The 140,319-nt window shown below is 49.2% G+C and overlaps 5 protein-coding genes and 1 pseudogene across 15 annotated transcripts in view; 4 read left to right on the top strand and 2 right to left on the bottom strand.

The window, feature by feature from the left end:
* Window positions 1-10,412, top strand: part of DMWD (DM1 locus, WD repeat containing) — an 11,182-nt gene extending 770 nt beyond the window's left edge. The window contains exons 2-4 of the mRNA XM_081869024.1: window positions 1,063-1,245; window positions 2,114-3,367; window positions 6,682-10,412. Of these exons, the coding sequence (XP_081725150.1) occupies window positions 1,063-1,245; window positions 2,114-3,367; window positions 6,682-6,729 (1,485 nt within the window). The 3' untranslated portion in view covers window positions 6,730-10,412. The remainder of the gene's footprint in view (window positions 1-1,062; window positions 1,246-2,113; window positions 3,368-6,681) is intronic.
* Window positions 10,413-10,743: 331 nt separating this feature from the next.
* Window positions 10,744-64,582, bottom strand: DMPK (DM1 protein kinase). 6 transcript variants are annotated; one of them, XM_081868940.1, is made up of 15 exons: window positions 64,280-64,582; window positions 36,533-36,624; window positions 35,000-35,083; window positions 32,927-33,022; window positions 30,656-30,804; window positions 26,647-26,740; window positions 25,491-25,691; window positions 25,110-25,373; window positions 22,056-22,144; window positions 21,187-21,295; window positions 20,929-21,071; window positions 18,995-19,092; window positions 15,084-15,160; window positions 14,437-14,513; window positions 10,744-12,358 (listed from the first exon to the last, which is right to left on the bottom strand). In XM_081868940.1, the coding sequence occupies exons 1-15, from the start codon at window positions 64,437-64,439 to the stop codon at window positions 11,956-11,958; spliced, it is 2,136 nt and encodes a 711-aa protein (XP_081725066.1). In that variant the 5' UTR covers window positions 64,440-64,582; the 3' UTR covers window positions 10,744-11,955. The 6 variants fall into 6 exon arrangements, with proteins under 6 accessions (XP_081725066.1, XP_081725067.1, XP_081725068.1 ...); XM_081868941.1 differs by having other exon boundaries at window positions 25,125-25,373; XM_081868942.1 differs by having other exon boundaries at window positions 12,114-12,358; window positions 14,437-14,517.
* A 15,050-nt stretch (window positions 64,583-79,632) lies between these two features.
* Window positions 79,633-92,901, top strand: SIX5 (SIX homeobox 5). The gene is made up of 3 exons (XM_081868775.1): window positions 79,633-80,650; window positions 86,583-87,871; window positions 89,576-92,901. Exons 1-3 carry the CDS (start codon window positions 79,764-79,766, stop codon window positions 90,196-90,198), a joined length of 2,799 nt encoding a protein of 932 aa, XP_081724901.1. The 5' UTR covers window positions 79,633-79,763; the 3' UTR covers window positions 90,199-92,901.
* Window positions 92,902-94,442: 1,541 nt separating this feature from the next.
* LOC309345989 (homeobox protein six1b-like) lies at window positions 94,443-101,990 on the top strand. The gene is made up of 3 exons (XM_081869547.1): window positions 94,443-96,947; window positions 99,492-99,655; window positions 101,476-101,990. Exons 1-3 carry the CDS (start codon window positions 96,564-96,566, stop codon window positions 101,750-101,752), a joined length of 825 nt encoding a protein of 274 aa, XP_081725673.1. The 5' UTR covers window positions 94,443-96,563; the 3' UTR covers window positions 101,753-101,990.
* A 2,011-nt stretch (window positions 101,991-104,001) lies between these two features.
* On the bottom strand, window positions 104,002-124,987 carry MEIOSIN (meiosis initiator). 5 transcript variants are annotated; one of them, XM_081869077.1, is made up of 14 exons: window positions 124,884-124,987; window positions 121,684-121,763; window positions 120,175-120,265; window positions 119,866-119,965; window positions 118,911-119,039; window positions 118,184-118,408; window positions 117,582-117,705; window positions 115,412-115,515; window positions 114,249-114,395; window positions 112,562-112,638; window positions 110,481-110,600; window positions 109,046-109,302; window positions 106,920-107,009; window positions 104,002-105,728 (listed from the first exon to the last, which is right to left on the bottom strand). In XM_081869077.1, exons 2-14 carry the CDS (start codon window positions 121,761-121,763, stop codon window positions 105,557-105,559), a joined length of 1,716 nt encoding a protein of 571 aa, XP_081725203.1. In that variant the 5' UTR covers window positions 124,884-124,987; the 3' UTR covers window positions 104,002-105,556. The 5 variants fall into 5 exon arrangements, with proteins under 5 accessions (XP_081725203.1, XP_081725202.1, XP_081725204.1 ...); XM_081869076.1 differs by lacking the exon at window positions 124,884-124,987 and adding an exon at window positions 124,834-124,869; XM_081869078.1 differs by lacking the exon at window positions 124,884-124,987 and adding an exon at window positions 123,828-124,129.
* A 13,440-nt stretch (window positions 124,988-138,427) lies between these two features.
* LOC309346645 (adenosine receptor A1 pseudogene) lies at window positions 138,428-140,024 on the top strand (annotated as a pseudogene). The gene has a single exon. The product of its transcript is annotated as an adenosine receptor A1 pseudogene (transcript).
* The last annotated feature ends 295 nt before the right edge of the window (window positions 140,025-140,319 follow it).

Raw genomic sequence — 140,319 nt, 5'->3', positions numbered from 1 at the left:
AGCGATGAACAACTACCTGACATTCAGAAGACATCTTAAGACAGGGAAGTTTTTAACATGTGATATTTTACTGTATTTTTGGTTTCTATGGAAGCCGCCCAGAGTGGCTGGGGAGGCCCAGCCAGATGGGTGGGGTATAAATAAATTATTATTATTATTATTATTATTATTATTATTATTATTATTATTATTATTATTATTATTATTATTATTGAACCCACAGCCCTGGGATCGAGAGCCTCTAACCGGCAGAGCTGTCCCAGTATCGGGGTTTTCTGTGCGTGTGTTTTGTAGTCACGCTGAGGAAGGGTGTGCAAGGAGGAGGATGCTGAAAGGGCAGCTGAGGATGTGGAGAGGGAAGGAGCAGCCAGGTTGCCGGGAGATGGGCAGAAGCCAGGTGGGAAGGCATTGGGGTGATGTGGAAGAGGAGGCTATGGTGGCAGGAGAACAGGGCTCAGAAATGGCCAGGGGTTGGTAAGGAAATGGGCTGGTCGGTGGCTAATCTCAGAAGCCAGAGGAGTGTGGATTCAATTCTTCGCAAGAGGGAGAATCAGTTGCTTGCAGAGGTATTTGCCGGTGACGATGGCTAGGGAAAGCAGGAATGCAAAATGACAAAAGGATGCTATTGCTTAACTTGGAGCTGTGGTCTCCTGTGGCAACTGAGAATCGCTTCAGCGTAACCAGGCAGGAGAGCTTAATAAAGGCTCCTTCCCACCCGCAGCTGTTAGACCACAAAGTGGTCGGTGTGGGGTGAGTGACTTTCATAGCCTTGCTTGCAAAGCTGATGAAGGTAGCCGATACGAAATGGGTGGAGAACGGCAGTTGCTGAAAGGCCAAGAAATGTGGGGTCGGTGCCTGTCTCCAGAGAGGGCTCTGTGTGCTCCGAGGCCATTGCTGTGCTCCACACACAGCTGTAGGCACTCCCTCTGTTTCTCTTACGCAAAGTGAAGGAAGTGTCGGCAGGTGGCTTTGCCATCTCTTCCTTCCATGTCAGATTCCCTTCCAGTGCTTGATTCCTGCAGTCTTAACTTCCCACCCATTCTATTTTTGTTGGCTTTCCAGTCTATCGACCTGAAGAAGCCCATCGACAAGCGGATCTATAAGGGGACGCAGCCCACTTGCCACGACTTCAACCAGTTCACAGCTGCTTCCGAAAGCATCTCACTGCTGGTTGGCTTCTCGGCTGGGCAAGTGCAGTACCTGGATCTCATCAAGAAGGATACTAGTAAACTCTTCAACGAGGAGGTGAGTCCAGTGTGTTCTGCAGAAGCAGCGACTCAGAGTCGATACAGATCAATTGGAGTCTCTTATTTCATTCCTCCCAGGTCAATGGGCTTGGGTTAGGGCCTCTGTTTAAATGTCGCTCTTCCCTTAATTGCTGCTGTTAATTGCTTATAACGTGTAGGCCTACAAGTTTTAGTTGGCTTAAACAATCAAAGTGTGGTTTAATGTGACTGCTTGTCAATTGTATGCTTAAGTCGCCCTGAGAGATTTTTCAGAAAGGCAGCTGGGAAATGTTGCCAGTTCATAGCCATAGAGCTGTGCCCAGGAAATGATGCCTTGGAAAAAGAAGTACAGTGGTACCTCGGGTTACATACGCTTCAGGTTACATACGCTTCAGGATACAGACTCCCCTAACCCAGAAATAGTACCTCGGGGTAAGAACTTTGCTTCAGGATGAGAACAGAAATCGCGCGGCAGTGGCGCGATGGCAGCGGGAGGCCCCATTAGCTAAAGTGGTGCTTCAGGTTAAGAACAGACCTTTGGAATGAATTAAGTACGTAACCAGAGGTACCACTGTACTTCAAGCCAAAGGTGGCCCAGGAGTTTGGCCCAAGGCTAGTTCTGAATGTGCTGTTTAGTGCTGGGGGTTGCAGCGGTAGCTCTTCATAACCTCTTGTTGAGTCTCCGTGGCCTGTGCTGATGATCTCTGCCTAGAGATCACTAAGGGCAGTTAAGAGACTCGTTCCTGTTAAATATTTTATAGTGAGAGTGTGGTGCACATTTGTGGGCCTGTTCCCAGCAACTTCAAGCAGGGAGGGCTGCACTGAATGGCTGGGGGAGCTCCATGGGCCCTCTCAACTCACCTTTCTCCTTGCCTCCCACCTGACAGAGGCTGATTGACAAGACAAAGGTCACCTTTGTGAAGTGGATCCCCGAGACGGAGAGCCTCTTCCTGGCTTCCCACGCCAGCGGCCACCTGTACCTGTACAACGTGGAGCACCCCTGCGGCTCAGCCTCGCCCCAGTACACCCTCCTCAAGCAGGGCGAGGGCTTCACGGTCTACGCCTGCAAGAGCAAGAGCGCCCGCAACCCGCTGCTGAAGTGGGCGGTGGGCGAAGGAGCGCTGAACGAGTTTGCCTTCTCGCCCGACGGCCGCTACCTGGCCTGCGTCAGCCAAGACGGCTGCCTCCGCGTCTTCCACTTTGATTCCATGCTCCTGCAGGGGATGATGAAGAGCTATTTTGGGGGGCTGCTGTGCGTCTGCTGGAGCCCCGACGGCCGCTACATCGTGACGGGCGGCGAGGATGACCTGGTGACGGTCTGGTCCTTTGCCGAGGGCCGGGTCATCGCCAGGGGCCACGGCCACAAGTCGTGGGTCAACGCGGTGGCCTTTGACCCCTTCACCACCAGCACGGAGGATGACGAGAGCGGCGAGTTCAGCGGCAGCGACGAGGACATCCAGGACTCTGCCAATTTCTGCAGGGTGCGGACCAGCAGCACGTTGTCCCACCTCTCTAAGCACAGCACCAAAAGCACCCCGACGGTGACTTACCGGTTTGGGTCGGCCGGCCAGGACACCCAGTTCTGCCTTTGGGACCTGACGGAGGACGTCCTGTACCCCCACCACCCGCTCTCCCGGGCCCGAACGCTCACCAACACCTTCAGCGCCGGAATCCCCCCCTCCGGGAGCGGCGGGAGCAACCTGGCAGCCGAGGCCGGCGGGGGGCCCCTGCCCCGCTCGCTGTCCCGCTCCAACAGCCTGCCACACCCAGCTGTCACCAGCGCCGCCAAGAGCCACGTGGCCGACGGCGCGGTGCCCTTCAGCATCGGGAAGTTCGCCACGCTCACCCTGCAGGAGCGGAAGGACAAGAACGCCGAAAAGGAGCACAAGCGCTACCACAGCCTGGGCAACATTAGCAAGAGCAACGACAAGCTGAACGTTGTCCCCCGGAGCAAGCTGGACACGGCCAAGGTCCTGGGCACGGCGCTGTGCCCCCGCATCAACGAAGTGCCCCTCCTGGAGCCCCTCGTCTGCAAGAAGATTGCCCACGAGCGGCTGACGGTGCTGCTGTTTCTGGAGGACTGCATCATCACTGCCTGCCAGGAGGGTCTCATCTGCACGTGGGCCAGGCCAGGGAAGGCGGTGAGTGGGGCAGCCCCTTGACGCTGGCAGGAGGGCTTCAATGCTTGGGTTGCCCTAGGAAGTGGCCGCTTCTGATCTAGGGGAAGCCGTCCTGGGAAAGGGGCGTGGCTCACAGTAGGGCATGCAACCAGCAGGCTGGTTCAGCCCTGGCAAAGAAAAAAAAGCACACCAAGAACTCTGGCCAATATAAATTTCAATAGTGGGAGAGGTCCCTCCTCGCAAATCAAGAGTCAATTATAACAAAAACTAACCCATTCCAAAGTATGTATTCTGACAAGGATTACAGAGATCTCAAACTCGGATATGTGTAACACAATAATTTGTTACAGTGTTTAGAGATAAAAGTTTATGAGTAGAGATAAGTTCATGTTAGTCCGTAGTCAGATTTACCACTCCCACTATTGAAATTTATATTGGCCCAGAGTTCTTGGTGTGCTTTTTTCTTGGTATATTTAATAACAAGGACTCCAACTTATTTAACGTTGGTTCAGTCCTGGCAGCATCTGCTGGGAAAGGCTCTGGCCTGAGACCCTGGAGAACTGCTGGTCACCAACCAGGAGGAGGTAACAGCGAGTGGGACCGATCTAGAGCAGGGCAGGCCAACTTTTCACACCAAGTGGGCCACAGGAGTACTTCAACATGGGACCTGTGGGCTGCTCACTGCCTTGTCGCATGCGGGGGAGAGGCCAAAATTTGGGGGTGGGGAGAGACAGGGACCCACAGCCTTCATGCTTCCTTCCCAGCACCTGCTAATCATGGCACTGGGCTTTGGGAAAGAGGGACGAGGCTGTGGCAGGGTCCTAGAGCCCTCCCACTTCCTTCCCAAAGCTGGAAAAGCACCAACTAGGCCATCCTTTCATCCTGTGGGTCCCCAGATGATGTTGAACTACAACTCCCATCACCCCTAGCTAGCAAGGCCAGAGCTCCAGGATGATGGGAGTTGTAGTCCAACAACATCTGGGGACCCACAGGTAGAGAACCACTGAACTAGGCTTTGGGAAGCAGGATGGAGGGCTCTAGGACCCTGTCAGAGCTCTCATGCCTCCTTCCCAAAGCCCAGAGCTTCAGTTACTGGACGGCTGCACGTTAGACCGCCGTGGAATAATGAAATGTTCCCAGCAGAATGTCAGCTTGGTTTCCATTAGCTTGATCAGCAGGGATCTTGCGAGCTCACAGGACTCTTCATCCCAGTGTTGTTCTTCCCTGTGCCCATTTCCTCTTGGTTCCTTCATCCTTCCTTTCACATCAGTTGTGAAGGAAGTCCCTGAGTCCAGCAACCCAGGCAGTCTCCCACGAATCCACCTTTGTTTATCCCCCAGAGCCGCAAGTCCAGAACGGGAGCAGGGCGTTGCTGCTTGTGCGGTGTGGCGCCTCCGATGGCGCAGGCCATTAAGCCAAACCACAGGCTAGGAGGAGAGAGAGTGGGTTGGGGGAGCCCTGCCCAGCCCTGGCCCCAAACACTGCAGTGGTGAAATGCTTCCATCAGTGATGAAGCAAAATCTATTCACCAAACCAGCCGAATGCTTCATTCCTTATTGAAGCCCAGGCACAAATACAGAAGATCAGCTTAGTGGAGGCCCAGGAGAACAAGCAAGATAGGAGCTGCATTGTGTGCTCTCAGAACGCCATCGAGAGAGATGAGGTGGTCTCATTTTTTGGCTCATTATTTTATATTCCACCTTTTCCTCCAGGGAGCGGAAGGTGGCATACGTGGCTCTCTTCCCCACTCTGCCCCGTCTCGTCCTCACAGCAACCCTGCGAGGTGGGCTAGGCTTAAGAGATAGTGGCCGGCCTCCGGGGTCGCCCAGTGTGAAGTCCCTGTCTGAGTGGGGATTTGGGTCCTGGCCAGACACTCTTTTAAGCACATGAAAAGAGGAGCAAAACTGCTGCGAAACAGCTTTGGGTGGAGTAAAGAGGCCAAGATCCGGGAGGGCAAGTGAGAGGGTCTCTTCTCTCCTGATTTCACTGGGGAGCAAATCCCAGCCGGCCATTAAACAGCTTCCTGTAGCAATTCTCTCAGTGCTTCTGGCCTACTGCACAACTCCTCACCCCCACCCCGCAAACAGATGCTACCATTTCCCAGTACCGTTTGCTCCCGTCTAGTTGGAGAAAACCCAGCGCTGGGCCTTCAGGGCAGTGGCTGATACCTGCCTGCTTGCCTGCCTCTCCTTCTTTCCCTCCTGACTTTAATTCTGAGTGGGCAGACAGGCAGACGGACAAGCTCAACGCCTGTTTTCTCCAGCTGGGGAAGCAAAGGACCAGTCTGGGCATAAGGCAGCAGTAAAGCTTAAATGCTTCTGAGAAGGCCTGGCTTGCTTCTTGGGGGGCAACGCAGAGGTGGGCTCTGTCAGTGGTGGCCCTTTGAAACACCCTCCCCAGGTGGCCTGAGAGGCAGGGACAGTAACCTGATTTAAACTCCTCTGGAAGCAGGTGTGGTAACCTGCAGCCCTGCAGATTTTGTTGGACTACAACTCCCATCATCCCTGATCCCTGGCCATGCTGCATGTGGGAGTATTTGCATGGTCCCTGGCTTAAAGACATACATTCTTACCCAAGCTTTCAGGAGCTCTGATACTCAATTCTTAAACCTTCTTTTCCTTTTCTTCGCTCATTTTTTCTATAATAATTAGTTAAATATATATATTTATTTACCTTTATATATTATATATAATATAATATATTATATTATATATAATATAATATATATAATGTAATATAATATATATATTATATAATATATAAAATATATATATTAACCACAGAGCCTAGGACTTGCCGATCAGAAGGTCAGCGGTTCGAATCCCTGTGACAGGGTGAGCTCCCGTTGCTCAGTCCCTGCTCCTGCCAACCTAGCAGTTCGAAAGCACATCAAAGTGCATGTAGATAAATAGGTATCGCTCTGGCGGGAAGGTAAACGGCGTTTCCGTGCGCTGCTCTGGTTCTCCAGAAGCGGCTTAGTCATGTTGGCCGCATGACCCAGAAGCTGTACACCAGCTCCCTCGGCCAGTAAAGCGAGATGAGCGCCGCAACCCCAGAGTCAGCCACGACTGGACCTAATGGTCAGGAGTCCCTTTACCTTTACCTTATTTACCTTTCAGAAGGCATGTATTAGATGGCTTTAGTTTTAATCCCATGTTATTTTAAATAAACCACTTTCTTTTTACTAAGCAGTGTATATAAACTGTATACATAAAAGTTCCAAACCGCCCTGTACTTGCATCTCGGGGAGAAGGAGCCCAGCAGCCCTTCCTGACCTGCTATTTTTCTTCTCCGTGCTTAAAACTCTTCTCTCCCCCACCCTGTTTACTTTTCAGACCCTGAACTCCCAGAATGGCGGCTCTCCCAGCGGCACTGTGGTATAACCGGACGGCGCCCCCCCTCCTTTGGCTGACCTTCTCCTCACAGGTGTCTGTGACTCTTTGCCCTGCCGAGGCCCCTTGGTCAAGGTGGCAAAGCTCTCCGCCTCTCCAGCAGCTTCTGAGTATGTACAGGTTATCCCCTTCCTCCTTCGCCTGTGACACTTAACTGTATGGAAAAAGAGAGAGAGAGAGAGAGAGAGACTAACAGAGTTAATATATTGAGACCTATGTAGCACAGGACCCTTTGCACTTCTTCTCAGCTATTTAAAGAAAAAAAAGTATTAATATGAACCATATTTAAAGCTAAGATCTTAGCACAGGCTGCTGCCGGGGCAGATTTTGCACAAGGGTGAACTGAGCTGCCTCCACCCCACCTTGCCCCCTTGCCCCTCGTCTCCCAGGCGGGGATTCCTCACTGCCTTCCAGCTGCCCTGCTGCTCTGGACTGGATAGGACCCGTCTGCGATCTTCACCCGCCCTCACCCAGCTCCTCGGAGAAAGCGGAAGGAATCCCTTTTGCACAGGGGGAGGACGGCCCAGCCCCGAAGGAAGAACACCTCCCCTCCTCTTCATCTCTTCGTTTTAAATTTACGTGTGTTTTGCACAACGCGTCCCGGTTTCTTGCGGGACCCACGACCCTCCCCTCTGCCAGCAGGGTCTTTTCAGTCTTTAACAGCAGGTGTATCTCCCCAACTTTCCCTCCTTCTCCTCCTCCTCCTCCCAGTGTAACCAACTGGTCCGCAGACACACGTTGCCAGGTGTTTGAGATCCAGCGAGATACTGCCCGGGTCCTCTTGCCGACGTCCCGTGTCCCAGCCTTGGGGCCTAGACAGCTGCCCATCCTCACAACCTTCTCTGTGGTCCTTTCAGAAGCAAAACGGACCTTTTCCTCTGAACTGAGCTGACACGCAGCTTGGTTTCTCAGCTCTTTCTCTCCTCCACGGATCTGCCTCTGGATTCGATCTCGTCTCTGGGCCAGCAAGATGCGCTCTGCCCTCAACTGCTCGGGCCTGTTTGTACCACATGGCTTTCCCTACGCCCACCCTAGTTTGACCGACATATGTGCGCCCAGTCTTCCAATGCACATTTTAAATAGCCAGCCCTCCTAAAGTTGATCACGGGCTGCCAACCCCAGGCAGGTGCAAGGAAATCAGTTGGATGTTTCAGCCGCTCAGAAGCCCAGAGTCTCAAACCCTCGACTTTGAAGGCTTGCATTTACAGGAAGAGCAGCTGCCAGCTTGTTTTCAGAAGAACAAATTTGGGCACTAGTGGAAGATGTTTAAGAGTACAGGATATGGAAGCGGAATTATCCGTGCAGTAACTGGAAGTTCATCTGTCCCGGTAGATGGTTGCTTGGGGCTTGGTGGTTTTCCTACTGCGGATGTGGCTTAGTAGGAGAGGGCAAATATTTTAGGTGGAGCCAATTCTGTGATGCTGTTGGCTGCCGGCGGCAGAGAAAACCGTCTGCTTTCTTTTCTCCCCAAGCCTCTTGGCCAGAGACGGAAGGAATCCCTTCCGAGGGCTGAAGCAAAGAGCAGCATGGGCAGAAATTCAGGCTGGGCAGCCGTTCTGGTGCATAACTTTGCGCAGAGCCTTAAGAGAGCCCTGGAGATGCCATGATAGGTCTTGGTTGGGGCATGGCCAGGATCCCAGTAGAGCTTATCTCTAGACATTTCAGCCGCCTATCTGTATTCTGCCCACAGAAAAAATCATAGAAATATGTGTCTATTTTGGGAAAGGTTTTGATCTGCTTGAGGATTCTGGGTTGCACCTGATGCGACGCCCTACGCAGAGTAGACCCATTGGAATTAGTGGGCCTAAGTTAGGCCGGGTAATTTAAGTGGGTCTACTCAAAGTAGGGCTTAGTGCCAGCTACAACCCCTCCTGTTGCAGAAAACAGCTGCTCCAGAATGGATTCAAAGAAATACACGTGTTTCATTCAGTATGTGGCCATTTAAAATATTCCTAACATCCTTTGATCCTTTGGCGATTGAGGGCAGTCTTAAGAGACAGGCACAGAGAGCCAGTTTTCTGCAAGTGTGTTCTATTTTATTTATTGCTTCATAAGCGTTAATAGTACAATTTGGGGCAGCTTTGAGCCTCTCTTTACCACACCTGCACTTATGTACGCAGTGCCACACTTGTGCGGTTTATCTTACACCCTGGAGTACAGGCAGAGCAGCCTTCGCCAACCCGGCGACCTCTGGGCGTTTGGGACTACAACTCCCACAAGGCCCAGCCTGCACAGCCGTGGGGAGTTGTAGCCCAAAACACCTGGGAGGGTGCAGTTTGGGGAGGGGTGCTGGGCAAAAAAATTCCAATAACCTGGGCTGAAAACTTCCCGCAAACTTCCAAGAGGATCCCTGGACTTCTCCCTCTCGCTGCTTTTGCTTTAGCACCGACAGGCTTAGAGGGAAGCCCTGGGCTACATGCACTAAGAGCAGTTTTCTTTGTGGGGAGTAGTATTCCGTTTGCAGCTCCTCGCCCTGCATATCTGAGCTTCCAGCAAGAGCCAGGATAAAGGATGCTGGTTTCTGCAGAAGCATCCCTTGTCCTACCAGTTTGCCTGTTTATCGTGGTCATGGGGGGCCAGGATTTGTGCCTGTAACAGTCTCCAAACTCACCAGTAGAATTGGTTAAGGCCTGGCGCTGCCCAGTGGATTCAAAAGCAGCTCTTGTTTTATAGCGTTTCCGGTGGCGGCAAGCCTGGCCAGGAGCAGGGCTTGACTGAGTTGCTCTGAAGGCAGGGCAGCCTGCCTGCCATGCCTGGTTTCTAACACAAGAGGGCGTTAGGAACTTCCCTGGGATCCCAGGGGAGCTGGCTGTCATTTTACGGTGGCCACCTGCGCATGCCCAGAGGCGCCCACGCTCTCGTTGGTAATACCTGCACACATCCTGGGGTTGGGCCCTTAGCATTCAGGATGCATCCAGGAGACTCTGCCCGCCTCTAGCCCAACCACCCGCGTTCGCCACGAGCCGTCACCTTGGGACCACCTATCAGCTGCCCGGCAAAGGCTCGAAGGCGGGCGGACAGACGCCAGCCTGGCAAGGGGACCCGTCTTGTATGTCACGCTATGCTCACTGTGAACCCATCGTCAGCTCTGCATGTTTGCAAAACGCGGCCCAGCTGCCAGAGAAACCAACTGGGATGGGTGGGTGGGTGAAAAACCCCCTCTCTCAGAGGACTGACGACCACGGGACTGGCTCCCCTTCCCCAGGAAAAAAAGCCATACTGGGTGCCGAGCCACTTCACACAATCTTCACACCCGCTTCATCCCAGCCTGGTCAGAAGAACGTGGGGAGCAGAGGAGGGACTCTGCCTTGCCCCCCCCCCCCGGTCTGCTTGGATCCTTTTCAGAGACCTTGACTGACAGTATTACTTTTGCTCTCCCCCCCCCCCCCCCGCCTCCCAAATGCATGTTGCCCTCGCACTCTTGTCTGCCTCCCTCCCCTCCCGGTCCTGCGGCCTTTGCCTGCCAGCTGGTGTCTGGCAGCCGAGACCCCCAAACTACTCCCCCCCCCCCAAAGTCCGCAGAAGAACACACCCGGAAGCTGCGACGATGACGCCCCCCCGTGCCTTCGTCACTTTACTACCTGCTCTCTAAACGTTTGTTACTGTTGTGTCTGAAGAGTGTTTAAATTATAGAATTGTGAACTCCTATTTATACTAAAGAGACAGTTTTCACACCACAGCCTCCCCTGCTAAATGTTGGTGGTTTTGGGGGTGGGGTGGGGGGCTCGAGGGGGGAGGAGGAGGAGGAACGGAAGCTTGTGGAACATAAATTCTGGTGCCAGTAAAAAAACCCCACCACGGTGGGTGCTCTAAGGAAACAGAGAGAGCTCTGTTCTGCAAAAATCGGTGCGTGAGACAGTCGTTTTCCTTGTCACGTGTGAAAGCATGGAGTTGCTTGTGATGGTGGCATGAGTGTGTCTTGCCCCCTGCCCCAGTTCCTTCCCCTCCCGTGTTTTGTCTTGGCCCTTAGTTGCAAAATTCCTACACTGCAGTGCAGCAAAAGGCTACGGAAGAATCCAATTTTATTTCATCTCTGAAGAGGGAGCAGCAACATCCTTAACACACATTGTCACAAATGTACAGTGTTCTCATGCATCCAGCCCCTGTGTGCCATATTATTACACAAAGGAGGGGACGGGGAGGGGAGAGACGGAATAATAAATATGGGGAGAAAGGAAGGTGACCAGGGACCAAGAGGAAAGCATAGTGCAAAACCTTAAAACTAGCACAGTCCCCCCCCCCCACTTCAAGATAACATTCTCCTGTGCGCTTCCCTTCGTTAGAGACGAGTGCGCGCACACCTTTTGGAAGAGGCAGGGAACAGAGGTCCGCCACCTGCTGGAGGGGGAAATAAGATTTACAGCTAAACACCACAATCCCAAATAAATTACCAACAACCTTGTGTATGTGCGGCAGTGTGGAGCAAGAAAGGCTTGGTGCTGCCACCAGGTATCAGAAGTGTAGAAGTGCAGGTATAAGTCATTTTTCTGTTGCCGGTGGCGGTTCCCATCAAGCGAACTTGAGACATGCCTAGCTTTGCAGTCTTCTCCAAGGTCCCGCCTGGGCTTTGGGGCAGCTACCCAGAGACCGTCCTAGTCTTAGCCCAGCCAATCCCAGGTGTGAAGCGTGACTCGGAAGCACGGCATACAACATCTGCTTGGGCAGATTCCGCCGATAGCAGAGCGTCCTCCAAGCAAAACTGGAATCCGAGTCCAGTCTTCTTCCATCAGCCGCTCCTCCGCCAACTGCCCTTGTGCCAAACTCCCAAGGGGGTGGGTGGGAGCTGGTGCAAAGCAGCCATGGGTCATTGGGGCGGCAGTCGTGATCCGAGGGGGGAGCGTCGCTTCGTTGTTGCAAAAGGGGTAAGTGGAAGCTGCGTCCCCAGGAAGACACTTGCCACGAAGGAATCCCCCCCCCCCAGCCTTCACCTCTTGGAAACAGCCATGTCAGAATCAGAGATGGGGGGCTGACTAGAAGGGCTGGGGGGCAGGACTCCTGGGCTCCTTCCCCTACAGGAATTTAAGGGGTTAAACTGAGGATGCTGGGATTCCTGGATCCTACAGCAGCTCCCAAATTTTGCCCCTCAAGTTTGAGGCGGAACAGCCTGAGGATAAAAAGTGGGAAGGAGTTGGGGGTTGAGAGGTCTTGGGGGGGTCTCTGCTGGGTTCTCTTCGGCCACTCGTGGCCCTTTAGGAAATTCCTCCTTGGCTTCTTCCATTAACGTGAGCTGCTGTTTTCACAAAGCAAGGCAATTTCAGAGGCAGGGCTCAGAGTGTAGGGAAGCAAGGCCCCAGGGAGTGGCGTGGGCTCGGCCGTTGGTTCAGGCAGCATCTGGATCGCAAAGGGTCTTCTTCCTTGCCAGGGCGCAAGCAGAAGGGGGCTTTCGGCCCTCTGGGCCCCAATCTCCCTTCTGGGGGCAGCTGGCAAGTGATAAAGGAGGTTGTCCCAGGCACCTGACAAGGGCAGAGCGGACTGAGCAGCAGCTGTTGGGCACAAGGGTCTCCCCCCTCGCTGGTGGCCTTCATGCCACCTCCACCAGGCTCCGAGGAGAGGCGTCCAGGGCAAATCTGCCAGTGCATAAGAGCAGGTAACCCACCTTGACGATGCAGGGCCTATGTACCTGGGAAGGGAAAACAGGCTGGTCAAGACAGAATAAGGAGAGAAGGAAGCCCTTGGGTTTCAGGGAAAAGGGGGAGCCAGTGGGTTTGAAACCCAGCGGATCCCTGCTGCTGGAACCACAAGGGACCGTAAGTCATCCCGCTTGTTGTAATAATGGGCTGAGGTTTCTGGGCAGACGGGGCCACTCCAAAAAGGCCCTGGCTTCCCAGAAACCTCAGCCGAAGGACACTTATTTGAAATAAAACTTGGGATTGCCCTAAACCCCTGGGAAGGTTTGCTTTCAGGTATAATAATAATAGTAATTATTTTTATTTATACCCCGCCCTCCCCAGCCAAGGCCGGGCTCAGGGCAGCTTACAAGCAATAACAAAAACAAGTTGAATGAATACAACTTAAAAACAAAATTAAAATAAAACATTAAAATATTGAAACATTAAAATATTAAAATGTAGCCTCATCACAGGAGGAGAAGGAAAAGAAAAAAGAAAGAGAAGGAGGGAATCAAATTGGCTCCAAGCCAAAGGCCAGGCGGAACAACTCTGTCTTACAGGCCCTGTGGAAAGAAATCAGATCCTGCAGGGCCCTGGTCTCATGAGGCAGAGCGTTCCACCAGGCCGGGGCCAGTGTTGAAAAGGCCCTGCCTCTGGTTGAAGCTAATATAACCTCCTTAGGGCCCGGGACCACTAGGGTATTGCTATTTATGGACCTTAAGGTCCTCCGCAGGGCATATCGGGAGAGCTGGTCCCATAGGTATGAGGGATCCTGCTTTGTCTGTGCTCAATCACTCCTATTCTTACACAAGCCATGCCTGGGTATACCACTGCAAGGCCAGGTGTCCTCACAACTGAGTATTCTGCCCTAAAATTAAAAGGTTCCTGCCTAAGTAAAGCTAGCATGTCGAAGTAGGCCAGTGCCTTTTTCCCTGGCACACTAGATTTCTTCAGGAATGGATTGGTCCTTGGTGGTGCTCAGCAGAGGCTGGCGGAGAACAAACTGTGAAGAACTGGCACTCACGGAGAGACGGAGCAGCCAGCCTCCCACGAGGTTGCCTACAATGGGCTCAAGAGGACAAAATGGCTGGAGCAGAACTGGAGCAGACAGTTCTGGGCCGGCCCGTCCAGGAGGCAGGCCGAGGCAGCTGCCTCAGGCGACAGAATCCAAGGAGCATTCTTCAGGCGCGTCTCCTACCGCTGGGGACGTGGTTGCAGTGGCTCCTGGGTTCTGGCAAGATCTTGCAAGAGCCCCGTGAAATTGTACGGAGACTTCTGGGACCTCTTGCACGATACCGCCAGAAGCCAAGGCTATGTGACTCCAGTTGGGGGGGGGTTGGGGGGGCGGCAAAATGGGATGGAGTGGCCCGGTTCTTGGCAAGCTGGGCCTTCGGCCTGAACTTTCAGGCGTAAGAAAACAGGGAAACACTTCAGCCTAAGCGGACAGGCCCATTGGCGCCATATTATTCCAAAACCATGTGCCACAAGAAAGGCTATTAAATAAACGGCAGCTTTTATTGCCGTTAATTTTATTTATTTATTTATTTCACCCCAAGGTCCCTGGGGTGGGGGTGGGGCGGGTTACCCGATTAAAACACTGCATTAAAAAAACAGTTCAAAACAACTTTCAATCCCTAAAATTAAGTTGGAAGTCTAAAAATATACACCTCATGTGTCAAAGGCCAGGGTGCAAGAGCAGCCTCACTAAGCTGCATAATGGAGGGGGGTTCCACACTTTGGGGGCCACTACAGAGAAGGCCCACCCCACCCCCAATCCTTTTGAGGGCAGAGGGACAACCAAGAGGGGCCCCACTGCCAAGCTCAGCCCCCAAGAGGACCTGTAGGGAAGGAGGCAGTTTTTCAGGTATTTTAATCCCTCTTCTGCAATCAGTGCCCCGTCTCTGCACAGGGCCTGTTTTTTGCCCTCGTTGGCTTTCCGTCAGTCAGGGTGTGTGTGTAAAAGAACACGATACCAGAAGAGCTGGGAGCGGAAGGCCGCTCTCAGGCCAAGCAAGCACTGGCTTCAGGTGAGCAGAGGGGAGAGAGAGAGAGAGAGGTCTGTGTGTTCACACATGCGCGATGAACGTACCCTAGAAAAAAGCAGCAAGTGCCGGTACAGAGGTACCACAAGCGGGTATTCACAAAGCCGAGATGCCATGGTGCCGCCTTGCTGGAAAGAGAAAGCAGAAGTCAGCGGTGCAGAGTGCCAGGCAATTGGGGGGCAGCGGCGAGTGGGTGGGTTGGGGGGAGAGACCAGGTCAAAGCACAGCTCCTTGCTTTCTCTGTGCACAAACCAGCCAGAAACCCACACCCCCCAGCTGCCATTTGTGAACAGCCCCTTGTCTTTAGGGTACCAAGTTTCTAGTCCTTTTGAAATTAAACCTTTCCCGTCTCTCGCCTTTTCAAGAAAAACGCAACAAACCAGGAAGTCTAATATTTGAAACACAAAAGCAAAGTTGCATAAGAGAATGTAAATAAGCTGCACCCACCCTCTTTCCAAAAATAAAATGCAAAATGCATTCTGGATGCAGAACTTGGGGGGCGCGGAAGGTTGATGCAGGACCCACAGAGCCCCAGAGACAGAGGACCCCAATATTGGGCAGACTAGAAAGGGTCATCTCCCCTCCTCACCCAGAAGGGAGCCTAAGCTTGTGGGGCGAGGGGGGGGGACACACATATCCCTTTCCCTCCCCCACCTCCTCCATGAGGTACGGCAACCTGCAGAGTCAGGCTTACATTTGCCAGGCGCTCCACGCAGCACAAGAAAGGGTGGGTGTGGTTGGGGGGCCAGCGGGGGCTCCAGCCCAGAGCAGCTGGAAGGAAAAGAGAAATGTGGGGCCGAGTTTCCTTTGTGGGGGGGCGGGGTGTTGGTGGTGAACAGGTGGGGAAGGGGAGGACAATGTACAGAGAAAGAAGCTAGCCTACAAGGCATGCGGGAACAAGCCGGCAGGCGTGCTGGGCAAAAGAAGCGGCTCCGTTGCCATGCGCCGCACATCGCATGCTATGCTTCCCTCGGCGCACAAAGGCCAGCAGGCTTCTCACTTGACCCTCGGCGATTGACAGCTCTCATGTGCTGTCGTGGCTCACTGTGATGGCCTGGGATTCAGACTCGGAGGCTGAACCTGAGGGATCCCAGCCTGCACAGGATTCCCCGCCTCCAGAACCAGCTGAGCCGGGGCTGGGGCCTGAGCCTGAAGGTTCCTCACCTGTGCTGGATCCTCAGGTGCAGGCACCAGCTGAGTCTGCTCTGGCTCCTGAGGTGATGGAGGACCCATTGCCTGCAGGTGCTCCACTCTCAGCCCCGTCAGGGGAAGCTGAGGTTGCCTCTGGGTCCAGTAACCCCCCAGCCTCTCCTGAGCTGCAGAGGCTCAGGGCAGAGAGGCGGAGGGAACTAAGTTCCCGCAGGGGGAGTGCTCGCCTCCAAGCCAGGAGAGGCGAGTCACCAGAGGATTGGGGCCGCCCTATGCCTCGGGGCAGATAAAAGCCAGCCAGCCCCAGTCCCAGGTTGCGGGAGCAACATTGTTGGTTGCTAGTTCCTGCCTGAACCCTGTCCTGCTTTTCTGCCTGACCCACCCTGGCTCCCTGCTTGCAAGCCTGTTCCCGACTTCGCCCGACTCCCTGCTCAGCACCCAGATTCAGCTACTACGGACTGCCTCCATGTTGCGCCTTTGACCACGGACCGGACTTGGACCTCGCTTCTCGGGTAACCCACGGGACCAGCACACTCCCGTACAGACAGAGCCGTCTTTCCCATACAGTGGCGTAGCGTGGGTTGTCAGCACCCGGGGCAAGGCAAGTAATTTGCGTCCCCTAACCCATGGATTTGCGCCCCCTAACCCTAACCCCCAGATGTTGCGCCCGGTGCGGCCGGCCCCCCCTGCACCCCCACGCTACGCCACTGTTCCCATAGGGCTTAGTGGGAGCCCCAGCGAGTGGGGGAGCTGCGCAGCTTTGCCGGTGGCCTCCCCTTTCCCTCCTGAAGGCCCACCAGCTGCGCCCCATCAACCATATGGCTGGTGGGCATGCAGCTTGCCTCCCAAGCCTCCTCGGGAGGAGAGCGAACCTTGCAGAGGCTTGGGAAAAGGTTGACAACTCTGGGAAACGGGGGGGGGGGGGGCGCTGGAGGGATATTTGCACCACGGTGCCGCATATGCCTAAGACGGCCCTGAGTACAGACCACCTGCAGCACACCTAAGAACCTAGGAGGAGGCCTGATGCACCAGGATTATAAAGGCTCCATTTGGTTCAACAATAGCTGTTATCACAATAGCTAACCAGATGCCCCAAGCAGGACTTGAGTGCATGAACAACTCTTCCGCACTTGAGACACAACAGCGGAGGCAGAGCATAGAACAGACCCTGCAAGTGTCCCAGAAAAACTGGCACATCTCATTCCCTGCCCTGGCAAGAGCACAGTGGCCATTTTTGGGGTCGTGACCTCACATGATTTTGCGCCGAGACCTTGTGCTTTTCTCAGGGCCGTAATCTCGCATGGCGCGCCCCCCAAACACGTTTTGGGGCACCGTGCCGTTGTGCGAGAGCACAGCTCCGAGAAAAATAGTGTATTTAGGGCTCCATGATCTTGCATGTGACTTGTGCAGGAACACAGACGGGAAGACGTGTGTCCTGGTTTTGAGACTCGGAGGGCATGCCTGGATACCTGAAGGAGCGTCTCCACCCCCATCGTTCTGCCCGGACACTGAGGTCCAGCGCCAAGGGCCTTCTGGCGGTTCCCTCGCTGCGAGGAGCCAAGTTACAGGGAACCAGGCAGAGGGCCTTCTCGGTGGTGGCGCCCGCCCTGTGGAACACCTTACCACCAGATGTCAAAGAGAACAACAACTACCAGACTTTTAGAATACATCTGAAGGCAGCCCAGTTTAGGGAAGCTTTTAATGTTTAATAGGTTATTCCAAGTTATGCCCTTTCGTTCTAGGCTACTGCTAGATGGGGCCGGGGGGCAGGTGGAGGCTCCCTCCTCACTCCAAACCCAGTCAGCGAGGAGCTGGGCCTAGAGATCCAAGCATTCAGCCTGCTGGTGGATCCGGCGATGAACATCGGGCAAAGACAGCCCAGTCATCTCTCTGGAAATGTGGCCCCCCTCTCTGGTAAGGCAGGGGGTGGGGGTGTCCCCACTGTGTTTTAAGCAGCTCGTGTGCACATAGCCTCAGAATCAGTGGGCTCAAGTTGGCCAAGGGGTCTGCTCTGAGTACGCACCATACCCCCAAAGAGCCAAGAGACCACTTTATAAACAGTCACGGCTTCCTCCAAAGGAATCCTGGCAGCTGTAGGTTGTTCAGGTTGCTGAGCGTTGTTAGGAAACCTCCCTATCCCCCCGTCCCCAAACTACAATTCCCAGGGTTCCCTGTGAAGAGGGATAGATAGATAAACTACTCTGGAAATCGTAGCTCTTGGAGGAAAATACAGCCATACCTCGGATTACAGGCGCTTCAGGTTGTGTTTTTTCAGGTTACGGACGCTCCGAAACCCAGAAGTACCGGAACGGGTTACTTCTGGGTTTCAGATATCACACATGCGCAGAAGCACTTTGCACATGCACAGAAGCGCTGAATCGCAACCCACGCGTGCGCAGATGCGCCCCTGCGGGTTGCGAACGTGCATCCCACATGGATTATGTTCGCAACCCGAGCGTCCACTGTAGGTCTACAGTGGTACCTCGCAAGACAAATGCCTCGTAAGACGAAAAACTCGCAAGACGAAAGAGTTTTTCATTTTTTGAGTTGCTTCGCAAGACAAATTTCCCTATGGGCTTGCTTTGCAAGACGAAAACGTCTTGCAAGTTTGTTTCCTTTTTCTTAAAACCGTTAATACCCAGGGTGCATTCAGGGGGTGCAGTTGTGACTTGACTTCGAGGAGCAACTCATAGCACGCGGTGTGGTAGCCTTTTTTGAGGTTTTTGAAGACTTTGGTGATTTTTGAAGCTTTTCCAAAATCCGTGCTTCGCAAGACGAAAAACTCGCAAGACGAAAAAACTCGCAGAACGAATTAATTTCGTCTTGCGAGGTACCACTGTATTATTATTAATAATAATATTAATATTATTTGAATTTATATACCGCCCTATAGCCCAGAGGTCTCAAGGCAGTTCAGAGAACGAAATAAAAATATAAAAACCACAAAATACGTAATCAAAATAAAAACAACAACAGGTCTAGCAGCATCCTGAACAAGCCACAGCTCCCAGAATCCTCCGGGGGAAGCCATGACGGTTTAAAGTGGTACCACAATGCTTTCAATGTGTGGTGTGAAAAACGATTTTTTTCTCTCGCGTGCACCTCCCTTCAACTGCCCGCCGTCACCAATATGGTTCCCTCCGGACGTTTTGAACCGCGACTCCCACCATCCCCGACTGTTGGCCATGCTGGCTGTGGATGATGGGAGTTGTAGTCTGAAGCACTCAGTCCGTGCGTGCAGCTGGGGCCGAGCTCCCTGCCTTGCTTCTGGGCACAGCGTTGGCCTTGGGACACGTGCTTCTTCCAAACCGTGGAAGGGAAGGGGGTGAAAGAGCTGGAACCGAAGGGACTGGTCAGCAAGCTGAGGGGTCGCAGCGCAGAGCGGAGTCTGCCAGGAACGCAAGCTGGGCGAGGGGCTGCAGGCAGGAGGAGGGAAGGGGCTCCGGTGAAACTTGCCTTCCTCGGCCATCGGCCTCATCCCTTCGATCTGCTCCTCCAGGCGTTTGATCTGAGCTTCCAGTTCCAAATTGCGGCTCTCGGCTTCCTTGAGTTGGCTGGGCAGGAAAAGTCAAAACAATCAGTATTTGATGCGACGAAAGTGGGAAGCCTGGGAGAAGGACTGATCTACTCGTTATTTAATGTTATTATTATTTTATATACAGTCATACCTCATGTTACGTTCTTTCAGGTTACGTCCCGCGGCGACCCGGAAGTACCGGAAAGGGTAACTTCCGGGTTGCGCCGCTCGCACATGCACAGAAGTGCGAAACGACGTCACACGCATGCGCAGGAGCAGCGAATCGCAACCCGCACGTGCGCAGACGCGCCGCTGTGGGTTGCGCTCTTTTCATAACACGAACGGCCCTCCAGAACAGATCCCGTTCGCAACCAGAGGTACCACTGTATATATATTTTCCATAGAATTTACAACATGTTCGAAATTCCTATCAAACAATTCAGTAATTTTGGGATCCCCCCCTCCTCCAGAGCAGAATACAGTGGCACTATTACTTCTCTTGATCTAGATGCAATACTCCTATTGATGCAGCCCAGAATTGCATTGGCTTTTTTAGCTGCCGCGTCACACTGTTGGCTCATGTCAAGTTTGTGGTCAACCAAGACTCCTAGATCCTTTTCACATGTACTGCTCTCAAGCCAGGTGTCACCCATCTTGTATTTGTGCCTCTCATTTTTTTTGCCCAAGTGCAATACTTTACATTTCTCCCTATTAAAATTCATCTTGTTTGTTTTGGCCCAGTTCTGTAATCTGTCAAGGTTGTTTTGAAGTGTGATCCTGTCCTCTGGGGTGTTAGCCACCCCTCCCAGTTTGGTGTCATCTGCAAATTTGATCAGGATGCCCTTGAGTCCATCATCCAAGTATATATATTTTCCATAGAATTTACAACACGTTCGAAATTCCAATCAAACAATTCAGTAATTTTGGGATCCCCCCTCCTCCATGGTTTCCCCAGTTTCCCAATGAACGCTGCATATTCTAGTTATTCTGTACCTGATCTTCTCCACACTGTTTTCAGATATAAGTTTTACTGCTGTTCTTACCCTGAAGCAACTCGCGTAATTAACTTTATTAAAGCTCCACACCACCCTTCCTGCCGACGGAGCCCAGGAGCGGCAAACACAAAGCAGTAAAACAGTACAATTAAGAAAGAAATCCCACTGAAAAATGGTTAAGAACAACTAAACTAGGTTTGTTTTTCATGCCCTAACTAATCATTTCAGTATCCTAACTAATCATTTCAGTATCTTTCATGTGCCTGAGGGGATTGGGCCCATTCACCCTGTCTGCCGTCTAACATGGAAAGTCCAGCTTCCTCGGACTCTATTCATTCTTCGTGGAAACATAGGAGGGTCTCCTCCAAATCCCTGTCTTCGCACCCTTTCCCCTCTCTCGAATGGGATAATTCTCATGGAGTAACTCTGGAATGAGAAAATCCAGATCAAGAGAGGGAGAAAGTGTGGGGAGACAGGGATGTGGAAGAGAGCATTCGAGGAGAATTAATGGAGGTCAAGGAAGCTTACCTTCCCGCCAGAGTGGTACCTATTTATCTACTTGCACTTTGAGGTGCTTTCGAACTGCTAGGTTGGCAGGAGCAGGGACCGAGCAACGGGAGCTCACCCAGTCGTGGGGATTTAACCCACAGCGCCACCCGCGTCCCTTAAAGCATATTTTCAAGCAGTTTATTCGGCGTAGTTCAGGACAAAGAAAACATGCCTGCTCTCTTTCATGTCCAAGTAAAAGCAAAAGCTATACACAACGGAAGTTCCCAGCAGGTTGTGCTGGAAGTAAACAGACGTAACATACAACAACTCCACAGGCCCACTCTTAAGGTGGAATGGAACATCAATATCCTAACACCCATAACCCTCACCTAGCAAAGGTCTGGTTGGCCACCTTGACCATGCTGAGCTCTTGACACAGCATCTCCCGGCTTCTCAACTCCTCTTCAAGTGCTGACTGCAACTCTAGGAAAGTGGCCACGTCAAGTTTCTGCCCATCCGGGAGTTTGCATGCCTGGTAGGGAGTAAGACGGAGGTGTCTGTGAAACCTCAGACACTGGGGTGCCCCTGGGGTACCAGGTCAGGCACTCCACCCCCCCATCCTGGCTCCAGTTGGTCCCCCAACCTACCAGCTCCTCCGGGGTTTGCTTGGGGGTCTGCTCTGGGGGCAAAGTCCTCTGGCTGCTGTCGACCTCCATGCTGACGTCCCCGCGGCCTCTTTCCTCCGGCTCATTCTGTCTGAGAAAAAGGGAGAGCCTCACGGACCCAATCCTGGCAGTGTCTCCACGTTGCCGCAGGACCGTTTTGCCCAGGGGTCAACTTGGGACCAGGGACTCAGCTAGGTAAAGGTAAAGGGACCCCTGACCATTAGGTCTAGTCGTGACCGACTCTGGGGTTGCAGCGCTCATCTCGCTTTAATGGCCGAGGGAGCCGGCATACAGCTTCCGGGTCATGTGGCCAGCATGACTAAGCCGCTTCTGGTGAACCAGAGCAGCGCACGGAAACACCGTTTACCTTCCCGCCAGAGCAGTGCCTATTTATCTACTTGAACTTGGACGTGCTTTTGAACTGCTAGGTTGGCAGGAGCAGGGACCGAGCAACGGGAGCTCACCCCGTCGAGGGGATTCGAACTGCCGACCTTCTGATTGGCAAGTCCTAGGCTCTGTGGTTTAACCCACAGCGCCACCCGCGTCCCTCAGGGACTCAACTACGTGGTTGCAAATGTAACGTCTTAAGTGTGTTTTAAGCGCATTACACAAACGGGACACCAGATGGCGATGGTGAGCTAATGAAAAATTCAATATATATTTTAAAACGGTCGTTTTTTTAAAAGCATTTTTTTCTATATAGGTCTAGATTCAGCCTAGGTGTACCACTGCCACCCCTCTCCTCTCCTGGCGTCCGGCTACCTCAATTCCAGGGCCTGCAACTGGCTTCTGACACCAGCCTAGGGGTTCCCAACCCAAGCGCCCCCCCGGCACCCCCAAAGGCGTCTTACTTTGCTGCTGCCGTGTAGGTGTACGAATACCCCACGAAGGGCAGGTGCACGCCGAGCGGAGAGCTCTCCATCACATCTGACAAGGTTTCCTAGGAAAGGGGAGACACAAGCACACAGAGGGTGGGTGGGTGTTTTTTTTGGGGGGGGTCAGTTCTAACTGGAGCAGCAGCAGCAGGCTGGGCATAGCGCCCCCTACTGGCAGTGCCGGATTTACATACAGTGGTACCTCAACCTTGGGTTCCTCAACGTCGTCAGATTATAGCAACTGGGGGATCAAGGCTGAGAAAAAATGCACTAGGGTTTCTGCAGCGGACTTTCAGGGAATGCCATGGGCCGGCTGGGGGCAGAGGAATAGTGGGAGAAACCAGCTGGGGGATGGACCAAGGGAAGAAGCCTGAGAGTCAGGGGATTGGTGGTGGGACAGCAAAGAGTAGATGATGAGATACCAGGGTGGGGAAAAAGAATTTTTCTATATGCAAGTACAGCTGCTGGAATAGTGATTGCTGCTAGCTGGAAGTCACAAACTATACCCTCAAAGGAGGAATGGATTTGTAAACTAAATGAATATTTAATTTTGGCAAAATTATCTGCTATAATAAGAAACCAGTCAAATCCAAAATTAAAAATGCTTTGATGAATCTATGGCAAAATATTGCTCAAAAAAAGATATGCCTAGATTAAGATGTGAAGTACTGGATGGAAAAAAAATTAGTAAGGAAAGATAGTAAGAATATATAGATGATTTGAGAAGATTGTAGAATGCAAAGATTGTTGTAAATTGTATGCAGAGGAAATCGAGTGGGGGCGGAGGGGAGGAAGGAGAAAAGAATAATATGATGAATTGAGGAAATAGAAATGTACCGTATTTTTCGCACCATAGGGCGCACCGGACCATAGGGCGCACCCAGTTTTTAGGGAGGGAAATCAAGAAAAAAACTATTTCCCCCCCAGCCCCAAAGAGCAGCGTACAGGCTGTGCACAACCTCTCCCTGCCGGAGGGGTTGCGCACCACTATGGCACAAGTCAAGGCAGCGAGCAGGATGGATCCCGCTCGCTGTTTTGGCTTCCCCTTTAGCCCCGTGTGGGGCTAAAGAATCCATAGCCCCATGCAGCCTCTCCTTGCTGGGAGACGCTGCGCAGGGCTTTCCTAGCTTTTCTGGGAGGTGGGGGGATTCCCTCACCTTTCGCAAAACCGGCAGAAGCCGCGCACACTTTAAAAGGGCTGCACGGCTTCTTCTGGCTTTCCTGGGAGGTGGGGGGATTCCCTCACCTCTCGCAAAAGCTCGCAGAAGCCGCACAACCCCTTTAAAGAGATTGCGGCTTCTTCTGACTTTCCTGGGAGGTGGGAGAAGCAACTGATGCGGCTGTGTCAGTCCCTTCTCCCTCCTGGGGAAAAGCCCGCAAGAGCGCACGGAGCTTGTGTGCAGCTCTTGGGGGCTTTTCCCGCCTGCCTCCCCCCTGCATTCGCTCCATAGGATGCACACACCATTTCCCCTTGCTTTTTAGGAGAGAAAAAGTGCGTCCTATGGTGCGAAAAATACGGTAAATGTATGGGGGGATGGGGAGGAAATGGTGTTGGCTTTGGTACATCTGTATTGTAATGTAATATGTGAAAACCAATAATAAAAATAAAAAGAGTAGCCAGAGGGAGAAGATGGGGAAGAGGAGGTGTTGGAGGCGGAAGAGGGAACAGGGTTTAGTGAGCTGGGAGAGTCTGTGGCAGAGAGTAGTCCAGAATCAGAGGCAGGAGAGGAAACAGGAGAGGCGGGAGGCCAAGAGGCAGAGATGAGTCTGGCTGGCGAAGTATCACAGGTGTTTCCCGCCTCTCCTGCATCAAGCTCCTCTCCCCACTTGTCTCCCAGAACCACGAGAGGCATGAAAAGAGTGGAGGATAGGTTGGCTGAAGGCTGGCATAGTCTCTGATTGCTTGGGGGAAACCCATGGAGGGGAGGTGACTTAGATGGCAGTGGTGAGATAGGAACTTTGAGTAGGGTTGCCATATTTCAAAAAAATCCGGACACAAAAGCTTTGTGGCGGGGGAACAAAGTTGTTGAACTTTTTTGGCGGAAATCACACAAAAAAATGACATTTCTGAGCAATTTTTCAGGGAAAGCGGCAAAAACGACACTGCCGACATGGGTTGCTCTACGTACGGATTTTCCCAGACATACGGCAACCCTACTTTTAGTCTCGGCAACTGATTCAAGGGGTAAGAAAAAAATCCAAACTCTTCTAAGACCTACTGGGGATGAGCTGCTGTAGTCATTAGGTCTGACACTCAGCCAAGTGTGTGAAGATTGTGTTTTAGCTGTCGTAAACTGCCAAGTTCAAGGCAGGACTCTGGGGCGGTTTCCTGGGCCCCACCTAGGAGAATAAACATGAACCCCCTCCTCATTGCCCCATACCCAGAAGGGCTGGCTCGCCACATTTTGAAACAAGCGAAGCAATGGAAATTATTGTCCGAAGGGTGGGACGAGGAAGGTGACACCTCTGTAGAACCATCTCAAACCCCAGAGTCCACAATTACCCGTAGGACCCTCGTACCTACGGGACCGCCTCTCCTGGTATGTCCCACAGAGGAACTTACAGTCTTAAAACATCTCGGAGGTCCCGGGCCACAGAGAGGTTAGGCTGGCCTCAACTAGAGCCAGGGCTTTTTCGGCTGTGGCCCCGATCTGGTGGAACGCTCTGCCACAAGAGACTAGGGCCCTGCGGGACTTGACATTTTTCTGCAGGGCCTGCAAGACAGAGCTGTTCCACCAGGCCTTTGGCCAAGGCACAGCCTGACTCCCTCCTTTGGCAATCTTCACAGAACTTTAGCCTAATGGTTGCCATCAATTTGAGTTGAATTAATTCTATAATGAAATGATTTTAGAATGCTGTACTATTTTATTGTTGTTAGCCGCCCTGAGCCCGGCTTCGGCTGGGGAGGGCGGGATATAAATAAATTTTATTATTATTATTATTACCTAAACGGTGTTCCTCAGATGAACTGGCACTGGGGGGGGGGGAGAGGAATCGGGAGTAGAGGGGGACAAATAAAAAGTCACGTACCCCTCCCCCGCTCACCATGTCAGTGAGACAGTCATCCACCACGTCGAAGTTGCAGGTGTCCGTGGCGTTGGCAAATTCGGGCACGAACGACGGCACGCAGTCCCGCAGCGAGTCCCAGTCCACGCCCACAAAGAAGGGGTGCTCCTGGAAGTCCCGGACTCCGTTGCGCCCCAGCCGCATCTCTCGGGGGCAGATGAGCCCTTCGATCAAGGCCAGAGCTTCGGGAGGGACGTCGGGAACCGACGGAGGGAACCGGAAGTGCTCCTTCGGAAAGGGGAATTTTGACAATCGGCAAGGGTGCCCAGGGAGAGATTTTGGCCCCGATTCTCCGTCTGGAGAGGCAAACCCACACAGACACGCAAACCTCTGCCCCTCGCTTACTTTGAAATGGATTATCTTTCCGTACGTCTCCACCACGGAGTCGGCAAAGAAAGGAGTGTGGCCGAAGAACATCTCGTAGGCAAAGACGCCGAGGGACCACCAGTCGCACTCTGTGCCGTAGGAGTGAGCACCGTCTTCTACCGCTTGCAGGATCTCAGGGGACAGGTAATCTGGGGTGCCCACGGCTATCGTTGAGCAGACCTGCCACACACAGAACATGTATTTGTGTGCTGGTTTTTTGTGTTTTTTTGCTGGAGTAGGGGTTTCCTACACTTTGCCGTAGCTATGTACATTTTGGCACATGTTTCCAAGCACAATTCAAAGTGTTGGTGCTGACCTTTAAAGCCCTAAATGGCCTCAAAGGCCCAGTATACCTGAAGGAGCGTCTCCTCCCCCATCGTTCAGCTTGGACACTGAGGGCCAGCGCCGAGGGCTTTCTGGCGGTTCCCTCAGTGTGAGAAGTGAGGTTACAGGGAACCAGGCTGAGGGCCTCCTCGGTGGTGGTGCCCACCCTGTGGAACGCCCTACCATCAGATGTCAAGGAAATAAACAACTCTCTTTTAGAAGACATCTGAAGGCAGCCCTGTTTAGGGAAGTTTTAATGTTTTATGTTTCATCATGTTTATTATATTCTGTTGGGAGCCACCCAGAGTGGCTGGGGGAACCCAGCTAGATGAGCAGGGTATAAATTATTATTATTATTATTATTATTAGCTGGAGAACTGCCCTGAAAAATTCAAAGAAGTGCGAATTTTGGAGGGTGTCCTTGTTTCAGTTTTCACATTGTTTCAGATAGGGCAAATTAATTATGTCAGTTTGCCTCTAAAGGCAGGCAGAATAAGGAGAAGGAGAAGAAGAAGAAGAAGAAGAAGAAGAAGAAGAAGAAGAAGAAGAAGAAGACGACGACAAGAACACACCGCCCATCTGGTCGGGTTGCCTCAGCCACACTGGGCAACTTTCAACATAATAAAAACACATCAAACATTAACAACTTCTTTATACAGGGAGGCCTTCAGATGTCTTCAAAAAGTTGTGTAGCTATTCATCTGTTTGACATCTGACGGGTGGGTGTTCCACAGAGCGGGTGCCACTACCAAGAAGGCCCTGTGCCTGGTTCCCTGTCCCCAATCGCCCCCACCCCCAATTCAAGTCTCACCGTCCCGTCTTTGCGGAGCTTGAGGCAGGAGCCAAAGTCCCCCAGCCGGATATGTCCACATCGGTCCAGGAGGATGTTGTCTGGTTTGATGTCTCTGTTGGGGAGTGGAAAGAGATAAGTGAGAAAGGCTGGAGACTGGGAAACTGAAACGAGGAGTCCTGGGGAAGTAGAGAGGGGCTCAGTCCCTCCTCAAAGGCTGCCCTCTCTGGCAAGGCAGCCAGATTGCTGCTCATGGTTTGTTGTTGTCATTTAGTTGTGTCCGACTCCTCATGACCCCCTGGACCAGAGCACGCCAGGCCCTCCTGTCTTCCACTGCCTCCCGCAGTTTGGTCAAACTCATGCTGGTAGCTTCGAGAACACTGTCCCACCATCTCGTCCTCTCTCATCCCCTTCTCCTTGCGCCCTCCATCTTTCCCAACATCAGGGTCTTTTCCAGGGAGTCTTCTTTTCTCATGAGGTGGCCAAAGTATTGGAGTCTCAGCTTCAGGATCTGTCCTTCCAGTGAGCACTCAGGGCTGATTTCCTTCAGAATGGAGAGGTTTGATCTTCTTGCAATCCATGGGACTCTCAAGGGTCTCCTCCAGCACCAAAATTGAAAAGCATCAATTCTTTGGCGATCAGTCTTCTTTATGGTCCAGCTCTCACTTCCATACATCACTACTGGGAAAGCCATAGCTTTAACCATAGCTGTCAACGCTTCCCTTTTTTTAAGGGAAATTCCCTTATTCTGAATAGGATTCCTCGCAAGAAAAGGGAAAAGTTGACAGCTATGGCTTTAACTATACGGCACTGCTCATGGTTACTGAACAGCAAAAGAAGGAAGCTCTGCACATGCTCAGAGGAAATGCCACCCAATGCTCCACAGGGCATTTCTGGGGCCCAAATTAAGACCTCCTGCTTTGTTTAATCAGCAGCATTTGGGGCTATTTAGGTGAGAGGAAAGGCACACAGGAGGTGGTTTTTGGGGGGTCTTTCCTGACCACCTCCTCTCCCCAAATACATGAGCAGTGGCAGTCAGTTCCCTGTCGCAATGAATAAAACAAAGATTGGGATTCCAAAGAAGAAAAACATCTCAAGATTTCTCCCCAAAACGGACAAAGTGGAGACATAGGAACTTCCTGGGGACGGAGTTCCGGAGGTCACCACTGGAAAGACCCTGTCCACAGTGTGGGGCATTCTCCCTTGGGGTCCCAAGATCTAACCGGGTCCCTAGAAGCCTCTGTCGGGGTTTCCGTTGCTTGGGGGATTCCTCCTTTGAAAGCCGCTCCGCCTTCAATACACCCCCCAGCACTCCTCCCTCGCTCTGCCCCCACTCCACCGGCAGGCCCCTCTGCATTCCCAAGCCTCGGCCGCTCATGTGGTTTGGAGGGAAGCCCAGCTTGTCTTGCACAGCCTGAGATGAATTAGGCGATTATGAATCTAGGACAACATTTATGGCTGTTTTGGCTCGTGGAGGAGCTCTGTGTGCGAGGGGGGCGCCGGCCGGCCTCATGGACCCAGCAACTGGGGGCGGGGAAGTCACAAAGACTCTGGAATTCTTGCCTGGTCCTCCCCACCCCACAACCCCTCTTGACCCCATAGACGTTCCTCTGCCCCCTCTGCAGCAGGCTGCAGAGTCAGGAAGGGGGGGGGGGGGAGCCTGGCGGAGATCTGCAAACCGAAAGAGTTTGCTTTGCAAGGGGATTATAGCCCAGAAATTCCAGAGGCAAAAGCAAGAAAGTGGGAGGGGGTGGATCTCTCCCCCCAACACACACCCCACACACTCTGCCTCCAATATTCTGCTTCTTCGAACACTGCGATGGGCAAAGGAGAAGGGATTTGGGGGTTTGAGGAGCTGGCGGCAAATCGGCGTGGAACTCCAAGGAGAAAGCCCCAGTGCCGGGTTCGAGTTCTGCCCATTCTGGAATGCAGAGCTGGGATTTAGGGTGACTGATTGGGCGGGGGGGGGGGGAGGTGAGTGAATGGGTGCAGGGAGCGGGCAATAGGATGCAGACTCGAACCCTCTACTCCAGGGGTCAGCAAACTTACGGCGCCTCGGACCGGTGTCTCCAGCGCCAATCGCGCGTCGGGCTGAAGGGCATGGGAGCACGTGCCCATACGTGTGCACAAATGCTATTTCTGGTGCACTTCCGGGTCGGAGGAGCACCGGAAATAGCTTGTGTGCATGTGCACGGGCCTCCTCCGGCCCATATGTGCACCGGAAATAACACATGTGCACAAGCTATTTCCGGTGCTTCTCCGACCCGGAAGTGGGCAGCCGCGTAGCACCGGTAGGAGCGGGCAGCGGAGGTCATCGCAGGCCAGATAAACGAGTCCCTTGGGCCTTATCCGGCCCGCAGGCCTTAGTTTGGGGACCCCTGCTCTATCCTCTATCTAAGCAAGCAAGATGCATGAGCAGAGATCGAGGGCATATTGTAGCCCAGAGGTTCCCCCAAAAATTACTCAACCCCACCCTCTTGGAAATCTACCTTCTTTGAGCCGTGACAAATCTGCCTTCTTTTACGTATCTATATTTCTACCTACGACGTCTTGAAAAATAATTTAACAAGTAGCTCAATCCCACGCATAGTCCAGTCTGCCCCAGGGGCCAGGTCGTCACAACAGCCGCCTGGCATTGGCTAAAGAGGCAGGCAAGCTGTGATCCAATTCCCAGGCCTGGCTGAAGCTGTAAAGGGTTCTCCTGAGCCCAGGAAAACCCCTCACCTCCAATACAATGGCCAGATCTGGGGGGGCGGGGGTGTTGCTGCCATCCTACAATGGCACCCCACCAGCTGTTAAGTGTCATTCCGAACTTAAAAATGGAAAGCGTAATGCCGGTGGTTAACAAAAGAGGTTTAAAGACACTCTAAAGCGGGAAAAAAAGGCAGTATAAAGACAGACAACTGGGAAACACTGGCCTGCGAGTGCTCCATAGGAGAACAGCCTTTACCAAAGGTGTCATGGGCCTTGAAGAAACTCGAACTCAGAACACAAGGGAGAAACGTGCTAAGAGGAAGGCATGCTTGGTAAATCCACACCATGATCAACTCCCGCTTGGAAACCTATGTCCCCGCTGTGGAAGGACGTGCGTATCCAGAATTGGCCTCCACAGTCACTTACGGACTCATTGTTAAAACCGTGTTTATGGAAGACAATCTTCCATATTTTTTTGGAAGCCGTCCAGAGTGGCTGGGGAAGCCCAGCCAGATGGGCGGGGTATAAATAAATTATTATTATTATTATTATTATTATTATTATTATTATTATTATTATTATTATTTTATTAATCGGCTACAAATGATTGCCAAAGGAAAAGAAGTGTCATTACATAATAGATTAAATGGTTTTTCAATTTGTTATGTACTGAGTTGAATAGGATCCAAATTGCAGCAGTCTGATTGGTCCTAGAACAATAGGATTCAGAATGCAGCAGTCTGATTGGTCCTAGAACAATGCAGCAGTATGATTGGTTGGCAGGAACCACCCAATCATGCTCCAGATATAAGTGAATCCACAACCTGATTGGCTTACAGTAGAATTCCAGAATTAGCCAATCATGTGCAGCCCATTGTGTAAATAATGTATATAAAGCAGATACTTTGAGGGGCTTTCATTCATTCCTCCTCACCACTATGAGCTGAATAAAGAGCATGAAATCACTTTGCGACTCTGAGTACATTTGACAATTTTTTCCTCTCTCCTTTTCTTCCTTTATGTTTCCACTGCCTCCTTATTTTCATTCAATGCCCCCCCCATCGCACCTGAGACTACGACTGCCCCCTGGATCGTTCCAGCACCCCCCAGGGGATGGTATCGTCCACTTTGGCAAACGCCAGTCTAGCCAGTCAAAAGCATTCTGGGTGCAAAGCTGAACTGGTTACGGTGAGGCCTAGGGAGAGTCCTGAGGGCCACATAAAGAGGGCTAGGGGGCCACATTCAGACCCTGGGCCGGAGTTTCATCGGGCCTAGCCTAGAGTGCTCTTTCTTGGCCCTTCCCCCCACGAGACCCCCACCTGCCTGCTCCACCTACCTGTGTATGTAACCTATCCGGTGTATTGAGTCTATGGCCATCACCATCTCAGCCAGGTAGAAGCGAGCCATCTCCATCGGGATGCGGTCCCCAAATTTGCTCAGCAGCGTCAAGAGGTCTCCCCCAACATAGTAGTCCATCACCAGATACTACAGATGGATGGAGTTGAGAAAGGTTCAGAAACAGCACCAGTTCCTCCTTTTTAGGCAGCCGTGTTCTCATAGACCAGTGTTTTCCAACCTGACAAGCTCTGGCTGATGAGAATTGTAGTCCAAAACAGCCAGAGGGCACCAGGATGGCAAAGACTGGGGTATCGTTTATCGCTGTTTGGGGCCCCGATTAATTTCGTCTTGCGAGGTACCACTGTATTTTGTTGAAAGCCGCCCAGTGTGGCTGGGGAAGCCCAGCCAGATGGGCAGGGTATAAATAATAAATTATTATTATTATTATTATTATTATTATTATTATTATTATTATTCCTTGTGGGTTTCCTATATGGGGCATCAGGTTGGCCATCGTGAGGATAAGATGATGCATTTGATGAGCCTTCAGTCTACGAAAAGCTTCTTTGTCTCACAGCTCACGGCGAAAGCGATGTAGCCGCCACAGGGGCCATCTATCACCACTCCTCCCTTTCCCCTCCGAATTAAAAAACAAAACGTCTCGACTCGCTCCAGACATCCCCAAACCACAAAGGGCTGACTCCCTGCTAACTCGCATGCCCACCAACACCCTAAAAGGCTAAACTCCAGAGAGAACAAATGTGTCGATGGTGGTCATTTGGGGGCAGAATACCGCCGGATCTGGAGCAAACTAGAAGGGATGGCAAACATCAGCGCTTTGTTTCGAAACCGGAGGACGGCTTGCCTTTTGAAGCGGAGGCTCTTAATTCCAGACCTGTGTAGGCTGGACATAATCCAGTGAGGAAGGAAAGGAACACATGTCCAGATCTCCCCTTCCTTTTGTTGCTTCTGTCCTGACTTCCTCGCTGAGAAACTGGATTCCAGGGCTGAGCCCTGGCTCTCGTGTCCTGCCAGTGATCTTCCATAGGAGTCCCGGCTGCCCACTGTCAGAGACAGAGCACTGGGCCAAATGGATCTCCACTGCGTCTCCTTCGGTTCTTATGTCATACTCAGCAGCCCCATATTGGCTGTGAGTTGTGCAAGACCCACTCCCCGATTTGCTAGCTTCTTCCCACCTGACTGGGGAGGGCGGAGCGCTCACTGGCTGACTGACAGACTAGCGGACTGACTCCAGCTACAAAAGATGAGGCTGCATAAGGGAATGTTGGTTGTGAGTCATAGAAACATAGACTTGGAGGGGACCACAGGGATCATCTAGACCAGTGTTTCCCAACCTTGTGCCTCCAGCTGTTTTTGAACTACAACTCCCATCATCCCTGACTAGCAAGACCAGTGGCAAGGGATGATGGGAATCGTAGTCCAAAAACAGCTGGAGGCCCAAGGTTGGGAAACACTGATCTAGACCAACTCCCTGCAATGGAAGAATCTTTTGCCAGTTTGGGGCTCAGGATGCCTAGAGGCTATTGGGGTGGGGTATTGCTTTGGGTTATTTGTTTTGCCAATACAGTGGTACCTCAGGTTAAGTACTTAATTGGTTCCGGAAGTCCGTTCTTAACCTGAAGCGTTCTTAACCTGAAGCGGACTTTCCCATTGAAAGTAATGGGAAATGGATTGATCCGTTCCAGACGATGAAAAACACCCCCTAAAACAGCAATTTAACACAGATTTTACTGTCTAATGAGACCATGGATCCATAAAATGAAGGCAATAATCAATGTGAAGGTAAAGGGACCCCTGACCATTAGGTCCAGGAGGCTTCACGTCGCTTTCGCTAAGCCAGGAGAGCAAGAGGGGTTGGTGCGCACCGATCCCTCTTGCTCCCCTGGCTTCGCTTCGCTGGAGAGGCGCTGCGCAGCTTTCCCCCTCTGCGCAGCGCCCCTTCAGCGAAGTGGGAGGAGAAATGGAAGGGGCTCCGCTTCTCCTGCCGCTTCGCTAAAGGGGCGCTGCCACAGAGAGGGAGAGAATTTTTTTTTTTTTTCTTGTTCTCCTCCTCTAAAACTAGGTGCACCTTATGGTCGGTTGCGTCTTATAGAGCAAAAAATATGGCGCTTAATTTTGTTCATGCATGTTTCAAAACATTTTTATGTACTGCTTATGATGTATTTTTGTAAGTCTATTCGTAAGCAGCCCTGAGTGTGGCTTTATCCATGGAAAGCCGGCCTACAGATAAACGATGATGATGACTCACCAGGTAATTCTCGTCTTGGAAAGCAAAGTGCAGCTGTGTAATCCAGCGCTTGTCTCCGTTGACCAACACGTCCCGCTCCTCTCGGAAGCAGGAAACCTGATGGGCGCAGCAGCAAAATCGATTTATTTTCGCAATTCAGTTCACAATTATGTGTTATACCATCTAATTTCAGATCTTCTTTGGGTAGCTAAGCATAGGTAAAGGTAAAGGGACCCCTGACCATTAGGTCCAGTCGTGGCCGACTCTGGGGTTGCGGCACTCATCTCGTTTTATTGGCTGAGGGAGCCGGCGTACAGCTTCTGGGTCATGTGGCCAGCATGACTAAGCTGCTTCTGGCAAACTAGAGCAGCGCACGGAAACGCTATTTACCTTCCCGCCAGAGCAGTACCTATTTATCTACTTGCACTTTGACATGCTTTCGAACTGCTAGGTTGGCAGGTGCAGGGACCGAGCAACAGGAGCTCACCCCGTCACGGGGATTCGAACTGCCAACCTTCTGATCGGCAAGCCCTAGGCTCTGTGGTTTATAAAACGACACCCCTAAGTGAACTGAAATAATCCCTGCTATGAAAGTGCTGCACTTCTGTGGGTCAGGCCAGGAGCAAACCAGCAGTAAATCACACTGTGCAAGTCGGAGTTAACTCCTTACTGGCAAGAACATGATCTGCACTGACTTGGTCGGAGGGTCAGGCCTAAAGAGCACAGCGGCTCATTCACAGTAGGTCTTGCCCTATGGATCAGTGTCCAAGACTGAAAGTCCTGCCTTCCACAGCTGCTGAAATTGTGGAAACCTTTTGGGAAAAGTGTCTTTCTGCGGTTTGATGGCTCATAACACCATTTTTTTATTGGAGTAATACCATAACATTATAGATCAATGGAAGGATAATTTAATGAAGAATGTAATGCAACAAAGTTTGTTCAATTATCTGTATTCTATCAAAAGTTATAGCCAAATACATGATGTATGGAAGTGAGAGCTGGACCATAAAGAAGGCTGATCACCGAAGAATGGATGCTTTTGAATTCTGGTTCTGGAGGAGACTCTTGAGAGTCCCATGGACTGCAAGAAGATCAAACCTCTCCATTCTGAAGGAAATCAGCCCTGAGTGCTCACTGGAAGGACAGATCCTGAAGCTAAGGCTCCAATACTTTGGCCACCTCATGAGAAGAGAAGACTCTCTGGAAAAGACCCTGTTGCTGGGAAAGATGGAGGGCACAAGGAGAAGGGGACGACAGAGGACGAGATGGTTGGATAGTGTTCTCGAAGCTACCAGCATGAGTCTGACCAAACTGCAGGAGGCAGTGGAAGACAGAAGTGCCTGGCGTGCTCTGGTCCAGGGGGTCACGAAGAGTCGGACACGACTAAACAACAACATAGCCAAATAACCAGAAAAAGGAAGCACAACTTGCTTAGGTTGATATGCAGTAGCTTTCCTTCATCTGAATCTAGCCAATGGGAGTGAGTGTTTAGAGAGCCAATCGGGTGTTACGAGCCATCAAACCTCGGAAATACACTTTTCCTAAAAGGTTTCCACAAATTTGGCCGCTTGCATAAATCGCCTCCTCTCTAGGGTTTCCCCAAGCAATCAGAGACTGTGTCTGCATGCAGTCAACCTTCCCTCCACCCTTTCCATCTCTCTTCTGGTTCTGTGAGTAAAGGCAGGAAGCTGGTTGCAGGAGGAGAGGGAGACACCCATGACTCTTCCCCAGCCAGACTCATCTCTGCCTCTTGGCCTCTGCTTCTGCCTCTGATTCTGAACTGCTCTCTGCCCCAGACTCTCCCTGCTCACTAAGCCCTGTTACCTCTTCAGCTTCCTACACCACCTTCTCCCAGTCTGCTCTCTCTTCTCTCTCTGACCGCTCATTGTCGTCCCACCACTACTCTCCTGGCTCTGTGCCTTCTTCCTTGGTGGTTCCCCAACTGGTTCCTCTCACCATTCCTTTGTGTCCAATCAGTCCATGACAAGTCACCTGAGAATACCACTCTTTTTGGGTACCATCCAAAGAGCTGGTGTTGACCTATAAAAGCCAAACCACCCGCAGGGCCTTGAGGGCACACCTTGCCATACCCACCTCGACCCGCTTCAACATGTCCCATTTATTCATTATCTTCATGGCGTACACCTGGGATGTCCTCTTCAGCTTCACGACCGCTACCTGTGCAGGTAAAATAGGGGGTGGGAGTCTGTGTGTTGAAGAAGAGGCTGGACTGACACACCCAGGCCACAGTTGCACCATGCATCATCCTCATCCTCATCATCATCATCATCATCATCATCATCATTACAGTGGTACCTCGGGTTAAGTACTTAATTCGTTCCGGAGGTCCGTTCTTAACCTGAAACTGTTCTTAACCTGAAGCACCACTTTAGCTAATGGGACCTCCCGCTGCCGGAGCACAATTTCTGTTCTCATCCTGAAGCAAAGTTCTTAACCTGAAGCACTATTTCTGGGTTAGCAGAGTCTGTAACCTGAAGCGTATGTAACCTGAGGTACCACTGCATTATTATTTTATTTATACGCAGCCCAACTGGGGAAACCACTCAAAAACAGTCATGGCTTCCCCCAAAGAATTATGGGACCTTTAGTTTGCCGAGGGTGGAGAGCGCTGTCAAGGGGCCTCTATTCCCTTTGCAGAGCTACAGTTCCCAAGGTGACACATGAAGAGGGACGGATTGTTAAACTGCTCTGGGAATTGTAGCGCAGTTTAACAATTGTAGCGCAGTGAGGAGCCGTCTCTGCCGGAATTTTGCCCCAAGTCAGCCTTAGCCAGGCTGGCTGATGCGAGTTATAGTACTCAGGCGAAGACCCTCCCTGCCCGCAGACTGTTCCGCCAGAGTGGTGCATGCTCTAGTTATCTCTCGCTTGGACTACTGCGATACGCTCTACGTGGGGCTACCTTTGAAGGTGACCTGGAAACTGCAATCAATCCAGAATGCGGCAGCTAGACTGGTGACTGGGAATGGCCGCCAGGACCACATAACACCAGTCCTGAGAGATCTGCATTGGCTCCCAGTAAGTTTCCAAGCACAATTCAAAGTGTTGGTGCTGACCTTGAAAGCCCTAAATGGCCTCGGTCCTGTATCCCTGAAGGAGCGTCTCCACCCCCATCATTCTGCCGGGACACTGAGGTCCAGTGCCGAGGGCCTTCTGGTGGTTCCCTCATTGCGAGAAGCCAAGTTACAGGGAACCAGACAGAGGGCCTTCTCGGTGGTGGTGCCCACCCTGTGGAACACCCTCCCTTCAGATGTGAAGGAAATAAACAGCTATCCTATCTTTAAAAGACATCTGAAGGCAGCCCTGTTTAGGGAAGTTTTTAATATTTAATGTTGTACTGTTTTTAACACTTGATTGGGAGCCGCCCAGAGTGGCTGGGGAAACTCAGCCAGATGGGTGGGGTAAAAATAATAAATTATTATTATATTATTATTATATCTGCAGGGCACCAGGTTGGCCAAGGCTGCCCTAGGGTCACCAGGAAGGACCCAATATTTCAACGTTGTTTTCACCTGGACTATTGAAAAGTTTGCCCCGCTGGCCGTCTGGTACCGAGGGCACCTGGTAGCAGAGAGAGGCCCCCCCCAAAAAACCCCCAGCCCTTCTCACCTCGCTGAAGGCTCCCCGTCCAATCACTTTGAGGATCTCGAAATCGTCCCGTTGCAGCCGCAGCGCTTTCAGCCTGGAGGTGACTGGCTCCGCTGGTGGGACAGAAAAGCAAATTATTTGGGGGGGAGGGGAAAGAAGAGAAACGCAGAAGGGCAGCAGGGCAGCTAGGAGGGTTTTAAAGGAGAGACTGGATGGGCACCTGCTTTAGCCAAGAAACCTGTGTTGCAGTGGGTTGGACTAGATGACCCTTGGGATACCTGCCAACTCTACAATTCTATGATCTGAGGCCCTTCTTTGTGTGCCTCCTCTGTGTGAGGTCCAGAGGGTGGCAACACAAGAACAGGGCCTTTTCTTTGGTGGCTCCCTGTCTGTGGAATGCTCTCCCCAGGGAGTCTCGCCTGGTGCCTTCATTACATTTCTTTAAAAAAAAAAATATTAAGCAATTTCAACATAACAAATTATCAGACCATATAAGAACATACATTATTTTTTCCCCGTTCCCCCCTTCCATCCCTCCCTCCCCACCAAAAAAGGGACTCCCCTCAGCTCCTCCCTCTGATTTCTCTGCACATATTATTCTCTGCATGTTATAAAATTATACATATCCACCAATAAATTTGTGGATGTTTATTCAAAACCTGCCAAGGAGGCCAGTTCATTTTGTTGGATTTTTTAGATAATTTGAAAAAGTTCCCATTCTTCCTTAAAGTCACAGTTGTCCTTGTCCCACAATTTGTATATCAATTTAGTCAGCTCTAATCATCAATTTTTCTTGCCACTGTTCTTTCATTGCGATTTCCTCATTCTTCCATCCTTCTGCTATCAAGACTCTTGCTGCTGTTGTAGCAAACATAAATAGATTCTTTGTTTTTCTTGGCAGGTCTTGTCCTACAATCCCTAACAAAACCCCTTCTGACTTTTTTTACAAATGTCATTTTAAACATTTTTTTCAATTCATTGTATATCATTTCCCAACTTTTTTAAACTTCTCTACATTCCCACCACATATGATAAAAAGTCCCTTCTTTTTCTTTACATCTCCAACATTTGTTTGACCCGGTTTTATACATTTTTGCTATCTATGCTGGTGTAATTTTCATAGAGTTTTCTTTCAAAAGAGAACAGTCTGTAAATTTCAATTCTACATTTCAAAATTTCAAATCTTCATTACATTTCTTTAGGCGCCAGGCAAAAACGTTCCTCTTCAACCAGACCTTTGGCTGATTAATATTCTACAGCCTTTAAAATCTGGTTTTGGTGGGGGGGGGGGGAGGTTATTGTTTCATCGTTTCTGTTTTAACTATTTATGTGTGCTTTTATATTATGTTTTTATCTTGTGAACCACCCTGAGATCTTTTGATGAAGGGCAGAATATAAATCTAATTAATAATAATAATGGTTGTGTTTAGAATAATCTTGTGTGTAATATAAAAAATACAAAGTGAGACATTAAGGAAAGCCAAAGGGAAAATATGAAGAACAGAGGACCTGACGAACGGATTATTAAAAACGTGTGAGGCAAACGGTGGAAGTCTTCTTAAAAAAAAACCACTTTATTTAAGGTATTTCTTTTACTTCTTTATTTGTTCTTTGTTCTTTTTTTCTGATATCTTACCTATCATTTCACTCCTTTATTGTGAATAGCATTTTATAGAGGTATAAATAACTGTAAATATGAAAAGAGACAAAGTATTCTCTAATTTTTTTCCTTGGTTATATGTATTTTCTTTTTCTTTTGTATTTTCTTTTGTTGTAAATATGTATATTTTCTAATTTGTACATAATAAAAAAATTATTATTATTATTATTATTAATAATAATAATAATAATAATGGCTCACATCCACACTTTGCCACCCCTCTCCTTCCTTCTGCCTCTCCCCCTGCCTCACTTTGCCTAACGATAGGGCCGGCTCTGTGTGGCACAGCTGCTGAAAAGCCCGAGGATTTAGATCAACAGCTATTTGAAAATGCAAATAAAAAAAATAATTGGGGGAAGAGAGAGCCCATGGGGTGTAGTGGTTGGAGCGTCACACTACGATCTGGGACCAGGGTTCGATTCCCCCCACTCGGTTGTGAAGCTCACTGGGCGAGACTTTGGACCTTGCATCTCTTCGCCTAACCTACCTCACAGGGTTGTTGTGGGGAGAAAATGAGGAGGGGGGAAACACTCCCCCCACCACCACCTTGAGCTCCTTGGAGAAAAAGGTGAGCTATAAACACAATAAACAAAAATAAAATAAACCTAGCGCCCTGGCCGAGGTCGGATGGGCACTCTCTAATAAATATTTTTTATTTGATTTTACACATATTTTCCAGCATAACATCCTTTTAAGCATCATTTCGAATTTTTTGGCTATCACTGCCTGAGACTTCCTTCAACCTCGACCGATGTTTTTCTAAAGCCTTTCTAATTATGCATTTTGTTACTATAGTTACTGCTACAAACTCACATTTCCATCTATTCTGAATTCTCCTCGCAATAATTTGTAAATTACTCCTTACAAAACTTATTTTAACCCTACGAGCGATGTCAATGGATTACAACTGCTTTCCGGTCGAAAACGTCTTCCATTCCTTTAGGAAAGTCTGGTTCTGTGGGCACTGTCATCCAAAAATAAAATAAAATATGGAGGGCACCAGGTTGGCAGAGGCTCATCAACCCCGTATAACGCAGGCAGATGCGCTCACGTTTATTTTTGTGCCTTAGCTACCCTCTGGCAGATGGTCCTTTGGATGAGCAAGAAGCGGGGAAATAATGTGGCATTTTCAAGCCCACCTGTTATGGCCTCCGGACCGCCTAGGCGTTGGCCTGGGTCATATTAATAGCGGGCCAGAGCTTCCCTTATACAGCAACGCCAACTCTGGGCAGGGGTAGCATGACTCAGAGGTTTCTCAGAGAAGGCCCTGTGCACCACCAGAGCCTGAGCACATGCCTTAAAATAAACTGTGCGGCCAACTGGTTTGGTGGGGAGGTCACGTGACCCGGCGAGGGGGGTCAGGTGACCTCAGCACTTGGCGTCAACCGGGTGACTCAACCGGCGGCAGCGGCAACGACGTCTCAGAGATTAGGTGTTTGGGGAGACAGATAGCCCCTGAGGATCTCGAAAGCGATTTCCTCACATGGCGACGGAAAGATGAAGCAAAGAGATGCTCAGGGAGAGATGCAATCGCCGCCACCTTGGCAGAGCGACAGCTGGAAGTCTCAAGGCGGGGAGGGAGAGAGAGAGAGAAACAGCTTATAAATAGCTCAAGGATGTGACCCAGGAGGATGGAATGGGGTTTGTTTGGGGAGGAGATTGCAAAAGACTCGGGGGAAGAGGCAGGAGGGAAAGCATGGCATGCTTGGTTCGCCCGATCGTCACACGCCCTAAAAAGAGCCTGCCTAAAGGTAAAGGGACCCCTGACCGTTAGGTCCAGTCGCGGACGACGACTCTGGGGTTGTGGCGCTCGTCTCGTTTTATTGGCCGAGGGAGCCGGCGTACAGCTTCCAGGTCATGTGGCCAGCATGACTAAGCCGCTTCTGGCGAACCAGAGAAGCGCACGGAAACACCGTTTACCTTCCCGCCGGAGCGGTACCTATTTATCTACTTGCACTGGTGTGCTTTCGAACTGCTAGGTTGGCAGCAGCAGGGACCGAGCAACGGAAGCTCACCCCGTCGCGGGGATTCGAACTGCTGACCTTCTGATCGGCAAATCCTAGGCTCTGTGGTTTAACCCACAGCGCCACCCGCGTCCCTAAAGGTAAAGGATCCAGCCAAAATGGCGTCTTTTCATCCTTCTTAGGGTGCTGCGATGCCACTTTAAACAGCGATGGATTCCCCCCCAAAATATACTGGGAGCTGTAGCGTGTTAAGGGTGCTCAGAGTTGTTAACAGACACCCCTATTCCAAGAGCAGTTTAACAAACCATCCCTCTTTCCAGGGGGCTTTGGGAATCGTTGCTCTGGAAGAGGAATAGCAGTCCTCCACAGAGACGCGGGTGGCGCTGTGGTCTTAACCACCGAGCCTCTTGGGCTTGCCGGTCAGAAGGTCAGCGGTTCGAATCCCTGCAACGGGGTGAGCTCCCATTGCTCTGTCCCAGCTCCTGCCAACCTAGCAGTTCGAAAGCACACCAGTGCAAGTAGATAAATAGGTACCACTCTGGCGGGAAGGTAAACGGAGTTTCCGTGCACTCTGCTTTCCGTCATGTGTCCCATTGGGCCAGAAGTGGTTTAGTCATGTTGACCACATGCCCCAGAAAGCTGTCTGTGGACAAACACTGGTTCCCTCGGCCTGAATGCGAGATGAGCGCTGCAACCCCATAGTCGCCTTTGGCTGGACTTAACCATCCAGGGGTCCTTTACCTTAGGGGTCCTCTTGCTAAATGTGTGGCAGCACTGGGGTAGAATGGCAGAACAACATATGCTGAGACCACGGGGTATAGGGCGGCATATAAATGCAATACAGTGGTACCTCAGGTTAAGTACTTAATTCGTTCCGGAGATTTGTACTTAACCTGAAACTGTTCTTAACCTGAAGCACCACTTTAGCTAATGGGGCCTCCCGCTGCTGACGCGCCGCCAGAGCACAATTTATGTTCTCATCCTGAAGCAAAGTGCTTAACCTGAAGCACTATTTCTGGGTTAACAGAGTCTGTAACCTGAAGCGTATGTAACCTGAAGCGTATGTCACCCGAGGTACCACTGTAAATAATAATAACAACAATCCATAATGTCTACCATGATTGCAGCAGTAACTGCATTAAAAACATGCTTCAGAATTACACCCAAAATTTTTTAAAAAAACAACCAGTGTGGTGAGGCCCTCTCTCACAGGGAAGATTTTCCGCCACTCTCATGCAAGCACAAAGGGCATCTTTGATCCCTGTGTTTGCCACATAAAAAAAAAAGAATTAATGCTCCATCGGCTTTGACAATGACCCAACATGCAGACAATCTGGGGCTGTTTGTTTTCAGCTGGGAGAAATGATGGGGAAAGCATAATCACCAGCAGATTTTCTGTGCACCCTCCTACTACTGCCAGGGCAGAAAAGGAGAGAGTTTGTGTGTGACATTGGCAACCCTACCCCTCTGTCAAGGCAGCCAGAAGGGCAGGAATCGGGGCAAAAGGAGCCTTATAGGGACACAAGACCTACCCACCTTGGAAGAATGGCAGATGAAAGTAATGGACTATATGGAATTGGCGGAAATGACTGGCAGAATCCGAGACCAGGGAGAAGAGTTGGTGGAAGAAGATTGGAAGAAATTTAAAGATTATTTACAGAAACACTGTAAAATTAATGAATGTTAAAATGATGTTGGAATGAAATGAAGTGGTTTTAGCAATAAGGTAAATAGGAATATGTAAAAATGGATTGATATTAGATGAAAATATAAAGTTATAATATGTGAAGATAAAGAACTAAGATAAAACAAAGAGGGTAAGGATTTGCTGAATTAACTATGTGAACTGGAATACAAAAAAGGGAGGTGTGAGGAAGTCATGAAAATAAGTAAATGAATTGTAATATGTAGAAAGAGGGACTTATTTTTAACTGTTTTTATTCTTTTTGTAATTTGTATTTTTTGTTTTTTGTTTTTATTATCTTTGTATCTTTTTTCCTATTGAAATCTTAATAAATACTATTTTTTTTTAAAAAAATGGAGCCTTATAGGATCAGACCAGAGAGTCCCATCTAATCTAAGATCCTGCTCTCCATAAAATACCTCTGGAGAAGGCGCAGAAGCAGAGCAGGAAGGCAAGAACCACTTGCATGCGTTCCTCGCTCCCCAGAACCCAGGATTCAAAGATAGACTGTCTCTGAAGCTGAAGGTTCCACTTTGAGTTTTTGTGACTCGTAGCTATTGATGGATAGGGACGCGGGTGGTACTATGGGTTAAACCACAGAGCCTAGGACTTGCCGATCAGAAGGTTGGCGGTTCGAATCCCCGTGACGGGGTGAGCTCCTGTTGCTCGGTCCCTGCTCCGCCAGTAAAGTAAACCAAGTAAAGCAAGATGAGCGCCGCAACCCCAGAGTCGGTCACGACTGGACCTAATGGTCAGGGGTCCCTTTACCTTTACCTTTTAGCTATTGATGGAGACATTTCTCTCTCGGGTGCGTATCATTACAACCTTGTACCCAGCATTGCTCAGGGCATTTTTAGAAGGTGCTGTCTGCTGTCGATTCAAAATTGCACCCCATCGTACCCCAAAACTGACAAAAACCTGCTCCTTGATCTCAGGAACCACATCATTTGGTTACGGCATCTTTAGAGGTGTCCAAATGCACAGAGGTCACAAAAACCACTTCCCAAAATATTTTGCCGATCCTCCAAGTGTCCCTATTTTTCAGGGATGTTTCTGATTTAGATAAGCTGTTCTGGTTTCTGATTTTATCCTGCTTTTCCTTAGGACGTCCCCATTTTCACTGGAGAAACGTTGGAGGGTATGGCGTTATTTGACTCCCGAGCTGTCTGAAGGCAATCCTGTATAGGGAAAGGGTTTTTTTTCTTTTAATGTTTTGATATATGTCGGAAGCTGCCCAGAGTGGCTGGTGCAACCCAGTAAGATGTGTGGGTTATAAACACTAAAAATATAATTACGGAATGGGACATCCCTATTTTCATTGGCGAAATATTGGAGGGTATGATATAATAATAATAATAATAATAATAATAATAATAATAAATAAATAAATAAATAAATAAATAATTTTATTTATACCCCACCCTCCCCAGCTAGAGCTGGGCTAACACCAGTAAAATTACAGTAAATACAGGGGGGAAATACAGGGGGGAAAGGGAAAAAAGAAAAAAAAATTAATTTAAAATACAGGTTAAGATGCAATTTAAAATGCAGTCTCATTTTAAAAGTAGCCCATAAAACAAAACCATAAGGGAAGGGACTGAGTCCAAACCAAAGGCCACGCGGAACATCTCTGTCTTGCATGCCCTCCGGAAAGATGTACAGTGGTACCTCGGGTTAAGAATTTAATTCGTTCTGGAGGTCCGTTCTTAACCTGAAACTGTTCTTAAACTGAAGCACCACTTTAGCTACTGGGGCCTCCCGCTGCTGCACGATTTATGTTCTCATCCTGAAGCAAAGTTCTTAACGGGAGGTACTATTTCTGGGTTAGCGGAGTCCGTAACCTGAAGCGTCTGTAATAGCAGCGCTTTTAAAGCCCCCCCGGAGCTCGCTCAACCCATCACCGTCTCTTGAACCTGCAGAAATTGTGGCTCAAAGGGATTTGTGTATCTTTAGCCATTCAGCAGCAGAGGGGATTTTGCAGTCCCTGCGCCACCGAGGCAGAGAAGGTCAGGCTCACACCCTGAGCAGCTGTTCCTCCTCTCTTCCCTCTGGACCTGCCGAAATATTCCACGAGAAGGACTCTCAAAAGGCACAGGGGGCCTTGACCTTGGCTGCGTCTGGGGGAGAGTGGCTCCCTTTTGACGCCCCGGCCCTCTCCATCCCGAGACTGGCCCTGTTCCAGCGGCTTTTCGAGAGGGAGTGAAGTATATTTGCTTGGGTAAATATGTTTATTTGCCTTCAAAGCATTGTTCAAGGAGCAGGACTAGAGCCAGGTTGCAGGTGGCGTGGGGTGGAGAGGTTAATTTGCTCTCTGGCAGCTGCTAGACTTGCAAGATATTGAACCAGGAAAGAGGTTCGTGTGCCCACAATGTTTCAGTGTGCAAGGTGGGGTGGGAAACGATAGAAACTTATAAGATGAATTTGTGTGTGTGTGTGTACATATACAGTGGTACCTCAGGTTAAGTACTTAATTCGTTCCAGAGGTCCGTACTTAACCTGAAACTGTTCTTAACCTGAAGCACCACTTTAGCTAATGGGGCCTCCTGCTGCCACTGCGCCACCGGAGCACGATTTCTGTTCTCATCCTGAAGCAAAGTTCTTAACCTGGGGTAATATTTCTGCGTTAGCGGAGTCTGTAACCTGAAGCGTATATAACCTGAAGTGTATGTAACCCAAGGTACCACTGTATGTATGTATGTGTGTGTGTGTATATATATATATATATATATATGCAGGTTTTGGTGTCCTCGGGTGTCTTCCCGTGTAAAAGACACCCGAGGACACCAAAACCTGCATTCCTGTACCCGTGAAAATCTACGAAAGCAAATATATATATATATATATATATATTGAATGGAAATGGTTTATTGAATATTTACAGATAAATTATAAACGGGTAAAAACATTGGCAGGATTTTTGTAACAACCTGCAGTTTCAGAAGAGTATATACTTAATATGAAATAAATGAGCAAATTAAGTTAATGTGGATATGCAGAAGATATTAAAAACAAATTTAAGGAACCGCAGAAAGAGGAGGGGTGGAAGTCAAGTTTGGAGATGTCAAAATGAATGTAGTGAAATGTATAAAATTAGTGAAATGTATAACTTGGAAAGTATGTATGTATAAATGAATAAATGAATAAAATATCAAAAAAAGAAAGAACAGAAGAAGAAGAAGAAGAAGAAGAAGAAGAAGAAGAAGAAGAAGAAGAAGAAGCTTATAAGATGATATCTGGTGAGGAAAAAGTAGTAGAGAGCATTGTTTTTGTCCCTCTCGCATCATATTAAGCAGGCAATAGATTCAAGCCAGAAAAAAGAAACTACTACTTTTCACAATGCACAGTTACCTTCTGGAACTCCCTGCCACAAGATGTATTCATAGGCAATGGCTTAGAAGGCTTTAAAGAAAAACACAGAGCGGGGGAATTTACAAAGGATAAGAGGTCTACAACTTACTAATAGCCCAACAAAAGTGGGTCAGGCCCCTCACTGCTACCCCCCCCCAAAAAAAACACATTTGTGGAATGAGAAGTATTTCAGCAGGAAGTTACACACTGGTTAGAAATGAAGTAGTGGGGGCACCGCAAAATTTCTGCAGAGTGTACACGCTTTCGAAAGAGGAATCACAGTATGACTGCCCTGATAGTACAAATAACTGTGAGTACACAATACAAAGGGAACTTGAAGAGCTTTTGTTGTTGTTGTTGTTTAGTCATTTAGTCGTGTCCGGCTCTTCGTGACCCCCTGGACCAGAGCACGCCAGGCCCTCCTGTCTTCCACTGCCTCCCGCAGTTTGGTCAAACTCATGCTGGTAGCTTCGTGAACACTGTCCAGCCATCTCGTCCTCTGTCGTCCCCTTCTCCTTGTGCCCTCCATCTTTCCCAACATCAAGGTCTTTTCCAGGGAGCCTTCTCTTCTCATGAGGTGGCCAAAGTATTGGAGCCTCAGCTTCAGGATCTGTCCTTCCAGTGAGCACTCAGGGCTGATTTACTTAAAAATGGAGAGGTTTGATCTTCTTGCAGTCCATGGGACTCTCAAGAGTCTCCTCCAGCACCAGAATTCAAAAGCATCAATTCTTTGGCGATTAGCCTTCTTTATGGTCCAGCTCTCACTTCCATACATCACTACTGGGAAAACCATAGCTTTTACTATACGGACCTTTGTTGGCAAAGTGATGTCTCTACTTTTTAAGATGCTTTAACTGGCATCTTAAACAGCGGCTCTCTTGCAAAATGCTTTGCTCGGAAAAGAAGTAGCTGACAGCTGCCGCTCATCCGACCTCCACAACAACAAAACAAGTCAGATATGAGAAGGTTGAAATAAAAAGCGGGAGGGGTGGGTTGGTTGGAAGTCCTGTGTCCAGTTCTGGGCACCTCAGTTTAGGAAGGATGTTGACAAGCTGGAAGGTATGCAGAGGAAGGCAACCAAGTTAATCAAGGGTCTGGAAACCAGGCCTTATGAGGAACGGTTGAAGGAGTTGGGCAAGTTTAGCCTGGAGAAGAGGAGACGCATAGCCATCTTCCAATTGCTGCCACATGGAACAAGCTGCTCCAGAGGGGAGAATCGGAGATCCAAGAGATTCAAGACAGGAGATTCCGAATAAAAATCAGGTGGAATTTTCAGACAGTAAGAGCTGCTTGACGGTGGAACTGTCCCCCACTGGAGGTTGTCGACTCTCCTTCCTTGGAAGCTTTTAAGCAGAGGTTGGGTGGCCATCTGTCAGGGGGGGCTTCAGCTGAAATTCCTGCATTGCAGGCAGAGGCGTAGCAAGGTCAGGTGGTACCGGGTGCAAATTTATTTTGTCACTCCCCCCCTCCCCACTGACAGCTCAGGGTAGGCTTGGGAGTCACGGGCAAGTGGCGCGCCAAATGTCGCCCCCCTTAGTGATGACACCCAGGGTGGCCCGCCGCCCCCACCCCCTTCCTACGCCTCTGATTTCAGGGGGTCAGGCTAGATGGCCCTTGGGGGTCCCGTCCATCTCTATCATTATATGATTCTACAGTGGTGCCCCGCAAGACGAATGCCTCGCAAGACGGAAAACCCGCTAGACGAAAGGGTTTTCCGTTTTGGAGGCGCATCGCAAAACGAATTTCCCTATGGGCTTGCTTCGCAAGACGAAATGTCTTGCAAATTCCTGCGGGTTTCCCCCCCCCTTTCCCCCCCCTTTCCTAAGCCGCTAAGCCGCTTATCAGCTGATCCGCTAAAAGCCGCTAAACCGCTAATAGCGCTAATCCGCTAAGCTGTCAATGGGATTGCTTCGCGAGACGAAAAACCGCTATACGAAGAGCCTCACGGAACGGATTAATTTTGTCTTGCGAGGCACCACTGTACTATGAAAATAAGAGCCTGCAGTGTGTGTGTGTGGGGGGGGGGTAATCTTTCTCCATCTTTCTGTGCTTCCTCACAATCCCGTCTGCTTTCAGACGCTGCTGATGGAGAACAGGGCAGGCTTTCTTCTTCAAGAGAACACGCCACACAAGGCAAGCCAGCGAGGCCAAGGCTTAATATTAGTACATTTCCCCCGTTCCCTCCTGCACCCAGCGCAAGAAAGCAACAATGTTGTTGTGTTTTTTTTGGGGGGGGGGGTCTTCTTCTTAAAGCCTCATGGAAAAATCCACCAGAGGCAGCCGTGTCTCCTGAGGACAACCTGTCAGCTGAGTTGCTGCAGCGCATTTGCCAGCGCCTGACTTCTTTTCAAGCCTGCAAACGGCAGCAGCAAGATGGCGAGGCTGGCTGGCTGCATTTGTTAAGAATTTGCGGGCAAGCTTTTTTAAAAAAGGGCGCAGATTTAGATGCGGGTGAACAAGCACCTACAGTTTATCCTCTCTGCCTTTCAGGAGCCGAGAGAGAGAGCCGAACCCCAGGAACTGCCACCACAAAAGTCCCGGTCTTAACCCCACTTCCAACGTGCTTCTGCTCTTTTTCAGCAACCTGTTTTTGACTTTTCAGTCTGGCACCAGAAGTTGGCAGAGCAGAGCGATGGCTGGGACACCTGGCCCTGTTCGGGGGTCTGCCAAGAAAGAGTCAGCAGCCCCCTCTCAGCTGTTGCTCAGCGTCCTCTGCATCTGGGAGGTGCAAAACCTACAGTCTGGGGTGTCTGAGAAACCATAGCTGTCAACCGTCCCTTATTTGGCGGGAAACTCCTTTATCCCAGCGCCGTGTCCCGTTGCTGTCCCTTATTGATGATGTCCCTTAAATTTCCCGGGTTTCATGCTCGCCCGGCTCGGGAGGGAAGCAGCGGCTCGGGGTCCTCCGCTGTGAGAGAGAGCGTGCGCACGAGCTGCCGCGTCTCCGTCTCTCCCTTTCCCCCCTCAGGGGCACATTGTGAGGAGACGGGTGGCGGCGGGCGGGCGGGCAGCCCCTCTCTTGCGAGACTTCCGCCACGCTGCCAGGGGAAGCCGGAAGCGGCAGCGGCAGTAGCGGCAGCTGAGGAGGCAGCCTGAGGAAGGAGGAAGAGGAGGGGATGGGGAGGGACGCAGAAGGGCGGCACTTCAGGGCCAAGGCGGCACCACAACCGTCTCATGCCGGGCTCACGGGCGGCGTGGGCAAGAGTCTCTCTCCCTCCCCCCCGTCGGGCGGGGAAGGGCCGATGGAACTCCTTGCACCAGGACGACGGCAGCCCCGACGTGCTGCTTAGCATCCCCCCCAACCAGTGCAGCATCTTAATGTAGTGATTTCCCCCTCTGCATCCCTTTCATAACTATTTTTACAAATCATTTGTCCATCCATAGTTCAAATTTTTACTACAAGGTTTCTGTCAATCCTACCAATGTATGTAACTCTTGACAACAGCTTTTCAACTGAATTATAAACTTTCCCCATTCTTTATTAAAGAGGTCCTCTTCCTGGTTTCTAATTCTGCCTGTAAGCTTTGCCATCTCGACGTCGTTCATCAGTTTTGTCTGCCCCTCTTTTTTGGGCGGAGTTGTAGACCCTTAGGATCATCTAGTCCGACTCCCTGCAAAACACAGTCGGTGGCAGCAAAAGCAGCATGGCTCCATCAGTGCCGGATTTCTGTATAAGCTAAGCAAAATCGCTTATTTTGGCTACTGATCCCTTATTTTCAAGGCTGCCGGTCCCTTATTTTCAAATCTGTAAGTTGACAGCTATGCTGAGAAACCCCTTTTGTGAATCCACCTTCGTCGCTTCTGTCACTGACTCTGCCTTCACTTCTGCCCTCAATGCCCCAAATGCCGGAAGAGACCTTTCTTGGACCAGGATATTTCAAGAGTTCCCCAAAAAAGGAGGGAGCTCTTCCTTCACCCCAGTCTTACCTGCCTGGCATCCTGCTAGGGTCCATCGCCAAGGCAGGTACTTATTGAAAGAGGGGGACTTCTCAAGCATGCAAGGTTTTTTGTTTTGTTTTGTGTGATGGTCTGGGACTTGGGCTCGGGCTCGGAACCAGAGGAGTCTCAGTCCGCACCAGATCCTTTGCCTCAGGCAGCATCTGAACCAAGTCTGGAGCCTGATCCTGAAGAGTCCCAGTCTGCACAGGTTCCCCTGCAACAAACACCAGCTGGGCCGGTTGGGTCAGGGGAGGCTGAGGCGGCCTCTGGGTCTAGTAACCCACCGACGTCTCCCGAGCTGCAGAGACTGAGGTCTGAGAGAAGAAGAGACCTGAGTACTCGCCTTCGGGCGAAACAGGGAGGTGAGTAGCTGGGGGATCAGGACCGGCCATTACCCCGACAAAGATAAAAGGCTGTCGGACCCTGCCCCAGGTTGCGGGAGCAACATTGTTGTTTGCCAGAACCTGCCTGAGCTTGCCTGGTTTTCTGCCTTGTGTCCTGCCTTGGACCTGCCAGACTGACTCCTCACCCCTGGATTCGGGACTGGACCTGGACCATGCTACTCAGGTTACCCCCGGACCCAGCACAGTTTTGTTTTGACCTGATGTAAAAATGCCGGTTTCTACATACCAGCTCAATGTCATCTGGGCTTGTCCCTTTCAGGGGGAAATCCAACAAGTGAAAACTAAAAGGTGTTTTTTTTTTTTTTTTTGCTATATAGTGGTACCTCAGTTTAAGAACAGCCCTGTTTACAAACTATTCGGTTTACGAACTCCACAAAACCGGAAGTTTGCAAACTTTACCGGCGGCGGGAGGCCTTATTAAGGGAAAGCACCTTGGTTTAAGAACGGTTTCGGTTTAAGAATGGACTTCCGGAATGGATTAAGGGAAAGGAGAATATTAGCCGCTTTGAGACTCCTTTGGGTAGTGATAAAGCGGGATATCAAATCCAAACTCCTCTTCTTTTCTTCTTCTTCAAGACTCGAGATTGGAGTATGAAGAATAAAAGGTAAAGGTAAAGGTACCCCTGCCCGTACGGGCCAGTCGTGTCCGATTCTAGGGTTGTGTGCTCATCTCGCTCTAGAGGCCGGGAGCTGGCGCCGTCCGAAGACACTTCCGGGTCCCGTGGCCAGCGTGACGAAGCTGCAGCTGGCGAGCCGGCACCAGCGCAGCACACGGAAACGCCGTTTACCTTCCCGCTATAAAGCGGTACCTATTTATCTACTTGCACTTAAGAGTGCTTTTGAACTGCTAGGTGGGCAGGAGCTGGGACCGAACGACGGGAGCTCACCCCGCCGCGGGGATTCGAACCGCCGACCATGCAATCGGCAAGTCCTAGGCACTGAGGTTTTACCCACAGCGCCACCCACGTCCCACATATGAAGAATAAAGACCACAGCTAATGAAACTTTGGATTTGAGTCTGAAGAATAAAGAACATTGAGGAAGGAAGGAAGGAAGGAAGGAAGGAAGGAAGGAAGGAAGGAAGGAAGGAAAGAAAGAAAGAAAGAAAGAAAGAAAGAAAGAGGCTCATGCGAGGTGATGATCCAACAGAGACTCCATCTCCTCAGAGTATTGCGAAAGAACCATGTCAATCAACATTTGATGATCTCCTTCTACTGGTCAACAATAGAAAGTGTCCTTTCATACTGCATCACGGTGTGGTACGCTGGTTTGACATCAACTGATAGAAAGTGCCTACAGAGGGTGGTGAATACAGCACAAGATATTATGGGCTGTCCTGTGAATCTGCTGGATGAAATAGCGGAAGAACGTTGCCACAGGAAAGTGAGGAAAATTCTCAGGGCTGATTAACACGCTGGCCGGCACTTTCTTGATCTCCTGCCCTCGGGCAGAAGATATAGAAAAGGGTAAAGAACCACCAAAAGGGTAAAGAACAGCTTCTATCCATGGGCTGTTAGGCTGCTGAATGAAAAGATAACAACAGGGCAACTGACTTTTGGGTTTGGTGGGTGTGCGTCAGTAAACAAGGGGAATTAAGACTAAGAGAGCTGAGTGGGGGGTGCTTGTGTAATCCCACTGTATACAAATTGTACAAGTGACAATAAAGTATTTCAGTTTCAATGTACAGTGGTACCTCAGGTTACATACGCTTCAGGTTACATACGCTTCAGGTTACAGACTCCACTAACCCAGAAATACAGTGGTGCCTCGCAAGACGAAATTAATTCCTTCCGCAAGTTTTTTCTTCTTGCGAGTTTTTCGTCTTGCGAAGCACGGTTTCCCATAGGAATGCATTGAAAATCAATTAATGCGTTCCTATGGAGACCGCTTGCCAGGCTGGCGGTGCGGAGAAGGGCTTTTCTCCCCACCGCAAGCCTTCAGGACAGGTACGGGAACAGAGGGGAAGGCGCACAGCGCTTCTCCTCTGTTCCCGGGGCTTGCGGTGGGAGGAGGGTTTTTCCTCCCCACGCCAACATTCAGAACAGCATTCTGAAAGTTGGCGGTGGGAAGGAAAACCCTCCTCCCACTGCAAGTCTTCAGGACAGCCATCCGAAGGCTGGCGCGGGGAGAAGGTCTCTCCGCCCCACCGCCAGCCTTCGGAGGAGGTCCGAGGACAGTGGGGAAGACGCGCTGCACTTTCCCGCTGTCCCGGAGCTTTCCCTATGAGCTTTCGTCTTGCGAAGGAAGCCCATAGGGAAATTCGTTTTGCGAAGCGCCTCCAAAACGGAAAACCCTTTCGTCTAGCGGGTTTTTCCGTCTTGCGAGGCCTTCGTCTTGCGGGGCACCACTGTAGTGCTTCAGGTTCAGAACTTTGCTTCAGGATGAGAACAGAAATCGTGCTCCGGCGGCGCAGCAGCAGCAGGAGGCCCCATTAGCTAAAGTGGTGCTTCAGGTTAAGAACAGTTTCAGGTTAAGTACGGACCTACGGAATGAATTAAGTACTTAACCTGAGGTACCACTGTACTGAAAACGACAGATCTCTCCTGCTCTTGCAGATGTGTTGCATTCCGTATCTCTTTTCCCTCTCCAGGCCGGCTTCTAAAATTTGTTAGGATGTTTTACGTCCCTGTCATCGACCGCCACCCCGGTCACTTTTTCCTTTCCATGCTTTGTGAGGAGAAGCACTGTCAAATTCCAGGCACTGCCAACTGCCTCGTGGCACGAAGCCAAGAGCCCAACTGGCATCTCCTCCTGCTAAACCAACCTTGCCCAGTGACGTTGGGGGTGGGTTGGGCAACCTCCTTTGAGAACAAATGGCTCAGGATTAATTTACTTCAAAAAATCATAGATTCGTGGAAGGGACCCCAAGGGTCATCTAGTCCAACCCCCTGCAATGCAGGAATCTCTGCTAAAGCATCCATGACAGGTACCCGTCTAACCTCTGCTAAAAAACCACCAAGGAATACCGACGAAAGAAGAATGGCAGACAAAATTAATGGACTACGCAGAATTGGATAAAGCGACAGGAAGGATTCGAAACCTGCGGGACCAGAGATTTACAGAAGATTGGAAGATATATATGAATTAGTTGAAGAGCAACTGTAATGAACAAATTACACTAAAAGTTTTGTAAGGAGAAATATATGAAATATTGCAAAGAAGAGAGATATTAGTTATGATATTTAAATGTAATAGTGAAAGTAAAAAGGTAAAGGTAAAGGGACCCCTGACCATTAGGTCCAGTCATGACAGACTCTGGGGTTGCGGCGCTCATCTCGCTTTACTGGCCGAGGGAGCCGGCGTACAGCTTCCGGGTCATGTGGCCAGCATGACTAAGCCGCTTCTGGCAAACCAGAGCAGTGCACGGAAACGCTGTTACCTTCCCGCCAGAGTGGTACCTATTTATCTACTTGCACTTTGACGTGCTTTTGAACTGCTAGGTTGGCAGGAGCAGGGACCGAGCAACAGGAGCTCACCCCATGGCGGGATTCGAACCGCCGACCTTCTGACTGGCAAGCCCTAGGCTCTGTGGTTTAACCCACAGTGCCACCTGCGTGCCTATAGTGAAAGTAAGAAATGTCAATTAAGTGATAAGAGTGGAAAATTTTCAGATATGATTGATGGAAGTCAAAAAAAATTGTATAAGATATAAAAGTATGTTTAATAATTGTTGAAAATGGTATGTTAAAAAACTAATTACACACACACACACACATATATATGTAACCACCAAAGAAGGGGAGTCCACAACCTCCTGAGGGAGTCCACTTCCCTGTCGAACGTCTCTTGCTGTCAGAAAGTTATGCCTGATATTTAGTCAGAATCTCTTTTCTTGTAGCCTCAAGCCTTTGGTTCCAGTGCTACCCTCCCAAGCAGGAGAAAGAAGAAGAAGAAGAAGAAGAAGAAGAAGAAGAAGAAGAGTAGTTTGGATTTGATATCCCGCCTTTCACTCCCTTTAAGGAGTCTCAAAGCAGCTAACATTCTCCTTTCCCTTCCTCCCCCACAACAAACACTCTGTGAGGTGAGTGGGGCTGAGAGACTTCAAAGAAGTGTGACTAGCCCAAAGTCACCCAGCAGCTGCACATGGAGGAGCGGGACGCGAACCCGGTTCCCCAGATTACAAGTCTACTGCTCTTAACCACTACACCACACTGGCTCTACACCACACACAAGCAAACTTGTTCCATTTCCCATGTGACAGCCCTCAAGATATTTGAAGACGGCTGTCATATTTCCTCCTGGTCTCCTCTTTCCCAGGCTAAAAGGACCCAAGTTCCTCAACTGTTTTTAATAAGGTTTGGTTTCCAGACTCCTGATCATCTTGGTCGCCCCCCTCTGCCCACCTTCCAGCTTGTCAATATCCTTCTTAGATTGTGGCACCCAAAACCGGACACAGTATTCTAGGTGTGGTCTGACCAAGACAGAATACAGTGGCACTATTCCTTCCTCGATCTGGACACTATACTTCTGTTGATGCTGAAATTAATGACCCAGGGAACCAGGTCTTTCTAGGCAGTTTAAAAGGCCAATCAGCTTTTGATCAACCAATGAAAGTTTGCAGTCCTCAGAATTGATGCTTTTGAATTATGGTGCTGGAGGAGACTCTTGAGAGTCCCATGGACTGCAAGAAGATCAAACCTCTCCATTCTTAGGGAAATCAGCCCTGAGTGCTCACTGGAAGGACAGATCGTGAAGCTGAGGCTCCAAGACTTTGGCCACCTCATGAGAAGAGAAGACTCCCTGGAAAAGACCCTGATGTTGGGAAAGATGGAGGGCACAAGGAGAAGGGGACGACCGAGGACGAGATGGTTGGACAGTGTTCTCGAAGCTACCAGCCTGAGTCTGACCAAACTGCGGGAGGCAGTGGAAGACAGGAGTGCCTGGCGTGCTCTGGTCCAGGGGGTCACGAAGAGTCGGACACGACTAAACGTCAACAATTACCTGTGATTACTGCACTGCTATGTGTTTGGCCAAATGACCCTTGTGGTCTCTTCCAGTGTGGTGTAGTGGTTAAGAGCGGTAGTCTTGTAATCTGGTGAACTGGGTTCGCGTCTCCGCTCCTCCACATGCAGCTGCTTGGGCCAGTCACACTTCTCTGAAGTCTCTCAGCCCCACTCACCTCATGGAGTGTTTGTTGTGGGGGAGGAAGGGAAAGGAGAATGTTAGCCGCTTTGAGACTCCTTAAAGGGAGTGAAAGGCGGGATATCAAATCCAAACTCCTCTTCTTCTTCTTCTTCTTCTTCTTCTTTTCTTCTTCTTCTTCTTCTTCTTCTTCTTCTTCTTCTTCCAACACTACAGTTCTATGAGTCTATTCATCTAGCCCAGGATTACGGACAGCAGCTTTCCACGCAGTCCCATGTACACGTCTTTCCTGTTGCCTGTTACCCGAGATCCTTTATGGCTATAGATGCCAGGAATCGCACCCTGGAACTTAGCCATGGCCAGCTTTGAGAAGCTGGAGGGCACCAGGTTGGCAATGGGTCATGGGGGGGATGGGAGAAATCAGACCATTGGTCCATTTGGCTTAGCATTGCCTGCACTGACTGGCAGCTGCTCTCCAAGTTTCTAGACAGGGATTCTTATCTCAGGCCCAGACTGAGCCTGGGATGCTTTGTTTATTTGTATTTTCTTCCTCCCTTTAAGGGGAGGGCCTTCTGGCAATTCCCTCATTGTGAGAAGTGAGGTTACAGGGAACCAGAGAGAGGGCCTTCTCGGTAGTGTTGCCCGCCCTGTGGAACGCCCTCCCTTCAGATGTGAAGGAAATAAGCAGCTATCTTCTCTTTATAAGACATCTGAAGGCAGCCCTGTTTAGGGAAGTTTTTAATATTTAACGCTGTACTGTTTTTAACACTTGATTGGGAGCCGCCCAGAATGGCTGAGGAAACTCAGCCAGATGGACGGGGTATAAATAATAAATTATTATTATTATTATTATTATTATTATTATTATTATTATTATTATTATACGCTGCTTGGCTGTAAAACCAAAATAAAACCAAAAAACCTCAAGGCAGGTTTACAAAAACGATAAAATCTATCAATGGGAAGAACTAGCAGCAATAGCGTGAGATGTTCGAAAAGCCAAAATAACAACGGACTAAAAACAGATGAAAACTCGCACTGACTTTCTAAACATCTGGGAAGTCCAAAGCAAAGTGGTTTTCCAGATGCCCAAAAAGAGAACGGCGAAAGAACCCGATCTGAAATCAAGAGGCAAGGAGTTCCAACTGGAAACTGCAAGAATGGTTTCACACAAACAGCTGAGCAGCCCCCAGAGTACTGAATGGGTGGATGCAGTGTCTGTGAATCTGTTAGCTGCGACCTACAAAGGCCTCACTCAGTCTCCTACAGTGGAAAGCTGCACACACAACAGATCCGATGGCTTGATATTTTGGGGTACTTAAAAAAAAGAAACCCCCCTCCAAAACAAACCCCAACCCTCCATCTGGGGGGGGGGGGAGAAAGAGAGAGAGGCTTCCTTCCAAGTTGCCCTGGGGCATTTGTCAGATTCTGTCCGAAACCAGCTGCTTTGCCCCCCTTTCGGTGGCTTCCTATTTCGGGCAGGAGATGATGGGTTGGGAATCTGGGCTTGCAGCAATTCTCAGATTCCAAGCAGGGCCCTCGGAGACTGTCTTGCATACTAGCACGGGAGGACAGAGGGTTTTTGTATGTGTGTGTGTGTTTGTGGAATTCCTGTACATGGAAACTTTTTCAGGACGCAAGCCTGCCGAAGCCCAAAGGTGGGGCTTGCACTCAGAAACCGTTTCTGTGCCGGGCCTCAGCCACGGGGTTTTTGCAGAAACACCGCCAGAGGGGATGTTCCGGAGCACGTGCAGAGTGCTTTTTGCCAATCGACAACCGCAGCTGATCCCCTGGCAGCAAAGGGTGATGGACTCCACAGTTCTACAATATATACCCAAAGGTCCCAGAGAGAGAGAGAGAGAGAGTGTACATACGACTCTTTATCTCAGAGTCGTGGCTTTGCTTCCGACGTTTGGCAAAAGATTCCTGCATTGAAATCTGTGGGGCTTACTAAACATACATAGGATTACGCGGTGCTATTTTTCTGGGAGGACGCAGGGGTATGCATACCCCTAAACATTTTTTGAATATTGTACTTTTGTCCATTTACTGCATTTATTTCCCCCGGTTCGAACTATAAAATTGTGATTTTCCTGAGTCAAAATGAGAGTACCCCTAAACATTTGTTTAAGAAAAAAAAAGCACTGGGATTATGCTACAGTGGTACCTCCGGTTAAGAACTTAATTCATAGAATCATAGAATCATAGAATCATAGAATCATAGAGTTGGAAGAGACCACAAGGGCCATCGAGTCCAACCCCCTGCCAAGCAGGAAACACCATCAGAGCACTCCTGACATATGGTTGTCAAGCCTCTGCTTAAAGACCTCCAAAGAAGGAGACTCCACCACACTCCTTGGCAGCAAATTCCACTGTCGAACAGCTCTCACTGTCAGGAAGTTCTTCCTAATGTTTAGGAAGCCGGAGGCCCGTTCTTAACCTGAAACTGTTCTTAACCTGAAGCACTGCTTTAGCTAACGGGGCCTCCTGTTGCCGCCATGCCGCCAGAGCACGATTTCTGTTCTCATCCTGAAGCAAAGTTCTGAACCTGAAGCACTATTTCTGGGTTAGCGGAGTCTGTAACCTGAAGCGTATGTAACCTGAGGTATCACTGTACTAAACTTCCTGCTATTTTAGAAACCCTTCCACCCTCCTCGAACTTTTAATCCTGCTTCAGAAAATCCAAATAATCCCTCCCCACCAAACCAAAGACAGCAAAAATATAATCATATACATAACAGGCAGCTTGCTGGCCTTCAGTATCCTACAGGGTTGGTCATTTGCTGGGGCAGGGCCGTAGCTCAGTGGTTAGAGCATCGTCTTTTGCATGCAAATCTCAGGTTCAATCCCCCCCCATGGCATCTCCTGGAGAGCTGCTGCCGGTCAGTGTGGTCAAGGCTGAATTCGGTATTCCCCAAATAGGACATGGTTACAGTGCTACCTCTGGTTACGTAGTTAATTCATTCCGGAGGTCCATTCCTAACCTGAAACTGTTCTTAACCTGAAACAGACTTTAGCTAATGGGGCCTCCTGCTGCTGCTGTGCCACCGGAGCACGATTTCTGTTCTCACCCTGAAGCAAAGTTCTTAAACCGAGGTACTATTTTTGGGTTAGCAGAGTCTGTAACCTGAAGCGTCTGTAACCTGTATAAGGAAGCTCCCTGTTGTTGTTGTTTAGTCGTTTAGTCGTGTCCGACTCTTCGTGACCCCCTGGACCAGAGCACGCCAGGCACTCCTGTCTTCCACTGCCTCCTGCAGTTTGGTCAAACTCATGCTGGTAGCTTCGATAACACTGTCCCACCATCTCGTCCTCTGTTATCCCTTCTCCTTGTGCCCTCCATCTTTCCCAACATCAGGGTCTTTTCCAGGGAGTCTTCTCTTCTCATGAGGTGGCCAAAGTCTTGGAGCCTCAGCTTCAGGATCTGTCCTTCCAGTGAGCACTCAGGGCTGATTTCCTTCAGAATGGAGAGGTTTGATCTTCTTGCAGTCCATGGGACTCTCAAGAGTCTCCTCCAGCACCAGAATTCAAAAGCATCCAGTCTTCAGCGATCAGCCTAATCTATCCAACCTCTGCTTAAAAACCAGCAAGGAAGGTCCACAGCCTCTCGACAGAGACCTACTATCAAACAGCTCTTACTGTCAGAAAGTTATTCCTGATGTTTAGCCAGAATCTCCTTTCTTGTTCGAGTCCTACCCTCCAGACCCGGAGGAAACAAACTTGTTCCTTCTTCCATATGACAGTCCTTGAGATACTGTGGTACCTCGGGTTACAGACGCTTCAGGTTACAGACTCTGCTAACCCAGAAATAGTACCTCGGGTTGAGAACTTTGCTTCAGGATGAGAACAGAAATCGCGCTGTGGCAGCGGCAGGCCCCATTAGCTAAAGTGGTACCTCAGGTTAAGAACAGACCTCCAGAACGAATTAAGTTCTTAACCTGAGGTACCACTGTATGTGAAGATGGCTCTCATATCTCCTCTCAGTCTCCTCTTTTCCAGGCTAAACATGCCCAACTCCCTCAACCATTCCTCATAAGGCTTGCCCTCCTCTGCACACCTTCCAGCTTGTCAACATCCTTCTTAAACTGTGGTGCCCAGAATTGGACACAGCATTCCAGGTGTGGTCTGACCATGGCAGAATAGAGTGGCACTATTACTTGTGGGATGCGGGTGGCGCTGTGGGTTAAACCACAGAGCCTAGGACTTGCCAATCAGAAGGTCGGCGGTTCAAATCCCCGCGACGGGGTGAGCTCCCGTTGCTCGGTCCCAGCTCCTGCCAACCTAGCAGTTCGAAAGCACGTCAAAGTGCAAGTAGATAAATAGGGACTGTGGCAGCGGGAAGGTAAACGGCGTTTCCGTGCGCTGCTCTGGTTTCGCCAGAAGCGGCTTAGTCATGCTGGCCACATGACCCGGAAAAAGTGTCTGCGGTCAAATGTCGGCTCCCTCGGCCTGTAAAGCGAGATGAGCGCTGCAACCCTAGAGTCGTCCGGAACTAGACTTAACTGTCAGAGGTCCTTTACCTTTACCTTTATTACTTCCGACACTAGACTTCTGTTGATGCCACAACCTAGAATAACATTAGCTTTTTTTGCTGCTGCATCACACTGTTGACTCATATTAAACTTGTGGTCCACCAAGACCCCTAGATCCTTTTCACATGAACTGCTAATAAGCCAAGTGTAAAAAGGTAAAGGTAAAGGTACCCCTGCCCGTACGGGCCAGTCATGTCCGACTCTAGGGTTGTGCGCCCATCTCACTTAAGAGGCCGGGAGCCAGCGCTGTCCACAGACACTTCCGGGTCACGTGGCCAGCGTGACAAGCTGCATCTGGCAAGCCAGCGCAGCAAACGGAAATGCCGTTTACCTTCCGGCTGGTAAGCGGTCCCTATTTATCTACTTGCACTTTGACGTGCTTTCGAACTGCTAGGTTGGCAGGCGCTGGGACCGAACGACGGGAGCACACCCCGCCGCGGGGATTCGAACCGCCGACCATGCGATCGGCAAGTCCTAGGCACTGAGGTTTTACCCACAGCGCCACCCGCGTCCCATAAGCCAACTGTACCTTGTCTTATATTTGTGCATCTGGTTCTTCCTACCCAAGTGCAGAACCTTACATTTGTCTCTACTGAAATTCATTTTATTAGCTTGGATGGGCCCAGTTCTCCAATCAGTTAAGGTCATTTTGAATCCCGATTCTGTCTTCTGCAGCATGAGCTGCCCCTCTCCGTTTGGTGCCATTCTCACGACGATAGGAAATTAATGGCACAGAAATGAGCAGAGATTGCAAGCATGTGTTAGGCCTGGAACTGAGCCCCCCCCCCAATAGCATGGTGTTGGAGTGGGGAGCGGGGGAGGGGAAGAGAAGGAGGAGGAGGAGGCGAGGAAGACGACACGAGGGAGCCAAACGGGCACATGGAGAGTGCATTTCCATAGCAGGCAGCCTTTTATGGCGTTTTGCAAAGTCTCCGCAGCCCAAGCAACATCTCACACAAGCCCCGGCCGTCGCAGGAACACGCACGGCCGGATCTCCTTGGTAAAGGGGGTAGGGCTATGCCATCTTGTCCACAAAAGGCAGTCTGTGCACGGCCAAGGGGGTGGGATGGCGTGCGTGCTTTGCTGTGGCGGCGGTGTTGAAAAGGAAGCTGCCAGAACAGTCTGCACAACCCTCCCTTGTCCGCTCTCTCCCTTTCTGCCGCAGCTAACACAAAGCTTGCGAGAGACTGTGAGAGAACAGAACAGGGACAACAAATAATACGGCCACCGTGATGCCCAGAGTCCTCTTTGCAAAGGCGGCTCGCCGTTTTCCAGGAAGTTCCCTTTGCAGTTCCAAAGACTAGAGCCCCTTATTTTAGAAAAAAAAACACAAAACACAAACAAACATGTAGCCGGGAACTCCTGATCGCTGGCACGTGCTATTGAAAGGGCTTTTTATACGTCCATAAAATGCCAGCAAGGACTTTGAGGGCTCTGTTCTGTGCACACATACACAGACGTGGTTCAGTGCCAGGGCTCAGCTCTGGAATTGTCCAAACAGGAGCAAGATGACTCCTAGACATGTGCAAAGTGCCTCTCTCACTATTCAGTAATTAGAGCCTCCTTTGCACATAAGTTCTATCTGCCTGGGTTCAGCAGAGGAGGACGGGCGCTTGGATCAAAACACTTAAATTCCAGGCATGGTTGAAATGCAATAACTTTTAGACTGAGCCCTGGAGATTCCATGGATTCATTATTTGCCATTATACCCCACCATTTTTTTCTCCAAGGAGCTCAAAGTGTGACGTACACAAATCTACCCCTCCTCAAGTCATCCCCACTGCAACCTTGCGAGGTAGGCCAGTCTGAGAGAAGACTGGCCCAGGTCCTAGTCTGATACCCAAACTGCTACACCACACTGACTAACCGCTTTCAAATTTATTCGCGCATGGCAGAAGTGACCACAGGAAGGGGTGGGGGCAGTTCATGGCTTCTTCTTGGCGCACAAATGCGTTCCCTATAATGTCCAGCTGCAACAGTTCGCAGGGTGCTGATATCCACCAAGAACTGACCCGATTTCCAGAACTAAACTCTAAAAAGGGACGCCACCCTGAATAAGACTGGTATTAAAACCTGCTTCTATTTAAAGAAAGACGCCGACAGCACCCTATCCCCAGCTTCTGTAAACTTCAAAGGAAAGAAAGGCGAAAATCCCATTACAGTACGTTATTCACAGCTGTTCAAGGCCTGCCGGCCGGCACTCAAAACAACAAACAGATCTGAGCAATGGGAGCTGGAATATCTGGGTTTCTCCCCAGCAGGTGAACTGTAGGCAGGATACGGTGTGGGCTTTTCGTGTGTTTGACTGCGAGCTCAGCGCCTTGCATTCCCTGCCCTCTCGAACGCTTCTATTTCTATATTTATTTATTTCTGCGGGCAGCTTCTCTGCCGCTTCTGCTGAAACGCAACTCTAAGCAGTTGGCAATGGGGTTAAAGCACCTTAAACGAAACACCAACGGTGGGGGGGGAAACAGGCAGGGAATTTGCCCATTCTCTAAAATGCAACTAGCAAGCCAACCAAGCGCCAAGAAACATGAGATGCAAGCATCCGCTGCGTGAAAAACCTGGGAAGTTCAAAGTGAAGAACTGCACTGCGGGGGGGGGGGGTGGACTAGATGATCATGGGAGGTCCCTTCCAATTCCAGATCTGTGATTCTTAGAGATCCTGCCTCCTGGACTAATCTTTGGCCACAGTGGGGCTGATGAGAATCAAGGGGACGCAATGAGCCTGCTCTGGCCTTCCCAGTCAAGGAAAAAAGCAACCTTTATTGGGCGTGAGTGTGGGGAGCCACAAAAATCAAAGGCAGAAATCCAGCCTTCCACACCTCTTTCTGGTAATGCTGGTGGTCAACAAAAGAGGTTTAAAGACTGTCTCAAGGCAAATCTTTAAAAAATGTAGTATAAACACAGACAACTGGGAAACACTGGCCTGCGAGCGCTCCAGTTGGAGAACAGCCTTTACCAAAGGTGTCATGTGCTTTGAAGACACTCGAACTCAGGACGCAAGGGAGAAACGTTCTAAGAGGAAGGCACGCTTGGCAAATCCACACCGTGATCAACTCCTGCCCGGGAACTAATGTCCCCACTGGAAGGACGTGTGGGTCCAGAACTGGCCTGCACAGTTACTTACGGACTCATTCTTAAAACCGTCTTTATGGAAGACAATCTTACTCGGCTATGAGGGATCGCCAAAGAAGTGTCATTACACAATAGATTAAATGGTTTTTCATTTAAAAAAATTTTTTTTTAAAGGACCCCTGTACAAATGGCACGAAGATGCCCTGTTTGGTGTAAAGGAGATTCCCATCACAGAATCTGTAGAGCTGGAAGGGACCCAAACGGTCATCTACTCCAACCCCTTGCAATGGAACCAAACCTCTTTCTGGGTGCAATTTGTTGATCTCTCTTTTATCAATGGGGGGCTCCCCACTCCTCAACCCCACCAGCACCACCAACGAGAGGAAGAAATGAACCGCAAGCAACCAGCCAGGAAAAGCTTGTCAACCGCAAAATATTTTTTTTCCTTTTGGGGTCTTCAACATGCTATTTCATTTATTACTGGATTTCTTTTATATTACTCATTCAATTGACATTCCTCCCGAAAGAGCCTGGGGCAGTATTCTTAAATTTATATCCTTCCTTTCGTCCAAGGAATTTAAAGTGGTTTACACAGCTCTCATTTTATCCTCAAAACAACCTTGTGAGGTAGGCTAGGCCGAGAGGACTCAGCTACAACAACAGTGTTTTAAATGCATTATAAACATTCAACACCAGGTGGTGCTGTAGAGCACAAAACTTTTCTATGAGATTTTACATAGGGTTTTTTCCCCCTTTTGTTGTAACAATTTAATTTATGACTTATTTATAGTGGGGGGGTTTTCCCCTGTGTGTAGATCCATCCAGAGAGAGAGACACTAGCCAATATTTCCCAACAAGCTTCTTGGGCCAAGTTGAGATGTGAACACTTGACTCCCAAATCCTAGTCCAACCCTTTTTAACTCACGCTAGCAGGGGTAGGGGCTAGCCTGTTTTCAAAGAATCACAGAGTTGGAAGGGACCCTGAAGATCATCTATTCCAACACCCCTGCAATGCAGGAATTTGCGGCTGTCCCAATGGGGGATCGAAACTGCAACCTTGGGATTATCAGCACCACGCTCTAACCAGCTGAGCTATCTTGTTGGACCTGATTCACAAGGTTTCAAGGTCCTGGACAGCAGGACGACTACCAGCCTAGGGTGGGAAGTGAGGGGCCAGGCATGGGTTACTAGTATCAATAACAGGTCTATACAGAGGCCACTCCTTGCAGGAGGTTCTTAAAAGTCTGAGCTGTGGCTCTACTCACTGGCAAACCCAGCGGAGCAAAGATGAGATCATCACAAAGGAGGAGGGAAGCTGTAGGGACAAGAGGGAAACCGAGTCACAGGGGAAAGATCCGTTTGGGGGAGGCGGGGAAAGGAAGCAGCACAGAGTGTGCAGGAGCTAACCAGGTTTCTAAATCGGGCAGGACAGCGAGAGAACAAATCAAGTTTAGATGGACATGGGTGGGTGTGTCACTGCAGAGAATATAGGAGACACTGGTTTTGCAGCCCAATCTGCAAATTGCGTGATTCCAGGGCCTCGGTTTCCCTCCTTCCGCAAAACCGGAACAGTAAGGTGGAATGACTTTATGGGGTTTAACAAACCCACTGTGGAGCAGAGGTCTAATGATGGCTATTGACCATAATAGCTAAGTGGAACATCTAGGAACAGAGGCAGTCTATCAGTCTAGCTAGAGACAAGCGACAGGGGAAAAGGCTACCTTATAAGACCATTGCTAAAGACCGACAAGGCAACTACTGTATAGGAGAACATTCAGGAAGCACAATGTAAAATAGTCACTGGGAGAGAGAAAGGGGCCTCAGATTCCAGTATTTGTGGGATCTGGGCACAGGTAAAGAAAGCTGAGCTAATATGTCCCCCCAGAAAGCCACAAGCCCATTTTTACTAGCTCTAAGGAGGCTATGGCGCAACAACAGAAAAAAGGAGGAGACTATCTCCCTCTCTCTCTCTCTCTCTCTCTTTTTTTACTTTGAAAAGGCTTCCCTGTCTGGCTACCGGGCCAGTGGCTATTTGCAAGCCTGGATAGGAAAGTTTCCAGCAAGGATCTGGCAGACTCACCCCACTGTAAAAACTCCATGATATATTTCTCCTGGGCCAGGGGCGACGTGCTCAGCTCGTGGTGCACACAGAGCAGAAGGTCCACCAAAGTCTCCAGACCCACAGCGCTCCGGTCCAGGACCAGCTCCTCCAGTTTCTTCAGTCGCACCTCGGCAGCCATGGCGGGGGCGGGGCGCACCCCAGCGTCTGCCGTGCCTCCTGCCACATCCAGGGACGGCTGGCAGGAGCCGCCCTGGCTTGCGTCCTCTATGCCAGGCTGGCACCCCCCTGCCCCATGGGGGGCACAGTCTTCTCCTTCCTGGGCGATCAACCCGGCTTCTAGAAGTCCACAGGGTGGTCCAGAATGGCGGGCAGGATGGAGAGCGCAGCTTTCTGGCGGCTGCTGGAGATGCGCGTGACTCTTTCTCTCTGTCTCACATTCAGCCTTCTCCCCGCACAAGCTTTCCCAGACTTTTCCCTCTCTCACGCTGTCCGAACTGCCAGTCTTTCTCGCCGGGCACACAGGGACTTGTGCGCTCTCGTCCCTGGCGCACGCCACTGTCCCCGTCCTTTATGCTGCCTTGCGCACCGTTGTTCCTCCTTTTCTGTGGTCCGAAAACACACCCACGCTCCTCCCCTGCCCCCACTCTCTCACATGGACAAACACCCCTCGCCCCCTCCCTCTCACTAGCAGCTCTCCCCTTGAATCGCACAAGCACACCCAACCTTTCCCCCCCTAGCGTCCAGGCCCCACAAACGTGCAAGACCTGAGTTTCCCCTCTTCCTTCACTTTTGCGCACTGCAAAAAGAAACCTTGCGCAAATTTTGGCAGTGGCTCTCCTGAGCCAACTTGCAAAGTCCTGGCTCTCCCCCCCCCCCGCCTCCCCTGGCTCAGTTTACTCCAGAAAAGCCCCCCCCCTCCTGACCACACCCTGCCCTTCCAGCCCAGCCCAGCCTGGGATGCCTCTGTGCCAGGGACTCGCAGCAGCAGCCGCAGGCACAAACAACCCCATGCCCATTTAAAGGCCCCAGGAATGGAGTTCGAGGCCAAGAGGCTGGACTCCTCTTTAACCCCTTCTCAGCTCTCTCTCTCTCCTGCTCTCTCTCTCCCTTTTCCCAGCCACAGAGCTCCACTACAGTCTACCTAGAAACCAGGCTCCATTATAACCTGACAGCTGATGGTGGGGCACAGGGCAGATGGAGCCAGCGTCGGGCAAGCAGGATTACACAGCTTGGCCCTTGATCAGAACCTCTCTACTCCACCTGATTCCCCACCCTGGACCCTGAAAGGGCAAGGAAAGCTCTGCTTTTTGTGACAGGCACCCCCAGTTCTTTTGACTGTTCCTGCCCCACAAACTGGGAACAGAACTTTCTTCCAAACCAAGCAGGCTTAGAACTGGGCATTCCTGTTAAAACGACTTCCGGTGCCTGGCAAAGATTTTCCCACCCAGCCCTTTATTCTTCCAGGAAGAAAGTCTGGTTCTTTAGTTTTAACTGATTTTTACCTTTCCTGTGTGGTCTTTTCAGTACACCACTTGGAGAGATTATTTTGGTTTACAGTGGTACCTCGGGTTACAGACGCTTCAGGTTACAGACTCTGCTAACCCAGAAATAGTACCTTGGTTAAGAACTTTGCTTCAGGGTGAGAACAGAAATCGTGCGGTGGCAGCGGGAGGCCCCATTAGCTAAAGTGGTGCTTCAGGTTAAGAACAGTTTCAGGTTAAGAACGGACCTCCAGAACAAAAGTTCTTAACCTGAGGTACAACTGTATAAGCGGTTTGTAGACCGCTTGAACGAATTAGAAATCAAATCATAAAAACAAAGCTGAAATTCGGGTGTCTCTCCATCTTCAACCAGCTTCTGGAGCACTTGTTCTGATTTGTTTCACCTAAAGTTGTAGGGAGATTATTCTTAAATTTAGATACTGCCCTTCTTCAAAAGGCCACAAGCGGTTTACAGCATTTAAATGTAATGAACATGTCAGATACAAAAGATGTCTATATAATACAAAAATTAAAGCAGTTCTATAAATGCAATTACGAGAAGAAATACCTCAGATTCTCATAACATAAATTGTTACCTACTCATCTCAGGTTAGACGGGGTTATCTATTTACTTCTGATTTGTTGGCAGGTTATACAATGTTGTGTTATCTGGCACTTTCCTGAACATTTCTCTGTCCTTATAAAAAAAAATATCTATTTTGTTGTTGTTGCAGGTGGGTGGGTGGGGTGTAGATTTTGTTGGCCCCCACCTGAAAACCGTGGCAGTCTGGAAGCCCCCATAGCTCCCAAATGCTACAAGTTCTGATAACAGTACAGTTGTGATAAACATCTAGGGTAGGGGTACCCAACACTCTCACCACTGAGCATGCTGGCTGGGAATGATGGGAAGTGGAGTCCTCCAGAAGACCCCACATCAGCTACCCATGGAGCCACTGAGCGGGTTTAGAGGTGCACATAATAATAATAATAATAATAATAATAATAATAATAATAATAAATAATAATAATAATATATTTATACCCCACCCATCTGGCTGGGCTTCCCCAGCCACTCTGGGCGGCTTTCAACAAAATATTAAAATACAGTAATGCATCAAACATTAAAAGCTTCCCTAATCAGGGCTGCCTTCAGATGTCTTCTAAAAGTCTGGTAGTTGTTGTTCTCTTTGACATCCGCTGGGAGGGCGTTCCACAGCGCAGGCACCACCACCAAGAAGCCCCTCTGCCTGGTTCCCTGTAACTTGGCTTCTTGCAGTGAGGGAACCGCCAGAAGGCCCTTGGCGCTGGACCTCAGTGTCCGGGTAGAACGGTGGGTGTGGAGACGCTCCTTCAGGTATCCTGGGCAGAGGCCGTTTAGGGCTTTCAAGGTCAGCACCTGAATGAATTGTGCTCGGAAACGTACTGGGAGCCAATGTAGGTCTTTCAAGACCGGTGTTATGTGGTCTCGGCGGCCGCCCCCAGTCACCAGTCTAGCTGCCACATTCTGGATTAGTTGTAGTTTCCAGGACACCTTCAAAGGTAGCCCCACATAGAGTGCACTGCAGTAGTCCAAGCAGGAGATAACAGAGCATGCACCACTCTGGCAACACAGTCCGCGGGCAGGTAGGGTCTCAGCCTGCATACCGTGAACTCAGCCATATAGCACTTGCCATTGGCACCATGGTCTTATTTGCCTGGCAGCCTCTGCCAGTTTTGTAAGGAGAAATATATGAAGTGTTACAAAGTAGAAAGAGAGAGATATTGGTTATGAGTCTGAAATGTAATAAGTAAAATAAGAAATGCATACCAAGAGATTAGATTGGAAAATTTTCAGACAGGGACAGATGGAAGTCAAAAAAAATTGAATAAGATGGTAAAAGTATGGAACTGGCGGAATGACTGGCAGAATCCGAGACCAGGGAGAAGAGTTGGTGGAAGAAGATTGGAAGAAATTTAAAGACTATTTACAGAAACATTGTAAAATTAATGAATGTTAGAAGGATGTTGGAATGAAGTTATATGGCTTTAGCAGAAATGTTATAAAGGATTAAGTAAAAATAGGTTGTTAATCTGCCAAAGGGGGAAAAGAAAGGTTAGATTGTGTCAAGACAAATTATTGGGCAAAAACTGAGAAAGATGGAAAGGATTTGCTGAAATAGCTAACCGAACTAGAATACAAAAAAGGGAGGTGTGAGGAGGTCAACGAAACAAGTAAATGAAAGATAAGTTATGGGAATACTCGTTGTGTTTTTTTTCTTTCTTTCTTGTTTTTTATTGTAATGCATTGTATTGTTTTGTTTTGTTAAACTTTGTTTTTTCCTCTTTTTCTTTTTGTAATCCTTAAACCCTTAATAAATATTATTTTTTTAAAAAAATGAAAATTATGTTTTTATATATATATAGTAGGAGCGGTATGCTGGGATCGGGGCCACAGGCTCTGCTGCCCGAAGCGCCCTCCCCCCTCTCCCCTGTTCCGCTGGCCAGTCTCCACCGAGCTAAGTTTAGAACAACAGAGACATTCCTGGAGCCTAAATCGAGGGACGGAGCAAGCAGGACTTTTGGCTACATGAAGGCAGCTGGCGCCCTCCCTTTCGGGATGATATTGGGCCAGGCCCAGAGAGACTCTCTCCAACCCAGTCCTTCGAGAACCCTCTTTCTCCCAAGGGGTCCCCTTTCCACAAAACTTTGCATGCCTTGGAGGGAGTTGGGAGAGAAGAGCCTGCAAAGGACCAGGGGCAGACTAACAGAGGATTTGTAGTTCTAGAACAGTGGTCAGCAAACTTTTTCAGCAGGGGCCCGGTCCACTGTCCCTCAGACCTTGTGGGGAGCCGGACTATATTGGGGTTGGGGAAATGAACAAATTCCCTGTGCCCCACAAATAAAAGCACACATTCTACTCATGTAAAAACACCAGGCAGGCCCCACAAATCGCCCAGAGATGCATTTTAAATAAAAGGACACATTCTACTCATGTAAAAACATGCCGATTCCCAGACCATCTGCGGGCCAGATTTAGAAGGTGATTGGGCCGGATCCGGCCCCTGGGTCTTAGTTTGCCTACCCATGTTCTAGAAGAAAGGAAGGTGCTCTTGTCAGAAGCAAAGACAAGGGGCAGCAATCCCTTCTCAGCAGTGGCCTGGCTTTCTGGAGGCAGCAGTAGGAATGTGGAAGAGCAGAGTTAGAATCATAGAATTGGAAGGGACCAAGAGGGTCATCTAGTCTAACCCTCTTCAGTGCACCCCCTTTCTCCCAATGTGGGGCTCAAACCCACGACCCCGAGAATTAAGTATCATGCTCTACTGACTGAGCTATTCCAGCTGGCTTACTTTTGTGTCAGGTGGGGAGGTGTGCATCAGTCCACATCAGGGCCCGATGAGGCCCTCAGCTACTGAAGGTAATGGGGCCCTTTATATGTCCAGCTGTACTTAGTCAACAACAAATTGTCGCCGTTTTTTGTGTTGAATATATGTTGTTGTTGTTTAATTGTTCAGTCGTGTCCGACTCTTCGTGACCCCATGGACCAGAGCACGCCTGGCACTCCTGTCTTCCACTGCTTCCGGCAGTTTGGTCACACTCATGCTGGTAGCTTCGAGAACACCATCCAGCCATCTCGTCCTCTGTCGTCCCCTTCTCCTTGTGCCCTCCATCTTTCCCAACATCAGAGTCTTTTCCAGGGAGTCTTCTCTTCTCATGAGGTGGCCAAAGTATTGGAGCCTCAGCTTCAGGATCTGTCCTTCCAGTGAGCACTCAGGGCTGATTTACTTAAGAATGGAGAGGTTTGATCTTCTTGCAGTCCATGGGACTCTCAAGAGTCTCCTCCAGCACCAGAATTCAAAAGCATCAATTCTTCAGCGATCAGCCTTCTTTATGGTCCAGCTCTCACTTCCATACATCACTACTGGGAAAACCATAGCTTTTACTATACGGACCTTTGTGATGTCTCTGCAACATAAAATACTGTTGCTGTATGTCAGTTTTATTTTATTTGTTATTTTATTTGTTTTTTATGTACGTTTTGGAAAAGTACATCCTGGGGTTTTTTCCCTTTAAATTTTTTTGGGGGACCCCAACAGAGCGGGGCCCTAAGCTATAGCTTGTTTAGCTTATACGTAAATCCGGCACTGGTCCACATGGAGTTGACTTATGTGAGGCCAGATCAGAGGCCTCTATTTCACTTTCGTTTCATTGTAAGAAAGTTGTGGTTTTCCCAACCTCCAGTGTGTGTACATATGGGGCTGATCATCATTCCCTCCCTAAAGAAACTCAGCACTCTGCAAATTATCCCAGTAGCAGTGGCTTGGTGGGGGTGACCAAAACACTCTTATTTGAGTGAACGTGGGTTTGTTACCCTGGGGTAACAACTCTTGGAGAGTAGCCCCACTTCATTCTGTAAGTAAGCCAGGAGAGGTTTGAGACCTTGGTTAACCAGTCCAGTTTCCATGTACAACAGTGACCTCTTGTGCCTAGCCTGCAAATTGGTCCACAGAGTGATCGCAAAGCGGGTAAAGGGTGGGCCCAGGTAGCAAGGAAGAAATGGGGTAATTAACAACGGCAACGCTTAGCCAGGACTTTAAGGCAGATGTCCAGAGCCCCACTCCGCAGAACGAGCAAGTTCCCCTCCTCACAGACACAGCAGGACTTGTTGTTGTTTAGTTGTTTAGTCGTGTCCGACTCTTCATGACCCCATGGACCAGAGCACGCCAGGCACTCCTGTCTTCCACTGCTTCCCGCAGTTTGGTCAAACTCATGCTGGTAGCTTCGAGAACACTGTCCCACCATCTCGTCCTCTGTCGTCCCCTTCTCCTTGTGCCCTCCATCTTTCCCAACATCAGGGTCTTTTCCAGGGAGTCTTCTCTTCTCATGAGGTGGCCAAAGTATTGGAGCCTCAGCTTCAGGATCTGTCCTTCCAGTGAGCACTCAGGGCTGATTTCCTTCAGAATGGATAGGTTTGATCTTCTTGCAGTCCATGGGACACTCAAGAGTCTCCTCCAGCACCAGAATTCAAAAGCATCCATTCTTCGGCGATCATCATTCTTCTTGATGGTCCAGCTCTCACTTCCATACACCACTACTGGGAAAACCATAGCTTTAACTATAGTTCCCCACATTTTTAAAGTGAAGGAACGCACACGACTACAGAGGCCGCCACCCCTCCCTGCGAGAGCATTAAAGCCCAGAGTCTAAAATTACTGAGTTGCATCACTTAAGCTACTCACCCGCCACACATTTTCCTGGAAACGAAACCCCCAGTTTCTCTCCAGAGTGGACCTGTTAGCTTTTTCTGGCTCTCCATCGCAAAACTGATTCAGGAGCCGGAAAGCGCGCAAGGACGTAGGCCAGACCATCGCCAACGTGGCACCTGTGTACTCATGCCCACCGAGGTCTTGGCTGGCACTCGCAGCTGCCTCCCTCCAGGCAGATGGCAAAGGGGAAATGGAAGCCAGTACAATTTTCCGCACCCAGCGGTCTAGAAGGGGCCCTGACTATTTTGCACATGCTTTATTTAATTCTTAACAATATACAGTGGCACCTCTAGTTGCGAGCTTAATTTGTTCCGGAGGTCCGTTCTTAACGGTATAGGTATCATGTTCAACGCACACACAATTCTGAAACTGCTTGCGGACTTGTGCCGTGAACCAAGCATTTTGCCACTCTATTCAAACATTCACCCTTGTACTTTGACGGCAAAGCAGCACATCGTATTCTGTGCAGTCTCCGTTCCCCGTTTTTGTGATGAAGTTGATGTTTGATGTGGATGATGATGATGATAAACAAACAAACAAATAAATAATTTATATCCTGCCCATCTGGCTGGGTTTTCCCAGCCACTCCAGGTGGCTCCCAACAGAATATTAAAGGTAAAGGTAAAGGGACCCCTGACCATTAGGTCCAGTCGCGACTGACTGACTCATCTCGCTTTATTGGCCAAGGGAGCCGGCGTACAGCTTCTGGGTCATGTGGCCAGCATGACCAAGCCGCTTCTGGTAAACCAGAGCAGCGCACAGAAACGCCATTTACCTTCCCGCCGGAGCGGTACCTATTTATCTACTTGCACTTTGATGTGCTTTCGAACTGCTAGGTTGGCAGGAGCAGGGACCGAGCAACGGGAGCTCACCCCGTCACGGGATTCGAACCACCGACCTTCTGATTGGCAAGTCCTAGGCTCTGTGGTTTAACCCACAGCGCCACCCGCGTCCCATAACAGAATATTAAAAACACAATAAAACATCAAACATTAAAAACTTTGGACGCCGTTGTCTGATACACATTTGTGTCGTGCTACACATGCAAGCTTGACATTTGCAGTCTACGCTTAGCTCAGGGACGATTGTGTGGGTGCTTATTGATTAGTCATTAGGATATTAATACTCGCAACAGGTTCGAATATTATCGCTATTTATCACTAATCTTCTCTGTATCGTTTCAATTTTAGTATATGTGCTGCCAAAGTGAGCGCCTATTTATTGTCAACATAAAAATGAGACAATGCATTTACATATTTTATTTCCCCTGTGAAGAGCTTTAGCTGGTTTGCCCTTGCTGGGGAGAAGGGCTCAAATATTTTTTCTCACTGGGACCCAACCTGCTCTTGGCAGCCCTGCCCCACTGAAATTTGGCTTTAAAAAAGCATTCTATTATAGCTAACAGACTAGGTCATGGGTAGGCAAACTAAGGCCCGGGGGCTGGATCCGGCCCAATAGCCTTCTAAATCTGGCCCGCAGATGGTCTGGGAATCAGCGTGTTTTTACATGAGTAGAATGTGTCCTTTTATTTAAGATGCAGCTCTGGGTGATCTGTGGTGCCTACATAGTTTATGGAAGTGAGAGCTGGACCATAAAGAGGGCTGATCGCTGGAGAATTGATGCTTTTGAATTCTGGTGCTGGAGGAGACTCCTGAGAGTCCCATGGACTGCAAGAAGATCAAACCTATCCATTCTTAAGGAAACCAGCCCTGAGTGCTCACTGAAGATAGATCCTGAAGCTGAGGCTCCAATACTTTGGCCACCTCATGAGAAGAGAAGACTCCCTGGAAAAGACCCTGATGTTGGGAAAGATGGAGGGCACAAGGAGAAGGGAACGACAGAGGACGAGATGCTTGGACAGTGTTCTCGAAGGTACCAGCATGAGTCTGACCAAACTGCGGGAGGCAGTGGAAGACAGGAGGGCCTGGCATGCTCTGGCCCAGGGGGTCACGAAGAGTCGGACACAACTAAACAACAACATGGTGTTTTTACATGAGTAGAATGTGTGCTTTTATTTAAAATGCATCTCTGGGGTATAGGAATTTGTTCATTCCCCCCCCCCTCCAAAATAAAGTCCGTCCCACCACAAGGTCTGAGGGACAGTGGACCGGCCCCCTGCTGAAAAAGTTTGCTGACCCCTGGACTAGCTTGTGGTATGTGGTTGGCTGCAGGGCTTGTGTGATGCCCACAACAGTTTCTCCATTTTGCAAAGGCACTTGCAGGCCCCAAAACGGTTGACAATGCCTGACATAGAGAAGGGCGACAGGAACCAGGGAGGCCATGGTTTCTAGTCCTCTGTAATATGGCCAAGGATCAGGGATTCCAAAAGTGGGGGCCACGATTCCACCGCAGCACTTTCAAGAGATGCCTGCCTCAGTGGATTGCTGTGGTCCTTGTCTCTCTCTTCATTTTTATGTTTTAAAAAGGCTTGATATTTGATGTTTATTTCTGTATGCTGTTCTTATCTTTGTTCTTTCAAGTGTTAATAAAAATTCAACATATATTGACATTAGAAAAGAGCATTACCATTGCTACAGCGGGCAAAAAAAAGAAAGAAAAAAGGGAGAGCATTAAGTGGTCCAGCAATTTTCCTGGGTGGGGAGGCGTTTGGGAACTCCTGAAGTCACACAAAGGCAGGGTGGATAATAAAAATAATAGTAATTTATTATTTGTACCCCGCCCATCTGGCTGGGTTTCCCCAGCCACTCTGGGCAGCTTCCAACAAAACATTAAAATACAGTAATGCATCAAATGTTAAAAGCTTCCCTGAACAGGGCTGCCTTCAGATGTCTTCTAAAAGTCTGGTAGTTGTTGTTCTCTTTGACATCTGGTGGGAGGGCATTCCACAGGGAGGTCGCCACTACCGAGAAGGCCCTCTGCCTGGTTCCCTGTAACTTGGCTTCTCGCAGTGAGGGAACTGCCAGAAGGCCCTTGGCGCTGGACCTCAATGTCCGGGTAGAACCGTTGGGGTGGAGACACTCCTTCAGGTATCCTTGGCCGAGGCCGTTTAGGGCTTTCAAGGTCAGCACCTGAATGAACTGTGCTCGGAAACGTACTGGGAGCCAATGCAGGTCTTTCAAGACAGGTGTTATGTGATCTCGGCAGCCGCTCCCAGTCACCAGTCTAGCTGCCGCATTCTGGATTAGTTGTAGTTTCCGGGTCACCTTCAAAGGTAGCCCCACATAGCGCGCATTGCAGTAGTCCAAGCGGGAGATAACCAGAGCATGCACCACTCTGGCAAGACAGTCCACAGGCCGGAAAGGTCTCATCCTGCGTACCAGATGGAGCTGGTAGACACCTGCCCTGGACACAGAACTGACCTGCGCCTCCATGGACAGCTGTGAGTCCAAAATGACTCCCAGGCTGCGCACCTGGTCTTTCAGGGGCACAGTTACCCCATTCAGGACCAGGGAATCCTCCACACCTGCCCGCCTCCTGTCCCCCAAAAACAGTTCTTCTGTCTTGTCAGCATTCAACCTCAATCCATTAGCCGCCATCCATCCAAATGATGAGAACCAAACAATCGCTTGGTGCACCAGGCCTGCGTCCCACCTAGTCTAGCATCATGTTCTTACAATGACCAACCAGATGTCTGTGGGAAACTTGCAAACAGAACCCAAGTACAAGAGCTAATCTGCTCTCCTGGGGTTTCCAGCAACTGGGATTCATTGCTGCCTCTGAGCATGGAGGCAGAGCTTAGGCATCCTGGCTAGTAACCATTGCTAGCTTTATCTTCCACGAACTTGTCCAACCCTCTCTCAGAGACCTATCCAAGTGGGTGGTCATCGCTGCCTCCAGTGGCAGTGAGTTCCATAGTTTAACAGTGTGAAGTAGCAGAGGAAGTGTCTTGTGTACAGTGGTGCCCCGCAAGACGAACGCCTCGCAAGACGGAAAACCCGCTAGACGAAAGGGTTTTCCGTTTTGGAGGCGCTTCGCAAAACGAATTTCCCTATGGGCTTGCTTCGCAAGATGAAATATCTTGCGAGTTCCTGCGGGTTCCCCCCCCCCTTTTCCTAAGCCGCTAAGCCACTTATCAGCTGATCCGCTAAAAGTCGCTAAGTCGCTAATAGCGCTAATCCGCTAAGCTGTCAATGGGCTTGCTTCGCAAGACGAAAAAACCGCTATACGAAGAGCCTCACGGAACGGATTAATTTCGTCTTGCGAGGCACCACTATATGCCATTTCCAACCCCCCTTCTTTTTTCATTCACATCATCACAAGGAGGCAGCAACACAAGAGGGTCTATAAATGGCAGCAGCGGGATTCTCTCTGCCAGATTCACAGAATCGTAGAGTCGGAAGGTACCCTGAGGGTCATCTAGCCCAACCCCCTGCCACGCAGAAATAGGCAGCTGCCCCATACGGGGATTGAACCTGCAACCTTGGCGTTACCAGCACCACTCTCTCACCAATTGAGCTATCCACTTGGAAACAAGCCATCTCTTCCCCAGTAGTTCCAAAAGTGGGGAGGACCACTCAGGTGAGCATGCTTAAAAAATAAATTAGGTTTTCTACAATTATACCAAGTATCACATAACAGAATAACAAACAAAACCAAAAAGATACATCAAAGAAGAAAACAATAAACGAACAAACAATAAAACAAACTTAATTCTTTAAATATCCAACCTTATGTACATATTAGTTGACTTCCTCTAGTCCCTCCCTTCTGAGTTTCCTTGTACAGTGGTACCTCAGGTTACATACGCTTCAGGTTACTGACTCCGCTAACCGAGAAATAGTGCATCAGGTTAAGAACTTTGCTTCAGGATGAGAACAGAAATCGTGCTCTGGCGGCGTGGCGGCAGCAGGAGGCCCCATTAGCTAAAATGGTGTTTCAGGTTAAGAACAGTTTCAGGTTAAGAACAGACCTCCAGAACTTAAACCGATATCATTATTAGACAAAAATATTTCGAATTATAATCTAACTTATTCACTTTTCTTACTGTTCTAAATCCCATTTATTTTATTAAATCTTAATTTAATCCTAGGCCTATTTGGTCCTTTCAAGTAGTTTCTAATTTTTTATATTGCAATATTTATTCAAATAGTCCTTGAATTTCTTCCAGTCTCCTTGATATTCCTCTTCTTTCTGGTCGCGGATTCTTCCAGTCAGGTCAGCTAGTTCTGAAAAGTCCATCATCTTCATCTATCCAATCTTCCACTGTTGGTATTTCTTGTGTTTTCCAATTCTTAGCTGGTAAGTTTTGAGCCGCCGTAGTGGCATACAAAAATAATTTAACATCTTTCTTGGGCAATTCCAAACCTCAGGTGAGCATGCTTGGGGGCATCAGGGAACTGCTGAAAATGGAAATGACTTTCAGACTTTGAAAAGCTGATATCTTCTTGGTCGTTGTCCTCCACCAAAGTGATGTCCCCAGGACTCTAGTCTGGGCAGTGTGTCTGGAGCCCTGGGCAGCCCAAGCTCATTAGTTTTGTTGAATTAAACCAGGTGTCAGCAAACCTTTTCATCAGGGGGCCGGTCCACTGTCCCTCACACCTTGTGGGGAGCCGGACTATATTTAGAAAAATATATAAATACAGTTGTACCTTGGGTTAAGAACTTAATCGTTCCGGAGGTCCTGTTCTTAACCTGAAACCGTTCTTAACCTGAGCTATCACTTTAGCTAATGGAGCCTCCCGCTGCCACTGGAGCACGATTTCTGTTCTCATCCTGAAGCAAAGTTCTTAACCCGAGGTACTATTTTTGGGTTAGCGGAGTCTGTAACCTGAAGCGTCTGTAACCCGAGGTACCACTGTACCCTGCAAGCCAGTCCCGCAGCTGCCTCCGGACCTGGAGGAGGAACGCACTCTGCACGCGTTCAGGAGCACATCTTGGCGCTGCCTGCTCACCGGCGTTGTTGATGGGCAGTAGCCACTCCACCGGCCTGTCCCTGCAGAGCTCTTCCAGGCAGTGTGCACCCCTCACTATGGCCCGTCATTCGGTGCCAAGGTCGGCGGGTGGGCCGCGCAGGCAGAGCACCGTGCTGGCGGTGTGCAGCTGGCCCTCCAACTGCTGCAGCGCAGCCACGCATAGCTGTCAACTTTTCCCTTTTCTTGCAAGGAATCCTATTCGGAATAAGGGAATTTCCCTTTAAAAAAGGGAAACATTGACAGCCATGCCACCGAGCGCGCCACCAGCAGCAGCGCTGAGTCTGGCGCCAGGCACGGGGCCAGCAGGCCCGCCAAGCTCTGGCTGCAGCCCTGCGATGCACCCGTCACAATGCCCATGGCAAGTCCCAGACCCACCACCCACCCTCTCCGTCCATGGCCACGCCAGGTTTACCTCAGTGCGTGGGCAGTGAGGCTTCGGATTGGCTGCAGGAACTTCCAGCAGCCAATCCGAAGCTGCGCCAGCATCGTGGAAGTCAGGCCCCGCACGGCGAGGCATCCACAGTTGTTGTTTTTTTATAATAATATTTATTACCGTATTTTTTGCTCTATAAGACTCACTTTTTCCCTCCTAAAAAGTAAGGGGAAATGTGTGTGCGTCTTATGGAGCGAATGCAGGCTGCGCAGCTATCCCAGAAGCCAGAACAGCAAGAGGGATCGCTGCTTTCTCTGCGCAGAAATCCCTCTTGCTGTTCTGGCTTCTGGAATTCAGAATATTTTTTTCCTTCTTTTCCTCCTCCAAAAACTAGGTGCGACTTGTGGTCTGGTGCGTCTTATAGAGCGAAAAATACGGTAGTTTTCCAACAATTTAAACACTACAAAAAAAAGAACAATACAAAAACAAAAACAAAAACACTACATAACACTAACACATTAAACTAACAAAACAAAACAAAAACAGTTTAAAAACACATCAAATAATTTCAATATCTTATCTTTCATTCACTTATTTCCGCGACCTCCTCACACCTCCCTTTTTGTATTCCACTTCTGTTAATTGTTTCAGCAATTCCTTTCCATCTTCCTCTGTTTTCTATCCTATAATTATCTTAACACATTCTAACCTTATTTTTTCTTTTAATACTCTATTAATCTATTAATCTATTTATACTTACCAGTCTTATAGAGCAAAAAATACGGTAATTCCTTATAACATTTCTACTAAAGCCATATAACTTCATTCCAACATTTTTCTAACATTCATTAATTTTACAATATTTCCGTAAATAATCTTTAAACTTTTTCCAATCTTCTTCCACCGACTCTTCTCCCTGGTCTCGGATTCTGCCAGTCATTTCCGCCAGTTCCATATAGTCCATCAACTTCATCTGCCATTCTTCCCCGGGTGGGTAAATCTTGTGTCTTCTAATACTTCGCAATGAGTATTCTTGCCGCTGTTGTTGCATACATAAAAAAAGTTCTATCCTTCTTTGGCACCAATTGGCCGACCATGCCCAGGAGAAAGGCCTCTGGTTTCTTCAGGAAGGTATATTTGAATACCTTTTTCATTTCGTTATAAATCATTCTCCCAGAATGTCTTAATCCTTGGGCATGTCCACCAAAGGTGAAAAAATGTACCTTCAATCTCATTACATTTCCAACATTTATTATCAGGCAAATGGTAAATTTTTGCAAGCTTGACTGGTGTCATGTACCATCTATAAATCATTTTCATTAAGTTTTCTCTTAGGGCATTACATGCCGGAAATTTCATACGGCGAGGCATCCACAGTTTGCAGGGACTGACCGAGTGGCCGGCAGGGTCCGCAGGCCGGATCAACGAGCCTGGGGGGGGCCGCATCTGGGCCCTGGACCATAGTTTGCCAACCCCTGAATTAAACTGAGTAGTTTTACATGGCTTTTGAATGAATGTGCGACTAATCGCTACTGTTTTGAATTTTATTGTGTTGCAACTGTCCCTGATGCTTTACAGTGGTACCTCTGGTTACAAACGCTTCAGGTTACAGACTCCACTAACCCAGAAATAGTACCTCGGGTTAAGAACTTTGCTTCAGGATGAGAACACTAATTGTGCAGCGGCGGGAGGCCCCATTAGCTAAAGTGATGCTTCAGGTTAAGAAGAGTTTCAGATTAAGAACGGACCTCCGGAACGAATTAAGTTCTTAACCCAAGGTACCACTGTATAGTTGAAATTCCTGCATTGCATGGGGTTAGACTAGATGACCATTAGGCTCCCCCCCAACTGCACAATTCTATTAATATATTCCCTAGCGAGCCGTGTTAACCCCTATAATGCTTTCTATAGGGGACACTGGGGGAAGTGCTTGTGGAACCAAGGTAGTAGTGCGCCAAAAAGAGTTCGGGATCTACTGCTATGAACAGAAATGAGAGCCAGTGGCTTCTCCTTTTTTTAAAGTTTCGTTTCAGCGGGGACAGCACTCCGGTTTTTCCAAAAAGCGGCGCTTTTTTGCGTCTGACCGAGGAAGAGAGAGAGGGGGGGGAAAAGAGAGAGAGATTGATTTGTGGCTGCGCAAAGGGAGGAGGAGCCCAGGAGTAAAAGTAGGAAGGACGAAGGGAGGGGAAAGGAAAGTTAAGAGAGGGAAAGGCGGGTGGGAGAGAAAGAGAAAGAAAGAGGGAAGGAAGGAAGGGGGGGAAGAGAAGTGGAAAGGAGGGAGACCGAGGCGGGGGAGAGGCGTCTGGAGAGTTGCTCCGAAGTTTGGGGGGCCGCGGGGGGGTGGGGTGGGCGCGCGTCCCAGGAGGCGGAGGCCAGCCCGGCCCGGGGGCGGGAGGCGGCCCGCGGCTCCGAGGATGTGGAAAGGGGACGGCGGCGCAGGGGGAGGAGACCCGCACGGCTAGGGCAGCGCGCAGGGGGAGGGGAGCGGGCCGGAGGCGGGCGAGGGGGGCCGCGATCCCGCGCGCCGCGAACATGGCCTCCTTCTCCGCGGAGCCCCCCGGCCGGGGAGGGCGGCGCGCCCCCGCCGCCGGAGGAGAGCAGAGGCAGGAGGAGCAGGAGGAGGAGGACGAGGGCGCAGCCGAGGAGGCGCGCCAACTTCTGCCAACTTCGGCGCCCGCCCCGTCTCCGCAGGCTCCTCCCGGCCGAGAGCCAGAGGACGGCGGCGGCGGCGGCGGCGGCGGAGCAGGATCGGCTTTGGCGACGGCTGGCGCGTCCTCTCCAAGCGCGGGGCTGGCCTCCGCCGCGCCCGATCCTCCGCGCTCGCCGCGCTTCTCGGCGGAGCAGGTCTCGTGCGTGTGCGAGGCGCTGCTGCAGGCGGGCGACCCCGGCCGGCTGGGCCGCTTCCTGGGCTCGCTGCCGCCCGACGCCGAGGCGCCGTGCCTGGAGGCGCAGGCGGGCGAGAGCCTGGCCAAGGCGCGCGCGCTGCTGGCCTTCCAGCGCGGCGACTTCGCCGAGCTGTACCGCCTGGTGCAGAGCCGGCCCTTCGGCGCGCCGCACCACCCCTTCCTGCAGGATCTGTACCTGCGCGCCCGCTACCGGGAGGCCGAGGCTGCCCGGGGCCGGGCTCTGGGCGCCGTCGACAAGTACCGGCTGCGCAAAAAGTTCCCGCTGCCCAGCACCATCTGGGACGGCGAGGAGACGGTGTACTGCTTCAAGCGGCGCTCGCGGGCAGCCCTGCGCGACTCGTACGGGCGCAGCCGCTACCCGAGCCCCGAGCAGAAGCGGCGCCTGGCCCAGGACACCGGCCTGTCGCTCACGCAGGTCAGCAACTGGTTCAAGAACCGGCGGCAGCGCGATCGCAGCGGAGGAGGAGGAGGAGGAGGAGCCGGGGGAGGAGGCGCCGGCACGCCCAGCAAGAGGTGAGCGGCCCCGGGGCATGGGCAGAGCGCAGCGCCACACTCTCTCGGGGCGCAATCGCGCGCGCGCTGCTGCGCAGGAAAGAGAGCGAAGTGGAACCTGCATGGATAAGAGCAGCCTACCGGTTGCGGGGAGGGAGCGGGGTGGCTGCTGCCTCCCTGGCCGCTGCTTAGCCTTGCCAGATACCATACGATAGGATAATCTTTATTGTCGTTGTCCCATTGAAAAAAAGCTACATCAGACATTCAAAAACCAACAAGCCTGCTATCCCAGCCTGGTTGACCCCCTAAAAACTTGGATAACCCATAATTAAATACAATATACTCCCACAGAGACTACCTTAAGGTAAAGGTAAAGGGACCCCTGACCATTAGGTCCAGTCGTGGCCGGCTCTGGGGTTGCGGCGCTCATCTCGCTTTATTGGCCGAGGGAGCCGGCGTACAGCTTCTGGGTCATGTGGCCAGCATGACTAAGCCGCTTCTGGCGAACCAGAGCAGCGCACGGAAACGCCGTTTACCTTCCCACCGGAGCGGTACCTATTTATCTACTTGCACTTTGACGTGCTTTCGAACTGCTAGGTTGGCAGGAGCTGGGACCGAGCAACGGGAGCTCACCCCATCGCGGGGATTCAAACCTCCGAGCTTCTGATCGGCAAGCCCTGGGCTCAGTGGTTTAGACCACAGCGCCACCCATTCTGGGACTACCTTACAGTGCGTTTAAAACCTAAATCGCATTTGGATAGAAACTGTTTCTCAGGCGGCTAGTCCTAGTCTTTATAATCCTGTACCTTCTTCCAGAAGGCAGAAGCTGAAAGAGATCATTCCCGGGGTACGTACTATCCTGTACTATCTCTGCAGCTTTCTTATGACACCTGGAAGCGTAGATTTGATCCAAGGTGGGAAGAGTTCACCCAGTTATTCTCTCCGTAGTGTGTTGAGAAGCAGGATGCAGCCCAACTAGGACTGGATCAGCCCCCTAAGTAAGTCCCTTGGAAGTTGGTGGAGCTTACTCTTGAGGAAATGGGTTTAGGATTGGACCTGGATGTGGGTCAGAACCAGCTGGGCTTTTATAATATTCTTAAAGACCTCGTACTGATAATTAGGGGGCAGACCCCCAACTCTCCTTAAAGAGATCTTGAAGTTCTGAAGGGGTCTTCATGGAAAACCCAGCATCCTAGAGACACTTGACTCCAACCCACCATAGAATACCTATTTCCTCTGGATGGGCTTTTGGGAGACATTGATGCCACCTATTCTTAGTTCAAGGTCCTCCCAAGTTTCAGAAAAAGTCTAGGGTGATGGAGAAATTCCTGAATTACATGTGCTTCTCAGTTTATAGTAAGCAGTCCCAGGAAGAGAGAATGAGCCTGCTGGGAGACCCCTCTCGAAGTTTTATAGGTCTGTAATGGACCCTTTACAAAGTTCCTGTCCTTCTAGGGCAGGGGTGGCCAGGCTGGTGCCTTCCATATGTTTTGGGATTCTGGCTTCAATTCGTCTCAGCCAGCATGATGGGTATTGTCATAGGGCCTTCCAAAAACTGGACTACAATACATCATGCCTGACTATTGGCAGATTGGGAGACACCCAATTTCCGTCACACGCATTGCAAACTCCTTTCCCACTGCCTGGAAAAAAGGTTGTCGAAAATAACTTCCAGCAAAAAGGAACAACCATTTTTACAGAGGCTGGGAAATAAATGTGGCATATTGTAAGGAATTACTAAACTCCGGGTGCTAAGAAAGAGGGGTAACATCAGTTACATCCTCTCCAGTTCTAGCCAAACCAAGAAGAGCGAGGTATGGCCAAGGCTTTGCAAAACCCACACGCTACCCTAAATTTCAACTCTTGTCTTCTGTGTGAGAGTGCTGAGACAGGCTGCCTCAGACACAGGAACAGCCTTGTATTTGCACAATCCACAAAGTGGGCTACGGAAGGCTTAATCCTGCCTGGTGCCCCCTAAAAGGTAAAGGGACCCCTGACCATTAGGTCCAGTCGTGGCCGACTCTGGGGTTGCGATGCTCATCTCCCTTTATTGGCCGAGGGGGCCGGCGTACAGCTTCTGGGTCATGTGGCCAGCATGCCTAAGCCGCTTCTGGCGAACCAAAGCAGCGCACGGAAACGCCGTTTACCTTCCCGCCGGAGTGGTACCTATTTATCTACTTGCACTTTGATGTCCTTTCGAACTGCTAGGTTGGCAGGAGCAGGAACTGAGCAACGGGAGCTCACCCCGTCACAGGGATTCGAACCGCCAACCTTCTGATTGGCAAGCCCTAGGGAAGTTTTTAATGACTGATGTTTTAATGTATTTTTAGGTGAAACCCAGCTAGGTGGACAGGGTATAAATAAATAAAGAAAAATAATTCCCTGTAAAAAGCATTATTCAGAATAGCGATTCGCATGACCCAGAAAAGGGAAGATAATAATGCAATAAAATTCCAAACAGTCATTAAACATCCAGTTCAAATTGCTTAGTTCACTTAATTCAACAAGAGTTGGTGATACCAGCTTATCAAAGTCTGATAGTCATTTAAACCTCCAGTGCCCCCCTGCCACCCCCTGGCCTCTTACTGCCCCTACGTAATCCCCCTCCCTGCTTTGGGAACCCCTGGGTAACACCACTGCCTTACTTTCGAATAAATATGCATTGGATGGGGCTGTAAGGAAGGAATGAGGAGGTGGGAGACCTGAACCCTGCAGACAGAGCTTCCCCCCTCCCTGGTTTCTCTCTCCTCCCCCCACCCCCACATTTTGGGTGCTTCCAGAGCAGGGTGCACCCAGGAGAGTGAAGAGGGCTTTTCTCTTCTAGCTGTTCCTGGGCACGGAGGATTTTTTGTGTGTCCGCCTTTGCCTTCCCCTCTGCAAACAAAAGGGAGAAACCACTTGAGTTTGAGAAAGTTCTAGTTCATTCTTCTATTGCAGACTGTTCAGGGGGTGGGGAACAGCCAAGCTGGCTACTCCAGATGTTCCTGCAGCTGGCGCTCTCTCTCCTCTCCCCCCCCCCTTTCTCTCCTGGGAGAAAAACTTTGCCTCCAGTTAGCTGCACTTTGCAGCAACGTGGAAGGCGCCAAGCTCATCCCCTTTGTTGTGAAATGTGAATCCCTTGGCTTTGAATTTCCTTGGGCTGAGGGTGGAAATTACCTTGCCCAAGGAGCCCAGACTCCTGCCTTCACTCTCCAACTAAAGATCTATTTCTCAGTCCTTTCTGCCTCAGAAACATAACCATTACACTGAATACCACCCTCCAGGGACTTTCCCATTCCCTGCTACCTGGTCTTTTTAACTGGATTTGAACCTGCGACCTTCTGCTTGCAAGGCGGGTGTTCTAAGCATTGAGCTACAACCCTTCCCCACAGTAAATGAGGAGTTGGGGCTTGTTACACTGCAGGTGGGGGCTCCCATGATCCGTTCAAAGAAAATAATTCAAAGAGGCTTCCCCCCTGGCCAGGGTTAGAAACTCAGGTATATAACCTAGGTGCCAAATTGCTCTTTAAACCAGTTTTCAAAACGGAACGCCTAGCTGCCATTTTGGGTCTCCAAAGTTTTCTTTTTCAAATGATGGACTGGCTGTGATTGATTCTCAGTTAAAACATTTTGCTAGAGAAGAATGGCAAGGTCAAGTTGATGGATTATGCCGAAATGGCTAAAATGACCGGAAGAATCAGAAATCAGGAAGACCAAAATTTTAATAAGGAATGGGGAAAATTTGTAACTGATCTTAAAGACCACTGTAAACAGTTAAAATCATTAGTAGGATTGGAATAGCACTTGTAATGGGGAATTTTGGATACAATGGAGAAAGAAAAGATTTGGATTATTCTAAAAAGATGTAGGAAATGATTAACAATAGGACCCACAAAGGGGAGGAGGGAAGTCCCAGAGATTCCTCGTAATCTTGTTTTTATGTTGTATGTTCAACATGTGACTGCATTTTGCTAGTTCAGATGACAGCCTTGAGCTAGGTTAAGAACTAGGAGAACTTAAACAAGAAAAGTCACTTGATCCAGAATCAGTCTATATATATATTGGCCTATTCCAACCTCTTTTTCTTAATGATGACACGGACATTTCATAACGCAGGAATATTTTGCACAACCATGAGCAGGGCCATGGGGTAGGGTAAGTTAAGACAGGCGACGACAGTTAACGAGAAGGTTGTTCCCTGTTCCTGCTCAGGCTGCACGGAGAACGCATTTTGGTTCCTGAAGTTCATTCCGATTGTGCAGATAAAAATATAACTGATAGAATTCTGCAGGATCTGTTGCTAGTGTGCGAAAACAGTCCAGATCCAATGATCCTTTGGCATGTACCTCCAGATGGCGGAGACGCCAGATGCCATCCTGGTGCCCAGCTATCTTCACTTGGTCACTAGCGACCAATAGGTAAAGGTAAAGGGACATGTGGCCAGCATGACTAAGCCGCTTCTGGCGAACCAGAGCAGTGCACGGAAACGCTGTTTACCTTCCCGCCGGAGTGGTACCTATTTATCTACTTGCACTTTGATGTGCTTTTGAACTGCTAGGTTGGCAGGAGCTGGGACTGAGCAACGGGAGCTCACCCTGTGGCGGGGATTCAAACCGCCAACCTTCTGATTGGCAAGTCCTAGGCTCTGTGGTTTAACCCACAGCGCCACCCACATCCCAATAGCGACCAATAGCTAGGTGCAAAATGCACCCGGCACCTGGCTAATTTCTAACACTGCCCCCAGACAATACCAGCATTTTTGTGCAGGGAATCTGCACCACTGGAGGTTTTCAGAGATTCAGGGCAGATACAAGGAAGTATTTCATGCAATGCATAAATAACTTGCGGCATTTCTTGCCACAGGCCAGAACGTTGGCTGCTCCCGGTAGGTTTCCGAGTACAATTCAAAGTGTTGATGCTGGCCTTTAAAGTGCTAAATGGCTTTGACTGTGTATACCGGAAGGAGCATCTCCACCCACATCGTTCAGCCTGGACCCTGAGGTCCAGATCCGAGGGCCTTCTGGTGGTTCCCTCACTGTGAGAAGTGAAATTACAGGGAATCAGGCAGAGGGCCTTCTCGGTGGTGGCACCCGCCTTGTGGAACGCCACCCCATCAGATGTCAGAGATAAAAGAACCATACAACTTTTAGAAGACATCTGAAGGCAGCCCTGTAAAAGAGAAAGTTTTTATTGTCTGGTGTTTTGTTGTGGTTTTTTTTAATATATATTCTGTTTGAAAAGAGTGGCTGTGGCAACTTGGTCAGATGGGCAGGGCATAAGTAATAAACAGTTGTTGTTGTGGATTAGACCAGTTCATAGAGGAGAAACTCAGTGGCCTATCTAGTCCAGCATCCTGTTCTAACAGTGGCTGATCAGGTGACCATGCGCAGAATTTGAGCGCAAGAGCACTTCTCCCCCCATCCCTGAGATTCCCAACAACTGTTATTCAGAGACAGTTCACTGTGGCAACCACAGCCTAGGACCTACATACCTACGGGACCACCTCTCCTGGTATGCCCCACGGAGGACCTTAAGGTCCACAAATGACAACATTTTGGAGGTCCTAAGTCGCAAGGTGGTTAGATTTGTCTCAACTAGGGCCAGGGCCTTTTCAGTACTGGCCCCGACTTGGTGGAACGCTCTGTCACAAGAGACCAGGGCCCTGTGGGACTTGACATCTTTCCGCAAGGCCTGCAAGACGGAGCTGTTCCGCCTGGCCTTTGGTTTGGACTCAGTCTGACCCTTATGTTTCCCTCCCCTTATGGTTTTGACTTTTAAAATGAGGCTGCATTTTAAATTGCATTTTAACCTGTATTTTAAATTGGTTCCCCCCCCCCATTATGTTTTTACTGTCATTTTACTGGTGTTAGCCGCCCTGAGCCCAGCTCTGGCCGGGCAGGGCGGGGTATAAATAAAATTTATTATTATTATTATTACTACTACTACTACATCCTCAACCTCTTCTCCTTTACAGCGAGTCTGACGGGAACCCCAGCACGGAGGACGAGTCCAGCCACGGCACCGAAGAAACCGAAACATCCATGGGGATTTCTGCAACCCCCGAAGGGATGCCCACCCCCAACAGCCTGTTCCTGCCGGCCGCTTGCTCCAGCGCCTCTTCCATCCTCCTCAACGGCAACTTTATCACCGCGAGCTCCCCGACCATGCTGCTGAACGGCGGCTCCGTCATCCAGACTCCCAGCGGAGGCGTCATCCTGAACGGCTTGGCTCTTGGCGACAACCAGACCATCACCCTCAGCCCCGTGGCAGCGCCCAGCCCGCCCATCCTCCTCAACGGATCCAGCCCCCTGCTGGGTGGCAAGCCCCCAGGCCCACCCGGCAGCCAGGAGGCCAACAAGGCTCTCCAGGAGCCCCTTGCCCCGGCCACCGTCATTCTCAGCCCGGCTGCCGCGCTTCAGGGGGAAGTGAAGTCGGAAGCGGCAGAGGCCCTGGCGTTTGGCGTCGAGGTCAAGCTGGAAGAGGGGCAGGGGTCCGCCCCACCCCTGTTGCCTGTCCCCGACGCTGCCACGCTCCTCTCCAACCACAAGGGGCCCCTGCTGGCGGCTGTTGCCATGCCGCAAGTGGTCCCATCAAACGAAGAAGCCCCCACGGCTGCGCAGCAACTGCCCCCAGCACCTCAGCCATCAGCCACATCTGGTCCTCAGATGGTTCCTCTAGCCAAGTTGGCCCCTGGTGCCCAAGCCCTGCCAGCTCCCCAGGTGACCGCAGCCACGGTCGGTGGGCAGATGGCCCAGTCTTCCCAGACTACCACAGCCACGCCGCTGCTTTCCATGCCAGGCCCCTCACCACCCCAGGCCGCTGTTCTCCACGTCCCTGCCCCATCCCTGGTCCCCATCGCCCAAGTCTCGCCCCCTTCCCAGGTGGTGCCGCTCTCCCAGCCTGTCTCTGGGACCCAGGTGCTCTCCCCGTCCCAAATGGTGCCTGTGTCCCCGACGCAGATCTACGCCGTCCCGCAGGGGGCATCTGCCCCCCAGCTTGTCTCGCTCCCCCAAGTGGCCCAGGGCTCCCAGATTATCTCTCTGCCCCAAGTTGTGCCAACCTCCCAGGTGGTCACCCTGCAGCAGGGCATGGGCAGCCCCATCCAAATCCTGACCACTGGCGGCACCCCCATCAAAGTGGGGGCCATGGCAGGGGCGCCGCAGGTGGCAGTGTCGGCGGGAGGAAGCCTTGGCCAGAGCAACGTGCATCTCATCAACGCCAACGTGGGCATGACCACGCTGCAGATCCCGGGCACCGCGCCAGGTATGTGCTTTGGGCAGAGGGTGGCCAGGGAGGTTTCAAAAACAATTCAAGGGATTCAGGAAATTGGCAGGACTGAATCAAAGACTCTGGGGCCCCGTTTGTGCCATACATTTAGAGTGGCGCTGGACTAGGACCTGGGAGGCCAGGGTTCGAATCGCCTCCCAGCCAAGAAACTTGGTGATCTTGGGCCAATAATTCACTTGCAGAATTGTTGTGAGCGATAAAATGGGGGAGGAAGAGAAGTACGTAGGCTTAAATGTGGTTTAAATGCATGTGGTTTAAATGCATGTACGTGGTTTAAATGCATGTTCTTTCTTTGATGCATAGATAATAAAGGAGGACTATGTTATGTAAAAGTTATGTTGTGCTGGTCCAGGGGGGAGGTTACCGTGGGGCGAGGTCCAGGACCTGAGTTGAGGGTCGGCAGACAGTCCTCCTCGGGCGAAGCGGGGTCCACAGCAGGAAGCCGGGCAAGGACAGGAACTCTGGGGGAAACAGGACTGGATGCTGGCCGAAACAGCTCATCAATGACGTTGCTCCCGCAACCTGGGACCGGGCTGACTGGCCTTTATCTTCTCTGAGGCCAGGGGCAGTCCCGGCCCCCAGGAGACCCGCCTCTCCTGGCCTTAAGGCGAGCATTCCTCCTGGGAGAAACCAGTTCCCTTCGCCTCTCTGCCCTGAGCCTCTGCAGTTCAGGAGAGGCTGAAGGGTTACTGGGCCCAGAGGGAGACTCACCTGCAGGCACTGAGTCCTCAACCACCTCTGGAGCCAGAGTGGAATCACCTGGTGCCTGCTCCTGAGGATCCGGCACAGGTGCAGGCGCTTCAGAATCAAGGCCCTGGAGGCGGGGACTCCTGTGCAGGCTGGGATTCCTCCAGTTCAGCCTCTGAATCGGATTCCCAGGCCATCACATATGTAGTTTCTCATGTTGTTTTCTTTCATGTACCCTTTCTGATAACGTTTCCATCAAAATTAATTCCCAGACATAAGCATACCAAACTTTATATAGGTTCACATTTAATGTCCTCCAGTGTCTAGCAACAGCAAGAGGTCCAGCACTGAGGGCCTTCTGCGAGAAGTGAGGTTACAGGGAACCAGACAGAGGGCCTTCTCGGTGGTGGCACCCGCCCTGTGGAACGCCCTCCCTTCAGATGTGAAGGAAATAAGCAGCTATCTTCTTTTTAAAAGACATTTGAAGGCAGCCCTGTTTAGGGAGGTTTTTAATATTTAATGCTGTATTGTTTTTAACACTTGATTTGAAGCCGCCCAGAGTGGCTGGGGAAACTCAGCCAGATGGGCGGGGTATAAATAATAAATTATTACAGTGGTACCTCGCAAGACGAATGCCTCGAAAGATGAAAAACTTGCAAAACGAAAGAGTTTTTCGTTTTTTGAGCTGCTTCGCAAGACGGATTTCCCTATGGGCTTGCTTCGCAAGACGAAAACGTCTTGCAAGTTTGTTTCCTTTGTCTTGCAAGTTTGTTTCCTTTTTCTTAAAACTGTGCATTCACTTCGAGGAGCAACTCATAGCCTTTTTTGAGGTTTTTGAAGACTTTGGTGATTTTTGAAGCTTTTCCAAAGTCCGTGCTTCGCAAGACGAAAAAATCGCAAGACGAAAAAACTCACGGAACGAATTAATTTCGTCTTGCGAGAAAACCACTGTATTATTATTATTAAGATTTCCCCGTTTCCTCTCCAACTTAGGCAACATCCTCCTGACCAACCCGGCAACGGGGAGCAGCACCATCGTCACCGGAATGGCTTTGCAGCAGGGGAAGCTGATCCTGACGGCCACCTTCCCGGCTGGCATGCTGATGACACCCATCCTCTCAGCCCAGGCCGCCCCAACTCTGGCCCTGCCCATCAAGCAGGAAGTGGCAGCCGTGATGGCGCCGGCAACTCTGGGGAGCGACGAAGGCGGCAGTGTGTTGCTCTCGGGGGGTGCTTCCGTGCTCCCTCCTGGAGTCTCCCCGCTCTCGGTGCCCGACAGCACCGGGCCAGCCGACTTGGCTTTCGGCACGGACTCTGGCCAAGCTGGCCTCCTTTCAAATTTCTCCCAGCCGGACGGCCTGGCCATGTCTCAGCAGCAGGTGGTTTGGCCCAGCCCGGTGGGCATGGACCTCCAAGGGACCGGCGCCGAGGGGCTGTTTGAGATGGACAAGAACTCTATGGAGGTGCAGGGCGGCCTTCTGCGTCTCCCAGAGGGAGAGGGCCTCTTGCTGGACGCTTCTGGGGGAGACCCGATGGGCCCCGAGGCTCTGGACTCGGACGAGAAGGTGCTAACCCAGCTGCAGTCTGTGCCAGTGGAGGAGCCTCTGGACTTGTAAGCACCTGCGAGGTGTGTCGCAGAGTCCTCACCTGCCCGCCGAACAATATTTTAAACCTGCTATCCTTGGTCCCCACCTGGTTCAGACAGGATGCTACAAGTGCCTTGAAAAGGGAAACCTGGGTGAGCCCCTGCAGTCTGCGCTGCTGCTGCTGCACATCTTTTTTTTTTTGCAAACACTACAGAAGGAAAAAACACAGCACTGGGACACTGCTGACCCCTTTATCTGGTGTGTACAACTGCCTGTTCAGCAACTCCAGTGCCACCTTGTGGCTGCCACTCAAACAGCAAGCACTATCTTCCCCTTGGAGGTGTTGCCCATTCACCATGTTTCTTTCCTCCCTCCCCAGCCCTCCTAAAACTCAGGCACAGAGTTGAGGGCGTTTTCTACCTTCATGGCCTTTCTGCCTTTTTGAAGAAACCTACCTAACATCTACCAAGTTGCTTGGAAAGCTAGAGATTTTCGTTGATATTGGGGCAGGGAGCACATCATATAGACCAGGTATCCCCAAACTTGGCCCTCCAGCTGTTTTGGGACTACAATTCCCATCATCGCTGACCACTGGTCCTGTTAGCTAGGGATGATGGGAGTTGTAGTCCCAAAACAGCTGGAGGGTCGAGTTTGGGGGTGCCTGATATAGACTGCCCTTTGTCCACCTGGCATCCCTGAGAGGGGGCTGATGGGAGTTGTAGTCCAAAACAGGTCAAAACATGACTTACACCACAAGGAGAGCCTTCCTCTCCCCTCATCTATGGTGCTAGGGAACGGGTCCAGCTGCTAGTCTGAGCCCAAGTCCCATTTCGGAGGGGCAGGAAGGACATCCGAGGTCCCAGTGCTTGTCTCCTGTTCCAGTTAGGCTTGTACTCTTTCCCAGGATAGGGTTGGGGTGGGGAGGCTATTGTCATTTGAGCTTGGCTTCTCGCTGGCTTTTAGTCTTGCAGTGCTGTCCTAGAGAGGTGAACTGTCCTGTTCCAAAGTCAAACGCTTTGGCCCTAGAAAACAATGCAGACATTGTTCCAGTCCTCCAGGGCAGAAAGAAGCCTGGCTAGAATGTCTCCTCTGGACCCTCTGGACTCCTCCTTTTGCCTATGGAATAGCTTTCCAGCGTTTTAACCCTGGGCTGATCTCCGCTGCTCTGGGCGGGAACAGCGTAAGAAGCACATTTGTTAATTGTGGGATTGGATCCTGCAGCAGTTAGTTCTGCCATTAAAGGCACATGGGAGCAGGTGTCAGGTGTGGCTATACAGTCTCTTAAGCCACTATAAAAATTAGCTTTAGCTGCACCTTGAGATCCCCTGTGTTGGGGGTTGGGAGCAGAAGCCACACATTAATCTGGGACGCTCAAGGTTGGGCTTGAAAGATAGAAATGTCATGCAGTCGGGCCAGACCGAGCATTACCCCCTTAAAATACTATTTGCTTTGAAAACTCGAGTTTCCTCCCAAACTTTCCCTGGGGCTGTTTCCTCTGAATGCTAAAATCAGCATTTGGTCTGCCTTTTTTATTTTTAGACAGAGAAGAAATTATATATAAATATATTTAATAATGTATTTTTTAGAAGAAAAGTCATTTAAAAACCAATTATTTCCCCCTTTCCCCTTATTTTTCTTTAAGCCGGTGGCATCTCTCCCTCCTATATATTTAACAGTTTCCTTGTCATCTTGAGGGGAGAAGAATTATTTTTTTCCTTTTCGTTGACGTTTTCCAAAACCTTTTCTCACACTGCACCCAGGTTGCTGGTGGCGAACTTTAAGCCCGTGAGCAAAGTACAAAATCCAAGACCCTTGTGCGGGGATTGAGGAATCTTCCCTAAGTGAAAAGGCCTCCATCCATAGAGCTGCTTTGGAGTGAGTGGGGGGGGGGGGGACAGGACACAACTGTGTTCCTTCCAGATACCTTGTTCTATGTCAGGGTGGGGTCTGTAGCAGAATGCATTGCAAATAGCCCCACATCCAATTCCCAGGATCTCCAGGCAAGGCTAAGGGAAACATCTGTCTGAAGCCCTGGAGAGCCAGACAGTGTAGACCAGCCTTTGCAAACAAATGCTTTTGGACTACAACTCCCATCAGCCCTTGCCAGTACAGCCAGTGATCAGGGATGATGGGCGTTGTAGTCCAGTAAGACTTGGAAGGCTGTTCTTGGTCAGAATTGGCCTAAGGCAGCTCCCTGGCTTTTTAGCATTAGATAACAATGCAGGGAGTTATACAGGACAGAAATTTGGGGGCAGAAATTTCTGGCTTTTGCTTTCTTTCTCTCTTCTCTTTTTTAATGGGGCCATGCTAACTGGATCCTACTTCAGGACCACTCAGTACCCACAAAGCTTTTAGCTGAGTGTGGATGGTACACTATTTGAAAACAGCTGTCTGCTGGGGCGGCCAGGCCTGTGTCAATCAACATGTTTTGCTGCAAAGAAATCGGGAGGGGATGCACCTCATGGATCATACCCCTCCCTACTGCAAAAGGATGGGCTCGCTGTTCCTCCCCCCCCCCCCACTACTGCGATGGGATCTGAGCAAAGGGTTTCGATTGTCCATCTGAATGTCTCCTAACCCAACACTTCCCAAACAGGTACTACAGCTACACACCTATTTTCCACAGTTTGTGAGAAACAATCATTTCTGCAAGATATTTTTATATCCTTTTTTTACGTGTACGTGTGTCTTTTATATATATATTATATATATATAAATATATTTTATCCTAAAGCTCTCTCTGTGCGTGTACTCATCCTTCATTGAGCTCTATTGGAAATTCCCATCATAAGCCAATTGCGAGAGGTGGCGGGGGGGGGGTGTTCCGCAGGGGGTCTCAAACCATTTCTGCTTCAAGGACCGTTCCAGGATTTAAGGAGCATTTTCAGGCTTGTTTTCTATAATAGGGATGGGGAAACTGCTGCTGTCCATATATCATTGGAGTACAGTGGTGCCCCGCAAGACGAACGCCTCGCAAGACGGAAAACCCGCTAGACAAAAGGGTTTTCCGTTTTGGAGGCGCTTCGCAAAACGAATTTCCCTATGGGCTTGCTTCGCAAGACAAAAATGTCTTGCGAGTTCCTGCGGGGTTTTTCCCCTTTCCCCCCCTTTTCCTAAGCTGCTAAGTCGCTTATCAGCTGATCCGCTGATAAGCCGCTTAACAGCTGATCGCTAAAAGCCGCTAAACCGCTAATAGCACTAATCCGCTAAGCTGTCAATGGGCTTGCTTCGCAAGACGAAAAAACCGCTATACGAAGAGCCTCACGGAACGGATTAATTTCGTCTTGCGAGGCACCACTGTACAACTCCCGTCATCCCTGGCAGCTGTCTTTGCTGGCTGCATCTAAAGGGAGTGCAGCCAAAACGAGAGCCGCAGGTTCCTTACCCCTGAGTTCCGGGACTGATGTGGGACAGGAAATTAAGGATCCTGAATCCAACCTGCTCTGGATTTTATTTTTATTCCATAGAATTGTAGAATTGGATGGGACCATGAGGATCATCTAGTTCAACCCCCAGCAGTGCAGGAATCTATTGCCCAACGTGGACTTGAACCCACAGCCCTAAAATTAAGAGTCTCATGCTCCACCTACTGAGCTATCCATAAAGCTGCAGAGATCAGAAACACCTATTCCATGACACTGCCATAGGTAAGAACAGGCTGCTTAGCTATAACCATAGGGTGGTAGCAGTGGGGAGAATTAGGTTCAGGGGCAATATGTGGCTCTCCGTCCGTGCGTCTTGCCTGGCCCTCAGAACTCTCCCCAGCCACACCAAGCCAATGGCCCACCCAGGCCAGCAGCTAACCAGATGTCACTGTGGAGGCAGAACATTACACGACCATCATGGCTGGTAGCCTTAAAAAGATAAAGGTAAAGGACCCCTGACAGTTAAGCCCACTCGCGAACAACTCTGGGGTTGCGGCGCTCATCTCGCTTTACAGGCCGAGGGAGCTGATGTTTGTCCGCAGACAGTTTTACCGGGTCATGTCGCCAGCATGACTAAGCTGCTTCTGTAGAAACCAGAGCAGCGCACGGAAACGGCGTTTACCTTCCTGCCGGAGCGGTACCTATTTATCTACTTGCACTTTGAGGTGCTTTCAAACTGCTAGGTTGGCAGGAACTGGGACTGAACGATGGGAGCTCACCCCCGTAACGGGGATTTGAACCGCAACCTTCCGATTGAGAAGCCCAAGGCTCAGTGGTTTACACCACAGCGCTACCCGCGTACCGACCATGAATTTGTCCAATCCTCTTTCAAAGCCATCCAAGTTGGTGTCCAGTGGCGAGAGACAAGAGGCTGATGGGCTCTCTGGGGGCAAAAAAAAGAGGCTGTTGGAACGGAGCCAATGGCTTCTCTGACTAGCTTTCTGCAGAGAGCAGGTTTTGTGCTCTAGCTGCTTTCTCAGCTCCAAAACAAAGCTTCCCCCCCCCTCCCCAAATTGCTGGGAAGAAGTAGTAAGGTGATCCAGGTTGGATAGTATTACTCAGATGGCTGTGTAAGCAAGACTGTCTGGGGTGGGAGTATTTAGGGGGCTTTTCTTGTCTCCTGAATTAGGTGGGAAGGGGAGGGGAGGTTGGGAAAAGGAGACGCGCTGTCAGGCAAGGTTAACCCTTTGCAATACCCCTAGAACAGTGGTTCCCAATTAGCAAAGTACTGCAGCCCCTAAGCCATGGACCCACCTCCTTTTGAGATTTTTGATCCCTCTGTGGTAGTTTTTGTTATGTGAGTGGCACCACGGACCCCCTGGGTGGGTTTTGCAGACCCCCTGGGCTGTGCAGACCACTCGCCAACTGGGGCTTTCTGCCCCAGAAGGAGCTTGATCCTGCCTCCATGGTAAAATGGCTCTAGGGAGGATGGTAGATCTAAAGCTGGCTGTAGAAATAAAATTAAAAAACCATCCTGCTCTCACCAGATGCCATGATGGGGAAAGCACGCAGGCAGGACTGAAGCCCTCTCCCCTTCTATGGTTTCCAGGAACCGGCAACCAGAAGCATTGCTGCGTCCAACTGTAGCCAGTAGCCATCAATAGCACTCTGATCCATTCATTTGTCTTTTAAAGCCATCCAGGTTGACCATCCTCACTGCTTCTTGTGGAAGCGAGTTCCATAGTTTGTGCTGCATGAGCTGCTGGATCAGGCCAATGGCCCATCTAGTTCCAGGGAGCTTCCTGCAGCAGAACGTCTCTCTCTTTCTCTGCAGCCTTCCCTAGTTATACGGGATGACGCTTTCACCCAGCAGGGACACAAGGCCTCTTGTTATTTGTCTTGCAACAGGTTATTTGTCTTGCAAAGGGCTGCCAGCTTGGTGCGAAACATGATCTCCACATGGGAAGAGCAAGGGGGCAAGGAAAGGAAACACTGACGGCAGGAGCTCTGGCTTGGGGGGCCGATCTGTCACCTGGCAGAGCCAAGAACAAAGGGAGAGACAAAGAATTTTCTCCCGCAGACTCACTGCAACCCGTGGAAAGAAGTTGAAAACAAATTTGTTTCACAAGCAGGGATATTAAAAAGAAGAAGCCAGCTTAACATCTGGAAAAATAAGAGGGATTAATCTTAGTTCAAAAACTGCTGCATTGAGGATAACTAGCCTTTCGCGTATAATAAAATAAGCTTGGAAGTGTGCAGATGATTATAGAGCGAAGTCTCAGAAGCTGCCAACCCGCAGTTGCAGATGACTTCAGGTTCTGCTTAGCTCTTTTGTCCCTTTCACTCGCTTAACAGGATGGGAGCAACAGCCCACATTCCAAGGAAGCCTTGCACAAGGTGCGATCCTAAAAGGTTTGGGCAAGCAGGCCGGCTGGAGCAGACATGGGGAAACAAAGGGAGAGGCGGACAGGGGGGCAGAAAGCAGGGACTTTCCTCCCTGGCTTGCCTCCTCATGCCCCCCTCTGTAGGGGGCATCTCACATTACCAGGTCCCGCCAACCCCTCTGCAGAAAGCCTTTCCATCCAAGGGTGACAGTGGTGGTGAAGTCTCCCTTTCTCTCGCTCTCCTTGCGGAGTCGGCCAATGGCTGGCCACAGCTGCAGCCTGCGTGGGCTGAGCCTGTAACTGATACCCCCCAAGACATCTACCCTGGGCGACTGTCTCTAGAGCTAGAAGGCAGGCAGGGAGAGGGGAGCCCCGGCGGCACATAGAAGGCAGGAGGGGAAAGCTGACATGGCCATCCCAGAGAGAAACGCGGAGGGCGGCAGACTTGCCTCCCGCTCGGCTTGCTCTCCCCAGCTTTAATGGGACATATCTGGTTCCCTCTTCGAAAGAGGCAGGATCACTTCCTGTGCTCTGCCGCACAGAGCTTTGCAAAAGGACAGCGTTGTCCTCCACATGCGGGACTCCTTGTTGGAGGTGTATTGGGTTTGTGAAGCCTGCTAAGCCGCGGAGCCCTCCCTTCTCCGCCATGAATTTTGGCTTCACCCAGGAGCAAGTGGCCTGCGTGTGCGAGGTCCTGCAGCAAGGGGGAAACATCGAGCGCCTGGGGCGCTTCCTTTGGTCGCTGCCGGCCTGCGACCACCTGCACAAGAACGAGAGCGTCCTGAAGGCCAAAGCAGTGGTGGCCTTTCATCGGGGAAACTTCCGGGAGCTTTATAAGATCCTGGAGAGCTACCAGTTCTCTCTGCACAACCACCCCAAGCTGCAGCAATTGTGGCTCAAGGCTCATTACATCGAGGCAGAGAAACTGCGCGGGAGGCCACTGGGAGCCGTGGGCAAGTACAGGGTGCGGCGCAAATTCCCCCTGCCTCGGACCATCTGGGACGGAGAGGAAACCAGTTATTGTTTCAAGGTAAGGAAGGCTCCCTGAAGAGACCTTTTCCGTGGTAGGCATCTCGCTGAAAAGGCAGTCAGGGAGATGCAGGAAACAAAGAAACAACTGCCACCAAACACTCCATTTTTCTGCAGGCACAAAATCTGCACATTGTTCCTTGAAAACTTTCAGGGCTTGGCTTGGCAAAGTAGCCGTTCAGCTGAACTCCCCCTGCTTTGGATTATTGCAAGCGCCATCTGCTTTTTTCCTGGGGGTACTCGAGGGCAAACAGTACCAGCACCTTTTTTTCTAGAAGGAAAGCAGTGCCTAAGTCTATGGCAACTTCCTTCTCATTACTATCGTCCTTGTCCACTTCAGTCAGCTCAGAACAGCCCCACTGGTGATGGGATTGTGCACTGGGCAGGTCATTACATCGCATGCTCTTTCCCCCTACCTGCAGCTCTACTCAGCATGACCCCAAGTGCTCCCTCACCTCTCTGCCTCTTTCGGCCACTCTGATGCAACCTCCTTGCCCTGGAACCCCGTCAAGATCACTTATGCGGTTTACTCAGTTGGTTAGAGCATCATGCTGATAACACCAAGGCTGCAGGTTTGATCCCCATATGGGACAGCTGCATATTCCTGCATTGCAGGGGGTTGGACTAGATGATCCTCAGGGTCCTTTTCAACTCTATGATTCTACTCCTCTTCCCTTTCCAATCCCTCCTCAAATCCTCCTCCTCCTCCTTCTTGTAGGAATTAACCTTATACCAAGTCAGAACATTGGTCCATGTAGCTCAGTATCCTCTACACTGACTGGCAGCAGCTCTCCAGGGCCTGTCCCAGCCCTGCCTGGAAATGCTGGGAATTGAACTGGGGTCTTATGCATGAAAAGCAAATGCTCTAACCCTCTGCTGCAGCCGTTCCCCTTAGTCCTCATTCCCAGGTGAGAAGGTACCACAGGTAACCATGTCCTGTCCTATTCATCCTGCTGCCTCCCTCTTCTCCCTGTTGTCTGCATTGTGCTGTCCCTATTTTCTGAGGAACGCTGGAACGTATGCAAAGCTTCAATTGTACGCTCCTTGGGGCAGGGCTCGGTCTTTCTCTGTATTGGCCATGTTACATGATAAAGCTACACAGCAGCCTCCCACTCTTGTCTTTCGCGCCAATAGCATCTCTCGTCTCCGCAAAGTTCTGGAATGAACTCCCAAGCAAGATGCAGCAGCTGTGAGGGCCTTTGGGTGACAGTTGTGCAAAAGCCGTTTATTTGGTGTGGCCTTTTTGCAGCTAAGATGAATACGATTGGCCAAGGGATACAGCTTTAGTGGGTAAAGCTGTGGATTTATTTTGAGTTGGGGGGGGATGAGGTAGAGTTGAAATTCATTACTATTCATTATTGTAAATTATTTTAAATATCTTTCTTTAATGTAAGGAGCTTTAAGATTGGAAAAGCAATATGTACATCATAAATAAAAAATACTTCTTCCTCAGTGCTTTTCTTGGGGAACCAAGGTTTCATTTTCTCTGTGCTTTCCTACCACCTGTTACAGTACTCCTGTGCCATTCTCCCCCATTGCTGCCCCCCCCGGCTTGCTTTTCACTTCTCAAGCCCTGTCTTTGGATCCCACCCCATCACCTGGGGAGGGGTGCTACTTCTGCACTGAGTACAGTGCCAACATATTGCTGAGAGCTACCTAATCTGCCATCATAATAGAATAGCACTCACTGGCATTAAAAACAGCATTTGTGGACTTTGAGTTATGGTGATAAGGGAGGGAGCGAAAAGGGGAAACAGGTTTGGGGTGGGGAGAGAAAGAAAAGGAAGGCAATGTTTAGGGATGCCGTAATTTTCCTGCCCCTGGACAGGTCTCCTGTGGCTTTAACAGTTGTGTGAGAGGAAGGAGTTCAACTTATGCAGCTTTCCCCATCTGTTTGCTAAGGGGAAATTGGCCAGCTGAAATTCTGCCCCTCAGAAACCTGTTAAAGGCACAGCAGCCCTGCCAGGAAAGGTGGGAAGAAAGAAGGTGGCAACTCTAGGAAGTTAACTTTCACAGAGAAGCTTGGTGCTTGTTGTGCCCCCTCATCCTTCAAATATATTTCTCCTTAGTTTTTAAATGAACACAAATTCTGCCCTCGCCCAATGTTTCACTGCCTAGAGGTTTACAAATCCAACCAACCCATAAAACTTCCCAAATTGATATCTAAGATTACGAATAAAAGAAAGAACTGTTCACTGTGAAGAGCACAGCTATGAAGAAAGAATGATGTTATTGCCCCCTGCCGTTCATGTTATACCATAGCACCTTTAGTAGCTGCAAGTGTACAACAATGCACATTCAGATTAAGAATAATAATCTAAACAAATGCACATAGATGAGAGGAAAGGATTCATAGAAGGCCACGGCAATTGAGGGGGAAAAGCTCATGGGCTCACTGAAAATGTCAGCTTGGAGTGCTGCAACAGGTGAAACAAATTCCGGATATATACACCTTGAGGGGGGAAAAGGTTGCCTACCCTTGACTTAAATGAAAAGGATAAGTTCCCTGGACAAAGCAAAACTAACACCCTCTGCTCTCATACAGGAGAAATCTCGGAGCGTGTTACGGGAATGGTACATCCACAACCCCTACCCATCCCCTCGCGAGAAGAGGGAGCTGGCAGAAGCCACAGGGCTGACCACCACCCAGGTCAGCAACTGGTTCAAGAACCGGCGCCAGAGGGACCGTGCGGCTGAGACCAAGGAGAGGTGAGGCTTTGTGGGCTTTGTGGGTTCAATGAAAAGGTGCCGAGCTGCCTACCAACACAGCAGGGGACGAAGGGAGGGAAGAAGGAAGCCTTGATACTAGAAGTCATAGAAAAAGGGACAGGGGGAACCAGAAGCCCCCACCCTTGGGACTATGAGAGGGGCGGGAGCAGAAACCATTGAAAAATATCTTGCTTACTTTAGCCTCTGCCTCCTTTTCTCACTTTCTAAAAAGTTTCCTCTCTGCACTTGATCTCTGCTCGCTGTCCATTTTTTAGTTCCTTTGCCCTTACATTTAAGGCACAGAACGTACCCCAGGCAATTGTGCTGCCAGCCTGCCTTGGCCTCCCTCCCGCTCAGTCTTCGTTTGACACACAACCATCTGCTATCAGTCCTTCAGGTCTCCTTTTTCCAAATCCAACTCTGCCATGTTCTTCTCTCTGTCTAGAACAACCTCCTTGCATCATCGGAGGCTGATCCAGCAGAGCAAATGGGGGCACTGCCCCACCAACCTCAGTCTGACCTAAGCCAGCCCCACCTGCCAGCCAGGGGTGATATCAGCTGTCACTTTTCCCCTCCTTGGTCAGAAGGCTCACCCATAATTACCTTTTGCCCTGCCCTTTCGAGACACAGGCCCACACTTTAAAGCACTGTGTCAGGTTTTTTGTTTTGCCCCAGCTCTTTTCCCATGTAAACCTGATCTTTACTGCTGAATCGGAACAAACAGCTATTTGGGTTTTCCGTGGATTACTGTTTGCTCTTATTCAGCAGTAAAGAGTGGGTTTTGTGACAAGGCCAAAAAAAAAAAAAAAAAGACACTCAGATGCAGCACTTAAGTGCAGACCAGTGCCTAGAAAGCACAGCACAAAAGGGAGTCTGAATGAACCTCAAGTGCTGTTCTTGTACAACTCAGAGGGCAGGAGAATAGCGATAAAACTGGAATCCATTGGTATCTGTCTGTTGTTCGCTCTGACTCCACCTACTCTTGGCCTCCCATCCTCCACTCCAAGTGGGCACCAATTACCCTGCCTTCACAAACTGTGTTCTCTATCAACTCCATATTCCTCCTAAAGTTTTCTGCAAACCCTTTCTTGGACCACGGTAGTAGCCACGCTTGTTCCGTTGCAATTTTTTGCATCTGGCTGCTTCAAGCTCTCTCCTTTCTCTTTTCTTTTGATATGCCCCGTGTTCTTAGATCATGAGCCTCCAGAAAGGGAATGTGCTTGTTCAAAATGTTCTGGTTTTTAAGTACAGAACACTGGTGAGATGCAACCTGTAACTGGGGCATGACCACAGCTCAGGCTAAGGCGGGTTTCACCAGAAGTGATTCCATTCTTCAATTAATTTTAAATGCATCATTAACTGGAAGGAAAGAGTGGAAAGAGCGAGAGAGAGAGAGAGAGAGAGAGAGAGAGAGAGAGAGAGTGAACAAAAGAAGAGGAGGATAATGAGGGTAAACAAAAAACATTTTTACCTAAAAGGCACTGTGTAGGTGGGGCATTGAATTTTACTGGAGCAGCAGTACTGGAGAGATGGGCTAGCCCATTCCTGCACTGTTTCCCTGATCAAAATGGCATCTCCAGAGCTTTTATTAGCCCTACAGCCAAAAACACAGATCTCCTCTTATTTGGCATAAAGAAAACAGCAGGAAGGTTGGGGTGGACAGTCAGAAATACAAAGGCATACCTGCAAAGACTGAAAGTTACTGCCTAATCCCTGCTTCCCCAATGCCTATTATCTTAGTAAGCACCCAGCAGGACTGATTCCTTAACAATCTGGCCCCCAGAGACAATATTCTCCTCTTCCTCTTCTACTTCTTGCAGGGAGAACAGCGACGGTGGTGCACTGAAAGAAGGAAGGGGCCTTCCACGAGAAAGACACCTACTCTCCAGCTCCGATGATGAGAGCTCTCCCATTGGCAGCCCTGCAGCTCATGCATCCAGCCCATCACTGCTCTACTCTGGTTTGCCACTTTCGGCTCCAGCGGGAAACTCCATTCACAACGTCCAGAGGGTAGATTTTCTGCAGCACCAGCCGCTCCACAATAGTCTCCTGGGGCCCCTCACGTCTACCCTTGTAGATCTGGGCTCCTGCAACTGAACAGTGGAGCACCCACTTCATCCCCAATGGACTGTTCCTTTGTTCTCCTTCCGTACTTCTAAGCACTCTCCTGCCCAGCCAGCACAGGAACTTACGCCATTACAAAGCATCTCCTCCTGACCTATAGGGGGCAGTCATAAGAGGAGGAGGCCTATGGGCACCTGCAAGGCCATGCTATTGCCCCCACAATTCCAAATTCAGATTCTGACAAACAAACCATTCCAGAATCCCACCAGATCTCCACAAAGAACATACCTCTGCTAAAATCAGAAACCACTTCTGCGGGAAGGGGGGATTTTGAGCAGATGGGATTTCTGCTCTCAACACATTCCCTGATCCCATGCCCCCTGGAAAAACTCCCAAATCTTGCTCCCCCCATACGCTAGTTGATCATGAGGGCCCAGCCTTCCTATCTTATAAAAGAGTGGCATGAAATGCGCCTGATGGCAAAGCAAGGGGAGCTCTGTCCCCATGGAGCCAAGCAAAGGTGAAGCAGTTAGCAAAGCAACAAAATCGGTACGAAGCAGAGTACAAGTCCATGCAGCAGCTTAAACTGGGAAGCGCAGGAGCATCCAATTAAGAAGGTTAATTAGGGCTTTAGCCTAGACAGCTGAGCACATGCAAACACTTACCCTCTGGAGACAGCAAGAGCAATTAAAGCGCCTTGCAGAGGTTCCAACAAGCTTAATGACTTTGACAGAGGACTGTAATGAAGCACTTGATAGTTTTGTGGGCATCCGTATGGGAAATAATGGTCTACTGAGCCTACATTATACTTACAGCCATTCTGGGAGAGGAATGTTAAGAGACAGAAGCTCTTTTGTAAGAAGGTTCAGCAAGAATCAATCTCTGGAGTTGGGAGACAATTCTTGAATGGGCTTCTTGGAGAGGGTGGGATGGGATCAAGGCCTGCTGTGGGTTGCTTGCTTCTGCTAAACCCTCTTTTTCTACCCCACTGAGCCATGTTACTCTGTATTGCCAATTTTCTAATAAATTAAAAACCGAAAAGGGTGGCGTCCTCTTGCCATACTGGCACAAAGCTGGCTAGCTCAGCTGGTTAGAGCATGGTGCTGATTACGCCAAGCTTGCAGGTTCAAACCCCATATGGGGCAGCTGCATATTCCTGCATTGCAGGGGCTTGGGCTAAATGACCTTGAAGGTCTCTTCCAACTTTATGATTCTACAAAGGCATGGCTTTTCTAGGGACTGTCTGGCACTCAAAACGAGAATCCACTGCCGACTTGCCTTGCTGCACAAACCTCGCGGCAGGTGTCAGTTCCTTCCCTCTCCAAAGGCTCTACCAGCAACCCATAGTGGGGCAGAGGCTCAACTTTACAAGGACATCATCCTGCTAGCCTGAGTGCTTTGTGCCCAATGGTGATTTGGTACATGCACAGCAATGCTCTACTCTGGGTTTTTGGAGGGTAGTTAAAAATGCTGACATTCTATACACACTTACTTGGGACTAAGGTCCAGTTAACTCAATGGGGATTTATTTCTGAGTAGACATGAGTAGAGTGACATGAAAATCAGGAAGTCCCCAGAACAAATATCACTGCTGCCATGAACTCACTTGGCAAACCTCTATTGTCTCAGATGGGAATAATAATACCACCTAGCCTACTTGAAGATTACAGAGATACCATTGTAAGTAAGAAGCAACTACAGTGGTGCCCCGCAAGACGAATGCCTCGCAAGACGGAAAACCCGCTAGACGAAAGAGTTTTCCGTTTTGGAGGTGCTTCGCAAAACGAATTTCCTATGGGCTTGCTTTGCAAGACGAAAATGTCTTGCGAGTTCCTGTGGGGTTTTTTTCCTCCCCCCCCCCTTCTAAGCCGCTTATCCGCTAAGGCGATTAAAAGCCGCTAAAAGCCGCTAAACCGCTAATAGTGCTAATCCGCTAAGCCGTCAATGGGCTTGCTTCGCAAGACGAAAAAACCGCTAGACGAAGAGACTCGTGGAACGGATTCTTTTCGTCTTGCGAGGCACCACTGTATAAGAAGTGTCCATAAATGTAAACAAAGACTTGGCTAGAAGCAAGCAGGTTGTGACATGAGCCTACAGCATGTTTTAAATTGCCCAAAAGCAACTGTTTGAAAAACACAGGTGGCTGCTCCATGCACACCAGTTGCTGCTGCACGGAAAATTGATTGGCGCAATTAATTCCTGGGCCCGAACAAGAAATATTCTGGGACCAGTTCTGAAAGGACCACAGGGAGGAGAAGCACAGAGGCACCAAAATGGTTATCTTATTTTAAAGCTAGCTTTTATTTTTAAATATAAATAGAGATGAGGACAAAACCTGCCAATAAATATATAAATACATAAATACAACTGTGGTAAAAGCCCATTCAAGCCTGCAACAGAATTTCAAACACAAACTGATTGTGAACAGGGGGAGGGATAATTTAAGAGGTGGGTAAAAGGATGGGTGACTGAGAAGGTTTCCCCCAGGCAGGATGTAAACCAACTACAAATGTTGTATAGACACTCACTTCATAAGTACAATCTTCCTGACGCCCTACTTTCTCAATGTGAAGCACCCACCCTTGTTAGCTCAGTATCAAGTGAGCCTTTCTGACTCCCTTTCAACCACAGACCAAAGATATAGAATTGTTCCTTCCTCAAGATTTCTGCTGTACATGCCCATTGTGTCAGTGGGGACACAATGCTACCCAGAGCAAACTTCGAACTCATTCATTTGCTCCAGGTAAACAGCAAAGGAGCACATGAAGCAACTCACTACGTAACAAAGCACAAATCTGCTGTGGGGCAAACGAGTCCATGCGGACTTCAGAAATTGCATTTCATGCTGCAGCAAAAATTTCCTATGGACCCAAGGTACTAGGAACTAAACTGACTGGGCTGGATAAAACTTACTCCCTGAGCTAACCTCTGGTGAAGGGGATGGTGAGTTAAAATCTTTGGCAATAAATATGGACCTGGGGTTTTGAAAAACAGGCACCCAACTTTCCATTGTGCTAGACATGGTGCTAGTCAGGGTTAAAAAAAACTTTTTTAAAAAAGCCACACGGATCCTTTTTTCAAAATCAAACCCATTCATTTCAAATGGAGTAGTGCTCCTTGGCTAGGGGCAGGGAACTTGTGGACCTCCGGATTTTGCTGGAGTGTAACTTCCATTATTCCTGACCATTTAGACATTTGCCTAGGACTAATGGGGGTTACAGGAACCAACAACAGGAGGAGGGCCACCGGTTCCCCACCCCTGGCCTAAGACAAAGGTTAAGTCCCATGTGAACTGCCAAAACTTCAGTTGGCCCAGCATGGTCCTACCACCCAGGCCCAGGGATTTCCCTTCCCCTTGCCAATGTCACTATCATTATGTTGCAGACCACCAGAGGCCAGCTTTGGTAGCCTTAAACACAGTGGAAGCCACTGTGGGTCTCTGGTGGCGTATAACATAAAATGCATGTGGCTTCTGGGAAAAGTCCACTTGTGTTTTACTTTCTCAGGAACCACCTTCTGGAAAGCTAGAGGCATAGCAGCTGATGTGGGGTGCAAGCAGCAGAAAGGAGCAGAAAATAGGGGAGTGTTTATGTGCTACAGGTGGCAATAAGGGGACTCCTGTCTCCTCCCTCTTTTTCTATACCCCCTACATTACTGTCCCAGCCAATGGGGTCCATGGAGCCACTGTTGTCTGGCACGTTGCTGAAAAGGGGGAGGGAGCACACACTTAATTGCAAACCCATCAGCTGGAAAATTCTGTAACCACTGATAACAGACCAGAGTAAAGGGCCATCTTTCCCATGAATGGATATGCCATTACCGTTACAGTGCGAAGAGTCAGGGGATAAGCTTGAGTAAAGAGAGGTCACCAAAGGTCTGGGAGCCATGGAGGGATTTTTCAGCGAGCAGCATGTGGAAAGGTTTGGGCGGCTCTGGGTCCTCCTCCCCACTGGAGAAGTCGTCCCTCACAATGCGATTATTCAGGCGGCTGAACCGCCGAGCTTTCATGCTGGAAGAGATGCAACATAAAATGATAAGCTTATCACTCAAGTGGTTATTTCCGGCCGACAATTCATCTGTAATCGCCAGATTGCAGTGAACGCGGCACATAACGAAGCCACCATGTGATGGCTGCCATTACGATGTGACAAAAACAAGGCGATGTGAATTGGAACGCAAGGGAACTTGACTTATGCGGCTTGCCATGAAGCGACAGGGGGTGATAATCATAACATGACCCCCCTTTGTCGATTAATAAATGCCTGCTTTTAGAAAAATCAAATATAAATAAACACTCGTTAACCTCCCTGCGTGATGGAGATGATGCTGCACAGTGGATCATAACATGGTAACAGCTCATATAACTGTTGTATGTGCTCAGGTTACCAAATGACAGAAGCACTTGGAATTGGAATCTCTTTCTTTTCATGGTTAAGTTCACAGGGAGATAGAAAGGCAATAGAAAAGCTCAGCTTCCTACCAAAAGGATCCAACACCCTGAGATATACATAGGAAGCTGCCTTAGACCAACCCTCATAATTTGTCTATCTAGCCCAGTACTGTCTACTCTGACTGGCAGCAGCTCTCCAGGGTCTTTCCCATCCCCAGGGAGAATTCTCTGTGGCAGCCCCTTAAACTGGAGGATTCCCTCTCCACAGGGATCCACCCGTGCAGTTTTTCCTGGATGCTGAATCATAGAATGGTAGAGTTGGAAGGGAGCCGGAGGGTCATTCAGTCCAAACCCGCTTCCCCTCAATATGCAGGAATCTCAACACACGGTCCCCCATCCAATTTGAAACCATACCAGAACCTGCTTAACTTCTGCAAATGTAATTCCAGTTTTATCACTGCACCACTAGGAGGACTTTCTAAAGACTCGCCTGCTCACCCTTGCATTTGATGCCTGAGATAGACATTTTAGGACCCAGCCTAGTCTCTTGACTGCATTCTGTTTTAATTATTTTTAATACTGTATTTCCAAATCTTTGTAAGGTGCCCTGGGACCTCATGGTGACAGGGTGGTAAGGAAACAACAATAACAGGTCCTTTTTAAACCGCAGGTGCTGGAGATTTATCCTGGACATTGGGCCTGCAGAACAGGAGCTCTATCACATCTGTGTTCTTGAACCAGTACTGACCTAGAAACTGGACTACCCAAGGAACAACCTCATGTGTGTGTTTTGATCAGCGCCAGACATACCAATATGGCTTCCGCTCTTGCTTTGTCATCATACGCCACAGCTGGGCCAACTCTCTCGTAGCAACTGTGGAGGCCATGCCTGGGCAAGCGCTGCCAAGAGAAAAGACGGTTTGGTCATCCAGATTCACAAGAGGCGGGCGCACGTGAGGCTTTGCCCATGTCCCCATGTTCCCTTAAGGTTTCAAGAGAAGCAGGTTGCCTTGGCAACCCCCTGCCAGGCTAGCCTTCTGCTCTCCATAGAGACCAGTGTTTAAAAACTAGCATGCGCACACACCTGAATGAAACCTAACCCCTCCCTCCCCACCCCCGGCCAAACACACACCTTGCCAGCCCATGGCTGCAAGGAGCTTGTGCAGAAGATATTCTTCCCTTGAAGCACCTAGAATTTTATCATTAAATCAGCTAGCAGGAAACAGAAGAAGTGCAACCCAATCTAGGCCCGTTTCCAGAGACAGCTTGTGATGTTGCAATTTTCTTCTCCCTGGTTACAGGTCTTGATAAAATCATTGGCATCTCAACTTTCATATAGGGGGGATTTAAAAATAAATGTTTTCAGGGTGGCTGAGAAACACACAAGCACAGCCTGTGCAGGTGCTGAGTCCTAGAAGTTGGGCGTTTAATACAAGTCTCAAATTCTTGACTAGGGGACAGATTTGTAATTGCAACAGAGAGTTGTGCAGTTGACAGATGCAAGGGTGATTGGAGTAGGAAAAAGTGTTCCCAGTAGTCGCCCCAACCCAATTATGGGAATCCCTCCCACTGCACAGAACACTCTTTGGAAGCTTTGAACAGTTTACCTATTTGTTCAGGGTTAGGCTGGGAAAATTGACATTAAAATGTAAAGGTAAAGGGACCCCTGACCATTAGGCCCAGTCGTGACCGACTCTGGGGTTGTGGCGCTCATCTCGCTTTATTGGCTGAGGGAGCCGGCGTACAGCTTCCGGGTCATGTGGCCAGCATGACTAAGCCACTTCTGGCGAACCAGAGCAGCGCACGGAAACGCCGTTTACCTTCCCGCCAGAGCGGTACCTATTTATCTACTTGCACTTTGACGTGCTTTCGAACTGCTAGGTTGGCAGGAGCAGGGACGGAGCAACGGGAGCTCACCCCATTGCGGGGATTCGAACCGCCGAGCTTCTGATCGGCATGTCCTAGGCTCTGTGGTTTAACCCACAGCACCACTTGATTAAATATTATTCTGCTCTGTTGGGAAGGACAGAATCTGCACTGGGTGTTCAGAATGGGGCAGGCAACAAAACTAAAACTGGAACAACAATGGGATATCAGTTCCTCCCAAGGCATGACAGATGACAGTAACAACCAGGGGAAAGAAAGACATAACATCTTACAAGGTCAGGAAGAAACACCACAAACAGAATAATTGCCACCCACAGGAAGAACAAGGATATACCGGTAGTTTGAGCTCCTCACTTGTAGTTTTATAAATCATTTAATGAGTCAACATGAATAGAAGTCATTAATATTGCAGTTGTTGTATAAGGGATTATTATTATGACCTGAATGTAATGGAAATTAATGAGATTTTGGAACACAGAAAAAAATAATAATAATCAAATCTAGCACACGGGGTGGGGGAGGCATTTTATCTAAATACAGTCGTACCTCGGCTCCCAAATGCCTTGGGAGTTGAACATTTCGGCTCCTGAACGACTAAAAACCGGAAGTGAGTGTACCGGTTTTTGAACATTCTTTCAGAAGCCGAATGTCTGATGGGACTTCTACGGCTTTCAATTGGCTGCAGAAGGCGGGAGGCAGTTTTGAGATGAATGAGGATGAACCAACTTAAACTTAATCCAGGCAAGCCAGGGGGGTGGGGTGGGGGTGGAGAAAGCTACCAGTTCAAGATGGATATCATGTGAAACTGGATGGGACTGCACTTCCCCTAATAGACCAAGTTTGCATTCTGGGCTTCCTCCTGGATACTATATTATCTGTGGAAGTACAGGTGGTGGCAAGGGGTGTCTTTTATGATCTTAAACTGAAAAGCCAGCTGCAATCCTAACTGGATATGGTGGATCTTGCTACAGGGATTCATGCCCCGGTTCCATCCAGACCGGCCTAGATTTCAGTCTCTCCGTAAGAGTTTGTTGCCCTCCAGTTCTCACCGGATGTAGTGCTTGCGGTTCAGGCGGCAGAACATGATGAAGCCGTTCACACACTTCTTTTTCAGCTGCAGAGGAGATGAGCTGCTACGCTTCTCACAGGCTGCTGGCCGGCGCCTTTGCCTCCTGACCACCTTCTTCATCTTCTTCTGGCAGCTGACCTGAGATGGCCTCGCCCTCTTGGATGGTGGTGTCCAGGTGCTGTCACTGTTCTCATCACTGGAAGACGCTGGGAATTCAGGCCTGGCGGTGGCTGTTTCCTGACAGGAGAAGGCGGAAGGGGAGTCAGGCTACTCAGAGCAAGAAGAGGCGTGTGGAATTGCGCCAACTGGTCCAAATGATCTGCACACCGCTGAGAGGTTTTACTACAATCTAGCGATGTGTAAATTTTGTTAAATAGAGTCGTACCTCGGAAGTCGAACAGAATCCACTCTGGAAGCTCGTTTGACTTCCAAAATGTTTGACTTCCAAAGAGCGGCCTCTGATTGGCTACAGGAAGCCCCTGCAGCCAATCAGAAGCCCCGTCGGACATTCATTTTCCAAAAGAACATTCGAAAACCGGAACACCCACTTCTGGTTTTCGAACATTCATGAGTCAAAACGTTTGACTCCCAAGGTGTTTGGGAGCCAAGGTACGACTGTAAATAAAAACAGAGTCTTACGATTCTTGAGCCTTTTTTCTGGGTAAGAAAAATTGCCTTACTGAATGAATTAAACCCCAGTGTTCTGGGGGGGGGGGATCACTTTGCTAATCTGACATCAAACACAAATAGAGTTCCCCTACCCAATTATGTCGCAGTTTTAAGAAAACCCTAAAAACACAATGAACTGTATTTGACAGCTGACTTCAGTTTCCTGTAAACAATATGAAATGGTACAGAAGTGCAAAATTATACAGGGCTAATATGTGGTGTTTGTAACAATCCCCAGTGTAAATTTCTGTAACAGGAGGTGGGAACCTTAGGTCTGGGGACCAAATGTGCCACTCAAGGTTTCTCTCTATGGACCTTGGGACTTTCCCTAGGTTACAACTCACCCACAGTCATGCCCCTCTCAAGCCCTGCTCTGTACCCTCCTTGACTGTTTTTGCCTGGTTGGAATGTGCCCTTGAACTTTGATAAAGCTTTCTGTTTGCCTGGAGGAAAGAGGAGTGCGTGTAATTAGGACTTCACTGACCCAAATGACCTTTTAGTGGAGCCTCAAACTGAAAGAAGAATACAAGGTCGAAACAACAGAGAACGACCAAGTTCCTTATTTGGGATGAATAAATAGAAGCTGATGCCTTGCAGGTGGGGGGGGGGGTTGGATTAACTATATGACCCCCAACTGTATAGGAGAATTCATGAACCAGTCAATCACGCTAGACTCCAATAATGGAAGAGGAGGTTCCCCAACACACACAAAGTTAACACACCCATTTCTACAACCTTCTTCTCACCTCTTGAAGATACTGTTTGTTCCATAAAGATGTTCTCCCATTTATTCGTGACACGGGGCTGGAATTGCTTTTACCTGTTTCATTGTAGGAAAGGTAGCAGTGATCCAGAGTGAATGCCGACTGCAAGAGGCGAAGGAAGAAATTAGAGGTGGGGACCTTTGCAGACAGAATCTTAAAAGGGGAGGTGGTGCACAGAAAGATAGATTATAATTAAAGCAGTTTTTCTTTGAAAACAGAGATGTGTTTTCTATTGCTGCAATATGATTCTAGCCTAGATTCCACCAGCCCTTAATTCCTTGAAATTAAACCGCATAGTTTGGCCCAGAGCAATGTAACTGCTCATGGGGTGCAAACGCATTGGGCAACTACAGAGACTGTATCACAAACCACATAAATCAGAGAGATGGGTGTATTCAGACAGAAATAAAACGAATATTTAGATTACTACACATACGTCATTGCTAGGCAGGCCCGTTTGCAAGTACAGTGGTACCTCGGGTTAAGTATTTAATTCGTTCCAGAAGTCCGTTCTTAACCTGAAACTGTTCTTAACCTGAAGAACCACTTTAGCTAATGGGGCCTCCTGCTGCTGCCACGCAATTTCTGTTCTCATCCTGAAGCAAAGTTCTTAACCCGAGGTACTATTTCTGGGTTAGTGGAGTCTGTAACCTGAAGCATATGTAACCCCAGGTACCACTGTATCTGCAGAGAGCTTTCACAGCAAGTCATGCAGAGGCAGGTTGCTGAGCCATTGCCCATGCCCAAGGAAGTTGGAAGAGACCCTGGGATTTAACTATAAGGAGGACAACCAAAGCCACCCCTCCATGGACATAAGCGAATGAGCCACCCATAACAGGTGAAAACAAAGGGAATGACTACTTACCATATTTTTTGCACCATAACACTCACTTTTTTCCTCCTAGAAAGTAAGGGGAAATGTCTGTGCGTGTTATGGAGTGAATGCCTACGGATGGCAGGGGGATCTGCTGCAGTCATGAGCAGAGGATCCATGGTTCCCCTTCCTTCCCTCCTCCGTGGCTCGCTTTGAAACAGCAAAGCGGGAGAAGAGCCGCTGAGTGGGGAGGAGAGAGGGACAGAGAGCCTTTTTGCTTTAAAGGAGCAAAGCGGGAGAGGAGAGGTGCCACTTTGACGAGTCACCCCAAATTCACCAGCAGATCACATAGCATGTCCATGGCTACAGCTTGCACCAAAAAAATCATGCACCCACTGTTGCCTGGAGCCGCAGTGGTGCAAAAAAATGGTTACAAAGCATGGATCCACATGGATCCTTAGGATTTTTGCATTGGGCTACCCCAAACTCACCGTCAGATCACATGTCTGTGTCCACAGCATGAACCACAAAAGTCATACATCCACTATTTCGTTTAGAATATTTTTTTTCTTGTTTTCCTCCTCTAAAAACTATGTGCGTGTTATGGTCGGGTGCGTGTTATAGAGCGAAAAATACGGTAACTGGGCCACTGTTTTTGGATAGGCACCTAAGTGCCCATCCCCAGGGGATGTCACAAGAGGCCCCATCATCACCTTTTCCAGGAACTGCACCCTGAAAAGAAGCCATAATGACCACAGGATGAGAGAGAAAAGTTTTTCTCCCTCTCTCATAACGCTAGAACTGGGAACATCCAGTGAAGCTGCATGTTGCAAGATTCTAAACAGACCAAAGGAAGTACCGCATTTGTCGCTCTATAAGATGCACCAGACCACAAGACGCACCTTGTTTTTGGAGGAGGAAAACAAGAAAAAAAATATTCTGAATCTCAGAAGCCAGAACAGCAAGAGGGAATGCTGCGCAGTGAAAGCAGCAATCCCTCTTGCTGTTCTGGCTTCTGGAGTAGCTGCGCAGCCTGCAGTCGCTCCATAAGACGCACACACATTTCCCCTTATTTTTAAGGAGGGGAAAAGTGAGTCTTATAGAGCAAAAAATACGGTATTTCTTCACACAGTGCGTAGTTAAATTTTGGAACTCACTCTCACAAGGTGTATTGATGGCTCGACTTGGTATGAAAAATGGAGGAAATGGATGAATGAATATACATAAAGCTGAGGGGCAATGCACTTACCTTTCTCAAGAGAGTTCCTGAAAGGGCCTGAGAAAAACTGCTAGACTGAGGGGACAGATACACATCTTCAAATAACACTGCAGGATAACAAACAAGGTTCCACTAAATCTCAAGCAAGCACTTTCAAAGAAGGTTATCCACGTATCCTCATCTCAGGTGAAATTCATCCCAAACTCAAAGCAGGTGTGGAACCAATCAAGTTCCAGTTTTTTTATTTGCTTTCAGGTTTCCCTCTGCCTGTCTCTCAGCGTGTCACAATTTACCCAAATGTAAATCCTATCCTAAAGGGTAATATTGTGACAGTTGGTGACCTTCGAAGCAATGAAATCTACTGTAGAGGACTGTGAAGTATCCAAGACACCGTTGAGCTGCATTCTGAACATGAGAAATGCTCAGTGGTAGAATTACATACACTATGTCCGTATAATTCTGCAGAGGCGCAGCGCTGCATTGCATTAACCGCCAATGCAAAACAACCTTGTAGCTCAGCACAATTGTTTCAGGAGAAGACAGAACCATCTCAAACCAATCAACATAATGGCTTCTTATTTGTGAAGCAACACGTCTAGGGGAGAATGTGGCAAATGCCACATGTCATTTAATTACAACAAAAACAGATTTCTCTGTTGCTCCTCCAGAGTATAAGAGGCGGAGGAAGAGATTGGGCCAATCAGATGCATTGGGCCAATCCTAAAGCACACAGAGATATTTATTTGGAGGAACCAGATGGAATACAGTGGTGCCTCGCAAGACGAAATTAATCCGTTCCGCGAGTCTCTTCGCCTAGCGGTTTTTTCGTCTTGCGAAGCAAGCCCATTGACGGCTTAGCGGATTAGCGCTATTAGCGGCTTTTAGCGGCTTAGCGGATAAGCAGATAAGCAGCTTAGAAAAAGGGGGGAAGGGGGTAAAACCGCAGGAACTCGCAAGACATTTTCGTCTTGCGAAGCAAGCCCACAGGGAAATTCGTTTTGCGAAGCGCCTCCAAAACGGAAAACCCTTTCGTCTAGCGGGTTTTCCGTCTTGCGAGGCATTCGTCTTGCGGAGCACCACTGTAGTTTATTTTGTACGCTATGGTTGTAATTTGCAGTCAGGGATTTGCCTTCTATCCATGTATATATTTAATATTTAATGGAGAAGGGAAAGATGCTTTGTGTTACACATAGTTTTCATCGGAGGATACAACTGTGCACTCTCTTCTAAAATAAGTTGATAGTGGATGGCTGCCTTAGTGGCCTGAAAATCCCAATTTCCCCCCAGTAAAATGTTCAGCCCTTATAGCTGCAGAGATGAGCTTATAAAATGGTAAGTAGTACTTTTAAAAATACTGTGTATTGGAAACTAGAAAAGGGGGAGAGAAATGATTAAGAATTCCAGAGACCGGGGGTGGGTGGGTGGGATAGGATTAAGGGTTCTCCATACTTAAATAATATATTCTGTTTGTTTAAATAGGTTTTCATTAGCACAGACTTTGGATTCTCCCCTGCCTCGTTTATTTATTTTTTGTAAATAACATGAAGCATTTTCTTGCATTTCTGGCTAAAGCAATTTCTTCTAGGAGCTACCCTGCCTTTGAAAAACACTGTGTATAAAACTGGGAAGGCGATGTGCCTACTAACCCCTCCTTGCAGGGACAGGGAGACACTTGGAGCAAGAGGCACAACTAGACCACTCCTTCCTGCAACTTTACCTGGGGAAAGCTCATCCTGGCTGCCGTGGAGGATATGCCTAGGAAGCAGCCGAGCAGGAGAGGTGAAAAGTGAAGGGCTCAGCCCCAAATCCGAGCAAGTGTTGCTCTGGGCCTCAATCCGAGGGGAACATAGCTGCATGCTTCCTGCTAAGAAAAGAGAGGAGATTTTGTGTCCCGTTTCTGGAAGACTGTTGAATATTGGCAGACGACAACCGCAGTGCAAAGCATCTGATGCCTGCCTCTCAATGGCATTTCAGTTGCAATTGTAGCAGGAACCCCCCACCCCAGTCATTGAGTTTGTACAAACTTCACACACACTCACACTCTACATACGCTACGCTTCTGTTATAAATTCATAGAAAATCAACCATACATCGGTTTTGCACTGTTCCACTTTTATTTTACTCCATGAAGGAAGGACTACAAAATGGGGAAGGTTTGATACAGGGCAGCCATCATCCCTTCACCATCCCAGCACATCCACAGGAGCCCTGCCCAGTTGCTATGCCAACCCTGATGGTCCTAGACAGAAGACAATCAAGATCACAAAGAACTTGCATATGGGAGTGGATTCAGCATGGACTGGAACAAAGGACAATGATCAGATCTTCCCTCTGGGGGCAGGAAACTGCCAACTCCCCTTTGTCTCCTGGAAGTGACTCATGGGGAGGGGGAGAGAAGGGAACCAGCCAGGTGACAGGACACTCAGGTTACCACCGCAACTCCTCCCTCAACCCCTCCTTTCTGTAATGTATGCATGATGTTTCTGGGGGTGGGCTTGACCTACAGGATGGGAATTTCAAAAGTTTTTATAAGACCTTGCACACCATTTTTCTGTGTCTTTCTCTTCTGCAAGTGAAGGGAACACCCTGTTGCAACAGTTCAATAAAGGCCAAGCCTACAGGCTGCTGATTTGCTCCAATTTACTCTGGTTGGTGTCTTTACTTTTTGTCAAAGGGAGCCCTCGGATTTTCCCGTTGACACAATCCTAAAACACTGGGGAAGTAAATCCCATTGGATTTAGTGGGGCTGGTTCCAAGCAGACATGCTCAGGAGCACACGGCATTTTGCAGCCCTGCAGCTTCCCTGAATCAAAGCCCCAGCACCCTGCCCTCCAGCAATGCCTTTTCCTGGGCCTTTCCACAGCTTTGCTTGCAGCTTACCATGGGAACTGTTCACTGGGGACTGGGTGGAGAGCCAAGGGCTGTCTCTGGATGCTTCTTCCTCTTCTTCCTCACAAGAGGAATAATAATGCACAAGCTCTTGCCTGAAAGAATAGAGAGGGTGGCCAAGGGAGTCAAGGGGTGCTATAGCAAAATTTTAGGATGCCAGCAGTAAAAAAAAAGAGCATATTGGGGATGTGAGGGGGGGTGGAGAGGGGACCCAAGAGATACAAGGTCCTGAGTTGGGCCTACAGAATATTTTGAACACCCCTTTCTTTCTTTTCTTTTTTTAATTTGCATTTCTGATAGATTTCAACACAAGAAACGAAACAAAAAATCCCAAAAGTGATAGAAAATAGGAAAAAGAAAATTACATATTACATATTATATTACACCAGTCATTGACAGACTTCCCTTCCTCTCCTTCCATGGATCCTTTATCTTTCACTTCCTTTCGCGTTTTCTTAGTTTCCCCAATCTTTCTCTGCTCCTCCTGTTAAGCTCTAGTTCTAATTTACGCTGCTGAAAATATTATTATCCTGCTAGGCCATGGGTAGGCAAACTAAGGCCCGGGGGCCGGATCAGGCCCAATCGCCTTCTAAATCTGGCCCAAATCAGCGTGTTTTTACATGAGTAGAATGTGTGCTTTTATTTAAAATGCATCTCTGGATTATTTGTGGAGCATAGGAATTCGTTCATCCCCCCCAAATATAGTCCAGCCCTCCACAAAGTCTGAGGGACAGTGGACCGGCCCCCTGCTGAAAAAGTTTGTTGACGCCTGTGCTAGGCTAATTGTCAGGTTATAATAAACTTTCATATAATCAATAAATAATATCCAGTCCTCCTTACATCTTTTATCATTTTATTTTCTTATTCTAGTGGTCATGCCTGCTAACTCCGCATATTCTAATGGTTTGAGATGCCCTTCTTCTTTCGTTAGTACCTTATCTGTTTTCCATTTTTGTCCTAGTAACACACCTCGCCTGCTGACTCTTGCATAGGGCTGGGCAATATATTGATATATCATCCAAAACTGGTTTGAAGTCCAATTATCGTGATATCGTGATATTGACCTGGCAATGTATTGCAAATCGTATGTGTGTGTGATGCAAAAATCACACAAGTGTGACAAACCATGAAGCCAACCGATGCTTCTACATAGCTCCATACTTCAGACATGGTGATATGTCAATATATTGCAATGCTTAAAGGTAAGGGTAAAGAGGGACCCCTGACCGTTAGGTCCAGTCGCGGACGACTCTGGGTTTGCAGCGCTCATCTCGCTTTATTGGCCGAGGGAGCCAGCATACCGCTTCTGGGTCATGTGGCCAGCATGACTAAGCCGCTTCTGGCGAACCAGAGCAGTGCACGGAAATGCTGTTTACCTTCCCGCTGGAGGGATACCTATTTATCTACTTGCACTTTGACGTGCTTTCGAACTGCTAGGTTGGCAGGAGCTGGGACCGAGCAACAGGAGCTCACCCTGTCACGGGGATTCGAACCACCGAGCTTCTGATCGGCAAGTCCTAGGCTCTGTGGTTTAATCCATAGTCCCATTGCAATGTTTAGCTGGTGTTTAATCCATAGTCCCATTGCAATGTTTAATCCATAGTCCCATTGCAATGTTTAGCTGGTGATATATCATGATGTTGAAAACCAGATATCGCACAGCCCTACTTTTTGCCTCTGCGTAGTTCATCCTTATTTCAGACATAGTGATATTATTGGTATATCACAATGGTTAGCTGATGACATATTGCAATTTTGAAAACCAGAAATCGCCCAGCTCACTTGCGAAAGAGGCCAGGCACAGCCAAATGGGAGTGAGCAGTTTAGGCGGATAGTTGGAGATTTCAGAGGCAAAGTGCCAGGCAAAAACATTCCTCTTCTCCTCCTAGGCCTTTGGCTAATTAAACGATCTGTGGCAGGTATTTTTGTTTGTTTGTTTCTATGTTATGCATTTTTGTGCTTTTATATGGCTTTGTGATCCTCAGATGAAAGGTGATACAGAAATCCAATAAAGCCTATACTTTTGGCTCTCCAGCCCCTGCCCACTTCGAAACATAAGGTCTTTGTCAAAAATGAGTTCCAGACCAGAGGTCTGCTTCAAGCTACTCCCTCGTGGGAACTCAACTTTACAAGCTGCCAATTATCCACTCTCTGCTCCTACCCCATTGGTGAATGTCCAGGTCCTTCAGAATACTGACGCAGCTCTTCGTACGCTACTTGTGATGCACACACAGAAAACACATCTCCATCCTTGCTTTCTTCTTGGCTGCGACCCAAGTTCCAGTCTGCCAGTAACAGTGACAATGGGAGGGGAAGGGGAGAGTTGTTAGAAACTTTGCAGAACCCATTCACTCCATCCTCTGTGAGCTACAGAAAGAGAGTTTTATTACAGCCAAGTACGGCTAGGAACAGCACGCAGAGAACAGCTCCTGGTGGCCTCTCCCCAAGGTTAAGGGCTCCATTTCAAGGCCTGATAAAAGTCCAAACCTAAATTTCCTTTAGAAACAACTGATATAAACTGGACTGCAGATTTCCCCCCCCCCCAAGTTAATCTTTAATATACTGGACACAGGGGGAGGCTGTGGAAGACAGGAGTGCCTGGCGTGCTCTGGTCTATGGGGTCACGAAAAGTCGGACACGACTAAACAACATCAGCCTCACTTTGGTTACCATTGTGCCCTTGTTCTTCGTTAAAATCTTTACACAAAAACCGTCCAGAAAGCAACGAGGAAACCACCCCTGCAGCGCGGAACGGGGCTCCACCTTTGGTGATGTCCAGAAAGGGAGTGCTTGCAGGCCGGTAATATTCTGACACTGGAACTTGGAAGCTGGGAAAGAAAGGGGATTGCTTCTGGGAGGACGAAAGGAGCGCAGACACCTCTTCCACGGCAGACATGCTCTCTTCTCTGCGCATGTCAACTTGGGAAGGGCCCTTCCCAGTCTCCAAAGCAAGGCACTTGCACACTTTTTTGCTCACCCCTCGCCGCTCTGCAAAAACAAGTGACACAAGCTTTATTGAGAAGAGTCTCAGCTATCGCAGTCACCTGCTCTGTGGCATCAGGCGCATTTGCTAAGTAAAGGTGAGACTCTTATGCCCACATGGAGCAGAAACATAAGGGAACCTCAGAAGCCTTGCAGGTCCACCTGTAGCCTCAAACTTCATTGGTTCAAGAGCCCCCTCCCTCCAATACATGCTGCCCTTCTCTGAGATTGGACACATAGACCAAGTAACCTGCTTTCCCCTCTTAGCCGTGCAGGGCAGGTATTCCTTCTCCACATTACCCCCACTCCAAAAGCAAAAGGCACATGGCACCCAATCCGCAGCCTATCCGAGCTCCACTCTGGCCCCTGCCATCAGCCTCATGGGTTGGTGGGGAGGGGTCTGCTGCAGTCTGTCCTGGGAAGGTAGGAGAAAAGAAAGGCCTAACAGATTGAAGCACCTAACGTAAGAGGTTGTAGAACGCAGCACTTGCAGGGTCCTTTCTGCTACCTGATTTGCGAGTGCGTCTCCTCTTCCTAGGTTTCTTGCAGACGCCCAGAGGCTTGGTTTTCTTTGCTCGTGGTGTAGCTTCTCTTTGTCCTCTCTTCAGGGCAGATGCCGCCATCTGCTCAGGCCCTCCTGTTTTCATAAAAGAGATAATTGTCCATAAAGGTCTTTCAGACTTTTCTATCCTCTACATTAGCTGACCCCAACATGCCTTCACTCCCTTGCTTCCACTTATTTCTCTACCTTTCCCCCCATTCCACCCTCGTTATTCTAATCTTTCCACCGGTACTCTTTGTCCCAAAAGCCGAAATCACACTTTCCATCCCTCAAGTGTCCCCCTTTTGCCCTTACATTGGAATCTTTTACTTCCTGGCTCCTCATTAAATACCCAATAAAAACTCATCTTTTCATCACATCATTCCCTAAACTGACTTCCTATCTCTATATTACAGTCCCCTTTCTTTGGTCCTCAACCACTGCATAGGTTGCAAGTCTGAAGGCAAGGCTTGTTTTCTTTATTTTTTTATTTATGTACATTTACTAGGTTATGTAGGTGCTCTAATATAAAAAAAATGGACTGTGTTAATTCTAGAACCAGAAAAATCCACTGAAATTCTGCTGAAGGCATAAACTCACACATGCTCATTTGTAACCCAGAAGAAAAGAGCAAACTTCTGTCAAGATTTCCTGCTTGGTCGCTAGGAGGCAGTTCTTACCACAGGAGTTCAGGAGAGAGACTATTTGCAATCTTGCATTATAGGCTGCCTCAATTCATTCCTTAGCTCCTTTTGGGCAGTCATTTTCACATTACTCCCCCACCCTTCCCAGACAGATATCTGTGTCCGATTAATTAACCCTTTTGTGGCCGCATACCTTTCTTTGTTCTTAATCCAGAACACTTGCAACATAACTTGTTAAGTTTTGCTGCCTTCTCTGCCTCCCTTTGGTGCTGTATTACCTTTCTGTTCTCCGCAACGGACCTGGAGAACCGATCTGGCCGTATCAACGCTCGCCTGCAAATGTTCAATGTAGTGGAGGACCCGGAGGAGAATTTCTTTCTGTTTCAAGTCAGACAATCCAAAGCAAATGAGAGGAAATAAAAAGAGGAATGTTTGCAATTCCTACCAGTGTAAAATTTGGGCGCAGCAACACCACAAGGCCCCATGTGCGACACATATTAAACTCTCTGAAGAGCCAGGGCCAATTTTCAACTGTATAAATCAGATAGCTTCTTTGAATGCACACGGTAAATTCTGCAGTACAGTACCTTTGTCAGCCTCTTGCAGCTACTCCGCATAGGGATGGGCAACATCTGAGCCAGTTCTTTAAGTGTGCTGGTATAGTTATTGCATTTTCTTCTGTTGAGAATTAAAGGAAGGAGTCAGACACTTCCTTCAAAAGTCAGTTGGTAATTTTTAATATTATTTTAAAATGCTGATGCTTGCTATCTTTTAATAGCTAAGAATAAAATGACGATAACAAAGCAGAAAACAAAATCTCATTATTCATGTAGAGGCAGTTCTGCATATAGTGCTGTGGAGCAAAGCAACCTTCAGATATACATTATTAACTCTGCAATCCTATCCTAGATATATGTTTCCATAGAATACCTCCCCACCCCCAGTATTCAATTGGACTTACTCCCAGTGAAGTGTGTAGAGACCACCCTTTTGTTGAAGCCAAGCAGGTGTGGGTGTGCTCAGTGCATAAACTTCCTGGGCTCTGGGAATAAGGCACCAGGCAGCTGCCTCCTTGGCTCTTGGAACCCGTAGGAGCACTGTGCCTCCCTCCCTAAGCCAGGCAGAAGCTTCCTGGACTTTGGGAAGGAGGCACCAGACTTTAATACTCTAATTTACAGGGAACATTTAGGGGACTAGCCTAGTCCCCCTGACCACATGCCACTGGTGAGAGGTGTGGGCGGGCCGCCAACTTTTGGGCTCACACAAAGCATCGTTGAAATTCTAAAGTCCGCCCCTGCATGTAAATGCCACTTTGGGCTCCAGGATGGAATTAAGAGTGGGATGTAACTGCAAGAAAATAAATACCGTATTTTTCGCTCCATAAGACGCACTTTTTTCCTCTTAAAATCTAAGGGGAAATGTCTGTGCGTCTTATGGAGCGAATGTGTGGTCACTGGGGCTGGAGGGGGGGAACCCGGGCTTCCCCCGCCAGCCCCGACCTGCCTGCTCTTTGGGGCTGTCGGCGGAGGAAAGCCGGGCTTCCTCCACTGCCAGCCCCAAAGATCAGGCAGGTCAGGGAGCAGCGGAAAGGCTGCCCCAGAAGCTAGAATAGCTAGAGAGAACGCTGCACAGCGCTCCCTCTAGTTGTTTTAGCTTCTGCCGTAGCGGCGCAAACCCTCCGCAAGGCAGTGGGGAGCCTTCATCCTGCTGCCCTAGGGAGGCTTCGCACAGCTAACCCTGGCTTTTGCGGGAGGTGGGGGAAGGGACAGAGCAAGGCTATCTCATTTCCGCCACCTCCCGCAAAAGCCCCCAAGAGCCGCATATTGTTTTTCTTGAATCCCCCCCCCCAAAAAAAGTAGGTGCACCCTATGGTCAGGTGCACCTTATGGAGCAAACAATACGGTAGATTGATAGGTAGCACTTTAATTCTGACTCTCACGGCCCTCCAGATGTTGCACTACAATGCCCATTGTTCCTGACCATTGGCCATGCTGACTGGGGCTGATGGAGTTGAGAGCCCAAGGGCCTCGCGAGCGCCACAGGTCTCCCATCCCTGATGTAGGGTTTCAAGCTGTTTTCTTCCTCCCGCCCCTTACCTGTCACCAGAATTCTGTTGGGAATTCTTGCTGTTTGGCTGCAACTCCTCAGAGCAAACACATCCAGTCTGGTCCCGCATCTATAACAGAGAAAGGTGAGGGGTGTGAGAGAGAAATACTGTTAATTCCTGATGCAGAAAAAAGGAGGTGAAGAGAGTGGGGGTGGGAATTAATCTACAGGGAAAGGGGAAAGGGTTGGGGTACAAGGAATGGAAAAACGGAACTGGGAAGCAAATTATATTTGCTGTATATTCGCCAGAGCCAGAATGCAGCTTTTCCAGCAGGGAGAACAAATACTGTACAGAGCACTTGCTCAATATAAAAAAGACTTGCCCAACTAGTGAGCCAGAAAACTGATAAAAGCCCAAGAACCTCGAACTGTGGGTGGCAAAAAGTGTTTTTCATTTCTTTTACTGGATCAATAACATAACATCACCGTCAGGCAGCCATTTTAAGAGTCAGGCTTGCTCCCTCCCTTCCGAAGCACCATGCTTAACTCCGATCAAAACATATACAGCCTTTATAATCTAATGTTAATAATGAAAGGCAAAATATACAGTATTGCCATTTACTGTCATTGAGGAGGAAAAGGAGAGTTAGCTTTTACAAGCATGTCCTGAAAGTCTGAATACGTTTACAGATGGGGTCCACTTCAAAATGTTTGAGAAGCAATGTGTTAGGGGCCTGGGGGCCATGATAAGAGGACCATTGTCCAACATTTTGCCGGTTACAATATATAGCTGGTGTGCCAAAACTGGCCCAGAAGGTCATAAGTTGGGCAAGCCTGACCTAAAATGTATTCCTTGCAAAGATCCTAGTGAGAGAAGACTACATCAAAACTCTCATATCAGGTCAAAAGGCAAGTTATTGCCTTGCTTCCATTTTAGGTTCTGGGGAAGAAAAATTGACAATGTAATATATTCTGGGGGGAACTAAATTATAAAAGGGAAAGACAGGAAAATGAAAATTCCATGGCAACAAAAGTAGAAGAGCAGCAATAAGAGAGGAACTTTCATGAACTTCTGATTTTTAGAAGACATCTGAAGGCAGCCCTGTTTAGGGAGGAGACTTTTTTTTGAGGGAGATGATGAGATGATGGGTAACGATGGGATATCAAGGGTCCCTTAACTGAAATTTGGGGGCAGGTAAATTCTGACAGTGTTTGTGTTGCCATCAATCTATTCAGTGGCAAGAATTCATCATGCGAAAGGCTGGGCTGGATGAATCCCAAGCCGGAATCAAGATTGCTGGAAGAAATATCAACAACCTCAGATATGCAGATGACACAACCTTGATGGCAGAAAGTGAGGAGGAATTAAAGAACCTTTTAATGAGGGTGAAAGAAGAGAGCGCAAAATATGGTCTGAAGCTCAACATCAAAAAAACGAAGATCATGGCCACTAGGCCCATCACCTCCTGGCAAATAGAAGGGGAAGAAATGGAGGCAGTGAGAGATTTTACTTTCTTGGGCTCCATGATCACTGCAGATGGTGACAGCAGTCACAAAATTAAAAGACGCCTGCTCCTTGGGAGAAAGGCGATGGCAAACCTAGACAGCGTCTTAAAAAGCAGAGACATCACCTTGCCAACAAAGGTCCGTATAGTTAAAGCCATGGTTTTCCCAGTAGTGAAGTATGGAATTGAGAGCTGGACCATCAAGAAGGCTGATCGCCGAAGAATGGATGCTTTTGAATTCTGGTGCTGGAGGAGACTCTTGAGAGTCCCATGGACTGCAAGAAGATCAAACCTCTCCATTCTGAAGGAAATCAGCCCTGAGTGCTCACTGGAAGGACAGATCCAGAAGCTGAGACTCCAATACTTTGGCCACCTCATGAGAAGAGAAGACTCCCTGGAAAAGACCCTGATGTTGGGAAAGATGGAGGGCACAAGGAGAAGGGGACAACAGAGGACGAGATGGTTGGACAGTGTTCTCGAAGCTGCCAGCATGAGTTTGACCAAATTGCGGGAGGCAGTGGAAGACAGGAGGGCCTGGCGTGCTCTGGTCCAGGGGGTCACGAAGAGTCGGACACGACTAAACGACTAAACAACAACATTCATTGGCAATGGGAAGGGATCTGCCAGAGGCAGCAATGGTCTACCACTGATGGGTCTGTTGTTGTTGTTGTTATTTATTGAATCAAGACCTGATTTAAGAAGGCTCACGACAGCAGCACTACCACCATATAAATTTATGGCAAAACAAGAAGTGGGTCCCCAAAACCACGTTTGGGTGAAAGATGGATGGAGGCTCAGATGGATAAAGATGACTGGAGGTCTAGAAGGGCTTCGATATATCATCTGTAGCAGCAACTTCCATTGGGTGCCATGTGGGGCAGAGATGTCCCTGTAAGTTTTTAACGCGGCAAAGAAATCCTCAAGATTTTGGGTCGAATGGAGAGAAGGGATCTGGGGATTAACTGAGGTGGGGGCCTCTTCCATGAAATTGAAATTGAAATTGAGGTCCAGCGCCGAGGGCCTTCTGGCGGTTCCCTCATTGCGAGAAGCAAAGCTACAGGGAACTAGGCAGAGGGCCTTCTCGGTGGTGGCGCCCGCCCTGTGGAACGCCCTTCCAGCAGATGTCAAAGCGATAAACAACTACCTGACATTCAGAAGACATCTTAAGGCAGCCCTGTTCAGGGAAGTTTTTAACGTGTGATATTTTACTGTATTTTTGCTTTCTATGGAAGCCGCCCAGAGTGGCTGGGGAGTCCCAGCCAGATGGGCGGGGTATAAATAATAAATTATTATTATTATTATTATTATTATTATTATCATCATCATCATTATTATCATCGTTATTATCATTATTATTGAGGTTGCACGCGTGCTGGTCACGTTTCAGTATTTGATATCCGCATTTGACCTTTGAAGAAAAATTAGAAGAATTATATGGGATTAGCAAGACCCATCCTGAGACCCAGAGCGGGGGAAATTATGGGGTGTGTGCCTTGGGGGCCGTGTTTCCAAAATGTAATGTGAGGGGTGGGGTGAGGAACTAAAAAAAAAAGCGGGTTATATTGAATTGCGAAGGAAAGGTGGGAGTTTGAGGGAGAAGAGAAGTTACTGAGGAGAATCTAAAGCTCTCCAGTGATGGTGGTATGAATTAAAGGCGTTAATTGAGGTGAAGAGTGGGCAGACTATTCCACCCACCCCCATCCCACAAAAAAAGCCCCTTCTCCAATCTGTCCCCTCAGGGATACCTTCGCTCACAACCAAGCAAAGGGAAGGCGGGGCTGGGAGGGGGGAGGGGAAAGCGCGCGCTCGCTTCAGCCCGCCAAATTCAGCGCAGGGAAGGAGAGAGAGCGCACGCGCGCGAGAGAGAGAGAGAGAGAGAGAGAGAGAGAGAGAGAGAAAGCGCAAGACCCAAATGCCATTTTCCTGAGAGGGAAGGGGCGGGGCCTGCGGAACGGCAAGGCGGACGTTCTGATTGGTGAACTCGACGGGAGGAGGCGGAGCGCGTGAGGAAGCTTTACAAATCGAGGAAGGGAGAGAGGGAGCGAAGCGCCCCTTCAAAAATCCCCGCCCCCGCCCTCAGTGAGCGCCAGAGAGCATGCGCCGATCTCTGACGCATGCCCAGTTGCCTCCGCTGAAGGCACCGGAAGCGCTTCCCTTTGCCCTCACTCGCTGGAGCAAGTGAGAACAAGCCAGGCTGCTAATTTCTTTATTTCTTTATTTTTTGAAAGGACGGCGGTCTTGTTGCTGTGCCTTGTGGCGCGACACCCGAAGCCTATTGCTCCCTTTTTATCGCTAGGGAAAAGCTTCACATGTTGCCTCATATGCTTGTCTCCACACACAAACCCAAAGAAAGAAAGAAAGAAAGAAAGAAAGAAAGAAAGAAAGAGAGAGAGAAAGAAAGAGAAAGAAAGAAAGAAAGAAAGAAAGAAAGAAAGAAAGAAAGAAAGAAAGAAAATAAAATACAAATCCCAGTGGGTGTGATGATTATCGTTTTAATAATCACCTGCCGCCTCAAGGGGGTTCACACACAATATAGGATAATTAAAAACCCGTTTAAAGTGCAAAAAAAATCCCAACACATACGTTTAAAACAGGGCTAAAACCCTAACAATTGGATGTTTGCATTAAAGATCCATTTCCCAGCTCAGAAAAAATTATTCAGCCTGTTTCCGGAAAGTGCAGATACCTAGATTCTATCCAGTATTTAAAAAATCTCTGCAGTTAACAACAAAAACAACAATAGAATTTACAAGCTTGTTGTTGTTGAGTCGTTTAGTCGTGTCCGACTCTTCGTGACCCCCTGGACCAGAGCACGCCAGGCACTTCTGTCTTCCACTGCCTCCCGCAGTTTGGTCAAACTCATGCCGGTAGCTTCGAGAACACTGCCCCACCATCTCCTCCTCTGTGTCCCCTTCTCCTTGTGTCCTCCATCTTTCCCAACATCAGGGTCTTTTCCAGGGAGTCTCCTCTTCTCATGAGGTGGCCAGAGTATTGGAGCCTCAGCTTCAGGATCTGTCCTTCCAGGGAGCACTCAGGGCTGATTTCCTTCAGAATGGAGAGGTTTGATCTTCTTGCAGTCCATGGGACTCTCAAGAGTCTCCTCCAGCACCAGAATTCAAAAGCATCAATTCTTTGGCGATCAGCCTTCTTTATGGTGCAGCTCTCACTTCCATGCCTGTTGTCTTTGTCCATGGAGTTTTCTTGGCAGGGATACTGGAGTGGCTTGCCGGTTCCTCCTCCAGGTGGATCAGGTTTGGTCGAAACTCCCCACTATGACCTGTCCATCTTGGGTGGCCCTGCACGGCATAGCTCATAGCTTCTCTGAGTTATTGAAGCCCCTTCGCCACGGCAAGGCAGTGATCCATGAAGGGATCACTCCTCCCAAAGCAGTCCAAGCAGCAAACCTATCAATAACAAAGATGGCATCCCCTCGTACAAAACTGCCCAGGTTTCAAGATCTTTAGGGGAGGCCCTTCTCTCGGTCCTGCCACCCTGACAGACACACTTGGAGGGGAGATGGGACAGGGCCTTCTTGGTGGCTGCTCCCAGACTTTGGAATTCTCTGCCTCAAGAAGTTAGACTGGCTGCCTCCTTGCTGTCCTGCCAGCAGGTAAATACTTTCTTATTCCAGCAGGCTTTGGGGAACTGACTGCTTTTAATGAAAGGGCTGGTGTTGTGCTGGTTTGTAGGGTTTTAATATATTAGATGAAGAGTTAGTTTTAATTCTTTTAATGTTTAATCGTTTTTTTAACAATTGCCCCCCATACTTTAGCTGTTCCTTTTTTTATCTGTAAGTTGGTTTGAGATGCTGTCAAGGAGAAAGGCGGGGTTTAAATAAATATATACTACTAATCATAGAATCATAGCATTGTAGATCTGGAAGGGACCCCAAGAGTCATTTAGTCCAACCCCCTGCAACTGGTTTCCACTGGTTTCAGGGTTGCCAGGAACATTATCTTCCAGCCACCCAATGCTTGAGTGAACAGGGATGTTTCCAAATTCCCCATGAAAATCGTCAATGAAAATGGCAGGCACACTTTGCCACAGAGGAAATTCAACGAATGGGGAACCACCACTGAGAAGGCCCCGTCACAGCTCAACACACCAACCAATCAGCTCCCGCACTGGAGGCAGGAGCACCAAGAAGGCCTCACCTGCTGATCATAGGGTCTCTGATATTTCATACTGGGGGACCATGATAGTAATTTTATTATAACTGATTTTATAATGAAATGATTTTAGAATGTTGTGTTATTTTACTGCTGTTAGCCGCTCTGAGCTCGGCTTTGGCTGGGGAGGACGGGATATAAATAAGTTATTGTTATTGTTATTGTTATTGTTATTGTTATTGTTATTGTTATTGTTATTGTTATTGTTATTGTTATTGTTATTGTTATTGTTATTGTTATTGTTTCAGTGAGGACCAGCAGCCAGGAAGCCCCAGGGCCAAATCTGCCTTGCCTGAGGAGTCTCAGTTGCCCTCTTCCACCATCAGTTGCCCCTAGAGAAGTGAGATTGACGGGGGGCTGTGGAAATTGGGGCTGTTTGCTTGGAGAGATGCATGTTTCCTTAAAACAGCTACTAACAGGAAAGGTTAATCTGAATTACATCAAAGCAGGACACACCCATTTAATTATTTTTCTTTCTAGCACACGCTTCTTTGGGAAAGCTAGCAGATGTGAGGCCCACCTTATCTGGAGAGTGTTTAGCTACTCCGTTAATCTGGGCCAAGGCAGCGGGGATAAAATGTTCCTAAAGCCGACATTATATCCCAGGCCTTCTGGCCTTCAGGGAAAATGATTTGCGTAAATGCAGCCGTGTGGCATCCACTAGTTTTTCATCAGTTTGCTTCCAGAATCAAAGAAACAGGCCCCTTTAGAGGTTGTTGCTGTTAACATATTCCTATTTATTTAGTAAGTAACCTTACAATTTTCAGTGAGTGCCAGAGGCAAGATAAGTGGGACTCTTTAAACGTAGGCATTTGAAGGGAAAAATATAGACATTTTTCATATATTCCAGGGGAAAGTCACCAATATATGCATTTGGCAAGGTGGCATCTGTCCAGTGAAAGCTTTCCTTTAGCTTCTGCCAACCTGGTGCCCTCTGGATGTTTTGGACTACAACTCCCATCAGCCCCCAGCATTCCCATCGCTGGGGGCTGATGGGAGTTGTAGTCCAAAACATCCAGAGGGCACCAGGCTGGCAAATACTTCTCCCCCAACCCCACTTTTTCATTTCAGATCCATTTACAATGTCTATTTGTGTTTTAAGAGGATTGGGGATCCTCAGGCCCACAGCCTGGATGCGGCCCTCCATGCCTTGCAGCCTGGCTCTCAGGACTCTTGTCTCCCACAGTCTTTGTCTCCCCGGCTTCTGCCTGGCTGAAATGTGTCCCAAAATTTTGGTATTGTCTCTGGCTTGCCTGCAAAGAGGGTAGAGATCGGGGGTGGGGGGGTGTAGCCTTACGAGGCTTTGCCCTCGGGTGGGAAAAATATTGCGCCCGGGAAAGGGAGACAGGAGTCAACAGAGACTCAAGGAATAGTTTCGGAGAAAAAGCTTTATTTCTACCATCCATGAACTGGTAGAAGGAGCAAGTGTGATAGTTCACAAACAAGCACGAGTTCACAGTCATTTGCACAGAGCATATATTCCCCTTCCAGTTCCCTCCCTTTTCTCCTCCTCCTCTAGAGTCCTGCCTCATGAGTTCCCCTGAGCATGAACAGAAAGCTCCTGTCTTGGGACCCTTCCCAGGAAAGGGGAAGCCTTTTTGAAGCCTTCTTGTGCTGATAAAAGTAACGTTTTGCCTATTGTCATGGAACTGCCATCGGAGCCAGAGGGAGAGGGAGGGCTCCAGAGGGATTCCGGAGAGCGTACCGGGAGGGAGAGAAGCAGCCCATCTTTTGGGGAAGGAAATCAGCGTGACACTAGTGGAGAAGGGGGGCAGATGGGGGAATCGGCGAGGTGGCTCCATGACTCCTCGCCGGAGACCAGCGGGGAGAGCACGGGTCCTCCGCTGCCCACACCCTCCCTGCGCAGAAGGCTTCCGCGCGGGGAGAGCAGGCGGAGACTAGGCGTCAAAGAGCTTCTTTGCTGGACGGATTCTGCCAGCGATTGAGACAGCCACGGGCAAGTGGCTGTCCGGACGGAAAAAGGTTCACTCAGGCAACCCAGCCAGGTGTGGCGCCGATTTACGCACAAGCAACCCCTAGAACCATTACACCTATGCACATCATCTTGTGAGAAAAGCAGAGGAAAGCTTTAGCTGTGGACTTTTAGAAGACAAAAGGAATTTGGAGAGTTTTGAGGCCTGGGATGATTATTGAGGGGGGGTAACTTTGGGCCTAGGTGGGGTCACCTGTCCTCACCTCCTTCAGTGGGGGGTGAATATCTGCAGGAACAAAGGCAGGGATCAGCAAACTTTTTCAGCAGGGGACCGGTCCACTATCCCTCAGACCTTGTGGGGGGCCGGACTATATTTTTTGGGGGGGGAAATGAACGAATTCCTATGCCCCACAAATAACCCAGAGATGCATTTTAAATAAAAGCACACATTCTACTCATGTAAAAACACAATGTTTCCCGGATCGTCCACGGAATGGATTTAGAAGGCAATTGGGCCGGATCTGGCCCCTGGGCCTTAGTTTGCCTACCCATGTACAATGGTGACTTTTAACATTGAATTGCTCTTCTGCTTGTGTTTGATGCTGGCTCCGCCCACCACCAGGATGCGGCCCCTGAAACATTGCCCAGAACAGAATGCGGCCCCCTGGAAATGCACTGGAAAGTGTGGGATGATGCTTTGACACAGCATCGTCTAACCTTCCTGCAAGCAAATCAGAATGAAGGCTTAGTAAAGAACCCACATTATCTAACTGATCAGTTTGCATTCCACCTTGGAGAGAAAGAAGATTCAGACTAATAGAAAATAATAGACAAACACAGCTTAAAATTGAACAGGCAAGCATATACAGCAATCCATAACAACAAAAGCCTTCCTATTGGGTTGTTTTTTTATATTTGATTTTATATTTTGTTTTTGTTCTGTGAGCTGCCCTGAGACCTCCAGGTATATAAATTCAATAAATAAATAAAAACAAAACATCTATCTATCTGTCTACATCTCTGCCATCTTGAGAATTCTTTGAGCTAAACGGTGAGGTGGAAATTTATAAGGCTGTGTGGCACAATGGTTAGAGTGTCGGACTAGGACCTGGGAGAGCAGGGTTCGAATCCCCACTTGGCCATGTAGCTCACTGGGCCTACATCTCAGCCTCACCTACCTCACAGGGCTGTTGTGGGCATGAAATGAGGAGGGGGCATAGCTGTCAAGCGTCCCTTATTTGGCGGGACAGTCCCTTATCCCAGCGCCATGTCCCGCTGCTGTCCCTTATTGATGATGTCCCTGAAATTAGCTACTGAAGGTAATGGGGCCCTTTCTATGTCCAGTTGTCCTTTGTCAACAACAAATTTTTGCTGTTTTTTGTGTTGAATATATGCTATATGGTAATTTATGGACCTAATAGGTAACTAAAGCCATTTGCACGCAACAAAATATGTATTTTATCAAAGTAATTGTTGATCCCTTATTTTTGCTGCTGATCCCTTATTTTTGAGGCTGCTGGTCCCTTATTTTCAAATCTGTAAGTTGACAGCTATGGGAGGGGGGGAGTCATGCCCGCCAGCCACCCTGAGCTCCTTGCAGAAAAAGTTGGATATAAATGCAGTAAATTTATGATGATGGCGATGATAGCCCAGATGGGCGGAGTAGGAATAATAAAATTATTATAAAAAACATTATTATAGCAAGTCCAGGAATAAAAGGCACTACGGCGAGAGAATATGCCTCTCTGCCCTCTTGCGCTCCTTTGAATTTCATTTAACATCCTGACCCCCTCACATAATGTGCAAGGTTTCATTCAATCAATATTTATGTTTATCACCAAGGCAATACAAAACACAGTTTCCCCAGAACTTAGATTACACAACCGAGAGAGAGAAACAAACCCAATCCTCTATGTTTCCTCACAGAAACCCACCAATGTTCCCCTTTTGCGGACATGAAATCAGGCCGGGCTCCCACCTCCTATTAATGTGTATTTATTTATCCAGTCTGTATCCACAGCTGTGCTCGGCTCTCTTCATCACTTTTAGAAGCGTAACGAGTTTAATGAGCCGTCCATTTGATAAAAGGCCTCTCACAATGGTTTGGGTGGCCCCCCCTTCTTCATCTACATCAGGCATGGTCCCAGATAAGAGATTTATAGGCTCGTTTGACGTAAAAGTAAATAACTTTAAAAATAAAGCAAATTAGAGGAGACTTGTTTGCTGACCCAGATGCAGAGAATAAACTGACGTGTTGTTCCTAATGCGGCACAGGCGCCGTGCTAGGTGTGGCCAACTCTTTATATCTTGCAGGGCTCCTGTGCTGCTAAAACTTAGGTAGAGCCAGCAAACGAGACTTTTCCTTTTTCTTTTGCAGGTGATTATTTACCTTTCATTAGATCTCCCTGCAAGGAGAAAAAGTCAATCTGTTCACTCATTGTGCACAGCTGCTGCTTAAGGCAAGAGAGCCCCAGAAGAAGAAAAAGCTGGCGATTCTCCTCTTTCCTGCTTCTGCGGTGCCCACTGTGATGCCTGACGAAATTATCTCTAGGCAGCTTCCAACAAAACATTAAAATACAATAATCTATTAAACATTAAAGGCTTCCCTAAACAGGGGTGCCTTCAGATGTCTTCTAAAAATCAGATAGTTTATTTCCTTGACATCTGATGGGAGGGCGTTCCACAGGGTGGGCACCACCACCGAGAAGGCCCTCTGCCTGGTTCCCTGTAACTTGGCTTCTCGCAGGGAGGGAACCGCCAGAAGGCCCTCGGCACTGGACCTCAGTGTCCAGGCAGAATGATGGGGGTGGAGACGCTCCTTCAGCTATACTGGACTGAGGCCGTTTAGGGCTTGAAAGGTCAGCATCAACACTTTGAATTGTGCTCGGAAACGTACTGGGAGCCAATGTAGGTCTTTCAAGACAGGTGTTATGTGGTCTCGGCGGCCGCTCCCAGTCACCAGTCTCGCTGCCTCTGGCGGTGAAGTCAAACCACTGCATTAGCATCACTGCTGGGGTGCAAGCCTGGGCAGTGTTAATGGAAGTCCTGGGCTGCCCAGATGGCAGGACCCCCCTCCCAGTCTCGCTGCTGTGGTCCAAAGGGAAGCAGATCAAGACATTTGGCCCTAGCTCGGCTGCCAGAATTTCCAGAAGGAGGAAGACCTGTGAGGGGAGAGACTCCATCAGGCAAGGCCTTTTTCAACCTGCCTTGCTCTACCCTCTAGTTTCTGCTTCTCAATGTGTATTGTTTTATGTACTGTGGCTTGCCGTTGTTTTATTGATTATAGTTTAGATATTATTTATTGTAACTGTTGAGTGGAATTCTATTTAACTCTTATATGTTGATATTATTATTTTATACTATTCTAATGATTGTTGAGGGACTCGGGTGGTGCTGTGGGTTAAACCACAGAGCCTAGGACTTGCCAATCAGAAGGTCGGCGGTTCGAATCCCCGCCACGGGGTGAGCTCCCGTTGCTTGGTCCCTGCCCCTACCATCCTAGCAGTTCAAAAGCACACCAGTGCAAGTAGATAAATAGGTACCACTCCGGCGGGAAGGTAAACGGCATTTCCATGTGCTGCTCTGCTTCGCCAGAAGCGGCTTAGTCATGCTGGCCACATGACCCGGAAGCTGTACGCCGGCTCCCTCAGCCAGTAAAGTGAGATGAGCGCCGCAACCCCAGAGTCGGTCACGATTGGACCTAATGGTCAGGGGTCCCTTTACCTTTACCTTTAAAGATTGTTGAATGTTACTTTTTGATGCAGGTTGCCTATTTCAAAGTTATGTTTTATTATCACATTTTTGTATCGCGTTAGATTGTTATAAGATGTACATTTTTTGTTCCTTCAGCTTGTAAACCGCCTTGTGTATTGTACGATAGAAAGACGGTATACAAATTAAAAATGATGATGATGATGATGATAAGAGGCGCTATAGGGACTCCCCTCCGGATTTGCAGAATCCCAGAGAACTGAATGGAAGAGTTGGGGGAGAAACGAGCAACGGCGGGAATCCGGGACTGACAGATCCGCTGGATCCCTGGAGAACCCGGGGATTGAACCCGGAACCTTCCGCATGCAAAGCAGATGTTCTGCCACGGAGCCAGGCTGCCCAACCGCCTGCCCATCCCTTTCCGTGGAAAATACAGGTGCTTTTGTATGCCAGCCGCCACTTATCAGATCTGACTTTTGTAATCATCACAACACGGGCGCCACACAAAACAAAGGACAAAGACGCAGACGGAACAGGCAGCACAAGCTGTGGAAGTGTTTTGGGGGTCGGCTGTGAGCTTGCTTTTCCCACCCCAACCCAATCTTGGATCTTTTCAATAGCAGCCGGTCCAGGGACAAAGACCTGTGGGTGAGTCAGAGATCCCTTTTGCTTCTTCATCAATGAAACAAGGATGAAAACTTTTAAGACATGGGTAGGCAAACTAAGACCCGGGGGGCGGATCTGGCCCAATCGCCTTCTAAATCCGGCCTGCGGATGGTCCGGGGAATCAGTGCGTTTTTACATGAGTAGAATGTGCCCTTTTATTTAAAATGCACCCCTGGGTTATTTGTGGGGCCTGCCTGATGTTTTTACATGAGTAGAATGTGTGCTTTTATTTAAAATGCATCTCTGGGTTATTTGTGGGGCATAGGAATTCGTTCATTTCCCCCCCCAAAAAATATAGTCCAGCCCCCCACAAGGTCTGAGGGACAGTGGACCGGCCCCCTGCTAAAAAAGTTTGCTGACCCCTGTTTTAAGACCTGAATTAGGCTGTGCTATCCCAACTGCCCAGAGGTCTAAATTCCCCCTTTATCACTCCTAGCTTGGCCTCTTTAACGCTTGGGAAACTAAAAATAATGTTGCCCGATTTGTACTTGTTAATGCTGGACCCAGAGATCATCGTCGGTGCGGAGGAGTTAGCAAACAGGGAGGGGAAGCTGTTAATTAAAAGTGCAGCCGGGTAAACGGTGGGGAGAGAGGCAAGGGTTAAAGGGTGGTCTTGGGGGGGTGCCCTTTAAAAAATATTATTTTTACTCTGCGGGAAAAGCAGCTATGTAGTTCGCAAAGGGCACTGCTGGCGAGAGATCGGCCGGCCACCCCTTTCATTTCCAACAGGCAGCCTGACATACAAATTAGCATATGGAATTATTGTGCCAACTTGTGCCATGGGCCTTCGCCCCAAACACCTGGCAACACACTGAGGGCGGGGGAATGCGAGGACTGGTGGTTGTGCCTTGAAGCAGGCTTTGGAAATGCGACTTATTTTACTCCCCACAAATTCCCTTCCACCCAAGAACATCCAACTACCTCCTTTTCGAGGGAAAATCTGTGCCCCGGATTTTTTGTGTGAAATACATAACTAATATTTAGTTTGGGTTTGGGGTTGTGTGTGTGTCCTCCTCTTACGTCTTAAGAGTGATTGGCAAAAATATTTGTGTCAGATTGAAGCTGGAGATAGTTGGTTAGATCATGATGCTGATAAGGCCATGGTTGCAGGTTCGAACCCCATATGGGCCGTCTGCATGGCAGGGGGTTGGTCTAGATGATGTTCAGGGTCCCTTCCAACTCTACAGTTCTATGATTCTATATATTTGGAGGAAGTATGGGAAAGAACGGTCCTGAAACCTGGGAGGAAGCCATCTGACCCTTGACAAATAAGTTGTGTGTCGCTGGCTAGTCAGCGTAGACAAAACAGAGGCAGAAGGACAAACGGGCTGAGCTGGGACGCTTTCATGCCACCAATTTAAAGCACTAAAAAGGTAAAGGGACCCCTGACTGCTAAGTCCAGTCGCAGATGACTCTGGGGTTGTGGCGCTCATCTCGCTTTACAGGCCGAGGGAGCTGGCGTTTGTCCGCAGACAGTTTTTCCGGGTCATGTGGCCAGCATGACTAAGCTGCTTCTGGCGAACCAGAGCAGTGCACGGAAACGCCGTTTACCTTCCCGCCAGAGTGGTACCTATTTATCTACTTGCACTTTGACGTGCTTTTGAACTGCTAGGTTGGCAGGAGCAGGGACAGAGCCGCGGGGATTCGAACCGCTGACCTTCTGATCAGCAAGTCCTAGGCTCTGTGGTTTAACCCACAGTGCCACCCGTGTGCTATAGACCATACCAAACTAGATAGACCAATAGTCTGAACATCTTCCCACGTTTCTGTGTTCTTCAGACAGGACCCCCTTGGGTTTCCTGGAAACTTATCAGCTTCCTTAATGAGAAGATAAATAATGGCAGTGATAATGTTTGTCGGCCGCTAGCATTCTTCCCCTGCAATTTTCTGTTAGCTAGAGCATTTGGGACGCAGGTGGCGCTGTGGGTTAAACCACAGCCAGGACTTGCCGATCAGAAGGTCAGCGGTTCGAATCCCCGTGACAGGGTGAGCTCCCGTTGCTCGGTCCCTGCTCCTGCCAACCTAGCATTTCGAAAGCACGTCAGAGTGCAAGTAGATAAATAGGTACCGCTCCGGCGGGAAGGTAAACGGCGTTTCCGTGCGCTGCTCTGGTTCACCAGAAGCGGCTTAGTCATGCTGGCCACATGACCCGGAAGCTGTACACCGGCTCCCTCGGCCAGTAAAGCGAGATGAGCGCCGCAACCCCAGAGTCGTCCGCGACTGGATCTAATGGTCAGGGGTCCCTTTACCTTTACCTAAAGCATTTGGGGTACATTTTGAGGGGAGCAATGATGCCACAAACAGTGCCTGGCGTGAATTGAGGGTGCAGTTTAACACATTCCCCCTAAATCCTCTTCACTGAGCAGATTCCCTCTCTTTCGCTCTCACACCTCGCCCAGCAGATGAGTCCATGTGGAAAGGGTGCCATTCCCTGAATGAAGAGTGTCTGGAAAACCACAGGTACAGAAGAAAGATGAAATCTGTGAACGCTGTCATATATTTGTAAGTGGAACGGTCTGAGTGGAAGTGGAAGAATCAGCCGCAAAGACTCCACTTTTAAGGTGCCTTCGGTGCAAAAGAGAGTCCTGATTTATCAGAGAAGTTTGGGTCAGTCAATGCAAGTACAGTGGTACCTCGGGTTAAGAACTTAATTCATTCTGGAGGTCTGTTCTTAACCTGAAACTGTTCTTAACCTGAAGCACCACTTTAGCTAATGGGGCCTCCCGCTGCCGCCGCACTGCTGCCACATGATTTCTGTTCTTATCCTGAAGCAAAGTTCTTAACCCAAGGTACTATTTCAGGGTTAGCGGAGTCTGTAACCTGAAGCGTCTGTAACCTGAAGCGTCTGTAACCTGAGGTACCACTAAACTGTTTTAAAGGTTTTATTTTATATTAATGTAACCCAGCCTGAGACCTTCTGACAAAGGGCAGATAGTAATATATAATAAGTAAATAATAACATGCCTCATTCCTGGTGTCGCTTGGTAGTTCTAAGAAAGAAACAAACAAAAGAAATCAGTGTAGTTTTGAAAGGTTCCGGCTGCCATCTTGATTTGATATGGTGTCCAACAGTTTCCAGGCACAGATCTCCTCGATCTCAGGAACCATCATTCAAAACTTGGTTACAATATCTTAAGAGGTGCCCCTAATATATAGTACAGTGGTGCCCCGCAAGACGAATGCCTTGCAAGATGGAAAACTTGCTAGACGAAAGAGTTTTCTGTTTTGGAGGTGCTTCGCAAAACAAATTTCCTATGGGCTTGCTTCGCAAGACGAAAATGTCTTGCGAGTTCCTGCGGGTTCCCCCCCCCCCATTTCTAAGCCGCTAAGCCGCTTATCCGCTAAACCGATAAGCCGCTAAAAGCCGCTAAACCGCTAATAGCACTAATCCGCTAAGCCGTCAATGGGCTTGCTTCGCAAGACGAAAAAACCGCTAGACGAAGAGACTCGCGGAACGGATTCTTTTCGTCTTGCGAGGCACCACTGTACCCGGCATCGCTCAGGAATTCTGATAAACCAAAAAATTCAGTGCATTGTGAAAAATCAGTGCAGTTCTGAAAGGTTCAGCCCAGCACTATGTTGATTAACAATGGCACCTAAACATAGAGGACAAACTTCCTTCTCCATCTCAAGAACCAACATGTGAAACTTGGTTATGATCTTTTAAGGGGTGTTCAAATGTATAGGAAACATGTACAGCTTTCAAAATATGTAGTAGATGCGGCAGTAACAGACCCTCCAAGTGTCCCTGTTTTCCAGGGACAGTCCCGGATTTACAGAAGCTTTCCTGGTTTCTGATTTGATTCCAAAATGTCCCACTTTTCCTGAGGATGTCCCTATTTTCATCAGAGAAATGTTGGAGGGTATGGAGTTATGCGATCCCCGAGCCAAGGAGATAAGTGACTATGCCGCCTTTACCAGACATCTGAAGGCAGTCCTGGATAGGGGAGTTTTAAAAATGTTAATGTTTCATTGTGTTTTTATATATGTTGGAAGATGCCCAGAGTGGCTGGGGCAACCCAGTCAGAAGGGCAGTGTATTATTATTATTATTATTATTAATCTTATTATTATTATTACTATTACAATGGAACCTCGGTTTTCGAGCATCTCGGAAGCCAAATGTTTCAGTTTTCAAATGCCGAAAACTCGGAAGTGAATGCTTCCATTTCTGAACGCACCTCAGAATTCGAACGGCTTCCAAGGTGTGTTTTTCCATTTTTTCAATGGAATTTTCCAACCACCCATTGCGCCTCGGTTGTCAAACGTTTTGGAAGTCAAATGGTCTTCCGGAACAGATTACGTTTGACAACCAAGGTTCCACTGTATTATTATTATTAGATAGTAAAGGTAAAGGGACCCCTGAACGTTAGGTCCAGTCGTGACCGACTCTGGGGTTGCGGCGCTCATCTCGCTTTATTGGCCGAGGGAGCCAGCGTACAGCTTCCGGGTCATGTGGCCAGCATGACTAAGCCGCTTCTGGAGAACCAGAGCAGCGCACGGAAATGGTGTTTGCCTTCCCGCCGGAGCAGTACCTATTTATCTACTTGCACTTTGACGTGCTTTCGAACCGCTAGGTTGGCAGGAGCAGGGACCGAGCAACGGGAGCTCGCCCTGTTGTGGGGATTCGAACCAACCTTTTGATCGGCAAGCCCTAGGCTCTGTGGTTTAACCCACAGCGCCACCCGCGTACCTTTTTATTATTGGATAGGATGTCCCTATTTCCCTCAGAGAAACGTTGGAGGGTATGCAATACCTATTTATAAATTGACTGAACTCTTCCCCCCTTCCCTGCCCCATTTCACAGACTCCTGGACTTCCTCAGGACTCACAAGGGCCTAGCAACCTGCAGAGTCGGGTGAGCTTTTCCCTAACAGCGTCAACATGGCTGCTGCTCCATAATGGCTGCCTATGACCATTCGCTGTCCATGCAGCAGCAGCCGCTCCAAGCCGTGAACGCCACGTCGCCTCCGGCCCTGGACGTCCCCTACTTGCTGAGCGAGAGCCTGATCGCGCTGTTCTCCATCGTGGGCAACGTCTTCATCTGCGCCGTCGTCCTTCAGAGCCGGAAGCTGCGGGCTGTCGTCACAAACTACTTCCTCGTCTCACTGGCCGTGGCAGACGTCTTGGTTGGGGCAGTGGTCATCCCTTTTGCCCAATTTACCGACCTGGGTTTGCCCCGCTACCGCTCGCAGCTCTGCCTCCTGATGTTGTGCATGCTGCTGGTGTTGACGCAAGCCTCCGTCTTCGGGCTGCTGGCCATCGCTGTCGAGAGGTATATCTCCATCCTCAAGCCTTTCCAGTACAAAACCTGGATGAGCCCCCTCAACGCTCTCCTGGTGATCTTGGCGTCCTGGGTGCTAGCTCTTCTGATCGGCCTGCTGCCCATGATGGGCTGGCACAAGCCCTTGCCGGCCAGCGGGGAGTGCCTCTTCAATGACATCATCACCAACACCTACATGGTCTACTTCAACTTCATGGCCTGCATGCTGGCTCCTCTGCTGGTCATGATGGTCCTATACGGGCGCATCTTCCTGGAGGTCAAACAGCAAATCCGCAAGGTGGCCGAGGGAGAGGTGGACGTCAGCGCCCAGGAGAGGCGGCGGATGATTGTCCGCAAAGAGCTGCAGACGGCCACGTCGCTGTTCATCATCCTCTTTTTCTTCACTGTCTGCTGGCTCCCGGTCCACATTCTCAACACGGTCATGCTGCTCTGCCCCACCTGCCCCATCCCAAACCAGCTCATCCTGGCCTCCATCATCCTCTCACATGCCAACTCCGCCATCAACCCAGTCATCTACGTCTTCCGCATGAGATCCTTCCGGAAAGCCTTCGAGAGCACCTTTACGGGCATCTGCTCCTCCCCTTCCACGGATGCCTTCTCCACCTCCAGGATAACGCCTTCCAACGTCTCGGAGGTGCCTCTTCGGAATCTGTCTTTGCCAGGGAAGTGAATGCATATTCTCAGCTTGAGGCTGGCGGGAATGCAAGGCAGGAGGCTGACAGCAGGTAGTGCCAGAGCCGATGGCAGGTTGTACTCAGGGAGGCAGGAAGGGAGGCGGTTGGCTGAGGGTGACTGAGGTTGGTGGGGCAGTGCCCCTGTTCACCCGAATGGACCAGTTTCCGCTACAACTTCCTGATGTGACCGTCCACCTGCAGAACACAGATGGGTGAAGATGTCAAATTTCACTCCTTTTCCAACCTTTCCCATCTTAAATTCTGCTCTCTACATTTCCACAACAACTAACATTTTCCATTAAGAAGTCTTCACGAAAATTCACCAGCATTTTAGTGAAAAATTTCCCTTGCATGTACACGTTTTGCATGCACCTTTCCCTCACAGATGCATTTTTGCAAGGCGATTTCCCTTAATACAACGCATTTTGGAACATCCTTGATGCTCACCTGTGCCTTAATATGCACACTATGATATGGGCATTTTTGTGCCGCGTGACTTTTTGCATTGCAAAATTCAGAGAAAGGATGGCTGGGTTTCTGTCCACATTTCAGAAAGTACAAGCTTGCTTTTAAATGTGAAGTGACTCCAATTCCCCTCCCATCCCTAAGAGCGCTCCAGGTCAGGGTTCCAGCCAGGCCAGTCATGCCCTTTCGTGGACACTCCGTTCCACTTAATTCCATTTTGTCCCTTACCCAACAATCAGTTGCATCCCCTGTCCCCTGGGCATGCTCGGTCGCCAATGGG

This window comes from Podarcis erhardii, assembly GCF_964252035.2.
Source record: "Podarcis erhardii genome assembly, chromosome: 7".
NCBI lineage: Eukaryota > Metazoa > Chordata > Lepidosauria > Squamata > Lacertidae > Podarcis > Podarcis erhardii.
Note: the sequence above shows the minus strand (reverse complement) of the source record. Positions and strands in the feature narration are given on the sequence as shown.

Coding starts and splice junctions, on each gene's coding strand:
- DMPK (XM_081868940.1), bottom strand. CDS start 64,439: ATGGCTGCCGAGGTGCGACTGAAGAAACTGGAGGAGCTGGTCCTGGAC. Junction 25,374..25,490: donor GAAAGATAATCCATTTCAAA/GTAAGCGAGGGG, acceptor CCCTTTCCGAAG/GAGCACTTCCGGTTCCCTCC. Junction 21,296..22,055: donor ACCTACACGGCAGCAGCAAA/GTAAGACGCCTT, acceptor CCTTTTTCTCAG/ACAGAATGAGCCGGAGGAAA.
- LOC309345989 (XM_081869547.1), top strand. CDS start 96,564: ATGAATTTTGGCTTCACCCAGGAGCAAGTGGCCTGCGTGTGCGAGGTC. Junction 96,948..99,491: donor AAACCAGTTATTGTTTCAAG/GTAAGGAAGGCT, acceptor GCTCTCATACAG/GAGAAATCTCGGAGCGTGTT. Junction 99,656..101,475: donor GCGGCTGAGACCAAGGAGAG/GTGAGGCTTTGT, acceptor TACTTCTTGCAG/GGAGAACAGCGACGGTGGTG.
- SIX5 (XM_081868775.1), top strand. CDS start 79,764: ATGGCCTCCTTCTCCGCGGAGCCCCCCGGCCGGGGAGGGCGGCGCGCC. Junction 80,651..86,582: donor GCCGGCACGCCCAGCAAGAG/GTGAGCGGCCCC, acceptor TCTCCTTTACAG/CGAGTCTGACGGGAACCCCA. Junction 87,872..89,575: donor GATCCCGGGCACCGCGCCAG/GTATGTGCTTTG, acceptor TCTCCAACTTAG/GCAACATCCTCCTGACCAAC.
- MEIOSIN (XM_081869074.1), bottom strand. CDS start 122,857: ATGGCAACACAAACACTGTCAGAATTTACCTGCCCCCAAATTTCA. Junction 115,516..117,581: donor CCTGGACATTCACCAATGGG/GTAGGAGCAGAG, acceptor CTATTCTTTCAG/GCAAGAGCTTGTGCATTATT. Junction 110,601..112,561: donor CAGGAACTCTCTTGAGAAAG/GTAAGTGCATTG, acceptor CGCCTCTTGCAG/TCGGCATTCACTCTGGATCA.